Here is a 123,357-nt window from a genome sequence, read left to right as displayed (position 1 = left end):
CAATATAGCATGATAGCAACGTGATTAGCTTCTTAGGTTTGGGGTTTGAATCTCGGCCAGTCTGTTGGAACAGGGTTGCGGACTAACAGTCAGCCCATGACCACTATAGGCCTACATATGCACATACGCTTGCACAATAATATAGTCCAATACAAATCATAATAACAATTCTTGCTAGACACTGCCAGAATGACAAGTTATTAGAGCTGCACTGCATCCTACAGTGCGCTGTTTTCAGCGTTTTATCTCATAATTGAAACTTTCATTGTGATACAGTACCGTTCTATCTACACCACTGAAACCACGAGCACGTAAAGCGTCTGCATTGGATCTCATCGTGCAATGACAGTGAGTATACCTGTAGCCAACTGTACATGTCCGCCGATTGGATACAGCTGCTAGCGCCTCCTTGCTGTCGTTCTTGTCAACATGTCTGGCTAAAGCAGGGAAATGTGCTACATTTTCAAAATAAGAGCTCATTTGCTTAATAAACCATGAATGAGGCCTTTTTAGTAGAGGGTTGAAAGCCAATCCATCCAGACATATGGCGTTTATTTTTTACTCTATCCTGGATGACTCTGAGGAGAGAGGTAAGGTACACCCTGGACTGGTTGTGGTTGCCAGTCATTTCTCGCTTCTTTTAAAATAAACGGGTTAAACAAATTAATTAATGGTAATGTAAACACACTTTGCTTCTCAAATTTCTTGCTTTCAAACTGAGACGGGTGATTAAAAACAAAACCTTAAACTCTTATCACTATAGGCTATATAATAGTACACTACCGTACCGTGCAAAAGTTCGGGGTCACCATGAAATTTCCTTTTTTATTTTGTTATTTTTTTAAAGAAAAGCATTGTTTTTCAATGAAGATAACTTTAAACTAATCAGAAATACACTGCATCGTTAATGTGGCAAATGACAATTCGAGCTGCAAATGTTTGGTTTCTGCTACAGTATTTACATAGAGGCCTATTTCTAGCAACTACCACACTAGTGTTCTAAATGTACAAGATGTTTGCGCATTGCGTCAGAAGGCCTTTTGAAAAAGAAAGCCCTTTTGCAATTTTACTTTCAGTACAGGACAGTGGCCAATACGATAAAGTTGGTGCATGAAGTGACATTGTAGTGCATTTTGTTGGAGCAATTTGCTTAGTGTGGCATTTTGAACCACAATTGAGCATGTTGTGCAACATACAGCATTTTCTTTCTTTCTTTCTTCTGATCAATTTGCCGGTCTAGCCTGTTTTCTGCCTCACAATTTGAGAGGTCCTGGGTATGAATATATAGAAAGTGTGATTATTGTTACTTTGCAGTTAAAAGAGGGAAACTAGTTTGTATTTTTTTTTCTTTGCCTTTTGAATTTATATTTGTATTTTTTTTCCCTCTTACGAATGAACTTATATTTGTATTTTCCATTGATTTTTGAATAGATAAAGCTACAGTGTGTAGGATTTAGTCAAGTGCCATCCAGTGGTGAACTAAAGGAATGCAGCAATTTTGAAGCGCACACACTACGGTGCCTCAGAGACACCACACTTTGCAAGCCTACCACCAATTATTATTTGGAGCAAGCGAGCAAGCGAGCAAGCGAGCAAGCGAGCAAGCGAGCAAGCGATCAGCCCGGTGAACAGGAGCTAAAGGGAATGGTGAGCAAAAGCAGCTAGCAAGAACTTGCTGGAGCGGCTAACAAGAACGGCTAGTGTAACAGGTTACAGTGTTCTGTTAATTTCACCAAAAGCACTCATTATATTTGGGATAAAATATTAATGCTTTTCTTTTGTTTTTATGACTTCGCAACATGAGCTAGTGTGCGCGCTGCGGATGACGGCTGCGCGGTAACGTCACTTTACGTGCACGATCCTCGGGCACTCTCGCTCTGAATGCGGCCGAGGTAAGACACGTACTCCGCTCTAATTAATGCAATAAAAACTTGGTGTTATATTAATTGGGTTGCACCATTTTATTGTGTCTATTGCTAAATATGTTTTGCGTGCTTAATCACTAGTGTTGTGCTCGCTATGCGACATTTTTGAGCAGTGGTCCGTCGTCGAATGGAGCTAATGCTGCTAACGATTGCCGCCTTTTACTGAGAATTGTTTTTGACCTTCAGGAGAGCTAGCGAGGACGTCGCGAGTAAACACGCTGATTACTGTTTCATGCACACAGGTATGATGTTTGTTATTTCCTTTAAAAAAAAAATTGTTTCTTCCACTTTCATGCACACAGGCCGCTGTGGAAAATAAAAGTGCAGTGAGACCAAATTCGACTCCATTTATTAAAAACTCAACACAACGCAGAGGAAAGCCACCCCCGCAGGTTAAGCAAGAACTAGCCTTCGCGGCTAACAAAAGTGACTAGCGAAAAATCGAGCAAAGCAGAGGGAGACAAGCGGCGGGAACCCGACTCATGAGACTCAGCGACGATCATCTGCTGCGGAAGGTAAGCGGCGGTCGACCCATTAGGTCCAACACGAGCTGCAAGCACCACCAGAGGCTAACTACATTCGCAAAGCTCTTCTCCCTCGGATATACGTATAGCGGAAATATGGTGGCGAAACATGTCAGCCTCCTGCAAGATGCGGAGCGACCTATGTAATCTAATTAGGCGATTACTAGACCTATGATTATATGAAACAAATGTACGCTAATGTTATAGAACATCTATTTTTTTGCACATTATTGACATTAATAGTTTTTTTTTAAATGAATGGTTTAGTAGTTGACCACGAGATGGCACTAAATCCTACGTGCTTTTTAATTACATTTCATTCAGAACTTTGTTTTAAAAGATCAGAGAAGGAGTTGAATTATACTTTACTTTTTTTTCTTTCTTAAACACACAACAAGTATTTGTGAGGATTTTCCAACAGGTGCAAAACGGATGCCACATGTGCACCATAGTAGCTCTATTTTGAAAGTTACAACCGGAAGTGCAGTTTTTCCCTTTCCCTTCGTTAAGTGACTCAACGCCTGTTCCGCCCTCCCCTGAGCAGCTGTCAGCGTCCAACTGTGGCTGGTCAGGAGTGCGCGGAAGCTGGCGACATGTCCCCGGGTGTCCGCGTGAAGTGGAGCGGAGCGTGGCGGTGACTCCGGCGGGCGACTCTTTGCGCGTCACGTCTCCAGAGGATGAGCAGACAGCCAACCCAGCAGCACTCTCTCACACCACCGCAGGACACGCTGCACTGCGCGATGCGGCTCGGGGTCCAAGCTGGAGGCGACGGTCTCCTCTCAAAGCATCTCCTGCCCGGGTTCACGTCGACACTTGCGCCGAGTACATTTTTGGACTCTTGTTGACTACGGCGTTTGGCCGCTTTCTAGTCGCAGCTGTGACGTGCACCATGATCTGATCTTTAAAGCCAAGCAGGCGGTAATAGGAGTCACCTGGAAGCACATGATGGCCAACGAGCTGCAAGTAAGTTCAGCACTTTGTTGTTACATCTGCTTTGTACGTCGTGCTTGTTTACGTCTTTTCTTCCTGAGGATGATGATGGTGGTGATGATGATGATGGAAATCACCTGCAGGGGATACAACAACAACAAAAAAACACGTTTATTTTGCTACTTTAACAACAACATAGATTATTGTGACGTGTAGCAAAATGTCCATGTTGTGCATTGTTCAGGTGCTTGTTTGTAATTGTCGAACTTGTCATTTGTTCTTAACGCTTTAATTATACTGAATGTTTTCATACATATTGAGAGTCAATTCATAGAAGGTGATTTGGCTTGTTGAAAGAAACCTTTTAAGTCTTCGTGCAATTGAGTTCAATGCTTTCTGTGACACTACACCTTGGACTCCCACACAGTACTTGGCATCGGGTAGGGACTGCTGTGAGTCACTGGAAGGTGTTGTGGTGTCATGTAGTGTGTCAGGTTGCAGTTCTCTTGGTGTCAGTCCAACCCAGGATTGAGTGGATTGACGGCAAATGCTAAAAAAGCAGTTGTGAGTGTCTCTGAATACTCTGGATTGATAGTAATGTCACAGCGGAGGTTTGAGTCAACAGTGCTTCTTTGAGTTGTCGCCAAGTAGAGTACTCCATTTTGTTTATTTGTGTGCTAAATGAAGGTTTTTCTTCAATCAGTTAATTGATTTATTGGTTATAAAACACACATCCCTTTCACCATTCACACATCTTGAAACTTGAGACCTTTGTTGATTACATCTGATTTTGCCTTTGTAGTAGCTTAGGTACCAGCTGTGCGCTCACCATGCTTCGGTATGCATCCCTAAAAATATTCTTCATGCGTGTGCGCTAGCATCATCTCCTCAATAAACAGAATTATTTTAATGTATGCAGTCCAAATAACTGAAAGTGGCTAATGAGTGGTTCATTGTCGAGCTTCCCTGCACAGCAATGGAGGGTTTTCGGCCCACTCTAATGTATTCAGTGATACTGTCATGGTGACTGCAGAGAGGCAGCGAGTGATGGCAGATGGAGATGCGCTGATTGAGGTCGCTTGAACCCTCTCGCATTAGGCCTCATTCAGTAGGAGACCTTCGTCATATCACATACTAATTGCCCGGCCCTGCCGACCGCGTGCGGCCCACCGACTATTTGCATTATCAAGAGTTGTTTCATATTTGTTGTATTAATATAGCAGTTAAAATGAAGTTCAACATATATGCAACTAATGGTTGTTTTAAAAATCCATTAATCTCTTGATTATTTTGCCGAGTATTTGTGTAAGAAAAAAATATTGTTTACTTTCTATCCCATCATTCCAAAACATGACATTATTTCAAATTGACAGTACAGAAACTGATTATGATTCAGTTCCTGGTTTAGTTCGGAAAATGTCTAAATCGGCCAAAATGTTGATCATTGTTTTCCAAAGTAAAAGCAGATGTTTGTGAATGTTGTACAGTATTTTGATGTTGATTATTGTGCTTTCATGGAGGACTACAAAAAAATGGAGAATATTAACTGCTGAGGCTGAAATTCCAAGGATTTGAACAATTATAAATTAAACAAGATATCTAATTGAGTAATCAATTATCAAATTATCAATGAATTTGTAAATTGATTGTCAATTTAGTTATCGCATTGTTTTAATTCATCTATCTCAGTAAATAATTGCTTGATTGATTAACTCTAAATAAAAATATTATATATATGTTTTTTTTTATAATTGCTTGATTATACCGGTAATTAAATCCCATTTATTATTGAAATACACTGACATACACATTTTTTTTTTAATCGCCTATTCCATCTTTCTGTTTTAAAAATTAAGTATGGCTTTAAGCCAGACTCTACATTATTATAATTTTTTTTGGAACAGCTCTTTCATATGATTTTATTAGAATTTTCTTTCTTTTCTTTTCTTTTTTGCGGTACCTAAAGGCGTGTCAGGTCAATAGCAGTCACTCATTAACTTGCCCATTTGTTTTGCTTCTTTTAACAGCACCTTCATTCTCACACAAACTGACACCGTAAGTGCAGCGAAGCCATTTCCTCCCACTTTTATTTGCTGGCAGCTTGTTTATATTTTTTTGGGGCCCTCCTCGTTCAGCTGACTTGAGGGGTGTAAATCAAGCCTGGTGATGAGGAGGACACATGCACTGCGCGGAGCTGATAATGTAACATTGACTTTGGGGAAGCTACAGTACGCAGTCTGCAGCCTCACTCATGAATTGTTTATTTCTTTTGGGGCTGAAAGTGGAAGAGCACGGGAGAGGAGCTCCTGCCGCTGCTGCCTGTTTCCTGGGTGGAGAGGAGCAGCCAAATTACTTTTGTATTGATCATCCGGCAGAATGGAGGCGTCTTCTTCCATTTTCTTTAATGGGCTCCTCGCAAGACTTTGGAGAGGGCTCCTCATCTAACTCAGCTGATTGTCTTTATGTGTTATGGCGATACACTGCGATGGCTTGGATCACACGCGCATCCGCATCGCTCCTTCTGCTACGAGAAGATAAAGAGGTTGAGGACATGAGTGTGTCTCTTACCTCTTAGGCGGGTTGCATCCGTATCTACGAAACGTCTCTGTCTGCTGTAATCCACACACAAATATTCACAACAAGCATGTAGGTGCTGCATTATGCTCTGCCATTGCACGCTTTAATGAAAGAGGAAGTGTTCTTTGGGCTTATCGTTCAGTCAAGCTGTGGTGGAGCAATGACAATCACTTGGAAAAAAGAAAAAAGAAAATGTTCCAATCTTTTTTTCGTTGAGTCATAAATTGGTTTACACGTCATCAACAATTTCCACGCCTCTGACCAGTATGGACACATTTGCTAAATGGAATGTAAATTGAATGTAATGTAGAAATAATTTCATGCCTTATTTAAGATAAACAGGCAAGATTAAGCTAATGATGGTACACTACGCTACCATTCGTTACCGATTGTGAGAATTGGCATGATGTAATATACTAGGGTTGTGAATTGCCCAGTACCTGGCGATTCGATTTATATCACGATTCATAGGTCACGATTTGATTCGATACAGATTCATCCTGATACAAATCTTTAAATTGATTATTGCGATTTTTTTTTTTAACTCAAATTTAGAAAATACTAACCAGTAAACTTGTACATGTACACTGTAAGCTTTGTATGAAAATGTATTTATCTGAAAATTCAGGTTGCAGTCTGTTTCATGTTTGAACAACACTGAAATCAAATATTAAGCGTTAATGTTCCATTAATATAACATTCTTCCCTGCTTAATGTGTAAATCCTAACCCTAAGTAAGACATTTTGTTGAATATTCCCATAAAAAATTGATGTTTAAAAATCGATTCGGCCGCATATTGAATCGATTCGAGAATTGCGCGCTGTAATATCGTGATATATTGCCGAATCGATTTTTTCTAACACCCCTATAATATACTGTACAATAATAATGTTTCCTTGCATTCCCCTAGATAAATGGCTACAAGCTATTTCATAACATACGCACATCTTTTGGATGTATAACAAAACTAGATTAGGGATGGGTACCGGAAACTGTACTTATTGTGGTATGGACCGATTTGGGTCGGTACTTCCGAGCCCCAATTCACGTCAAATCAAACGGTGCCATGTTTCGGTTTTGAATTATGTCTTTCAAAGTTGTGACTGTGCTGGCGTGGAAGAGTTGACGATTTTCCATGGCGCACTTGAACACACCATTATACGCGCACCAGCGTACTGACGTCACCCACTTACGCAGGACTTCACGCGCGAAAATACATTTTCGGGTTTTGGAAACAAGCGAGATTTTAGGGGCACACTGATCTGAATATATGACTGGATAGCCGATAGCCCATTCACGCCCATGCAAGCCGTTGAAGTCACAGGGAGGCCATCTTGCTCCTCCCATCTCGCGAGCAGACTACTGTATAAATTCTATCGTATATGTACAGATTAGACATGTACAGCTCGTAGACAGTTAGTATAAGGCTGGGGGGGTTGTGGCGGGGTGGTCACTATTTTTTAACAAGTAAAAAAATATAAATAAAAAAACACCAAGTGGACGGTATGTGCTGCTTTGAAGACCAGCTTCTTCTTTTTTTTTATCGCTCCGTTCCTTAGACCCCAATATTAGATCTGGCAGAGGCCTATTTTGTTGAAATACTATTATAATTCTTTATTTAAAAAAAATAATAATACAAGTTTCCTCCTGTAAACATTAAGCATATAATTTATACATGTGTTTAAGGCAAGTTGTAAAATGTCTGAAGTCCTCTTGTTTATGTTTAACAAATGAAAACATCATAAATAATACTGTTTCTACTAAGTACTGTCTCAAATGTTCTCCAATTTCGATACTGTAAATGTATAGGAACGTATGCCGAGAAAACGGTTCTTGGGAGGAGCAATGTGGCGGCATTGTGGCTTCGAAAGTCTTGGCCTATCGGCTATCCAGTCATATATTCAGATCAGTGTTGCGGCACCAAGCCAAAGAAATACAATTTCTGAAGTATCCCGGGTGCAGGCTGACAATGCACGCCTGAGAGGGAGGTGTCGGCGGCGTCCTCGCTGTATGAGGATCCCGCGCACGCCTTCCCCAACCGATCAAATCATGCTGGAAGGCACACGGCTTCACCATTGTTAAGATATATAGACATTGTAATTTGGATATACTGCTAGTGACCATATTTAAATTTGCAAATGATTGTGGCCAAATTATAGCGAGCATTAACAGACCACATCAAGTACATTCAACTGATGAATTTGAACTCAATTATTCTCTTTGTTCATGTCATGTCCTCTTCCAACTGTCTTTTTTTTTTTTTTATTATATTTGAGTCCAACGTGGGTTCAAACTTTGAGCTCAAACCATGGCAGGCTTTAAGCTCTTGAAAAACAACTGCACAAGAAACTACGATTACATCACTTGTTATTAATTTATATATTTATTGTTGTTCATGGCACAGAACTTTGATTCACACTTTACTAATTAGACTTTAATAATTGTAAAATGTTAAACCTTTATTTTACTATTCCTCTCTGGCTCATTTGAATGAAATTTTATTTTTTATTTGTCAAGTTTTATATATTGAAAGATAATTGTTACATTTATTAAAAAAATATATTTTACTATTAAAGTAGCACAAATGAGCATTTGTTTTTCATTGATTATGGCGGCACCTTTGGTATTGTTTTCCCTTGAAAGAACCAAATTTCCCATGAGGCCAAGCGCATATCTTCGTGAAATCCGGACGTCCAAGGCGTCCGCAGTTGGACTGAATTACATTGTTTCCAGTGGCTATTTTCTATTTTTTTCCTTTACACAGCACTGTAACGTTTCTCAAGTATGTTGACAGCAGATGGTGGTTGTGATATTACCTTCTTTATTGTGCACACAAACGGCTGCGCTCCCCCATCCCTCCTTTCCAGCGATGCATTCGTAAACAAGGAAGAACACAACTTTTGAGTGTTGCCTGGCTGGTCGGGTCAGTGTGAAAAGGCGAACTATCAAGCTAGTGGCTATTTATTGCTACCACACAATTTTCCAATAGCTAAAATTATAATTATAACATATGCCGTAAAGCAGTCTGCACGTTTGTATTTTTTTTATGTGTGGCAGAGTTCACACCTTCCACCTCAAAGTTGTTTAGTGCCAGTAAAAATGATACAGACCCCCTCAGGCCATGACAACGGTTTCATTAATCTAGCTGTAAATCAATGTTTCAGAATTATGAAAATATGAATTGAAGGTTCAAATCCTATTTAGTGTTGCTTTAAACATTGATGAACATTTACTACCACCAAAATTAATAAACAAAATGTAACAAAACAAAAAAAAGAAAGATAGAGAGTACAAAAGTACCGAAAATTGGTGCCGTTGAGTACCGGTATCAATTCCCAGGTACAGAGTATTGGAACAGTACCGGTTCAAATGTGAAAGGTGCCCATCGCTGGTGATAACTGTGAAAATCCTTCAGTTTTACAATTACAAAGCATGCAAAGCTGTAATTTTGATTCAAAAGTTCAGTTTGTGACCAAACGGCAAGACTTGCATAAACAGACTATAAAAGTTGTTCCAAGACTGAGCTGCTCCTTCGCAGTAAACAGTAATTTTGACATGTCCATGTGTGTGGTTTACACGCATTAACCTGCGAGGTGAGTCAAAATGGTCGCTGATGGCTCCTCAGTTAAAGTGCTTCATAACTAAAAGTTGAGTTGAATTGAGGAAAGGTGTCCTGCATATAATGTATTCTGTCAAACGTATATGGACAAACAATCAATGAAAACTCATTTTATAATGTTATCTTTGTTATTCATATCTTCTTTTTTTTGCTAGAATTGTTTTTCAAACATGAATCGCTTAGACCAGGGGTCTGCAACCTGCGGCTCTGGAGCCACATGTGGCTTTCTGGTCCCTCTCCTGTGGCTTCCTCTGGATCACTACAAAAAAAAGAAAGAAAAGAGAAATAATGTAATTTTTTCAAACATATTTAATTAAAAAAATCTTTAAATGAATTAATTATTTAGACAAATAATAATAATTAATTAATCAAAAAAGTAAATTTTTTAAAGTTATCAGAGAGATAGAAGTCGATTTTAAAAAGTTTTAAAAATGACCATAAAATATCCATTAAATTGCCAAAAATGAGAAGTGAATAAAAAAGGCTGAAAATAAAATGTATCATAAACTAAAAAATATGCAGAAACAAAACAAAGGCAGAAAACTACCATAAAATGTCCACAAATTTGGCAAAAATGTCACACAATTTTTTATCAAAGAAAGCAAAAAAAGTCAAAAAATTGCCATAAAATGTCCATAGAAGGAGGAAGAGAGGCAGAAAATGAACATATGTTCATAAAATTACAGAAATTTGACAGAAAGGCAGAGAAGTCTAAAAATGTAAGACCTCACAGGTTGCTGAAGAAGAAAGCCAATTGAGTGCACACATCCTTGTATTACGACCTGGGTCCGAAAAGAAAGGTATCTGGGTCAGAGTCCGGCTATAAATGACCTCTGTGGTGGCCAATTATAGGCTGTAAGATGTGTGTCGTGACCTTTACCAAATGTGCAAAGGCACTGGTGTTGACCGTAGTTAGTAGAAGCTATCCTTGATAGAAACCAAGGATAAGTGACCTGCTTGTGGTTACACCGGATGCATTTCAGATGAGCTCTCTCACCACTGTATTGGGGTCATGCAGTATCTGTTTATTGTGCTACAACAGTGGTGTAAGGTTGTAGAGGAGTAGAGACCTGAGGCTCAATCCTTAAACAGTGGCCTGCCTGTCCTGTCTGGATCCAGAGGCCAAAACAGGAGAGTGGGGAAAATCCAGCTATTATTACCAGTTGGCAAGTTAATGGCAGTGTGGCGCAAAAAACACCGGTCTTTGAAAATGTAACTTAAACTGCCGCCATTGTTGTCATGTACGTTTTTTGAGACCGTGGCACAATTAGAAGCAGTCGGGTGCCATTGTGACATTTTGAATCCACCAACAAACAATGCATAGGAAACTTTGCGAGTGGTAACTGAAGGAGGATTAATGGCGCTCTAAGAATAGGATACAGTGTCCGCACAGGGAAAGTCCAGACAGGACGAAGTTGTACAGGGTTGTGGTTGTTTGGACACAACTTAACTCATTCACTGCCATAAATTCATTAAAAAAACAACAAAGATTATTAAAAATTAGGGGCAAGAGGCGATTCAAATTTTTTTATTGTAATTAATCGCATGACACTAGTTAACTCACGATTAATCACAAAATGTATATCAGTTCTAAATGTACAATAAAAAAAATCTAGGTTTTTATACTCTTGATAACAAAAGTGGGAAAAAAAAGTTAAACTAAAATGAATTTTTGACATTTATAGCCGTCAATGTCAGTGAATGAATAAAAAAAAAGAAAAGATGAAAAATTTGGGGCGTCAGGCAATTACATTTTTTTATCGTAATTAATCGCATGACTTCACTAGTTAACTCGCGATTAATCACAAATTTCATATCTGTTCTAAATGTGCAATTTAAAAAAATCTAGGTTTTCATACTCTTGTTAACAAAAGTGAGGAAAAAAATAAACTCATAGAAATAGTTAAAAGGAATTTTTTACCTTTTATACCCGTCAATGGCAGTGAATGAGTTAACAACATCTTTTCGGCTCCAGTTACTTGCATGTGACCACCTCATTTGAGCTAATATTTATTTTTTAGCTCGTCTTTTGTCAGCAAAATACATTTAGAGCAACAACAATAAACTGGCCACACTAAATAGTTTCTTTGAAGACAAGGCCTTGCTCAGCCAGAAGGCTTAGGAATATTTTTACAAACTCTAAAAACAGACTGGACCCATATAGAGAAAACATGTTTTACACTCTAGTTTCTTCAAAAAAGTCACTCTTTGCTCTGATCTTTAATATTTTTTTTGCACACTCTTGGCACACTGGATGAGCTTCCAGAGTAGTCACCTGAAATGGATGGCTATTTTTATTTTGCACAAACTCGAATATAAAACATGTTTTCAGTTATTTCCCCTTTTTTTTGTCAAGTACATAACACAACATGTGTTCATTCTTAGTTTTGATGCATTAAGTGAGAATCTACAATGTAAATAGTCATGAGAATAAAGCAAACACATTGAATGAGATGTGTGTGTGTCCAAACTTTTGGCTTGTACTGTATATTTTAACATAATTTTATATTTGCATGCATTAGTTAAGTTTGTGCCATCACCCCCGCTTGCTAATAGCCGCGTTTGCACCGCAGGAACTTCGGGGTAAATTTACGGGGCCAGCCCCGTATATGCGCGTCTCCACTGCAGGAGCCTTCCCAACCGGGCCACATTTACAGGAACTTACAGGGACGAGCGGTTGTCCTACTCGAGGGTAGGTACTCCGCCGTCCCGATAAACTCCCGATCGGGCTTTCGTGCTGATTAGCTAAAAATTATTTAGTATAAAAAATTATCTTACCTTAAGTCTCTTCCATTAAAATAATTATTTTAATAATCCTTTGCCTATTTTCGTTCCACTCAACTGTTAGCCTTTTCAAATTTTTAATCTTAACGCCGTCTCCTCTCACTCAAACCATCCATCCATGCCAAGTACATTAAAAAAAGCTGAAAAAAACGGCCGCAAGTTTTTCTCTTTCCTCGTTCTGATTTTTGCAGCGCCGAATTAGTTCGGTGCTCCCGACAGACCTCGACTCCATTGCCTCGTCAGTGTGATTTGCCGAGACTGGATATTAATAGTCAGGTTTCCATCCAAATGTTTCAAAACTTTTATGCGAATTTTGTGAAAATGCGCAAAACGGACATGTGACTTATGCCCGTTTCCATCCACTCTTCTTTTGCGAATAAGCGCCGCGAGATGACATTTTAGTGACGGAACTTTGGGACAATGGGGAATTCCAGGTTGGAACGTTGGTTTTGATGGACTGAACGGAAGTAGTTTGTCTTGTCGGCTTCCCTCATGTAAGTGAAGTGTGTCGTTACATTGAGAGCTGATGTTAATAAAGCCATCTAAAATTACATTCATGTTCTTTTTCTTTAATTAATTATAAAAAGAATCGTGTTTCTTCGTCTCCCTAAACATATCTTACTTGTAGTCGCTTATTCACAAAACCTGATTCCATCGCCAAAATGAGCATTTTCCTTTTTTTCGATACGCTTCAAAAACCACCACATCCAAGCGTAAAAACCTTTTTCCGAATTGTGGGCTTTTTTGCGAATTTCCGGTGTTTCCATTCAGTTTCGTTATCGCAATTCTTGAAAATTAAAATGAAAATAGGTGGATGGAAACCCACCTACCGTTCACGTGTTTAGCATCGTGAAATAAGAGAAATACAATTGTTGGCAACTTGGCGCTATTAATTATTCTAGGCGAGCTTGTCGCTAATCGCTATGACTTGTCGGTATGGTGGTTATGGTGCTTGTGGAGTCGCGATGTTAATCGTTGTTGGTGGAACAGAATTGTCAACAAATCCCTCCACATGGCAGCCGTTTTTCGGTAAATCTCTACTGTTGTTTTGATTGTCACTCTTGTCAAAGTTGTCTTTGCCAAAATGCTAAACCTTAAGGAAGGAAGGAAGACGCAGTGACACACTTCCCGCGGCACCTCCAAAATAAAAGACAATATCCATTCCAGCTGTCAAGGCACTTTTATTGTGACGAGGTCCGACAACAACAGTGCCTCTAACTGTGCGCAAATGACATTTTCAGAGCCAGTCACCCCGCAACGTCTCGTAAACTTACTTTGAGCCTTGAAACTAATAAATGAATTGTAACGCAACGCATTTCACATACAATAACGATAACGGCGTTTCAAATATGGGGAGAATTAGATTAGTCCGTTTATAAAAAAAAAAAAAAAACTTATTTGCATACCAAGCTTTTTTATTTTTATTTTATTTTATTTTTTATGGGGCTGAAGAAGGGTTGTGCCATTTGTCCTTTTCTCAGTTCAGTTGAGCTCAAGCGCGTGTGCCGAAAGTGGCGCGACTTGGGAGGTGGTGACGGTGCAGCCCGCAGCAATGAGGCTGTGGGCTGCACAGCGGCTATGACGGTCCATCAAAATATGTAAATTTATGTGAAAACGGTCCATGGTGTAAAAAAGATTACGGACTGCTGCCGTTGACAACTGTGGCAAATCAGCTCAGATGATATGCTCCCATACTGGAAGTCAGGACAAATGAATTGTTGTTTTTTTACGAGGTGTAATTTTACAAAGAATTTTTGTATTGAATCTCATTTGACTATTCAGGTACCTAATATTGTGGTCAGTGCTTGGTGTCTCCCCGTGGAGTGGCAAAATGAGGTCTCGTTTTCATACATTTCATGACCCTGCAATTAATATCACTCAAATTTGCCAACATTCGTGTGTGTGTTTTTTGTGTTATACTGCTTCACATCTGCCCATCACATCCCGTAATCGGCACAATCAGTTAAGAGGGATAATCATCTACATGATAAAATAGGCCTCTTATCCCCCTCCATTCCTCCACAATCATCATGTTTAATCTGCTTCCCATGTCCATTAGGATCATGTTTACATTAGAAGCGTGAAGGTACATACTGTATGTAGGTGGCCTATGTCTTCCATAGGTGCCTTGGCAACATATTGCAATTAAAGTAGAGCAGCTGCCTTAAACTGAGAGGCAAGTCTTATATATTTTTTATTTTATTTTATTTTTTTAAATAATATGACCAAACCCCAAAAAACAGGAGAGCACTGAAGGTCGTTACTTGAGCCCTTAGGCACTGTGATGTCATTTGCAGTAGACGGCAAGTGGCCACCCACTGGGATGGATAAAAACAGGTGAATTTTTAAATTCATATTCCAAAGCTTTATTTGACGCACAACTGTGGCCATGTTTAACAAAAAAAAAAAAAGAGTTGCATTCCGTATTTGAGGGAATATTTTAACCTGTTGCGCTATTAGCGCTAATGGGATGTTTGTTTCTTAGGTTGTTTTATTAGTGGCATTTTACAGAAAATCATTGTGTGTGTGTTTTTTTGGCAACTGGTGAGTGTGTGTGTATGTTTTTTTTAAACAAAATGTTATTTTACATCCACATGCACGTAGGTATTTTTGCACCGTACATCTAGATTGTATTTACTTTCTAAATTTTCGGGTATCTTTTATGAACTTAAGTTTGTAATAAACAAATAAATTGAAATTATGTTTTTGGATTTCCTTGTATATAACAGGAAAGCATGAGTGAACACCGAAAACTAAATGTAGTTCATCTTGCAGCACAATATCTTTCTGATGCTTAAATGGTGCTTAATTTTTTGGAATAGGTAAAGGTAGAAATTGAATTCACAAATTGCAAAATATGCCTCTTAAGTTGCACAAAAGCTCACTGGTACCGCACAAGACTTCAAAGGATCAACCTTGTGCATTGTTGATTTCTATTTTCTTTGGATTCTGGTGACATTTATTCCCAGATAATAAACCAATTATTTGAAACGAGAAGAACAAACTTTTTTTGGGTGTGTATTGCATTGCCCACCGCAGCACACTGAGAAAATTGGAGTGTATGAATTTAAATCCAAAGGTTCTTTCCTCTCTGAGCTGTTCAGCACCTCCAGTTATTGTTGTCTCGGTGAATCGAAGTGGCTACACAGAAGTTGACCTCACTCAAACTGCCAGGATTTTCATTTAAAAATAAAATGTATTGTAAAACTGTTTTTTTTTTTTTAGATAATTCACTGTCATTGACGGCTATATACGTCAAAAATTCATTTGAACTATTTTTATTAGTTTAAAATTGTTTCCACTTTTGTTACGAGTATGAAAACCTAGAAAAAAATAGTGTACATTTAGAACAGATGTAAAATTTGTGATTAATCGCGATCGTGAAAATTAGGGGTGTCAGGCGATAACATTTTTTAATCGTAGTTAATCGCATGACTTCACTAGTTAACTCACGATTAATCACAAATTTTATATCTGTTCTAAATGTACAATAAAAAAATTATAGGTTTTTATACTCTTGTTAACAAGTGTTAAAAAAAACTAATAGAAATAGTTTAAAATGAATTTTTGACGTCTATAGCCGTCAGTGGCAGTGAATGAGTTAAAAAGGAAAAAAAAACATTTGCTTAAAAATGTGATCAATAGCATGGGAGTGAACAATGAAGTAAACCAGTTAATGTTATACAAACTAATTTATAGCAAATACTTTGCATGACAGTAGCAGTAGCTTTCTTGTATCCCATTGCATGACAGAAGGAGGTTAAGCATGTGCACTGCCCAACTTTTCCCAGAGAGGATTTTTAGCTGGCTTATTGAGCCGAAACAGAGGAACTGTTTGTTGCAGCCAAGTCCACAATGGACAATGCCGGGAACACAAACATAAGCATTTACTGAAGTCTTTTGAGAAGATCGACTTCTGCACAAAGATGCCCTTCAGGTTGCTGTGAATCCTCCCCAGCTGTGGAGTGCACCACACACACACACACACACACACACAAGCATGCACACACAAAGACAGACGTGCATCGTTCAAACATTCGGACACTCATGTTATTATTTTGCCAATGCATGTGGTTGACGGGGCGGTATAGTGCGTACATGCAGCCATGTTGCAAAGTAAAAAAACAGCAAGAGGAGATTGAGCAACATCAATTCCTCCGTAATATGAGGGATTTTAAGGATTAGCAGGCAACACATACAGTCCAAGGTACGTTCTGTAAGCCGTTAGCACATTCATAGTGGGCCAGAAAGCAAGTCATAATTCCAGTCTGCTGAGTGTTACACTACCTTATTGTTTGTGTGCATTGACTTTTCTGATGCCCAATTTAGCAAGGGTGACATGATTTTTCCTTTCTATCATTTACATTGCTGGTGAGATAGATGGACACATATGCATTGATTAATGATTAATCAGTGATTGTCTGTGGTGACCCATGAGCGGACAAGCTAAAAATAGCAACAACATTGGTACTGCTTTAATGACTTTAATATACTTCCTTGAAAATCACTAGTAGTCAAACCATACAGGATAGCACGAGTTCAACATATCCATGATTTCTAATAATAAGTAGGAATACATGCTTGTAATAAACAGCGATGGCCATTCAGCCACTGTCCGGCGGCCCGGTCATGCAAAAACACCCACAGGCCCTTGAGCTGCGTCAAGTTTTATTGGATGCACAGGTTCACTTTGGCTAACAGTGCTAGCTTCGATAAGAGGCATGTTAACTCATTCACTGCCATTAATGGCTTTAGATGTCAAAAATTCATTTGAACTGTTTCTGTTAGTTTAAAATTTTTCCCACTTTTAAAGAGTATGAAAACCTGGATTCTTTTTTTGTTATTGTACATTTAGAACAGATATAAAATTTGTGATTAATCGTGAGTTAACTATTGAAGTAATATGATTAATTAAAATTAAAAAATATATATTGCTTGACAACCTAATTTATAATTTTATTTTATTTTTAAATAATCTTTTTTCAAAAACCTAATTTTTAAAAATCTTTTCTTTTCGTTTTTAAAATAATATTTTTTTCAAAAAAAGAAAATATTATTAAAATTAGGGCGTCAGGCGATTACATTTTTTAATTGTAATTAATCGCATGACTTCAACTCATGATTAATCACAAATTTTATATCTGGTCTAAAAATAACAATATTTGTTTTCAAACTCTTGTTAACAAAAGTGGAAAAAAATGTTAAACTAATAGAAATAAAATGCATTTTTGACGTCTATAGCTATCAGTGGCAGTGAATGAGTTAAAATACTTTGTTTATTTGGTGATACATCCATGAGCCACATATACACCTATCTAATTATCTTTGAGGGCGACTCTGCTCTTGCAATTTAATGTCTTTAAAATGGCCAAATTTCAGAAAGACAAGAAAATGGGATGCCTAAAGTTAGCTGTAATTCTTGACCTCTGGAGTATTTTGGGGAACGCGTGCCACAGACATGTTATTAAGACACTTGGGAACTATATAAATTCAGAATTGTTTTCCCTTTTAAACAAATTTCTATCTTCCACATAGCATCTTTTAATGGTAAAGGGTGGAAGTCTCCCCAAATCAAATCCGTCGAATCTAGTGTAAAATTGCACAAATGCCAGTTAGCTCGAAGCTCATGTTGAGTTTCTGTTCAGATCGGATCAAGATGATGCAATCAGCTGTCATTTCAAGCAATGTAAAGTGCACGAGATCAAAGACGGCTGTAGTATCAAAGCAGCAACGCAGTTGGTAACGGTTGTACATTAAAGGTGGCTTTGTAGTGTGGTGGGTCACGGGAACAAAATGTCAATGCGAGAGAAACTAATAAGACCAAGCAAGACAACCACCAAAAGACCTTATTCTGTAAAATAACTCATAAATAGTTATTTTATGTGGTTACTGCTGACAAGAACGCAAGCTTCAAGAAAAAGGCGGGTCCAGGATGTGAGTACTGTATTTACATTGATATGCTTGCCAACACGAACATTGTGTTTGTAATTGGTTCACACTGGTGGGTGGAATGGGGCTGAAGGATTTATTGTTTTTGGTAATCGGCCCGGCAGATTCATTATGATGAATATCGGCATCGGCCTCTTTTCTTGTTTTGATGGCTGATATATTAAAAACTGTTATTTTTCCTCCATCTGCTCCGAGTCAGCGGCTGTTGACTCCCTGCAGCATTGGCCCGCCCACAGCACCATCTGATTGGTTGCTCGTGCAGTGCTAACAGCCAATAAGCAGCAATTAATGGCTATTAGCCTGCGAGCTAACGGCTAGCTCGCGGCTTGGCAGCTAATTGGTAGTTAGCGTGCGGGTGAACGTTAGCCCGCGAGCTAACCGTTACCTCGCGAATGAGTGGCTATTTGTCCGCAAGCTAACCGGCTAGTTCGCGAATTAACGGCTATTAGGTTAGCCCGTGAGCTAACGGTTAGCTCACGGGCTAATCTAATAGCCGTTTTTTAGCGGCTATTTGGGAGTTATCCCGGCGTGTGGGTGAAAGGTTAGCCCGCAAGCTAACAGTTAGCCCACGAATTAGGGCTAACTCGGAGTTGGCATTATTGTTGTTGCAAAAAGCTGATGGCAAAACATGTTGCAAATCACAAAAGCTGTTTAATAAACATGTGCTTGAAGGCATTTAAGCAGTCAAGTGCTGGAGTTTTTATTGTAGTTTTATTATTAACTCTTTGACCGCCATAAACGTTTAGTAAAAACCTACGGAGGGGCGCTGAGGACATTAAAAGACGTTCACTATGTTTTTTGGGGTTTTTTTTGGAAACGGGTGGAGGAAAGCCTTGGGCAGCTGTGTATCAAGTATCAAGTATCAAGCAGATCTAGTTAGTTAAATGACTCGTTTTGGCCCCTAGATGGCAGCGATGACTCTCTTTGCACAAGGTTGGGTGGGCCGCCCACCGTGGGCGTCAGTAGAAGACGTGAGGCGGAGCTAGAGTGTTGAGGGGACAATGGCTGATGATGCAACAATGGCTGATGAAGCAACAATGGCGACCGGTTGCAAGCAGCTCACGCTTGAGCATTTTTTTCAAAGACGGAAAGCATCGATCAATACTAAAAAGCGCATTGATGTCGACGATGATGATGACTCCGAGCTTGACGCCAAAGTTGGAAGCCTTGACGCGACCGTTATGATCACGTAGTAAGCCTCACCGGCTAGCGCTGCTAACACCAGAAAACGCGCAGCACAACCGACCGGGTACTTCTGCACAAGCGGACATACGATCGGGCGATGGAGAGTAGTCGAAAAGCATCGACCAATGCACATTGATGATGATGATGATGGTGAATCCCGAGGTTGACGCCACAGTTGGACGCGGCCTTTATTCTCACGTCATAAAGCCTCACCGGCTAGCGCTGCTAACGCCGGAGCTGCACATGCGGACATTTTGTCGGACAATGAAGAGTACCCCGAGTCCAATGCATATTCATCGGAGGAGCGGGTACAGTCTGATCACGGAGAAGACACTGGTTCTGGACTACGATGCCACCATGAATGGAGTGGATAAGATGGGTCAGAACATCTCTTACCACCCGGTATAGCAACTGAAGGACATGAGGAAGCCAGACGTAACACCACCGTAATGTAACCGTAGCAAATATCCTGATATTAGACTTTGTGGCAACACACACTGCAGTACATACTTGCTATTCCCCGGAAAAAACGGCCGGCAAGAAAGTGTAGCTTCTGCACGCGAAGAGGCAATCGCAGTTAAACTAATCTGTTGTGCAAATCATGTTGCGTCTCCTTGCACGCAGGGGAGTGTTTCACAAAAAGAAAAACTGTCGTTGAAACATCCACATAATTGTAAATAGCACCACAGTTGCACACATTTGTAAATAGTTTGCCAAATTGTTGTCAAATTGTTACACTGTTGAATGTAAATAAACGTATTTTGCTATCAAAAAACACTTTTTCATTCTTGGTGGTAGTGTTTTATAGAAGTAAAGCACTATTTAGGTGTTTGTGGCATCATTCATGGACAAAAAGAAGTGTAAAATTCACTAGAGTGCATGAAATAATATCGTTTCACTAAAAGCTTGATTTCTCCGTATTTTGGTCCAAAACAAGCGCATTTGCATGAAACTTAACCATTTTCTATTGTTGATTACTGAAGAACGGAATAAGGTAGAAACAAACTTTTTTTTTCTGATGAAAGATGAAAGTTCAATCTTTCATTTGGTAATGTGTTTCCATAGTCCAAACAGAACATTTTCTGTGGACCTTGAAAGATCAGTCAAAATGCTTAAATCGGCTGGCACTGACAGCATCCCTTTTCTGAAAACGTCTGGCAGTCAAAGAGTTAAAAATCTTTGTCACCAACTTTTTTTTTTTTCCTGCAAATGTATATCTGCTTCAAATATCGATTATCGGCCTCCCTGTCTACCAATAATCAGCATCGGCCCTGAAAAAACAGTCTATCTCTAATAATCAAAGCTATGTTTTTAAAAATGCCCCGCTTATCGCCCAACATCACCAATGGGAAAGCGGCATGCTAGGCGTGGACGGGTCACGTTAGCCAATCAACATTTAACTAATTTGTAAAGTTGTTGTTGAAAATGTCTTGACTGCTGTCATTCATTTTGTGGGCAGATATCACGTTTGACTTCTTTCTGACCTCCTTTCACTCATTTTTTTTAAAAGAGGGAAAATAAATCTCAATAAACCTAAATCTTTTCCCAGTTTAAGTTGTTCTCTAATTCCGTACCTCATTTCTATTGTAAAGTCTGCGATTGGGCTTGGGAGTTTATTTTTTTATGTAAATTCCAAACATTCACTAACACGATACAAGCGTAAAGCCCGTATCTCACTGAACAACAATGACTTGCAAGGGGATGTGGCGAATGTTGTTTTTTCGTCAGGGATCACTCAAGATTGCAAAGATATTCACAAACAGTTTTAACGGTCGCAAAGAAAGTTTGAACATGTTCAAAAATTTGATGGCGACGAGATAAACTTTTGGAGTCCTTGTCTTTGAAAGTAGAAATATTTCATGTAGTTTTGACCTCAAACTACTAACACCAAGCTATTGAATATACTTATTACACAATCAAAAACAGGTTAGCACTAGGGGTGTTCCTTTAACACCACTATTTTTTTTTTTTACGTCCCTTATTTGGAAAAGCCTGTCCTGGGGGAATTCCAGTCGCAACGCAGCAGACACGTCCAAGTCAAAATTGAGAAGTTATAAATTTCATGATAAATGCATATGGTTGTATTTTACCATTTTAGAAATGTTACTTCATGTTAAAGATTAGATAGCTCTTAATATGAAAAGAAAAATCATCACACTATCACACTCGTTTCTACAGTACAGTACATATTTTTAATTTGAACTCAATTTTATGAATTATTATAAAATTACTGTATCAATGACTAAAAGATGCAGCCGTATTTCTGTTAAAAAAAATTCACTTTTATGTTTACAAGAGTATGAAAAAAAACAACTGTACATTTTATTTTACCTTTAGAACAGATATAAAATTTGCGATTAATCGTGAGTTAACTATTGAAGTCATGCGATTAATTACGGTTAAAAAATGGAATCGCCTGACACCCCTAGTTATCGCACATTTAACAACAGAGGTTATTTTTCAGTCAGATGTCAAATCCAGTAGCTTGTAATATACAGTAGCTATTATGCCATCTGACCTTTCCACCGGAAATGCTCATAGCGTTGCAATGCAATCATGTATAAAAGCAGTCAAATTTGTCAAAGGAGTTTGAAAGTCATGATGTCTAAAAGGAAACCAAATTTCAAAGGTGAGGAGGTGGAGGTGCTGGTGTAACGTGTCAAAAGGCACAATGCGCTGGATGAAGGTAAGTACAGTATCTATGAAGAACAACCTTAAATGAGAAAAAACGATCTCTTTCCTTTATTTAACGTTACATTTCAAATAATGGCAGGATAAATACATTTGAGCTTTCTGTGGCGTAACTTTTGACTTCCATGGGTGCTCGCTTGACTTGATACCGTCTCAGAAGCTTGTTAGAGGAAAAGTGCTGGAAGTCGATGGGAGAAAAACGTGAAAGGCCAGATTTGGACATTTTAGGGTTGTGCCACTCAAACTTCGTATCTGGAATGAAGATGTGTAAATGACAGACTTAAGTCAATGGGAGACTGCGCAGCCAGAAAAGCATGCAGCTGCGCACGTATTTCTTTCCCCTCTGACGCGCATGAGCGAATACACACTTAATCTAAAGACCCTGCTGAACCAAACAGAGCTATGGAGCCATTAGAAGTTCATCAAAAGTGTGGCTTTCTATCACCCATTGGCAGCTCTGGGCCCAACTGAACTGTGTGACAGAGGTGACGCATGAGTGATTGTTAATGGGAGCTTTGAAATGAGATGTGGGTGCATCATGAAAAGGGTTGAAAGTACAGAGGAGGCAGACAAGGATAAGGTGTTTTTTTCACACGTCACATTTTCAACATGACATTAAAATATGATGGATGCACGTGGTTTGTTTACATTGTTTACCAACTGCATGCAAACTGTTGTTTCCACATTACAACTGTATGTATACATATTGCTGCAAGTTGGATTTTTAGTGATCATTTGTAGACTTGAACTTTTGAGTCAGACGAGTGTATAAACATCCTTCTTAGTGTCAAATTCTACACATGCTGTACACCATTATGCACTTTAGCTGCAGCATTTCCACAGTGTACTGGATTTTAAGTCAGAGCGTTCACCATCCACACATACTTAATGTCCTTTTGTCAAGATAATTTGGGTTTGAAATTTCCATCATGCCATTTTTCACACAGTTTTTAGATGGTCTTAAGATGCAAGACGGTTGAATTTATCACACAAGGCTACGTTCACACCGCAGGCAAATGCGACCCAGATCGGATTTTTTTTTTTGCCCGAATGAGACATGTATCTGACTTTTTTTTTTATGTCAGTCTGAACGGCTCAATTCCGATTTTTTTCACATTTGAGTTTATTCCTCAACTCATCTGAGTTTGGCAGCTGCTAAAAGTTTTAACTTTGCATCTGACGCAGGTGTGTTGTCACTGTTGAGCCATTTTTTCCTTATTACTCCATGTTGCACGGAGTTTGTTTGTTTTCTTTTATTAACTTTTTCCTTTCGGACACGTTATTACAGGTTACATCGATCACAGAATATAATTTGCAACATTGACATCCAAAAGAAGGGCTGACGGGTAGAAGCCATGGCTTATTAGTAACCCGTCCCCATCGATTCTTACTATACGCATCAGTCATATACATTGATTATGATAGTCATTGATTCATATCGTTATCAATCCCAGACTGAAGTCTGCACATTCTTCACGCAGTTCATCTTGAGTAATGTCCGTGTATAAGTTGCAGCTAGTACCAATCATTTGGAATTGGTAAATCGGTTCCCGGACGCCACCAACAGGCCCACCCAACCAGGCGAGCAGCCAAGGCAAGCGCATGCTCGTTCACCAGTAGCGTCTTCACTGACCTTGGATCAGCTTTCACACATGTTGTGGCTTCCAGAAGAATAGATGGGCTTGCATTCTGCCCATTGTGTCCACAGCAATGTTCACTCCATACTGGTTTTCAGCCACCACTGTTGCCAGCATCCGATGATGCTTAGATCTTGATACTCCTGAGCGCTCACCAAGGCCAGCCCACCCAGCGGAATATCCCCCGCTAGCCGCATCCCGAAACCATGTTCACCAACCCCATTGTAAATATTTACAGCAGATACATTGCAGCCACAATACAACCGTATCTTGCATGTTACAACAAATGTCCAAGCAGAAATAGAGCCAGACAATGTTTACATTCTTACAGGAACAGCAATACATGTTATCAATGCAGATATATAAACAAAAGTTAACCTTGGCAGTGTCAGCAAGTAATCATATGCTATATTTACAATATTCAAATCATGACAGCTTCAGTTTTGGGTTAATTAGTAATATGTTACAATAATTTAATTTGGGTAAAACATAATCTACAATTTAATGATGTGAGTTACTGATAGCAGTTATTGTCTCTCAAACTCCGCCAATTCTTCCACTCTTTTCACGATCCGTATTTTCTTCTGAGAAGATGAGTCTTCTTTTGTTTGGATGAAGATCCGACAGTCTTTTGTTCAAGTTTTCTCGATAAATCCATTATTTCTCAATTGTCGCGCCCTTCTGGCAATGTCAGCATTTCGTTTTGAGATTTTCATTGATGTAGACGTGTTTACCTTTAAGTTTGTAGCTATCTCTCAGTAAGGGCAATCTTTTTCTTCCTGTCAAAAAAACCTGATCAGAACTGCCGGTGGTTGTGTCCCCCCAGTTGGAAGCTACTAAAAGCACATCTATCTATCACAATTAATCCCAAATCTCTGAGTCGAGTTGTTACTTGCTGTTCGACAGTCTCGTTGGCTGAAGCTTGGTCAGAATCAACTGCACTTGTGCTGGCCGCAGGTCTCACTCGAGGGCCGCGGCGCGATTTAATCTGGATACCTGTAACTATCACATCATTGATTCGAAGATTATGTTCCAAATCATCCACTTTTTGTTCCGAGATGACAATGCGTCAATCTTTTTCTTGTGTGTCTTCAACTGCTGAATTTCCTGCAGAAGTGGCTCGATGCTCTTTTTCATTTCAAGCATTTCTGTGACCATTTCTTTGAATTTTGCAAGAGAAGATTTGATCTCCTCAGTCTTGTCAGCTCTTTTTCCGCCAGGCATATTGCAACAATGTAGTCAAAAATCCCAATGTCAACAAAATAGTCACGTGTGAGTGCAGGAGCAAGTATAGATGTGTCCTTCGACGACAGATGCGTCCTTGATTTTTGAAGTGGGCAGGTAAAGCGCTCAATCTACATCGTTAATGTTCCCAAATTCAAATCAGTTTGTTTTGCAGGCCTTTGCCTTTCAAAGACTATTACATACACTTGATAAATTGCAAATGAAAATAAACCATGTTCCAAACCCTTTTTGAACTATTCTATGCATAAAGCAGTGGGAAAAAAATTGATTTTAATGGCATGCGACCTTTAATAAAAGTATATCCTGGCTAAATTAACATCTTAATTTATCTTGCCACCAAAATATGTCCTTTGACAAACAACCTAAACATCAAAACTTGGCAAACAAAAACAAAAATCTCAGGCAATTTTTTCCCAAAGCCACATGAAAAAATGGTGACAGGCTCATGACGTTGTTTTCTTCTTTTTTTCTTTTTTTTTTTACTATTGATCTCTGCAACGAAAGCTGCTGAAATGTCAAATCCTTTTTAGTAGAAGGTCAGCAGAAAGGTTTTGCCCTTTTACTCTTGTGGTGTTTCTACCCTTCTGCTCAGTGAATGTGATTAAAACGGTGTGTTCTGTGCGTATCACTTTCGAATATAGCAGCTTGACAACATAATGCAAAAAAACCCAAAAATGAGTCCAGTATAGCAAAGGTTGTCAACAATTGGTTGAATGTGAGCACAATTGATCAAACAATGGCACCTCTCTTCTTCGGGTAGTAACAGGAAGCTGGGTGACTGAGCTCTCCCACTTGCACAACCACCAGTGCTTGCATGTACTGTATGTGTGCGCACAAACTGCATGACGCCTCCATGAGCAGAACAGGAAGCGGCGAGGTCTACGCTGTTCTCTCTCCTCCACTCTACCCCGTTGACTGGCTTTAGAGTCCGACAGGCTTTTGAGTGTAAATCCGTTCTGGATTTTGAGGCGGCGCATGTTAGCGTACGTTGCCACTGTGTGAGTGTGACTGCAGAGGGGAGGGGGGGGGAGTAAAGCCGGAGGCCAAACATGGCAAGTGAGGATGCAATAGAGGACCATATGAGGGATCAACCTGCGGATGACCCCGTACCCACTGAGCAGAGTGACACAGATCATTCGGTAGGCAACTTTTCAGCTCAAATCAACATGGCCGCGTCGTTGTCCCTCCAACATTTAACACGGCCCTTCTCTTTTCGACTGCTTCCTCATTCATGTTGTGGAAATCTGAATTACTTGTTCGTCTCGTTTCTCTTCTGCCGGTCACTGATGTTTTGGCCCTTCTGTGGCAGCCGTCTTCCACTTGGGCGTCTTTTTTGTAAAAGTCCAGAGATGAAGTTGTATTGTGTTGAACACGAGTGCGTCACAGCACAAATGGTCCCTTCCTGTCTTTCATGGTGTCACCGCTGAGCTCCCTGCTGGGGTTGGCAACATGGTATACACTCACTGACCTTTGTATTTTAGGTACACCTCCACAATATGGCTACATTTTATGAAGATTATGTTCAGTTTAGATTGACACTTTCAGTTTGTGAGCAACTTCCCATACAGTTTTTGATACAGATGTTTTAATCAAGGGTAAGTAAGTGTTCTTCTTCTGAGAAAGTACCATCAAATATTTTAAGCTTGGAGCTCCGGGTCACTGTCAGTTTTCTCATCAGGGTCAACATCATGTTATCATGCTTCACCCAAAGGATGACTAATAACCACTTTGTAGCCGGTTTCCATTACAGTTTTTCGCAAAAGTAAAAGCCATATTGTACTATTTCGATAAAGTAGAATTTCGACTTGCCGGTGTTTCGCTTCTGAGGCGCAATTTTCGTAATGTCGCAGTTCTGTAGGTGATGCTTGTTATGTTTACGGAAAACAGACGCCCGGAGTTGATGATATTACTTTGAAAACATCTCCCTCCCCTCATCGGGCGGGTTCGGCCATTTGGTGTTGGTGTGTGCGCGCGCGCTTATAACTCGTGTTATGGTGCGGACGGATGGATTTCAACCACGACGTGCGCCGTATGTCGCTCGTTTGCTCGTTGCTAGGGGCAACGGCCATTTCTCATGCAACGATATGGGACATGCGTTGAACGTCGGCATATTGGCTCCATAACTGAATCGCTTTGTGCTTAAAAAGACTTGTTATCCCCTCCGAAGGCACCTCCGACACGAAAGCGAGTGGCCCCGTACTTCCTACTTCCTTTCCTCTGTGACCAGGCAGGGGTCACATGACTACAGGGAATACGCAAAAAATGTTTCCATTACACTTTTGCAAAATACTTCAATTTCGACACGTCTCAAAAACCACCCCATGAGAGCGTAAAAACTTTTTTGCGATGTTTGAGATATTTTTTCGAAAATCATGTGTTTCCGTTACCAGCTTGCTTGCCTTTTGCGCAAAATTGAGGGTAATGGAAACGTACCTTGTGATACGCTTCGTCACACAAACACACACACGAAATGCAAATGATTACAATTTGCCATCACTGTTTGGTGGGGAGATAGTCTTCAGATTCTGCGGGTCCATGTGCAAAACACAAAGAAGGGTTTATGTTTTGGGTTTTCCTGGCCACAAATTAGCCATGTATGTATTTTGCAGTGACATGTTCTTGAAATCTGCACCAGGAGGAGAATAGACGCTCTTGCTGCACCACAAATTTGATATGGCACTGTAAACATGTAAAGATAGTGGAAATTCATACATTAATGATGGCATAAAAGGGTCCAAGTTATGTTTTCAACAGTTTGCTGATGGACAAAATTTTAATTGTTCAATTTGAATACAATTTGCTGTGTGCAGTGCGAAAAGTTATAATGTTAAACCCAGGTTTTATTCACGTTTAGATCTACATTTAACATTTGGAATCTAATTGAACACAAGATGGCTTTTTATAAATGGGGAAGTATGGTGTAAGTGTTTATTAATGTTCAAGTAAAATTTTCCCAGACATTTTGGACAAATTTCCCATTTTAGGGGCGTTATGTATTTGAGGGAATGATGATTAACTCATTTGCTGTCAAAAACTGTCAACTGTACTGTAAACACGTTGTAACAACTAACCTTGGGCCCTGTAGTCGCCGTGGATGGATGTGGGAGATGTTTTTGACACGCTCGACTAAGCAAATATTTATCCACAAAAAATGGCTTCAATGATTCAATCAAAAAAAAAAAGTGGCATAAATGGCATCTATTTGAACTATTGCCATGGTCCCAAAAATGTATTTTTTTATTTTTTTATGCTAGAGCATACAAAAGGCTTTAATGCAGCTTCTGACCTGAAGAGGATGCTTAAAGCAATGGTAGTTATTACAAAAAAACATCCAGCAGGTGGCAGCAGAGTATAAGAGATCAGCCAAGGCCAAGTTGGAAATTTCCCCAGTGTTTTCAACAGGAATGTGAAAAATGATGAAACCTAGCTATATTCTTATGCTGCAAAACGGAAACAGATACAAATATACTTTTTGTTCCCTATCTTTGTTTTAGTGTTTTTATAGCAATAGAACACAATATTCTGTGGGCCTTGCAAAATCAGTCAAAATCCAGTAAAACATCCGGGAGCGACGGGGGTTGCTTCAGTGAAAATGGCTGGGAGTGAATGAGTTAAAAGCAAAAAAATATTTGAATCTGTAGATACTATTGACCCATGCCGCACGGTTCAGAGTGACTAACTGTTTGACTACTACTAATATGCTGTATTTGGATTTTGGTTTTAATGAGGCAGAGCTGGCGCCCCAGTCGGCTTGTAGCTGGATGCACAAAGAAGCATAAGACGTTGTAATCAGACCTACTAAGCTGGATAGATGACTGGCTGGCTGCGTGATGTTGAGAGTAACCCTGAGCCCCCCACCGTGGGGAGGAAACGGAATCAGAAAGTGTGGAGAGTAGCTGGTAAAACTGGTCCCATTTTGTTGAGCTTCTTCGGTTTCTCAAGAAGTTTGGACAAAACACACGTCAAGACTAACAAAATTCCTCAGAATTTTGGTGGGCTGGCAAGTTTTCAAGAAAACCCCACACGAGTAGTGGGATAATATGTCAACTCCACACAGGGAGTTGATTTTTAAATGTGAGGCGGACATGCTAACTACTAGAACCCCGTGCCTGTGCTAGACTCATAATGTGAACTCTAGACTCTTTGAGCCAGCCAGAAGCAGATGAGACCCTGATTAAAATCTGGATTCCTGCTGTAATCGTGTTAGTGTTGATCATAGGAGCACTGATGTTGGCACTCAGCTGTTTACGCACTTAAAGTAAAAGGTAAATGGGCTCCATTTATGTAGCACCCTTCTACTTTCAAAGGTACTCAAAGGGCTTTTAACAATGTTGCCTAATAATACCTCACCCTCATAAACAGACGGGGTTAGAGTAGCTAAAACTTGTTGCAACTGCTAATACAATGTCTTTTTTTTGAGTGGTATGAAAAAAGTAAAATAAGAATTTCACTATATATGAATGTGCTTTTGCCGTGCATATAATAAACATGATTGAATATGACTAGTTTCCTCCAAATAATTACTTGGTAAGTACTCAGCAATGTTATTACTTTTTAATCAGAGCATAATTGTAACATAAGAAAAATATTAAATGTGCAACTTCAGATATTGCCCAACACGTCGTGCCACTTAAAATAATACAGTAATAAATATATATATTTTTTTTTTTAATAATAATAAATTACAGTAATTACACTACAAGAAATGTTTTTGAATAAACTCTTGGGAAACTGCACTAACTGCTCGAGTTTAGTTACTTAAGTTCAAGTTTATTACTGCGTTATTATAATGTTATTACAATGTAATTATTACATTTCTTACTTTATTACTCTTTTTAATCAGAGCATAATTGTCACATAAGCATTGCTCAAAACACTTAACATACAGTACAGTAATAAATCAAATCTTTTTAAAATAATAATAAATTGCGGTAAATTATACCACCAAAAAAATGGTCTTTAATAAACTTTTATGAAACTGCACAATAGGCTCACTTTTGCAAGGTGTTTTCTAGGGGTGTGTCAAAAAATCGATTCTCATAAGAATCGCGATTTTCATTTATTACGACTCAGAATTGATTTTAAATGTCCCAAAATGGATTTTATTAAAATTATTTTATACTGTCTTGCCTTTGTCTGTGTGTGCCTTTATTTGGACCGCTGTTCATGTTGTACCCGGTTTTGCCACTGAGGGGCAGTGTGGTTCCACACGGTCTAATACACTGTTAAGTTGTAGCCACATTAGAGAGTAGAAGGAAAAAGTCACGATCAAGTTATTCCAATAAAAAAAAAAAAATCTTCAGCGCCCAAAAATCGGAATCGAATTGAATCGTGAGACATTCAAAGATTCCCACCCCCCTAGTGTTTTCCCAACCTCAAAGCAGATTTTTTTATAGGCTGAATTGTGGACATTTTTCGATGGACTCTGAGGACAGTGCATCTACACTGCTGGGTTTTTTTTTCATATTGTACAGTCAACATACTGGTATATTGAATGTGAGTCTTTGCCGTAGCTACACAGACTCAGCGCACGTTACCAAAAATAAGAGGCAAACTATTATTATATCTTTGTATCCTTGCATTTCCATTCATACGGACCTTTTGATCCCACCTTCAGACTGATCCAGGTGGACTGTCGGTGCTGCAGCAACTCGGCTTGGACCAGAACTCCGACCTGTCGGACTCCAGTGTGCAGCAGCGCCTAGATGAGTACCGCGAGAGGATCCGCCGGGAGATTCGCAAAGAGCTGAAGATCAAGGAGGGTGCGGAGAATTTACGGCGGGCCACCACCGACAAGAGAAATGCGCAACAGGTGGACTCGCAGCTCCGCAGTTCCAAACGCAAGCTCGAGTGTCTCCAATCGCAGCTGCAGGAGCTCGATGCACTCATTGTGGTCAAGGGCCACAACGACAACGAAGGTACACTTTCTGCTTGGAAAAACAATGAATGAATCAGCATGCTTCAGTTGGTATTGCATAATTCACTGGTACATACACACACTCCAGGCCATATAATGTTATAAGAAAGTGTCCATCCTTTTTTTTCTGCTTATCCTCTATCCTATATTTATCGTCACAGTTTTGTAAGTGGCCGACCTTAGTAATGTTGGATTTTGAAACTATACTATAGGAAATAATCTGTTCTGTTGGCATCCTAAATCTAATATTAACTCATTCACTGCCATTAATTAATAAAAATAAAAGATTATTAAAAATTAGGGGCGACAGGCGATTACATTTTTTTAATTGTAATTAATCGCATGACTTCACTAGTTAACTCATGATTAATCACAAAATCTATGTCTGTTCTAAATGTACAATAAAAAAACTATTGTTAACAAAAGTGAAAAAATGTTAAACTAATAGAAATAGTTTAAATACATTTTTGACGTTTATAGCCGTCAATGGCAATGTATGTATTAAAAAAAGAAAGAAAACATAAAAAATTTGGGGCGTCAGGTAATTAAAATTTGTAATTATAATTAATTGCATGACTTCACTAGTTAACTCACAATTAATCACACTTTTTATATCTGTTCTAAATGTACAATTGATTTTCATACTCTTGTTAACAACTTTTGGACTGGAAGTGTTGAGAAACGGCAAAGAAAGAACAAAACGCATATGAGCTATGCTGAGGTCTCAGGCGATAGGCAGACATCTTGTGAGAGAGATCTCTGTTCCCTTGATTTTGTCGGACAGAAGGCATAGTGATGCTGAAAATGTGTCAGACTTCCATGTTTTGTAACTTTAAAGAGGACGTCAATCCAAACATTTTCTTTACAAAAATGTTGTATAGCCAACACACCTGAGGATCGTTATCAGGCTCCATGCAAGCTTGCTGACACCTGTGTTGCTGTGGAAAACAGGCTGGATAGGGGTACATTGAGAACCACTGGTATACGCGACCGTAGCATTGGGATTGGGATTCGTTTTCAGGCGACAGCAAAATGGCCGCCCCGTGACACAGATAAAAAAACAGGTGGATTTTGCTACTTAGGTCGCAATCCACAAACACAATATTAATCATAATGTTATGTTTAAATTAGCCGGGGTGCTTACATATTGTAAAGAAGATTTTTGGTTGACTTCCCCTGTAAACCTTCAACCAGGTTTCATATATATATATATATATATATATATATAAAAATATAACTATATATATGTTATATATATATTAGTTATACATATATATATATTAGTTATATATATATTATATAGTTATATATATATATATACTTATATATATATATACTTATATATATATATACTTATATATATATATATATATATACTTATATATATATATATATATATATATACTTATATATATATATATATATATAGTTATATATATTAGTTTTATATATATATAGTTATATATATATATATATATATTAGTTATATATATATATAGTTATATATATATATATATATATATATATATATATTAGTTATATATATATATATTAGTTATATATATATATATAGTTATATATATATAGTTATATATATATATATATAGTTATATATATATATATATATATATAGTTATATATATATATATATATATAAAAGTAAAAATAAATACAAAAATAGAATTAAATATCAATCAATAAATAAAAACACTCTGCTCTCACATTTATTTATATAATTTCAGGACGAAATGTTATTTATTGATTGAATTTAATTATATTTATATATTTATGTAATTCTATTTATACATTTATGTTTGTATTTATTTCGACATTTATTTTTATACATTAAAAAATATATATCGTTTTTAATTTGTATTTATTTTACTTTTATTTGTTTTATTTATACATATATGTATTTTTTTGTTATTTTTATTTTCATTTATATATTTTTTTTAATTCAATTTTTGAAAATTATATATTGAATCCGTTTTTGTTTTCATTTATTTATTTTATTTATCTATTCATTTATTTAAAATGTTGGCAGTTTGGGTCCTCCATAAGTGCAGCCCGTCCCCTCAAAGTTCCAGCTTGGCTCAGCAAGACCCTGCTGCTGAGATAGTACTCGGATGTCCCCTGGGGAATTTAATTACCACGGAAATTTTTGTTGGTGGAAAAACGCGCAAACTGATATTTACCAAGGTAAATTGAAAAGTTCTCCAAAAGTTCAGGCGGTGGAAAAGCCCCTAATGACAGCAAGCGCGGCCCAATTAGCTAAGTTGCTAATGTACCTAAATAACACTGCAAGACTTGCGTGAAACTGCTAACTTCAATAGCATTTTGAGCACACATAAAGGGGAAACAAATCCGGATTGTACAAACTTGTAAAGCATGTATGATCAAATTTGAAAGCACTCACCGACAACAAAGTGGGTAATTCCACGTTAGCAGCGCCGCCAAGTGGAAAAACAAAAACACATCCTGACACTTCATTGGCAATCCAGCATGTCCACCTCACGCATGTATATCATGTCCTTTTCATCAAAGTGACTGTCAAAGCTCTTGGGTGGAAAGTTGACGGATAAACGCTCATTTTTGCCCTCCTCGCCGTTGAAGTCCATTAACGCTGCACCGCTACTTTCCTGCCACAGGGGGCGTATTCAGAGAAATAGTCATGTGACGTCCGGATCTCTATTTGTGAATTTTTCAAATTACGAGCGCTCTTGCTAATTGGAGTTAGGTGCGATTTCCAGATACATGATGACCAAGTGAAGTGGGGAAAAAAAGAAGATAGATGAAGAAGTTGATACGCTTCCAGCTAAAAATTGAACTACAGTAGGCCGTCAACACACACCACACACACAGCCTAACCCAAGCCAAGTTTCAAACATCAATCATTATGCCACACCCCTTCATTTAAAGCCACTATATAGTTGTTGTTGTTGTGAGTTTTGGCAAGTCAAGGATCCATTATTTTTATTTATTTTTTGCTTTGTGTCCTTAACCTGCTTACTTCCTCTTATGCTGCAGATGCTGCCACATCTCCAGGTTCGGTCAGTCGCCCGTCTGCCAACCAACATCGCATTGCTGCGTTGGAGCGCCAGCTCAACATTGAATTGAAGGTCAAACAGGGTGCAGAAAACATGATTCCTATTTATGCCAATGGAGCGACCAAGGTATTCATCTGATATTAGATGGACTCTTCTCTGCCAAACGTATTTCTTATGAAAGGTTTTCTAATGACGTGTTTCTTTGCAGGACAAGAAGCTTCTCCAGGCGGCTCAGCAGATGCTGCAGGACAGCAAGACGAAGATCGACATCATCCGCATGCAGATCCGAAAGGCCATGCAGGCCACGGAGCAATCTGAGGACAACCAATGTACGTTTTTCAACTTCACTCATCTTTCCGGTCCCCATTTAAGCGTTCGACCACCTTTCACACTGCATATTTTATGATGCCGGCAGTAATGGATCAATTCTTGCTTCAGGACTTCACAGTGCCCGGTCAAACACACTCACACTTTGATGTACACATTGTCCATTACAGCCCTCGAGCTCCTGGTTAGAATCTTATTGATGTTCCTGCATCCCCTTGATGGTGGCCAACAACTAAGAGCTAGGTCTCATGTAGCAGAGGTTAGAGACAGAGAAGGTTGGCTCGGGATGGACAGCGGGAGTCAGGCTGACTGATACGTCAATGGATGTAACACTGTTTATGCTTTGTCTGTACCAGTAGCGAGCGGTGAGGTTTTACAGTGGTCATGCTGGATTGACACACATGCTGATGCGAGCGCCCGTAAGCAAGAACATTTGGGGGTATTTAACTCATTTACTGCCATAGACGTCAAAAATTCATTTTCATTTTCATTCATAACTATTTCTAGTTTAACATTTTTTCCCACTTTTGGTAACAAAACTGAGATTTTTTTTTTGTACATTTAGAACGGATATAAAATGTGTGATTAATCGTGAGTTAACTAGTGAAGTCATGCGATTAATTAAAAATTGTAATCGCCCGACGCCCCTAATTTGTAATAATTTCTTCACAAAAAAAATTAAATAATTAAAAGTTGTTCTTTTTGAAGAAAGTTATAAAAAAAATAGGGGCATCAGGTGATTAAAATTTGTAATCGTAATTAATCGCTAGTTAACTCACGATTAATCACAAATTTTATTTCTGTTCTAAATGTACAAAAAAAATCTAGGTTTTCATACTCTTGTTAACAAAAATGGGGGAAAAAAATGTTAAACTAATAAAATAGTTCAAAAGAATTTTTGACATCTATAGCTGTCAATGGCAGTGAATGAGTTAATTATTAAAAATCACATGGTTGTTTTTTTTAACTACTATATCAACCCGGTTTCAGCCACTTTTGAGCGAAGCGGGGGAGAGCTGCAAGAGTTTTCAGCACTACGGATAGCACACATAAAAAGTGGATTGATGGAATCTGGAAAAGTCCAGGAGACCCACAAATGCCATATTTTCCAAAAATCAAAGGCATGTGGGAATCAATTGTGTCCAGCACTTTGAAATAAAGTGATTTATCCTGCCCCTCGGCACCTCTTTGCTGGGTTCTCAGGTTGTGGGACCAGAGCAAAAACATGTTCAAATTCCCCTCTCTGTCTTTGCAACTGATGTGCTGTTCTTTTCATTTGACACACACAATAGCCAATGTCAAAGCCTTTGGTTTGCGAGATGTTGAAAAGCACAGTGTGAAAAAACATCAGAAAAAAAGATGCAGGAAAAATAAGACTTTGGGATCCTCTAAAGACCGACAAGCTTGTCACCGCATTGCATTTCATCCACAGCGGCAAAAACTTCTTTTCTGTCAGCGCTGACATCAGAAAAGCCCACAAATCTCTCTGCCACTTCTCCCTCTTTGGTGACGTATCTCCAGACAGTAGAAAGCACTGCATTTATAGCTTATTATGACCGCTCGCCTGTGGTCTGTACTTTTTTCATGGCAAAAATGTAAATGTATGTTTACAAGCCCAATGGTGTTCTTTTTCGAGAGTGCAGCACCCAGAATATTAACTAGAGCAGGGATCAGCAACCTTTACTGTCTAAAAAGCCATTTTAGGTCAAATAAATAACCAAAAAAATCTGTCTGGAGTTGCAAAACCTTTAAACATTGTGATGAACGAAACGTGTTAGTGTTAGTCTAATGTGGGGCCCAGGAGCTAATTCGAGCTGCACTATAACACAGCATACAATACCTTGAGATTCGTTTTTCTTACCTTTCGTCTTCTATTTTTGGCTTTTTATTTTTTTTAAATCACTTAGTTTTTCATACATTTTCAGACTTTTCTACCCATCGGTCAAATTTCTGACATTTTTGGTAATTTTATGGACATATGGCCATTTTCTGCCTCTCTTCTTCCTATTTTATTTTTATTTAATTTTATTAAATTTCTTCTTTTTTTGCTATAAATTTTCTCACGCTGGCCAGTTTATGGACATTTTATTTTACTTTTTTAATGTGTTCTTTTTTACGTTTTATTTTTAAATAAATTTTGACTTTTGGGGCAATTTTGTGTACATTTTATGGTAATTGTTGGGATTCTTTTGTTTATTTGTTTGTGATTTTTTTCTGTTTTGGGGCATTTTATAGTCACTTTTTGAACATTTTCTTTTGTCTTTTTTTTGTATTTATGTTGTAAACATTTTTTAAATGATTTTTCGAACTTTTAGAATTTTTTAAATAGATTATATGGTAATATTCTGCTTTTCCTCCTCTGTTTTGGACATTTTATGATCACTTTTTGGACATTTTTAGGTCTTTTTTTTTTTATACTTTTTCATCTAGCTTCCGTCTCTCTTTTTGTGACAACTTATAAATTTGGACTTTGTCATTTTTTGAATAGTCATTCTTTTTTTTTTTAATCCAATTAATTCATTAAAAAATATTTTCTCAAAAAAAAAACTTTTTTTTAAACCCTTAGATATCCACAGGAAGCCTGAGGAGAGGGACTAAAGAGCCACATGTGGCTCCAGAGCCGCAAGTTGCAGACCCCTGAACTAGAGAAACACTACAGTTGCCAATTATGCATTGATTGTTCACACTACCATCTTGATGGCAAGTAAAAAATTAAATCAAGGGTAGACAGTAGACACACATTCAAATGAAGTGTCTAATTAAAGTATATCAGTTTGGCTAATTTTGTGCTGTGTAAGCATTGCACAGCGTGTTAAAGCCCACTGTGTATCCCAGGTAAACCAGACTTGTGTGGGGTGGAGCTGCGGGTAGAGGAGCTGTGGCATCATTACCGCGTGGAGCACGCTATGGCGGAAGGAGCAAAGAACATGCTGCGACTGCTCGGTGCCGGGAAGGTGCAAGACAAGAAGGCCATGGCGGAGGTCAGACAGTTTACTCAATACTTTCAGTCAGTACTTTGGCTGTAAAACGTTGCTATGTATGCCCCTCAGGCTCAATGTGGTCTGAGCGAATCATCCCAGCGTCTGGACCTGCTCAGATGCTCTCTGGAGCAGCGGCTACAGGAGCTCCCAGAGGACCACCCCAAGGCCTGTCTGATCAAGGAGGAGCTGGCGTTTGCTTCCTCCTCAGCTTTCAGCAGCCGCCAAAGCACACCCTACGTTCACAACCAGTACAGCACCCTGAGTAAACCATCACCTCTCACAGGTAGACCAAGGGCCAATACATCCAGAGGACCAAAAATGCCCAAATAAAACATAATAAATCAAGTGAAAATAAAAACGGATATAAAAAATAAACATAAATGGAAAAAACTGATTCAAAAAATAAAAAAATATGTGGAAATACAATACAAAAAATTTGAATAACATTTCATGATGGATTTCATGCTGACAGGTGTCGGCAGCATGTAATAAATAAGAGCAGAGCATTTTTATTGATCGATTGATATTTAAGTCTATATATTTATTTTTGTATTTCCACATTTATGTATTTTTTTTAGTTTTTGAGTCTTGTTTTTATGTTTTTATTTATTTTTTGCTTTATTTACATATATATATTTTGTTGCTTTTACTTCTATTTATATTTCTACGCTGTATTTGTTTTTATTTTCACTTGTATTTATTTTTTATTTTGCCGTTTTTGGTCCTTACAAGGTAAAATCAAACAAAACATGGCTTTGATGTGTTTGTTGGTTTGACCAAAATTAAAGCCGCAGCAGATGTATTTTTATGTAACTCAGTAATGTTTGTTTGACTTCCATTAGGAGTTGCAATCCCATTTTTATGCTTGAGGATCGTTAAAGTGGTGGAAAAGCATTGTTTACTAAATCCCATTTGGTTTTAAAAACTGACAAATGTGCAGACCATTCAAAAATGTGATTTAAAAATAATAAAATAACATTTAATCATTTTTGTCAATTTGTTTACTCTCCTGTTTGTATATAAAACAATGTTCATGTGTAAATTTGACCTACTTAAAGCTTAAGTATTTATTTTGAATTCCTTTTCTGATAATACTGGAAAACCCTAGAAATATAGTTATTGAGTTTGTAGTGAATAACATTTGTTGCTGTTGGTCAAGCCGTGACGTGTTTCTTCTGTGTGCAGGAACTCTTCAAGTTCATCTTCTGGGATGTGTGGGGCTGCCAGAGGTGGTCCCAGGCAGAAGCAGAGGGACTCCCGTGGTTCTTCCCGCTTACGCTCCCGGAGATGGACGCTCCTTTAAACTGAGCGGCCTCTATAGCCGCAGCAGCAGTAGTATGAGCCTCAAGATCCCGGGCAAGAATGAAGAGCTGTCTTGTACGTATTTTATGAAAATTACAGATATGGGGGAAAAAAATACAGTATGTAATGTTTTCACTTTTCAAATGAACATGGCTCAGATTATGACAGCAACATGCTGATTTACTGCTACACAAAAAATAGAATCTGTATTAACTCATTCACTGCCATTGACGGCTATAAACGTCAAAAATTCATTTGAACTATTTCTATTAGTTTAAGGGTATGAAAACCTAGAATTGTTTTTATTGTAAATTAAGAACAGATATTAAATTTGTGATTAATCGCGAGTTAACTAGTGAAGTCATGCGATTAATTACGATTAAAAACTTTAATCGCCTGATGCCCTGAATTTTTAATAATTTCTTCTTTCTTTTTTTATTCATTCACAGCCATTGATGGGTATAAACGTCAAAAAATTATTTGAACTATTTCTCCTAGTTTACCATTTTTTCCCCCACTATTGTTAACAAAAGTATGAAAACCTAGAATTTTTTTTATTGTACATTTAGAACCGATATAAAATTTGTGATAAATCGTGAGTTAACTAGTTATGCGATTAATTACAATAAAAGAATTTAATTGCCTCTTGCCCCTAATTATTATTATTTATTTTTTATGAATTCATGGCAGTGAATGAGTGAAGTAGATGGCAGAAAAAGCAAGATTATTTATAACTTCCATAAAGCCTGTGGTTAAGATGAATAAAACAATACCTCTGTCTGTGTGCTTATTAAAGTGGAAGTGAGTGCAGTGCTGAAGCTAGAGAACACGGTTGTGGGGCAGACCGCTTGGAGAACATTTGGAGATCAGACGTGGGACCAAAGCTTCACTGTGGAGCTGGAGCGGGTGAGGATGGTCACTTGAATAAATCTCAACTTCTCATAGCTGGCATCATGTTGCTTCTTTTGATTGCCAGCCTGCAAGATTGATTAGTTTGCATTAAGCATTATGCACAGTACATTTCTGCCTGCATTCTATTGATGCAGGAACTTGTATTAACATCCTGTTGTTTTCTTTTGGATTAGTCCAGGGAGTTGGAGATAGCTGTGTACTGGAGAGATTACCGTTCTCTGTGTGCTCTGAAGTACCTGAAGCTGGAGGAGTTTTTGGATAACCAAAGACACAGAGTCAAGCTAGATCTGGAACCGCAGGGGCTGCTGCTGGCAGAGGTAGGAACACATCACAGCCATATGTTCAAAATGAGCCATTTTGTGAAAGGGATCAATGAAATCATATTGACTCCAGAATGAATGATTTAATAAGCATTGGAAATGCTTCACTTTTTTCTTTCAGGTCACCTTTTTCAACCCAGTAATAGAAAGAGGACGAAGACTCCAGAGACAAAAGAATGTTTTTTCAAAACAGCACGGTACGCTTCAGAACTCTACCACTAGGCTTGTGTGCCATGATGCACTGTGTATTTATTTCCAAATGGGAAGTGGGCTGTCAGGTGGGGGCCACATAGGGTGTGGCAGATGGCATTGATGCATTTCCACGCAACATAGAGACAATGATTGCAGCTTTAGGTCCTTGGGAGCTCTGCCAATAGAATTTGTTGTCCATGATACAATGCATAACAGTACCTCAGCAAAGTAAGCAAGCACACATTAAATGGTTGGAAATGTTTTTGCCTAATCATGACTTTTATTACAGTGGTTGGTTAGTATGGAACCGCATATAATACAGTTGCATTTGATACATCAGCATAATCTAATAAAGTCTAAAAGTGGACATCCAATGCTCGAGTGCTTTCCTGCTCACATATTGTGAGACTCTTGTCTCATGTCCAAGCTACAAACTCAATAGTGTGCAGGTGAACTTAACCCAGCTGACTTTCAATGAGAAGTGGAGTACCCTGGAGTGGGTGCCAACCAATCACAGGCTACCATTGTGCCACTTTTAAAATAGGCAACGATTTTCTTGACATATATGTCAGTTTTGGAATCTAGACTTCTTAAATAAACTATATTGTCAGTGCATGATATGCGCACTCATTGATCACAACATTGAACTTGTTTATAACGATATGATGAAATACAAAAACTGTAGCCCTGATTTGGGGAGAAAGGGACATTATAAAGAGACTAGATTACACACAGGTGAACTCTTTTTCATCGTCAGTCATTTAGGTCAACATTTGGCCATTTGGAAATCATCAGTTGGCTGCACTGAGAGAAAAGGGGGTGGAATAATATCACATGCCCGAGTTTTCAGTTCTTTAAAAAACAAAAAAGTTTAAAATATTGTATAAACTTGGTTTCATTTCACAATTGTGTATAGCTGTCAAAAAGTTCAAAGAGTACTCATGCTTTCATAATTGCCATTGTTTGTGTCAGGCAAAGCATTCCTGCGTGCCCGCCAGATGAACGTGGACATCAGCACATGGGTTCGCCTGCTGCGGAATGCCATCCCAAGTGGAAGCAATGCACCTGCATACACACCTGGTTTCTCAAGCAACACACTCACACACAGCGCTGGGTAAGTCAGAAGAGTAAAAGGCCGTCATATAAAATATCTTGCAATTCAGGATTTGAGTACTAAACTATTACCAGGTCGATTTGAATGGAATGGAAACCTTAAAGTTTGTCATTTGTTGTTGTTGTTGTTGTGTTTGCAGAGAAATCTCTGTAGAAAAACTAACTCTGGACACAGAATCTCCGCTCAAAACTGAGGTCAGAGACTTTAACACTGTGGTGAGTGAGTAGAGGTCTTAGAGAAAGCCACCCGTCTTAGCACTATCATGTCGCAGATCTCCGCTCCCGGATCTGAAACGTTTGGCTCGGAAGCTGTGCAGCAATCAGTCTTACAAAGTTGTGAAGAATTAGAGGAAGAACAAAGCCCCAAACCTGGGCACTTCTAATGGGTCTAAATTGGATAGAGGGGATGTTTAATTGGAGTCAGGTCAAATCCCTGACAGTTTCCTGGTGAGGATAAATACGATCAAAAAGAGAGTGGCCATGTAGAAGAGAAAACATGGGAAGTGCTTTTGGGAATGAAAATCCATCAATCCCTTTGAAACAGAGGCCACGCCCGCTCAGCTCTGCTTTAACGCTTCATTTCTCCGTCACACATATCCCCAAAATTTCCGGAAATTTATTTTTAAATTTCCAACCACAAACGGTAATTAAACAGAAAACGGGTCACAGATTTAGATGAGTTTGAGCGGGAAAAGGCTTGTGGCAGATGGCATTTTCATCAGAGGTTGCAGTATTAAGGGATTAATTACAGTGTTTTTGAGATAACTAATTAACGGCTATAGACGTCAAAAATTCATTTGAACTATTTTTATTAGTTTAACATTTTTTTTTCACTTTTGTTAAGAGTATGAAAACTTATTTTTTTTATTGTACATTTAGAACAGATACAAAATTTGTGATTAACCATGCGTTAACTAGTGAAGTAATGCAATTAATTACAATTAAAAAATGTAATCCCCTGACACCCCTAAATTTTAATAATATTTTCTTTTTTAAATCGTGTCAGGTGATTAATTTTTTTCAATTGTAATTAATTGCATGACTTCAATAGTTAACACACGATTAATCACAAATTTTACATCTGTTCTAAATGTACAATAATTTTTTTACAAGTTTTCATGCTCTTGTTAACAAAAGTGGAAAAAAATGTTAAACTAATAAAAATTGTTCAAATTAATTTATGGCAGTGAATGAGTTAATGTTGAGGAAGGATGGGAGGAGATTGGGTGAGGGGAGGAGCCAGCATGTTAGTCTGCAAGTGGATCGGAATAGCATTAAGGGCATGATGAGCATTAGCATGTTTATCAGCCTTGACTTATGCTTGGTGCAGATGTTGTGTCAGCGATGTCTAAATGTTTTCAAATCATAATTTGTTTTATTATTTTGTAGATATTTATTTTAAAAAAGAGCAAGTTAACAAAGCAAAAACTCCTGTTTTGGGTATGCTTGCCCCTCTATTCCACTAGATTAGATCCGCCCCTGTAATGTAAAGCATGAAGAATAATTTCTCCACATTCAGAACCAAAATAAGAGCAATCTGTACTAAAGAAAATCGATCTTCAGGTCGTCATAGCCGAGTGGTAATAAAAATAAAAGGCCCCCAGCGATCATTTGGACACCCTTGTTGAAGAATCCTCATATCCCATGTCTGTCTTTTTACTCATGTGTTTTTTCTCTTTTCTTCCCCTGCTTCACTCTGTGGCGCTCCATAGCAGCAGACGGCACTCATCGAGCCCCCTTCCATGCCGGATGTTCCTGTTCCTGACCCCCCGACCAGATCACAGTCCCGAGACTCCTTGTGCAGGTGCCAAAAGAGCACACATTCTCTATGTCTACACATAAACCATGTGTGCATCCTGTTGCAATATGGCCGACACAGCGTGACACCAGAAACTCATCCCGGCGCACAATGTATTTTTTCTCTTTTTTTTTATTTTTTTTTTAACTTAGTTGGTCATAGTATGAATTACAGCGTACGTTGCCCACAAATGAGAAACACTTTTATTGTATATTTCTTTAAAATAATATGATGTATGTGCCTCCACTAGTCTAAACACGGTATTGCGATTAATATTGTGCCACCCATTTTTATCCAGTCTCAGGGGGGCAGCCATTTTGACCCTTGTCGTCGACTGAAGATTTGCTCAATGCTCAGGTAGCGACCAATCATGGCTAACCTGTTTTCTGATGTTCACAAGATGAGCCGTGATTGGCCGTTAAGCAAATGTGATGTCATTTTCAGTTCACAGCAAGGAGCAAAATGGCCGCCTGAGATGGATAAAAATGGGTGGACTAGTGCGGGCACATACAACATATTATTATTATTATTATTATTATAAAGAACATTTTTGTCTTGATTTCCACTTTAAGATGGAGATGAAGCAATACATCAGTTAATTAATCATGCTTAAGAAATAACTTACTAGTTCTGGCATGGCAAATGTGAAAATTATATTCTTTTTTACACTGGAGAAATTGTGGATATTGCAGACTGCTCAACACTCATCCATGAGTACTTACATTTTCTGAACTCACTAGATGAATGAGGAAACAATCACAATGTTTATAAAGTCAGAATGACAGAAAATGTATAGTACTTATAATGTTGCATGCACTGCATATAATCTGTGTGTAATCTCTCTCTCAGACCAAGCAGAGGGCCTGTTTGCTTGCAGGATTTCAAGCTGATAGCAGTGCTCGGCAGGGGGCACTTTGGCAAGGTATTAACGTGCCATTATTCATATGCTGATTGACACCCTTAAGCTCTTTTCCAAAACATTTAGTCTTGTTTTTTGAAAAATGAAATATTGGATTTAGACAGTGCTGGCCCTTTGTGGTGAAATATATGAAATCATGTAACTAAATGTTGAGTGATCATTTTACCTCCAAAAGATTGTGATAGTATTCTTTTTTTTTTTCTTAATTGAAAGCTTTTGTGGTCTCTCCAGGTGTTGTTATCGGAATACAAGCGGACAGGCGGCCTGTACGCCATCAAAGCCCTGAAGAAAGGAGACATCGTCACGCGGGATGAAGTGGAAAGGTAACGACAAATAATGACCCCTGAACTATAATGTAATTACCGTCACATGTTGACTCTCATCTTCCTCCCTCTCGTCTGTCTTCAGTCTGATGTGCGAGAAGCGCATCTTTGAAACGGTCAACAGCTCGCACCACCCGTTCCTGGTCAACCTGTTTGCGTGTTTCCAGACGCCGGAACACGTGTGCTTCGTCATGGAGTACACTGCGGGAGGGGACCTCATGATGCACATACATGCAGACGTCTTTTCAGAGCCACGTGCTGTGTGAGTTACACTCTGTGGGGCAGTAAATACCAGGGGTGGGAATCTTTGACTGTCTCACGATTCGATTCTGATTTTTGGGTCTGCAATTCGATTCAGTCGATTTTTGATTCAGAACAATTTTTTGATTCAGAACAATTTTTTGATTCAAAATGATTTGATTGACAATGATTTTTGAATCAATTTATAGATGTTGCAAAGTATATCATGATCTACTCCAGTCTGACTCGCTAATGCTAATTAGCGCGCTACTCAAGAACATTTATTCATACAAAAACGCTTCAGGAATGCATATAGAGAAGCATCTTAACATTACTCACCGGCATATGATCTTCCTACGCTGCAAAAAAAAACAACTTTTATTGGCATAACTTGATCGTGACTTTTTCCTTCTACTCTCTAATGTGGGTACAACTTAACAGTGTATCTGAACATGCGGAACACCCTAAGTGGCCAAATCATGTACAACATGAACAGCGCTCCCAATAAAGGCACACACAAACCAGGGCAAGACAGTATAAAATAATTTACATAAAACCGATTTTGGGACATTTAAAGGCGATTCTGAATTGTACTAAATGAGAATCACGATTCATATCACCCCTAGTAAATACCGCCATTCTGTATATTGGAAATACAGTCAAATGAAAGAAGATTTGAAGGGAGACCAGGCAGAAGGAGCAAAGAGGAAATCAACAGAGAATAGTAACAGAGTAACAGTAGTCAAGAGACAATAGCATAACATTGGAGTTGGATTTGACACTGTCATGTTGTTTTCACAGGGCCGGCCTAAGCCAAGACTTTAAATGCGCACCCCTTCATTGACTATTTACATGCACTTAAGTTGAATTTTTAACATTGACTTTAATTTATAAGATAACATTGCACTAGTGTGAATTTCGTCAACGAAACCTAAAAATTATTTCATCAACACACTAAAACTAGACTAGACTAAAACCCTCATTATTAAACAATAGCTGTGACTAAATCAGTACGCATTTTCGTTGACTAATGAAGACGAGATAAAAATGTACCTCACTTAATAAAAACTGGATTAAAATCTATAGACATTTTAGTTCATGAAGAAAAACAAGACGAAAATGTTATGATTTTGTCAAATCTTGCCTCTACTAACCTGTCACCGTGACACAGTCATGTGACGCACAGTGACACACACCCTTTCAAATCTGCAACTAGCGAGTGCAACATGCACAAACACATGGGACAGACAAGAGGTGGATTCACGGTGAAAAGTAAAAAAAAAAGTCAATTATAGTTAATTGTAACATTAATCCAACGGCTATAACATGCCAACAATAATGTTAATCCGACCTATAACTAATGCTAGCTAATTTACTAGCTCATAGCATGGAGACATATTAGCCACTTGTTGATATACTGTAATTGTGTTTCAAGTTGTTTTTCATCAAAATGCTGAATGAAAATTTTATGTGAAATAGTTTTAGATCCCAAATGTTCAACATTTTCTGCTGACAAAAAATATATATATACTGGGGTAAAATAATTGTCCTGACTAAAATGTTGACAGTTTTTGTTGACTAAAACTAGACGCATTAAATTACATTTTTTTGGACTAAAATAAAGACTAAAATGCTGGATTTATAGTCGACTCAAAATGGACTAAATAAAAACGGGATGAGGTTGACTAACTATGATAAAAACTAACAAGCGTGATTGAAACTGAACTAAAACTGAGACTGAATTTAAAAATGGCATATAAAATTAACATTACATCGCACAATTTAAAATATAAAATGCAACCTTTCTTAATTCCATCAGTGTTTTGTTACTCTCAAACAACCAATGTGAGTGACTTGCTCTCACACATAATCTACATCTCTAATTTTATTGGACAAACCAAGTTTACCAATTTCTATACTTCTTTTTTTATTATCTATATATATATATATATATATAAATCCAACAGACATTTTTCTTTTCATTTCAGTACAGTATAATTTGTAGTAATATTAATGAGGCATTGTTTTGAATTTCATTCTATTATGTGTTAGTTGTTCCATGTTCAGGCTTAGTTTTCAAGTTATTGTAAATAATTACTAATAAATATTGTAAATATGCCGCTTCCCGTCTTGAAAGACATTCATTCATCCACACAAGAGTTCATCTGAATTTTACTTAATGATCAAGAAAAAAAAAATGTGTTTCTTGAGATAATGTCAGGTATGTGTTGTTTGAGGTCTGTCTTTGTCCATCATGTCCGACAGGTTCTACTCGGCTTGTGTGGTCTTGGGTCTGCAGTTTCTTCATGACCATAAGATTGTTTATCGGTGAGTCTTGGATCTTCAAAAAAGACAGCGACACGTGTATTTGTTTGATATGAATTTGCTTTTTTTTTTCCTTCTCAGAGATCTGAAGTTGGACAACCTGCTGCTTGATGTAGATGGTTATGCAAAAATAGCAGACTTTGGTCTGTGTAAAGAAGGTGAGTCTTTTAGCATCCATCGCTTACAATACTGTTTTTTTTTTTTTTTACCCTGACCAATTGTTCTTTGCCTATACTAAGGCATGGGTTACGGGGACAGGACCAGCACATTTTGTGGGACCCCGGAGTTTTTGGCCCCAGAAGTGCTGACGGACACCTCATACACACGAGCAGTCGACTGGTGGGGCCTCGGCGTGCTCGTCTATGAGATGTTGGTCGGAGAGGTGAGAGGCAGCTAAAAACACTCGACACCTTTTCAAATCACGCTCTCATTGTGTCTTCCAATAGCAGACTTGTACGAATGTTTGAGCTCATTGTTCACTTTTCATTGCTCCAAGGGGGTTAACGCCATCTTTTTCAGGATACTGGTTTGCTTCGAATTGGCTCACATTTTAATACAGATTCATACAACTAAAAAAAAAAAAAATTAAATTAAGGTCAGCTCTTTTAAATTCTGAAGATACTCTCCACAACATAAGATGCTATATAACCCTTCCGCATCCAGACTGCACGAAATCCACCACCATCTATCTTTTTGACTGCGCCAAATAAAAAGTGAAAAACACGCTGACAGTTCATTGTAAACTGAGGTACACCGAGGTCTCGCATAGCCGAGAATTGTTTGAATTGCGGAGGTTGCACTGCCCTCAATTTCCAAGATGTCAGTGAGATGAAAATGAGCCAGTAATGCACATCCATTCTTTTTCAGTCTCCGTTCCCGGGTGACGATGAAGAGGAGGTTTTTGACAGCATCGTGAATGACGAAGTACGCTACCCGCGCTTCCTCTCCACCGAGGCCATTGGCATTATGAGACGGGTGAGATTTGAACTTCCCAGCTTCTCACTAAGGAAGAATTCATATTGCAACATTATTTTCAGCTATATCAGATAGGCCACGTGCTCGTAATAGCATCCTATACAGATATATCACAAATGCTGCCATTGCAAAGATGATAATAGTTTTGATTGGCATTCTATGGAGCATTCTTTTAACAATATAATATTGTAGTCCCTGAGAAGTTTTTCTAACATGGGGTTCCAGAGAGAGTGCAGAATTGTTTGAGTAGTTATTGTAATGATCTAATTAGAATTATTGGCGCAAAAAGTGCCATTATCATCATCATCATCATCATTATTATTATTGTTGTTATTATAGTTATTATTGTTATTATTATTAAGTGGTGTTCAATACCGCTTTATTTCAGACAGATATCAGTATGAATCCACAATTCACCGATATCACTAATATGTTTTGAGACTTAAAGCAACACTAAGGAACTTTCAGTTTACAGTGATTATGGCGACACCATATGGACAAAAGTGGTATTGTTATGTCTGAAAGAAGACCACATTTCCTATGAGGAAAAGCGCATTGCGTTGTTGTTGTTTTTAGCTCAGTCCAGCGAGTGAAATCTGGGCCAATGTTGATCCTTGACTGTGCTTTCATCCAGGCTAGCTTTTGACGTATGCCATGAAGCAGTCAGTACATTTGTAGTTTTTGTGTGGCAGTGTTCCTACCATCCTCCTCCTCAAAGCTGCTTAGTGCCAGAAAAAATGATACAGACCCTCTCAGGTCATGGCAAAGGTACCATTCAACTAGTTTTAAATCAATGTTTCATCAGAAGAGTTATGAAAATATTTTATTAATGTTAGAAAGTTCCTTAGTGCTACTTTAAAATTTACATTAAACTTATGACCGATAGTTTTAAAGAAAAATATTTTTGTTTATTTCTGGCAAAAGACCAAAGTCACTCCAAGATAGACCACAAACGACTAATTTTGAGTTTAGGTTTCGTTAGTAATAAATTAACCAAAAAGTGCCAATATACACGTGTTGTAGTCTTTGTTTAGAATAAACCGAAGTGCAAAACAATGTAGTTGAACTGTATTATCTACAAAATTCAAAAGCAAGGCCACAGTTCTATTTACAGGGTTTAAAGTACTCGGGCACGGTGCCGGATTTCCGGCGTAAGAGCCACTATCGCAATGACAAATCCTGCGAAGTAATAATATTTGACACCTCTGGCAAGACACCGCCAATGCGGAGAGAAGGCCAACTTCAAAATAACCTTCCCATACCAAGTAAATATGTGAAGCGCAATGCCAAGAATCGCTTTTATTTTGAAGTTTTTCTAGAAAGCGTTTTGCCAGTCGCGGCGCAACGGATGACTTGATTCGTTCTGCGGAACGTGTCTGCCGTTCTTATTGCCGGCATAAACTATTGCAACCAAAGTCAACAAAACAACTTCGTACAGAAATCACGTTCAATCGCCAATTAAGGGCGCTAAACGAAGACGTAATTACGCTGTCTTTGTATTACAAGGTGCCTGTTGCCAGTGTTTAGGGCGTTTACAGTGTTAGCGTGCTAACGGTGCTAGCGGCTGCAGCAAGAGTCATCGGACTACTTTTCAAAGGCAGTCTAACCGACGCGATGATTTGCACACTTTGATGCTGACAGCCGGACACAGTCGCCGTTCCTAGAGATCAGTTTAATAAACCGAGCTCACTTAATGTGCACTTGACGGTCGGCAAAATCACAACCGTGGTTCTGACGTTACTTTGTCTCACAGACCCAAAAATACTCAACTCGGAATTTAATTTCATACAAAGTGCTGTACATGGAGTAAAAATCCATTATGGAATAAAGAGAAGTAAAACAAAAATAACACCAAATAAATTAATAATTATCTTAAGCGGGTAAAGGAATAAGTCAATAAAATAACACAAGTAAGTAAGTAAATAAATTAATAAGAAAATACAGCAGGCACCATAAAACACTGAAAGAAAGATGAGTCTCATGCCAAGTCAAACGCCAAAGAACAAAGATGTGTTTTAAGAGTGTGGGTAGAGAGGGAGGTTGCCTAATATTTAACGGAAGGTCATTCCGAAATCCATGGGGGGAGATTTCTCTAAAATCTCCCTAACTTTCTAGAGAGGAAAATAATTTAAATTTAAGTAAAACCAAAAAGTTGATCATCTAGAATTGAAAGTTTGTCGATCATTAGTGAGTGGAAATATTTGTTAATGTCTTCTGTATTCATAATTGTTCTTTCACCATGCAAAAATATTATTTTCATCCAAATACCTGATTGTTCAATAGAATTTTCCGTAGGATATTTGAATAACAAAATATTCAATAGCTGCAGCACAAGAGGGGACGGCAACCCGCAGTGCTATGCTATTTATATCTTTGTATGATGTAGTTGAGTGAACTTTTCTATGTTGTATGCTCTGTTGTAAGCTACTGAGAAGGAATCCTGAGAGGCGGCTGGGCTCTGGAGAAAAAGATGCAGAGGATGTCAAAAAACAACCTTTGTTCAGAGTGAGTTAGAACTCAAACTGTCACTCTTTTCTCAAGCAAATAAAATAAATGCTTTATGAATGTTACTTTACAATGACCAAACCAAAATGAATTTTTGGTTTAGGATATGGATTGGGAAGCGCTCCTTCTTCGGAAAGTCTCGCCCCCTTTCGTCCCATCCATCACAGGAAAAGAAGATGTCAGTAACTTTGACGTGGAGTTTACAGCCGAGGCGCCGACCCTCACGCCGCCGCGTGAGCGACGCAGCCTCTCCCGCAAGGAACAGGACTATTTTAAGGATTTTGACTATGTATCTGACCTTTGCTAGGGTCGACGGAGTAGTAGATTGCCATTGCCGGTCTCACACTCTGAGACGAGACGAGGATGGGATGGCTGGCTGCCGGAACTCATGGGATAAACATCTGGCTTGGACCAGTGTGTGTGTGGGGGGGGGGTGCGTGCGTGTGTGTGTGTGTGTGAAACGGGGTTATCAGCCATTATGTGATCGCGTGTCTCGCACATCTGCAGTGTCGCTGACCTGCTGACCTTTTAGACAATCTGGAGGGGCTTTTAGAGGAAGTTGAGATGATAACCGAAAATAATCCAGATTATGTAGCAATTGAGTAGACTGGTCCTGCTGTGTGTACTGTCTGGAGTCGATATCAAATCGGCATCATTGTCGGCAAATGAGCCAAAAAGTATCAATTGAAAGCTGATTATTATCACGGCGGGTTTTTATCTTTCGTCTTTGTGTTTTTTTGTCTTGTGTGTGCTGCTGCTTAAGTGTCGCTTTGACCCATCCTCAAGTCATTAATGAATGTAGTGTCAGCAATCATGCGCAACTTCAAAACGAACACTTGGGGGCGCCAAGGAAACAAAACAAAAAATATGCTTACTGTCAGTCAAAATTGTGTTTCTGTCTGTTAATTGTGTCAGATACAACACATGATGCTCTTTAATAATAAAAGATGACACATTTGTAATATGGAATTCTGTTTTATTCTGCAGTGAAAACGGTGTTAACATGTTTTGTTTTTTTAGTTTATTATTTGAATCCACATTTCACATAGAAACCTCTTTGTGTTTGGCCTAAATGTTTTGATAGCTCTTTTGATGTATTTGTAATGTATTCCTGTGGGTGGCTTCAACTTCTGAATCATTGCCGTGCATGACCCCAATGCAGCCGGACAGTAACAGCAGAAGGTGGAATTGAATTTCTTCCTCTCAACCTTTGTCCAATTCAAAATCCTGGCTTCTTCCAAAGTCCATGCATCACCACTAGGAAAAAATACTGTATATGTAAAAAAGATTTTTAAATGCTTTGCATTATATACAAAGAAATGAATTGGTTAATCCTACTTAGCTCTTACATAAAAAGTGTTCAAAGTACTGTAGACAATGATAATGAAATGCAATTTGTCACGCTCACTTTACTATTACAAACATTCAAACGCACAGCTGTTAATGTAATTGCAACAAGGGTCACAATGACACGGGTTCCAGAGCTCACCATCGAATGAATATTGGTTGTCAGGGCTTCTCAGAAATTGGCAAATGGATCATCCAGACACTAAATTAACTAATAAGAATGTTACAAATACTGTATGTGTCTATCTTGGGTCCATTTTATGAAGAATTTTCCATCGTTGGGTCAGCAAAGTACCTGATAAGTCTGGTTCTACAGTGGCTATCATCAAAAACATTCTTGGTATTATTGGTAATTGAAAACGTCAGCCATAACCAGTATCAGTAAGGATTATTGCATTAAAACAAAAATTGATTGCTTTCTTATGCAGTAAAGTTCACGCAACATACATGCATAATGATGACTGCACCACAACACAATTAGGCAACATGCCTACAGTCTGGCCCACTTTTGTGCACAAGGAATATACCTCACTAACATTTCCGAGATGACGTCACAAGTCAAGATGGCCGTCAATTTGGTGAACGAAATCTGATGAGATGTTGTTTGTATGATAAATCACAGGAAAAAGCATTACAATCTGCTGTTTGTTTTCACCGTATAAAGGAAGTATTTGCATTGGGGACGTATCAGAAATGCCCGGTTGTTCGGAAATGTTAATATAAGTTTTTAAATAAACATTACACACACATAATAATACCCCACAGCTAGTTTTAATAACAGCATATTAGGGCAACATGACTGCAAGACTTGTAGAACAGAAGTAACTTACAGTTATGGTTTGTACTAAATAATAGCTAATAATTTAGCTAATAATAGCTTCATGCTTCCTTTCACCGCCATTAGTCTTACTATGTGGTGGTTATCACGTTATCTATTATTGAATTAGCATATAGCATTTTAAACTAGGTGGCTAATCACACGCGACCAATCATGCAGCTTTTCTAAACGATTGCGTCAACATTTACCTGTTCTCAGTATAGTGTTTATAAAAAAAAATTAACGAACTTTCCAAAGGGCCCTTTTTTTCTTCTTTTTTTTTTTTTTTATAGAGGGCAGAGGGGCAAGGGTGTGAGCACCACTAGGGGTCTACCTGTGCACGCCAGTGCCTGTGTGTGCTGCCAGTTAAGCAACAAGCAATTTCCCGCCCCCTTCCTCGACTGTGCAGTGTCCCCTCACAGATATTTCCCACAAGTAGCACCTCAGCTTCAAAGATGCATTGAAGCGTCCCACTGGTGAGTGTTCTCGCTGGTGCAGGATTTGGAGGGTGTGTGTGAGTGCGTGGTTGTGTGTTTAGGAAGTGAGTGGGGTGGGTGGGGATGTATCGAGATGTGGACACAGTCTTGGCTAAAACGATTGAAGCAGCAGCTGGAGAAGCTCCGTCTCAGGTGAGTTCAGCTTTTCGGGCATTACTAGAAAGGAGGATATCGGGAATGTTTAAATTCACATATGATACAAAACAAACACACTGCGATATCCTTTTAGAATTGATCTGGGAATGTGTTCTAAATTGGAATATCCTTGTTAAGGATTGTCCTATGGTGCTGTATCTTGTTTATTGTATCGTGTAGCTTCAGTAGTGCCACAAAGAATGCTTTTGAACTGTTTTTATTTTGAAATAATAGTGTAGTTTGTAAACATTTTCTTTTCTTTTTTACACCAATTTATCTCAGTATTTTGAGAGAGAAACTGAAAGACCATCACAGCCAAGGTCTTGAAAGATGAGTGTTGACGTTGAGAACAAAATCCCCTCTTGTCTCCTCTTCTCTCCGCTATCATTTGTTTGAAATCAGGAGTCATTTTTGTGGCAACTGTCATTAAGCCTACTGTGCATTCACCACACAATATAATGAGTAGTCTATTGAAGGTTCTTACGATTTTCAAATTGGAGTGACTGTGAGACATTAACTCATTCACTGCCATTGACCGCTATAGACGTCAAAAAATAATTGTAACTATTTCTTTTAAAAAAAATTTTTACTTTTGTTAACAACAGTATGAAAAAAAATTATACACTTCGAAGAGATATAAAATTTTTAATTAATCGTGAGTTAACTAGTGAAGTCATGCGATTAATTACAATTACTAATATTAATTGCCTGACGCCCCTAATTTTTAATCTTTTTTCTTTTTTTCATCTTTTTTGTTAAGAATAAAAGATTATTAAAAATTAGGGGCGTCAGGTGATTAACATTTTTAAATTGCAATTCATCACATGACTTCACTAGTTAACTCACGATTAATAAAAAAAAAAATTCTGTCTATTCTAAATTCACAATAAAAAAACATTTCTAGGTTTTCTTAATCTTGTTAACAAAAGTAGAAAAAAAAACGTTAAACTGATAGAAATAGTTCAAATGAATTTACAGTATGGCAGTGAATTAATCTGGAGTGGAGAAGCACTTACTTACATCATATGTAGAGCTAATTATATTTTCTTTGCAATATTTATTTGAGATACATGTATTGGCTTGAATCTCATGAAGTATCTATATATTAGTATTTAAAAAATAGTTGCAGTGCAAGTGTATTAATCTATAAAAAAGAATGTTACAAAGTGCATGTCTGCTGGGTTATGATGTGTATTCATTCATATTCCTGTTCAATAGGATGATGCAGGCAGGTCCATGACTTTGAATCTTCAATGATGCATTCATTGTCAGGAATGGGATGGACTGTTTTCTGCGTCTTGCTTCTCTGGAGGAGACAGACAGGTGCGACGACTCGACTTTTTGCTTTATAGAATGCGGGTAATATTTAAATAGCTCCTCTAATGGATATGCGGTTGGTTACCCCGCAGCTGCCAGTAACGAAAGGCAATGTTCTGTGGCTCGAGTGGGGGCGCACCATCCAGTTGAAGCTCTGCTGGAGAAGTTTGAGGCTGGCCCAGGCTGCGCTGCCAGAGAGAGTGGGGACAAGGAGACACATGTTATCGCGGTGGGGAGAGTCACCAGCGGCCCTGACAATACGGTAATTAGTATTTAGCAATAGTACATTGGTTCCGGGGCACTATGGCATCGCAGTAATGATGCAGTGCAAGTGTTTTTAATCCTGATAAAACCAGAAAGTACCTGTCATGACACACCGGCACATTAGGATCTCCGACTATTTATTGGGAATAAAAATGTTTTAAAACAGTTTTTTATTTCATTCGTTGTACATATTTTCAATTCAAGCAAATTCATTATTTCCGTAGTATAAAATTAATGTATAATTTTTATGCTTCCGCCATTTTTTTCCTGCTCACATGCATTGCGGTCTGTATTAAACGAGTCACCGTCAATTTGGGGCGGCGTGGTATAGTGGTCGTCTCCCATCTGTGAGGTTGAAGGTTCGATCTTCACCCGTGGTGACCATGTCAAAGTGTCCTCGAGCAAGACACTGAACCCAGGTTTGCTCCCAGTGGACGTGGCAGCGCCCTGCATGTCAGCAGTCGACCACGTGTGTGTGAATGGGTGAATGTGAGGTTTTGTGAAGCGCTAAAAAGCAGTTTATTTACCATTAATGATCACGTTTTTTCCAAGTGCATTGTGGGTAAGTTTGACTGCACTACTTTTTTTTCTTTTGGAATCGAACGTTCAAGACCCGTTTTGTGTGACAATATAAGCACCAAACTAACTAAAAGAAAGACTACACTCTCTTCTTCCACCAGAAAAAGTTTGTTTGTAGTATTTAACACGTATTCGTACTATACATAAACATACTTTAATAGTGTCAGGCGTGTACTTTCTCCCCCATAATCAACATGACAAGCCAAGATTCATCCGCTACTCTTTATGTTAAACTCAACAGTTGTGCTGATCTCAAACCCAAAGTGATGCAACACTGCCATCACAAACAAGCTTCCATGTCTACCGCTTGAAAAATGTACTTGATAAATATATTTGTCGGTGGCACTAAACGGTTGGATTCCAGTTCACAAACGAGAGTGAATAAGTTAAATTCCACCTGTAAGATGGTCTGTGCTCTACTTTGTGATATTGTAGTATATTGTCTTTAGATTTGTTGCCCAAAAAACATGGCCATTTTTTACACAGGTCACAGTATTACTCAGGCCCTTGTCACTGAGCCTGAACAAGTCAACTTTGAGAAAAGTTCACTTACTACTCAGCTCCGAGCAACCAATCAGCTGGAGGCTGGAAGCTGAGAGGCTGCCCCCTGACCTCCCTGTGCTAGTGAAGGTCAGCTGTTTTCTTTCCAAACACATACCCTGTGTTTGTTTTTATTTCATACGGTCTTTTTGTGAAACATTCACATAACTTTGTTCATCTTTAAGGTGTCTTCAAACTCCAGTGTACAGTCCCAGACTCTCCGTTTGCTCATCCGGCCACTCCATTGGCTCCCATTCCGCTCGCGTGCGCTTTACCGCTGGGCTCTGAAACACCACGGCAACCTGTCCTCGATGACACATGTTACCCATGGAAACCGAGTGTATGTCCGGCTAGGAGAGGGTGAGCCAGTGACTTTGACTTCAAACCGTACAATGGCGCCTTGAGATGTGGGTGACAGAGACATAGACATTTCAACAGGAAGAGGCTTTAATCTACTCCCAGTTGAAGTTCACTATCAATCTATGCACATTACAAAGATAATTGTATTTAGAACAACCAAACAACTGCATGAAGTGGCCCTGCTAGCTTGTGCTAACATTCATGAAAAACACTATTGACATGCTAATGATTATCTTTAATACCTGTGGTTGTATTTCGTCCCTTCCGACTACCAGGTGGCGGTGCTGAACAGCACAGAAAACCCCTTCGCGCACGCACAGACAAGAATGCGTAACCAAAGTTCAGAGCGACAAATGCCCTGTGTATAAAAGGGCATAGAACCCAGAAAACAAGTCTCTCAAACCTTCTCACTCGTTTGATTTGCTCTTGCTTTTCATACCGCCGTTCCTCTTGTCCGTCGCTGGGGAATTGTGATCGTGTCAACCGGGGCTGCGATTGTGCTGTGTGTTTTCCTCATGCCCTCATTGTCGCATGACAGACGACCTGCTCACTAAGTCGTATAATGCAGGGGCAGTTGCAGCGCGCCTTGGCAACTCTCTGGTTCATCTCTTGCTTGCACACTCTGCAGCTTTGCAAGATGACGATGTGGAGGAGGCTTCGTCCTTTTGTAAAATGGCTTTGAGGAACTTTGTCCTCTTGTCTAGGGAGCATGGTCGGTGTTTGTCGTTTTTAATCCAGGCGCGCCGTCAGGTCTGGCTGGCTCAGTCTCCCTTGGTAGATGCTTCCCGGAGAGAACTGCGTAGCCTCCCTGTCATTCCCGAACAACTTTTCAGTTTGGCTGCGATAGATGTGCTGGAACGGATGTTCCCCAGCCTTGCCAGGCCCTATGCTCCTCCAGACTCTATGGAGACTTCTCTCCCGGCCGCCCCTCGATCGCGAACTGTACAGCACTTTCGGCCTACTGGGGGCTCCGGGGCTTATCAACCCTCACGGAGGTCCATTGCGGGCTTCTGCCCCTATGCCCGCGTGCCCCTCAGTCAGCCCCAGGCTGCACACTCTACACCGCGTCTCTCCGGGACCCCTAGATCCTGGAGGTCTAGGGATTAAGGCCGTGGGGCCGGCCATCGGATACTTCTCCTGACAGTAGCTCAACTACTGGCCTGCTCTTGTTTCGGACCCCTGGGTGATCTCAACCTTGACCCATGGGTACAGGATTCAGTTCCGACGCTGGCCCTCTCTTTCTAACCGGATCAGAGAGACCGTCATTGAGACCGTGATCGACGACCTGGCGAGGGCACTGGCTCTTGATCAAGAACTAGCGAACCTCCTTGCCAAGTTAGCTATTGAAGCAGTAGATCCCTTGGCTCATCCAGGAGGATTCTACTCCCCTTACTTACTTACTTGCCCCCATCCCCCATAAAACAGGCGGGTTCCGCCATATCCTAGATCTGGGAGGCCTCAACCGGTACATCAGAGTTTTACTCTTCCGCATGTTAACTACGTTCGATGTGTTGCGGACTATTGCCCAAGGGGAGTGGTTCACTCACATCGATCTGAAGGACGCCTACTTCCACGTCCTTATTGCTCCTCATCACAGGCGGTTTCTCCGCTTTGCCTACAGGGCCGTCACTGACAGTTCTAGTTGCTCCCGTTCGGCCTGCCGTGTTTCTCTCAGGCGATTTCAACCAGGTGGCAAATTCTCTCTCCCATCGTCGTACGCCTTTTGAAGTCGCTTCGGCAAGGCGTCAGTCGATCTCTTTGCCTCCGAGGAGTCCACTCACTGTCCCCTCTGGTTTTCTCTGAGGGAGCACAGCAGCCCCCTGGGCCAGGATGCACTGGCACACCCTTGGCTGGTGTGCCTTCTGTATGCCTTTCCGCCTCTCCCCTTCATTCACCTGATCCCTCAGAGGGTCCTTCTGGAGAACCACACAATGATGTTGTTGGCACTTTTTTGACCAGCCCGGACGTGGTTCCCTCTCCTCCGCAGTCTCTGCTCCTCCGACCCGTGGCCTCTGACCGATCTGCTGTTACAACAGCAGGGTCAGATTTGGCATCACGAAACCTGTCGACTCCGCCTGTGTGTTTGGCCGCTGAGGGTCACGACCCGATACTGACAGTGTGCTCGTCCTCCGTCAGGCTTACAATCCTTAATGCCAGAGCCCCTCCCACTCTGAGTGGTGTGCTGGCTGTGGGGTGGACCCCGTAGTGTGCCCAATTCCTGCTGTTTTAAAGTTCCTTCAATCTGTTTTGGATAAGGGGCGTACCCCTTCTGCGCTCAAGATTTACGTGGGAGCCATTTTGGCCCGGCATGTTGCTGTTGATGGAAAACCTGTGTGTTGCCACAAACTCATGGCCTCCTTCCTCAGTGGGGCCCTTCGTCTTCGTTCCCGGGACCCACCTAAACGTTGATGCTACGGTTTGTTTCCACCCATCTCTTTGTGTCTTACAATGGCCTAGAAAAGGTGCTGCTCTCTCTAAGCAACGACTTTCTCACTGGATCGGGGATGTGATTCAGCAGTTGTGCCGGATCTCTGGTCGTCCCCAACATCCTGCTGTGCGCAGTCACTCTACCAGGGGTGTCTCTGTGTCTTGGGCCGTTCTGACAGGCGCGCCTTTGGGGGACGTCTGTCCTGCTATTTCCTGGTCGTCGCCTTGCCCGTTCTTCAGATTTTACAGTTTGGATGTCACCTCTCCTCAAACGCTGGATGTGGTCCTTGGTCCTTCGGAAGGTCCTCGTGACGTTGCTGGTATTCGGCTTTCCATGCTGTTCAGCACCACCACCAAGCGGTCGGGAGGGACTCATAGAACTGTAGTTACATTTGTAACTGTCGTTTTATCTCCCTGTTGCAGATCTGACTCAGCCTCCTGTTTGCCATCTTAAATCCATGTTCCTCTCCAACAACTACATGACCTCGGACGTGCAACCACAGGAAGTACAAGGCTGCGGCCATTCAGCAGCAAGTGTAAACAACCCAGAGGTTCATGTCATCAAACTCCATTCAGCAGGCTCGGGACTTTGTGGGTGGGTCTTACACATCAAATGCAACGATCATGTTCTTCCATTTCATAAAACAGGAGGAGGTACAGTGTGATGGCACCAAACACATTTCAAGATGTCTGCTCCAGCTCACTGCAGGTGGAGGTAATTGTCTCCCTTGTGCCACCGTCGGACAATTCTTCGAGACAAAATGTGGTGCTGATTCTTAGCAGTTCGGTGCCAGTCAACTGGGCCATTGTTGCTCACAACGTCCAGGGTCATATCTTTGTTCATGTAAGGGGACACAGGTTTTGTTTTTTTTATGTTTATATTCCAAGTTATGGAATGTCATTTAAGAATACTGATCAAAAACAAATAAGCTTTTTTTTTTTAACTAACGTGTGAAATTGAATATTGTGCTGTTCTCTTACACAACAGTCATTTTGACATGGTAAAACTTTAAAAAGTACTACCGATATACATTGTAAATGTTCATGTGCTCATGGAATCGAATCAAATCGAATCTACTTTTGGATGACATCCTATGAGTCACGATTAGTGCTTTTGTAACTTCTCACTGTTTTTGTTCATATGTGTCTTTTGTGCAGTCCTCAAACAGTGTTTCACCTCCATTCCCTCCCGAGCCTGAACTGATTCTGACTACCACACTCATCCCCGACCTGTCCACCATACCGGACCTGCTTGTGTGGGCCAGTGACAACGGCTACAAAAATGTGACCTCTTATACTGAGGCTGACCAGGCTAATCGCTTTGTAATGCAGCTGGCTGGGACCAAGGCAGGTCAGGATCCATGTGTGTATGAATGTGTGTCCCGTTACCATTTATTGTATGTTATTTGACGTTATCATCCATTTATGTTTTGGTTTTGCCAAACTGTGTGAAAAAATATGTTATAATTATGGTCCTTGAAACACTCTTTCACAATATCAATTAATTAAATACTTTCATTATTGTCTTAGAAAATGTCCAAATACATTTTTTTGTTAGAAATTGTAGAATCAATTCCAAATCATAATATGTTCCCATACTTTTGACAAATTTAAATTATCCAATGAACAGCTGCAAATATTTCTATTTTAGATGTGGTTGTAGCGATGAGGGCCATTGCCAAGAGGCCTAAGTGGGCTAAGGAGCGGCGCCTGAGAGAATGGCTCAACGGTGGAGGTAGAGCAGGAGGAGGCGGAGACAGTTTCACAGTGCAGTGTGAAGATGGACGCCTCAGTGTGGCAGTGGACCAACACACCCTGCAGGTCTTTAACCCAAACCTTCTCAAACTGGATGCTGTCTACTGTAGTTTAGGGTTCTGCCTAAATAATTTGTAAAAAATTGTTGTTGTTTTTTTAGTACGTACCAACATATATGGGGACCCGTATGTCAATAAAACAAACATGATCAACCAATTACAGGTACCTTGCCCTAGCTCTGGGGCAATTAAAAACTCTGAAAACATCTATCATGTAAATCTAGTCTCTTCCTAATTCACTTGGCATGCAGAATTTCTACATACTAAATATTATAATATACTAAATGAGAGAATATGAATATTTAGGTTGAAATGTAAAAAAAATAAGTATAAATCCTATTACATTTGGATTAATAGTATGGTTACAGTATGTTTAGTTGGTTTTATGATTAAGTGGGGGTCCCTGGATAAATATTTTTCCTGTCATGGCTAGCGTCCCCTGCTTTAACAATTAATATAAAGAGAACAGGAGTCCTTATATCAATTGTATACAATCTTTAAAATTTTCATTTTATTTTAGGTCATTTCTATTTTTCATGATAAAACAACTTGTTATTAATCAGAAACTCTGTGAACATCTTGAGTTTTTCCTTTTTGTACAGTGCAGAAAAACAACATCAGTTCAGTCAAAACAACTCATTTTTATTTGAATACAGAAAAATAACCCATAATTTCTTTATTGTATAGTATTTATTTATTTATTACGTTTTCCTTAAAATACTGAAATGTGGTTCAATGACAGTACTTGAAAATGTCACAAATGAAGAGAAAATACTTTAAAAGGCAATTTACTGAAAGAGGAAGCCAACACCATTTTTATTTTTTACTATAATAAATATGTTCAATGTGGCCCCACTTGTCTAAACATAGCACTCAGATTAATATTGCATTTGTGTAAAATGAATTAAGACGCAAAATCCACTCATTTTAATCCATGTTAGTGTTGACTTCCCCTTTAATGGTATCAAGGCTGTGTTGATACATGTTTACTCAACAAGGCCGCTGAGCCGTGGAGGGCCACAATCGTCCGTCTGGTGCACAATCCTCTGTGTTGGGCCCCATTTTGTTTTTTCTTTGAAAGATAAAGTCTTGGTCTTGTCTCGGTTGGTGTGGTCTTGACTAGAACGCTACAACCTACATCTTTATAAGTAAAATAATTTGTTTGCAACGTTGTTAGATGGATTGTACAGATTTATTCACAGGCTTCTTGAGTACAGAATTCCAAAGCATGTCACATCTATATTTCTTTCAGAGTCTGTCTGTGCCTGTTTCCGCTGTAACGTTGCGGGACCCAACATGCCAGGCTCAGTCCAATGGGAGTCATTTCCTGTTGGTGTTTCCAGTCATCTCCTGTGGGACTGAGGGACAGCTCCTGGGACATACTAAAGGGGTGCAGTACAAAAACATGGTGAGGGCCCCAAAACAGCCAGACTAGCTCATGGATGAAGTTCTTGCAGTTTGTTGTCTAATAAATTACACCCAATGCATAATACACCGTACAATAATGAAGGGCAATTTAGATGATCCTCAGGACCACATACAGTTTGCTTTATACATTTCATCAATACAGTGTTGCTGGGCCCAGCACAAAAGGAGCCTGATTTGCTTTTCAGGCCCAAATTATGAAAAAAATATGTAATGGAGTATTTCCACAACAGACTTGGCTAACCAATCTCATACAGTCATTTACCACAATGTGATTAACAAAATACTTGTAGCCTATCAAGTGGAAATTGTGACCATAGGTTATGTTGACCAGAACAGCAACTTAAAAGTGGAGACTGTACAAAGAATATAATACATGCAGTGGATATACTAAAAAGTCTACACATCCCTGTTCAAAAGCCAGTTTTTCTGAAAAAATTAAATCAAAATTAGACTGTGAATCATTTCAAAACCTTTTCTCTACCCTCAGTGAGACATATAACCTGTATAACGTCATTCATTTTTTCTAATCTTTTTAAACTGAGATTGTTGCACAAGTGTGCACCCACTTATAACTGAGCACGTGACATGTGGTTGAGAATGAACCAATCCTGTACAAGCTCATGTGTCGAGCACAATCAGCACACACCTGACACCATTTAAAAAGTCCCTAAAGTTCAGCTGTGGTTCTGATAGAATTTTGCTGAGTCAAGCGTGATGCTGCCGCCAACATGCTTGAGTTGCAACAGCATCTCTGACCAGTCTTTCCATCAATGTTGAAGGCAGATGTTTATTTTTAATTTCTGTCTTTAAACATCCATCCATTTTCTTAACCGCTTGTCCTCACAAGGGTCGCGGGAGGTGCTGTAGCCTATCCCAGCTGGCTTCGGGCTGTAGGCGGGGTACACCATGAACTGGTCGCCAGCCAATCGCAGGGCACACAGAGACAAACAACCATCCACACTCAATTTGTACAATTTGGAGTGTTCAATTAACCTGCCATGCATGTCTTTGGAATGTGGGAGGAGACCGGAGCACCCGGAGAAAACCCACGCAAGCACGGGTAGAACATGCAAACTCCACCCAGGAAGGCCAAAGCCCAGACTCGAACTCACGTCCTCTGCACTGGGAGGCGGACGTGCTAACCAGTCATCTACCGTGCCGCCCGTCTTCAACTCATTCACTGCCATTGACGGCTATAGACGTCAAAAATTCATTTGATCTATTTATATTAGTTTAACATTTTTGTTTACAAGAGTATGAAAACCTAGATTTTTTTATTGTACATTTAGAACAGATATAACATTTGTGATTAATCGTGGGTTAACTAGTGAAGTCATGCAATTAATTACGATCAAAAAATGTAATCACCTGACGCCCCTAATTTTTAATAATATTTTTTGGAATCGCATCAGGCGGTTATTTTTTTTAATTGTAATTAATCACATGACTTCAATAGTTAACTCACGATTAATCAAAAATTTTATATCTGTTTAAAATGTACAATATTTTTTTTTCTTTAGGTTTTCATACTCTTGTTAACAAAAGTGGGAATACAATTAAACTATGAGAAATGGTTTAAATATATTTTGGACGTCTATAGCCGTCAATGGCAGTGAATGAGTTAAACATGTATTTATTTATTTAGATGTTTACATGTCACATTAATAGTAGAAAACGTTTTTAAATGTTTTACCTTGTTTTGTTTTATAAGTAAAAAAAAATAAGTGGCGTTTGAATAGGGGAGTGTCGCCTTTTTATTTCTGCCATATTTGTAGCAATATGTTGTGATGGCATGCATGCAGCTTATTTCTCTCATCTCTTGGTTAGGTGCTGTTATGGAAAGACCAGCCTCATACCATGTTGCCACACAATGAGACTTATTGGATATCCAGAAGTTCGCTTGGAATACATGTAAGACAGCTGTGTGTTTATATGTCTATGTACAGTGTTAGTTCATGTTTATGTATAGTTTAATGTTACAGTATAAAAAAATGGACAAACCATTGTGGTGCCAGTATCAATAACTTTCCTCTCTCATTCTCTTTTCCTAGTTCAGCTGTTTGGACGACGTGGCCGGCAGAAGGCCTCAACTAGGTCCTGATGATGTCACTACTTCTCAGGTTCCCTTGCCTGATCCTGGACCGTTCCACTTTTCCACACCTAGACTCAAATCCGGACCTTTGCTTCTTCTGAAGCTTTTCGTCACTGAGAGCTACAAGCAGCGACGCATCGGACCCTGCGTGATCGCTGCTGACCAGCGTGTTTATGTCGAGGTGCCTATTTAATTTCCCTTTTCTAAGGAATATTGTAGAATAAACTTTTAACACATGACTCTTTTAAACTATTTTTCCCTACCGCAGATTTCTGCCAAGGGGCCTCTCATCTCCGTGGCTGAAGTGAAGTCATGTGTTGTTTCTCCTGTGTCAGATCCCAAAAGCTCTCCGTTCTGGACTGTCATAAGCAACAACTGTCCTGCAGACCCCTCGCTTACCTTAGTGCATGCAAAAGTTGAGGAGGAAACAGAAGATGCTGATGAGGAAGATGATGAGGAGGAACAGGAAGACATTTCTGAAGATAAAAAAGGGTCCAAGAAGATCCATGATGATGATGATGATGATGATGATGAAGGTGTCTCCTTCCACGCCAAGTCCAGAAGAAAATGGAGAGGAGAACCCTCGCGGAAGGGAACAGTTATAAGGCCATTACGATTTAGTTTCATCCTACGACCAGTTTACAATGCCTCCATGCAGTTTCTCCACTGTAGCCTTCACCTCTGCGTCTCTGACAAGACAACAAGGGAAGCCACAAAGAAAAGAGTCAAGAAAGAATGTCCGCATGGGAAACGTGTCCCTCCGCTTGTGTCCAGGACTCTTGGACAGCAGGTACAGAACAAGAAAGATATTGCACAAAATCATACTTCATCTCAATCATTAGAAAAGATCACAGCTGGAATATCGAGCAAACACAGCAACATAACATATATTAAGAAAATGTGTTGGTAGGCACAAGGAAGAATTCTTGAAAGACAAAAATTTCATGTCTATATATATATATATATATATTTTTTTTTAGGGGTGTTAATTGCCTAGTACCTGGCGATTCAATTTGTGTCACGATTCGATTCGATACCGATTAATCCCGATACGAATCTATAAATTGATTATTGCGATTTTTATTAATTTTTTTACTCAAATTTAGGAAATATTAATCAGTAAACTTGTACATGTCCACTGTACGATTTGTATGAAAATGTATTTATCTGAAAATTCGGGCTTATAACCGAGCCACTGCATTTAACAAACAGGTTGCAGTCTGTTTCATGTTTGAACAGCACTGAAATAAAATATTAAGGCTTAATATTCCATTAATATAACATTCTTCCATGCTTAATGTGTGAATCCTAACCCTAAGTAAGATGTTTTGTTGAATATTCCCCCAAAAATTGATGTTTAAAAATCTATTCGGCCGCATATCGAATCGATTCAAGAATTGCGCGCTGTAATATTGCCGAATCGATTTTTTTCTAACACCCCTAATATATATTTATAAATATATATATATATATATATATATATATATATATATACACATATGCATATATAGAAATAAAATCATCACCGTTGTTCTAAAACTTGTAAATTATGAATGAGAATTTCTTCTTTTCTCCCAAACTCTAGTGTGAGATTAGAAATCTGTCCCGTCCCATGGTGGTCACTCAACCCGTTAACTCACTAGCAGCTAAAGCACTGAAGCCCACCACAGTCCTACGAACCAAGAGACTGAGTGTCTCTCCTGTGGCCATTCCTGCCTCATCACAGCAAAGAAGTGAGTGAGTATTTCATCGTTTTTCTACTTTGCAATTATTTATAAACCTAACCTCCAGTATCGGCAGGTTCTTCAATGCAGACAGGACCAATGATAGGAATCGCCTTGGCAGCCTTTGTAATGGGTGTCAGTTTGATGGGGGGACTGGGGTACATCTACACTTACACAGGTAATACGATCAGCGTAACCAAAATGTATGTTATGTAATGTGTAATTAGAGTAGAGCGGCAGGCAGAAGTTCTTTTTCATATTGCTGACAGGCTCCCTATACTATATAGGGCCTATACAGTTTCAAAGGGAGAATTGAACACACAATTAAAAATCAAAAAGAGACAAGTAACTTACCTGTCAAACAGAAATCTTGCTCATTCTTGAGTCGGTTCTTAATCCTCCTGAAAGGCAGCGCTCATTGCTTTGTTTTGTCTTGGAATCCATCCAATTCCTTCTTTTTAACCTGTATTGCTAACTAAATGTAGATATTCCGCCAGCATAACAGCTAATAGCGTAACAACATGAGGCCGCTGTGAGTACAATATGACTGCAAGTGCACAAGAATGATTGATACCTTGTCAGTTACATCACATTTTTCTGATTGGTTGTTTTTCTTTGGGCGCGGTGGTTTCCTAAAAAATAAAAGTACAAGCTGGGGCCTAGGAGGGCTGATTTTTTTTCTTTCTGACAGATAATTTTCCTCAAGAACTACTGCCATGTGATACTGACAGTTTTAACAAAAACGACATGAAGTGATTTGTTTTTCAAATCGTTTGTATGTACAAAAAAAAATCTCCCTATGAAAAGAGCAAGAGCAAAACATTAGAAACAGCAAATTCCGTACTGTTGAATTTACACATTTCTGACAGTGCCACTCAAAGCTATTGTGTTGTCAACTAAAAATATACCAGTATATATCCCATTTTCACTGAAGCAACACCCTTCACTCCCGGCTGTATCACTAGATTTTGACTGCTTTTGCAATTCCCACAGAATATTGTGTTCTATTGCTATAAAAACATGAAACCTACCAAAAGATAGATAAAGTCTCTTATTTCATCAGGGGAAAAAAGTATATTTGTATCTGTTTCCATTTTGCAGCAATTAGCATTAGAATATAGCTAAGTTTCATAAGAATTATTATTATTATTATATTTACATTCCTGGTAAGAACACTTAAAAAAGAGCTTTTCTCCAACATAGCCCTGGCTGATCTCTTGTACTCTGCTGCCACTTGCTGGCCATTTTTTATAATAACTACCATTGCTTTAAGCCACCCCTTCATGTCAGAAGCTGCATCAAAGTCTGTATGCGCTTGCATAAAAAAGAAAAAACATAAAAAATGTGTAAATACATTTTTGGTAGTGAAGATAGGACAAAGTATTTAAAAAAACGTGCTGACACGTTGGGTTTAAATGAAATATTTACTGTATATACTGTATATATAAAATGTAGTTTTCCAGCAAATGCATGTATTCACCATATATGTATTTTTGTAAGCTTCACGTGACCAGACACCTGGAGGTCACAACACGTTGGGTCCACCTTCTCTGTCCGATGAGTTGACCAGCTCAGTTTAAAGGTGAGATAATTGGCTTTACACAAGGGGCAGCTGCATCTTGCTCATATGCAATACTGTGGGTCCCTTTATTCAGTCCAGAATGATTAATGTCAGTTTTGGTGTTATCTTGCAACGGATGCACCTGTGTAAATTCCATTTAGTAAATGGGACAAAATGATGATGTCAAAACGTTGGCATCTACAGTTACAGAAAATGTGTCACCATTGGTGAGCACCTGCAAAGCGTTCAAAACAAGACCGTTTCTGATGTTTAATGTCTTTCTCAGGATTTCCGCCAACCAACTGAAGAGGTGGCGGGCTGAAAGGAGTTCAGACAAACTCTTGTGCAATACCCCGAACAGTCATCGCTGCAAGGCACAACCATGTCTACGATCCCTCCTGCTCATTACGACATTGTGCAAATCCAGAAACAAAGTTTTCACTGCCGCTGGCTATTTAAAAGTGGAAAAGGATTATGTATTTACATCCTCAGAAAATGAACTGAAGGCCAAATTTGAAGTGGCCTACACCACCATTCGTCATTATCTGTGTTGAAGCGGTGAATATCAGCTATAGCTAAAAGACAATATCTCTGTCTCGTCACGGTTGATGTGATACATAACTAACGTACAGTGCTTTCATTATAAGAGCATCCTGTTTTTATGAAATTACATAATGACACATTCTGGGGGGGGGGAATGGGAAGCCAATAGTTTTGCTGAATGTTTCCTAATTGTGTTTTTAAATCATTAAGTTATTCTTATTATGCCAATGTACAATACATAAAGCTTTCACGAAAAACAAAACACAAACCAAAAGAACGAATGTGTCATTTTTACAAAAATAAAACTATAATCGATCTGCTTTTTAATTGTTCCCCGTGTTGATTGTGCACAATGTCACGTGGCACATTTTCGATGTGGTCAGTATATGCTTGCAGAGCCACAGGGGGCCTGTTGGTGGCAGCTGAACGGTCGGTGGCTGTCGTGTTTCCGACTGTGGGTGATGAGGTTGGAGCTTTGACTGAATCCTCGACCGCACACCTTGCACACGTGTGGTTTCTCACCTGAGTGCAGGCAAGAGGGAGGGACACGCTTAACCCGATATCCGACACGACTACACTTATTTGTTCCTGCGCCTCACCTGTGTGTATGAATGTGTGTTTCTTCATGTCCGACTTTTGGTGGAACCTTTTGCCACAGTACTGGCACGGGTAAGGCCGCGTGTCTGAATGGATGAGCAGATGTGTGGACAGCGTAGAAGAGCGCTTGAAATTTTTTCCACACACCTTGCAGCCAAAGTTCCGTGCCTGTTTTGGGACGAGGACATGTCAGATATGACTGCGTGAAACGAGTTCTCTGTATATTACAGTACCTTTGCTCTGCCATAGCTCCCAATTGCTGTGAAACTCAAGTCTGGGGACCTCATCAAAGAAACAGGAAAGGTGCTATTGACAGGAGCCTGCAGATCGACTTCTGGAAGAGACTGAGAGAAAAACAAGTCACCAACTTTTTTTGAAGATGAGAGCTACTTTGGTACTGATTAATGTGAAGAGCTACCAGTTTCATACACTTTTGTGAAATATATTTTTTTAAGTAGATTTATGAGTGTGAAGATACTGATCAATTTATTTCCCACGATTTCATTATCAACAGTAATTTTTACAAGGTATCACATTTTCAAATGATATACAGGAGGACTCCCTCTAGTGGTACACACACGTATCACATAATTAAATACAAACCACATTTACAAAATTTAGAACTGCAATTAAATAATCAAACGTTTAGCTATGTAAACCTGTTTACACCTTTTTTTTAATCGACTGTAACCAAACATTTTTACTTTTCATGTACATTTTACTGCACTATTTTTTTCATAGAATAATGACATTCTTAAAATGTTACTATAAATGACCGTTTTTTTGCAATCGAATCATTTTAATTTATTCAACTCATTCACTCCCAGCCATTTTCGCTGAAGCAATCCCCTTCACCGTTTTACTGGATTTTGACTGATTTTGCAAGGCCCACAAAATATTGTGTTCTATTGCTATAAAAACATGGAACCTACCAAAATAAAGATTAGAGTCTCTTCTTTCATCTTGGTCTTAAAGACTTTGACTTAATAGCTTGCTATAATTTAATGTCGGCCATGATGGAGGTATTTGGAGAGGTATAGTATTTTTTTTAGGTATTGGTATAAAACGTTTGAAAACCACAACATGCCTAGAAAATCACAATTTCCCACCATTTGTGAGGGAATTTCTGGCTACCTGGTGTTGCCTAATAAGATTCAGCACAAGAGCTGACTCAAATGTTATGATGATAATGTCACAATGACATTTTTAAAGAGTTAATCATTTAAGTGGTCCACTAATGTAAGCACAGTATGGTCACCAAAGTATTGAAAAAAAGATGTGAGGTTTTTAATTAGAATCACCGCTTTACCACTCAAGGTACTTTGAATTTAACATTTAGCTGTGCAGTGCTTTTTTTTTCTCCTCTCATCTCTGCTTTCTTATCCAACATGAAATGAAATCGTGCATACTTAGAAGGCAAAATACCTTTTCACAGAGAGGACACTGGCTGAATGGCGATCTGAGATCTGGATGTGATGTGCGGTGGAGTAACATGAAGACCAGACTCTCGAGTTGTCGCTCGCGGTCAGTTGTCTGCTGTCTGTCTGCAGAGTCCGACACTGCATTACAATTATTGGCAGCGGAGTTTGCTGGAAGACAAAACAGTCGATATGTCTTGCAATTGATATTTCTGATTGCTCTATACATTTCTATCTCCTGTGATGCAACTAACCAGATGCAGAGTGATCTCTCGCAAGATAGCTCTGCCGCTGCAAAGATGTTCCCTCCTCCTTCGGGAAAACGGGCTGCACATCATCTTCAGTGTCCTTCCCAAATTGGTCCACGGGCTGACTTTGATCAATGTGAGATGTACCCTGCTGTCTAATGAAGTCCTTGGATGGACCAGGGGGGTGAACTTTTTTACTCCTCACCAGAAACGACCGCGGCATGACACAAGCTGCAGAAGTCAGACAAAACTTCACACAATCATCGTTAAACACCTGCTGCAGCGGGTTCGTTTGAGATGCCAAACGTTGAGGTTTCCAACCAAACCCACCGCCTGCCAAACGTCTTCTTGGAGGAGATCCCCATTGTGGGCTGTTATCTCATTGTCAAAACTGCTGCTGAACTACTTTAATAGCTATTTGGATATTTTACTTTCGAAAAAACATCAAGCACATTTGATCATAAATGACCAACACATCTTGTAATGTATGTTTAAAAAGTTTATCTTACAATGTGAGTCTGAACATGTTTTGAATCTATCTGAAAGCAAGCTTTAACTGATGTAACTTTTGTATTAGATGTAAGAATAAGTATTGTGTCAGCGTATTTTGGATATTTGTAATACTCCACAAAGCGTGGCCTAAGCCACAAATCACTGATTTGACCTTTATTCAATGATAACCTCAAGACATTTATGAAGATTTAAAAACAAATAAAAATTACAAACAAATTCCTCCGCCTTAAAGTGATCTCCTTACCTCTGAAATGCACACAGACGAATGTGGCGTGAAATTCTAGCGTTGTCAGTTACGTCCTCTTTTCTCCTCCCAAACGCACATCTGCTGATGACACGCCAACGTTTGAATGCATTTTGAAATGTGACGGAGCATTGTGAGACGCATCCGTGTACCAAACAACAACCAAAAATATAACATTTTGATGAGCAAATACGAAATATGGGACGTCGATTTGATCAGTTGTGAGTTAAGATGTTCTAATAAAGTCGATGGGGTTGAGTTACTTATGGTGCGGGTTGAACATCCCAAGATCAAATTGAATACTATACGATCATCAACCGACACACAGATGAAGGGGGTTTCTTTATTTTAACTGACTCACAGCCTGACATTCTTATGGAACATCTGCCTGAGGAAATATAGAACATACGCAATGGCAGCACAATGTTAATTAAAAAAAAACATCTGTCTTGCAAACTCTACTATCAATTAGAGCTTTAGTAAAGTGCACCAACATTTGGTATTAAAGCGAAATAATAATAATAATTAAAAACTTGGCTCCATCTATTGTTCTTACTTACTAATTTGCAACATAGAAGCACATATCGTGGACCAACAATACTGACTTGATCTAAGCTTGCAAATCAAAATAAAACGGAATATAATAATAATGTAAAATAAATATAAATACAATTAGACAGTAAAAAAAATAGGCTTGTTCTACAAGATACACTAACTTACATGAAGATGATACAGTATAGTCAACCATTTAGAGAAATGAAATCACTTCAACTTATTAACTATGAGTTCATTCAATCTTGTCAAGAGAAAAGTTTCTACCCCCAGATTGAAATCAAATCATTCAGGACGGTGAACTGCCTTTCTCACATTTGTGTACACATCTTGTGTGAGCAAGAGCTCACCTGCCTTGATGTGCATGGAGAGAGGCGCGTCTCAGCCCTGTGGTTGGTGTGGCGGGGGGCTTGTGAGTCTCTCCGAGGGGCTGTTTGGGGGAGCAGACGAGAGGAGTGCAGGGAAGCGAGACGGGCTGGTGGCTTTGGTGGGTTCAAGGCGCACGGAGAGAGGGGGGGTTCAATTCTTGTGTTCTCCTCGTGGTTGTGGCAAACTGTCTTTCTAAGAATCCGAAACTTGGAGAGGATGGAAATGAGAAAGAAACAGGCCTATGTTGCAATATTTATGTTCTGTCTTACTGAATGAAGGTTTATCTTAACAGTAGTTAATTTATGTGAATTGGGTAAAACGTATGAAACTTGCAATGTGTATGAGATGTTTTTCTGTGAGGTGTTCAACCAAATTGTATGTATGTTTATTGTATAAAAAATAATGATATAATTGTAATGTGCAACCCAGTATTTGATCTAAATCCTCCTTGCTCGCGAGGGGTTCATTCATTCATTCATTGTTTATTTATTTCAGACAGCAATCATAATCGACAATTTATCAATTTCTCCAGACAATACTTAAATACAGTAAACCTAGCCTGAAAAGGAGTGGGAGGAAGAAAATTTTAAACTTAAGTAACACCCCCAATCTCATTCATATCAAACTTTGAAAACAAATTGAGCTACTTTCCTGCAAGCTTGCAGTAACCAACAGCGGTTTCCATGAACACTGACACACAAACAGGTGTGTCTACAAACAGAACTAAAACAATGTGTTAATTAACTAACATGACATCGAAAGCTCATACCAGCAATGGTAATGAAAACTAACAATACCAGCTAAGGTAAGAGACAAACCAGAAACAAAACAAAAGCACAAACAGCGCATATCAATAATTCTAAGGCAAAAATATACCAACAATGGAGTGGGCCAACATACCAGCTGAGAGGTGCAGAAGTTTCAGTAAAAGTCACAAAAACGGCTTTGATTGCAGTGATGGCCTCAAAAGGTTGTGCAATGACATCTTAAGTTACCATCATTTTGTCCTGGATATTTATTTATTTATTTATTCATTCATTTATTCATTTATTCATTTATTCATTTATTCATTAATTCATTAATTCATTAATTCATTAATTCATTAATTCATTAATTCATTAATTCATTAATTCTTTCTTTCTTTCTTTCTTTCTTTTAGTAAAAAAAGAAATAAGAAGACCGGCTCATCTCTGGAGGCTGAAGGGAGGTTTGAAACATACCATAAATCCAGAAAGAAGAAGCACTACAAATAGGTCTACATTTTCACGAAAGTGTTTTTTTTTTTAATTGAAGTGGTGCCTTGAGATACAAATGTAATTCATTCCATAATGATGCTCATAACTCAATCATGCATCTCAAATGACCTTGTTCCCACGAGTGAATGAATGAATGAATGAATGAATAAATAAATAAATAAATAAATAAATAAGTAAATAAATAAATAAACCCAGTCTTCCACAAAATAACAAAAAAAAGTGTATTTTAATTAGAAAAATTACCTCTCCACAATATTGTACTTTATAAAAACATACAGTAATGGCATAACATTATTCAATATTTTTGGGTCACAGATGGCTTCATTGTTCATTGAGTTGTCTCAACTTCTCTCATCAATACAGCACTAATATGTGTCGTTCTTCGCAGAGGATAAAGAATATATAGTGTTGCTGTATCGTTTGTGTTCAATCCGTTACTTAAAAGGTTATAGCACCGCTTAGATTATATTTAGCATTAACATTAACCTAATGGACTGAAGATGTAATTGTCTTTGTTTTATGCATAGTTTGCATGTGTCTATATTAAAATTGCATCATTGTTTTATTTATTTTTCTTTTCTACATTTCAGTTTCTGACCACTGAGCCAGTGGGTTTTGTTAGCTGAAAGCTATAAAGACCAAAATGATATAAAATAAATATATACAAATAAATAAAATCGTGAAAATGCTGGCAGGGCTCTCTGTGGTTTCAGTTGTAGGACTGGTGTCAAAAAGTGTGATGCCGCTTTCCCACAGCCACCAGCTTCTTTATTTCTTGAACACCAGCGCACTACAGTTCTCACAACTTCTCGGTTTTCTTTCACCTCTCCTTGTGATTACAATTTATTTAAAGGCAATATATGGCAGAATAGAGAATTATTGATATTTTGACAATATTTTTCAGTACGACATATTTTATTAAGTTGAAAGATGAACAACTGTGATGGTGAAACAGGATGTGTAAACAGCATGTAGTATATTTAGAGCCATGGGAACGTCAGGGTGTACCAGCTCTCGATATCACACGGTCACACACACGACGCGTGCCTCCCACTGCGCAGGAAACAAAAACAATCTATTGCCGATACATTTTCTCTTGCTTTTGCAGAAGCAGATGACATCATTTTACAGTTTTTCAAATACCACATAGCAAGAAACATGCACATTATAGCCACGGTGGTGGTTTCCATCCTAAAATGATTTAAGATGAGACAAGCTTACACAGCAGTGCATATTAGAATGAATATACGGTACATTACGGTATAAACTGTCCATATATACTGTATTTGCCATATAGATACACATAATCACAATTCTGAGGTTCAGGGGTCAAATCTTGGCTGCAGCCGTTCTGAGTGGCGTTAGCGAGTTCTCCCGGTGCTTGTGTGAATTGTTTCTATAGGTACTCCGACTTCCTTGCACCTTCCATAACCAACAACCAGTGCAAAGTAAGCATGGACCAAGATTACATTCTAACGGTATGATAACCTTAAGCAAAAATATCACGGTATTAAAATTACAGCTCTAAAATGGCCGAACTTTTTTGAAACATTTGGATAAATAAAAACATTAAACACTATCTATTTTATTTTTAAACAAAGCATATAATATTTAGTACAGAAGAAATGTGTATCATGTTAAGTTTAAATAAATAAATAAATAAATAAATAAGCATTTAGCATTCTGTGTCTGTTTTAATTCTTCTTAGCAATTCACAATGTCCCATCAATTGTGAGCTATTTTTAGAACAGAGCCGTGGGCTATTCATGTTGTCCTTAGGGCTAACTAGTACCCGCTAGCACAATTTTCTCCTCCTCCTTCTTCTCCTCCGTTACGCGCCGAGAAGGAGAGAGAGAGAGAAAAAGGTTTATCAGGAGCATTTAACTTCAAAGAGGCGGCTCGTTGATTGAACTCTGCAAGCAGCCCATCATGTTTTGCCCTGCTTGACCCGTGATTGAATGAAATCACTGTTTGAAAACCAGATTTGATGTTTTCTTGGGTTATCATTGTCTGATACATTTGGTTGCTAATCGGAAGCTGCAAAAAGTCATAATTTAGCAAGTGTAAATGGTAAATGGAGTGCACTTACTGTTTGTATAGCACTTTTATCTACACTTTATGGTGCTCAAAATGCTTCACAAAGGCTCAGGTTATTGATATGTGACGCACATCTAATCATGGCCCATGTATGAGAAAATATAGAAAATGAAAAGGTGTGAAAATGCAGGTCTTTTTGCATTTTTTTTTGTTATAGACGATGTTAATTGGATGTCTGCTTGTTGTTGCTTTTTGGTTTCCCACACTCCGAACTGATTATGGCACTACAATAGTGTTTGCTGGTTCAAAATTGGTATTGAAAATCATCCTGACGGTGGGATGATGAATCAAGTTCTTCTTGTGTTTAATGAAGACCACAAAGACTACAAAGATATTGAGACCTTACACAAATGTATTCCAAAATTTGTGGTACCCTTTTCTAATTGGGTACGCATTTTGTCCACATCTGTATTGTAGTGCTGTCTTTCATAGGTGTGCATGCTGTTGAACATTATATATATATTTGTTTTAGTTTAAAAGTAAAACATATAACTGGTAAATGCTACTTCGTAAAAATCTAATAAAATGTATGTGCTCAGTTGTGGGAAAAACAAAGTCACCTCAGAACATTTTTCAGCTGTCTGTATTTTATTTGAGTATTTTTCTGACGACTTCTTTTGGAAACTGATGATTTTTTGTGTGAATATTTTACTACTCCTCTCAAAATGTTGATTTTTGTGATTTATTGTTATTATTATTATTATTGTTATTATTATTATTAATCATTATTATTATTATTATTACTGATGAAACCTCTACAGTACAGTACTCTCCTACCTACCGCTCAAAGCAATGTAAGCTCCATTTACCATGACACTGTCAATTTATAATATGACCACTATGAGGTGCTGTTGCAGCGCAATGGGAGAATCAGCTTCAGCAAAAGCTGATGGCGTTTGGGAAACAATTGGTGCTGCGCTTCAAATCTCACACTTCGTGTGCTGTATGTTTTACTCTCAGCGTATGTAATGATGTTTGTCTGCAATTTATGGCATAGTCAAGATGACAATAAGCGAAGTGCGCATCCTGACTGCACGGGGCTTTATGGGTAGCGGCCTGGTGCATTGTGGGTAGGCTAAACTACCATACGGTCATTGGAAAATTAATTAGATCGAATGGAATGAGCTCTGATTTCTAACATTTCAACCGCTGCGTAGACGAACGAATTTTTTGAACGGTTCTTTTTAATGAACTGATTCTAAAGATTCAGTTCACTTAAAAGAACTGTCATGCCCATCACTCGTAGCCTCGCTTTTTTTCCCCACGCATGCGCAAACGTAATGTGCCCTTCGCTTATTTACTGCCCTATTATCAACAGTATGCATTTTCTCATTTCATTTCGTTTCTCAGCTCATTCTTGAGAGTTACCAAGATGGACAACTGGGTTAAACTATATATTCACTTTGGCACTGACAACTCCACGACCCTCCCCAACACTATACTTGCCTTTTTTCGCGCCACTCGCGCTACACGAGCACCGCCTTCGACTGATACTTCCGGTATCAGCAAGCAGGCCAATAAAATCAGGCCAAATTTATTGTCAGCCAATGAGCGACAATAAAGACCGCCTCCGCGCGACAGATTCGCGGGAAAACAGACAGGAAGCGGTTCAGTTTTGCCGCGAACGGACTGACCAGCACTATTGTGTGTAGACGTGCGCTTTTCCTTTTCATTTTCCTTAAGAAACCAAACCAACATGTCTGGCTTTGACGACCCTGGAATCTACTACAGTGACAGCTTCGGAGGGGGAGAACAAGGCCCAGATGAAGGGGGACAGAAGCGGATTCAGATCAAGAAACGATTCCGTGAATTTCTACGACAGTTTAGAGTGGGTACCGACCGAACTGGCTTCACATATAAATACAGGTAGGTGATCTTCCGTACGAAAAAAAAAAAAAGTCAATCACAATTGTACGTTTAAAGAAAGTAATGCAATAAGTTCGTCTACTTCTTGCACGTGAAGAGTATTTTTTTAAATATATTATTAGCATGTTGACACAAATGAGCAGATGTGGTGAAAGTACTCACATATGTTTGAATTAAAAAAAAAGATTCGCAAATTGCAGTACTTCTTATACAGACTACGAAATGTAATAAATTGTTTTTTTATTTTCTCTTGTATACATTGCATGTTTTAATAAATAGGCACATAATATTGTATATATCTCCGTGGAAAATAATGAGACAAAATAAAGGATACAAAGTACATAATTGTTTTCAAATGTAGGGAATAAAAATAAGAGTTAGTAAAGTGTAGATAGCTGAAAAATGCACTTAAGTTCAATGACAAGTAATTGTGCTACATCACTTCCCAGCACTGTCTGCAACTATTGCTTGCTAATTTACACAAAAACTTCTCATTGTGAAACCCACTAGAATGTTTCTGGATGCCGAAATCGACACCATCTTGACATGTAAATTTTTTACAAGGTTATCTGACACACTGTTCATTGAGTTTTTGTTTCTCTGCATCTTAGAGATGAGTTGAAGAGACACTACACCCTTGGCGAGTACTGCGTTGAGGTGGAGATGGAGGACCTCGCCAGCTTTGACGAGGATCTGTCAGATTGTCTGTACAAGCTGCCTTCAGATAACCTGACTCTGGTTAGATGCTGCATTCAAACCTAATATAATGTGTTACTGTTCATCCTATTAACCTGTTAAAACATGACTGTAACGTACAGTTGGAGGAGGCTGCTAAGGAGGTAGCTGATGAGGTGACACGTCCGCGTCCTGTCGGAGAAGAGACTGTGCAGGACATTCAAGTCATGCTAAAGAGCGATGCACATCACGCTTCTATTCGCAGCCTGAAGGTAAAACATGTTTTTGTCATGACTCACTGATTATTTAAACTTATCACATCTTTCTTCTTCAGTCCGAGCAGGTGTCTCGTCTGGTGAAAGTACATGGCATCATCATCTCAGCGACCCCTGTGAAGGCTAAGGCCACCAAGGTGTGTCTGCAGTGTCGCAACTGTCGTCACATGATCACCAACGTCTCTCTGCCTCCGGGCCTGCAGGGCTACGCTCTTCCTCGCAAGTGCAGGAAGTAAGCACGACTTGGAAAATAGCAATGAGCACACACACAACGTGTTTTTATAAACTAATTGTCCAATTTCTCTTTCTACAGTGATAGCACCGCTAGGGTTAAGTGCCCCTTGGACCCCTATTTTATCATCCCGGATCGCTGCGTTTGTGTTGACTTTCAGACACTCCGACTGCAGGAGAGTCCAGATGCCGTACCGCATGGAGAAATGCCTCGGCACCTTCAGCTCTACTGTGACAGGTAACTACATTAAAACCTAATCCCACAATCAAACATATTTGACACATTAAGTAGATCCAAACAAAATGGCAAATCTCCAATACATGTTGAAACACTATGAGCTGCCAGTCTGAAAAGGAGTACATATAAATTTGGACTTGGTTAAAACATATCTCTTCATCATTTCCTAAGAATAATCATCCAGTACAAAGTGCAATCTGAAATACATGCATCTATACATACAATACATACAGGCATACATAATGGGGCCTGACTAATATCTTCTTCTTCTTTTTTATGCCGATATTAATATTTGGCAGGTTCGAAATTCTGATAATAAGCTGAATAATAAATTAATAATAATAATAATATAGAGGAATTTATTTGTGTGCCTTTAAAGGGGTAAATCCAACCCCAAAAATATTTGCTATATGTTGTATGTGAGTACACTAGTCTAAACACGGCATTCTGATTAATATTGTGTTTGTGGAATATGAATTTAGCAGCAAAATTCACCCATTTTGCTCCATCTTAGGGTGCGGCCATTTTGTCATTTGCTGTCGACTGACATCTCAAGTAGCATCAATCATGGCTCACCTGTTCACTTTGGTCATGATTGGTCATTATTTGTGCAGCTCTAATGTCATTTTCCTGTAGAAAGTTGAACGTGTGTTTCATTGAAAATTAATGGGGGAATGTTTGATATAAAATGTGAAATTTGTAAGAATGTGGAATGATAAAAATACAAGCCTGGGAGGCTTAAATTTTTTAAACATATTGAAATTTGAACAGTGTATATTGGATTTCATAATTGCCAAAAAAGTGAGCAGAATAATAAAGAATTGGAATAATGTGTGTTTAAAAAAATAATGTAATTGGCAAAAATGGGCTATTTTAAAAGTTCTAATATCGCCCGATTTAATCAGTCAGGCCCTAATATTATACAATACATACATATACTGTTGAATTGTATGATTGAGCATCAAGTAATTGATGGAAGTAATGTTGTGATTTTCAAGTTTTTGACATACCATTTTAATTTACTATAACAATGAAAAAGTCACATAGCAATCTTGTTATGTACCTGCGAACTCACAGTACTTCCTTTGCCAGGTACTTGTGTGACCGTGTGGTCCCTGGGAACCGAGTAACCATCATGGGCATCTACTCCATCAAGAAGACGGCTGCTGTGAAGGCCAAAGGCAGAGAGAAGAGTGCTGGTGTGGGAATTCGTGCATCCTACCTGAGAGTGGTTGGCATCCAAGTTGACACAGAAGGGGCAGGTATAAAAACTAAATGAATACATCTGTGCCTGACCCCTGATTTCTCCATTCAGGCCAGACCAAAATGGTAAAGTGTTGTGTCCCCTGCAGGTCGTGGCGCTACTGGATCAGTGTCGCCACAGGAAGAGGAAGAGCTGCGGTCGCTGGCCGCTTCTCCTGACGTTTACATCTCCCTGGCTCGCTCCGTTGCTCCCTCGATCTACGGCAGTGAGGATCTCAAAAAGGCCATCACCTGTCTGTTGTTTGGAGGTTCACGGAAGAGGTGAGGCTGTTGGGTCAGACGTCAAAATGAGTGCTTGGTTCTGCTTACACGCGTGCACATCCTTTTTCTAGGCTGCCCGATGGTCTCACTCGCAGGGGAGACATCAACCTGCTCATGCTTGGGGATCCTGGTACAGCCAAGTCTCAGTTGCTCAAGTTTGTGGAGAGATGCTCGCCTATTGGGGTAATTGTTGATGTTGTGTTTCTAGACAGTAGCCCTGGCACAAATTGGAAAAATTGCAAGTAATTGACACCCCGCCAAAAATATTTGTCAGTCTCAATAGTTTAAAACGGTAAAGTTCAGAAATAATTTGCCTTACTCGGGGCTTTGGCGCCACCTTGTGGCATTAACTAGGTGAGTTAGAATAGATTGCAAAAAAACGTAAATTTGAGTAGGCAAGGGACTGCATACTTTCATACCTCATTACTTACAATGTTAATGGAATAAAACTCTTGTTTTGTGCACCCTCAGGTTTACACATCAGGAAAGGGTAGCAGTGCTGCTGGTCTGACTGCATCTGTTTTGAGGGACCCAGCTACGCGTGGGTTCATCATGGAGGGTGGCGCTATGGTTCTGGCTGATGGCGGCGTTGTCTGTATTGACGAGTTTGACAAGGTAACATTGAGGCATGTCTGGGCTATTATCCGATTTAGTTGGCAACATTATCATCATTGCTTGCCTCTAAATATTTTTCAGTATGCAACTCTTTTTGAAGAGCAAAATAATACATAGAATATTCCGAATTTAATTGTCATTATTGGTCTTTTTGTTTTGGAGTAGTTCATATTTTAAGGTTGTTCTGGTTCAGCCAAAAAAAATGGGACAAATAGCCTCCTATGGAAGCAAGTATTAGAGCACTGGTACTATATTTAAATTATATAGTATGTCTACTATTAGAGGCCCTTCATGATTCAAGGCAAAACGTAACTTTTAAAAAATATGACATAACATCTGTAAACTTCAATAGCAATGTCTTCATTTACAATTTTCAAACAAACCCAGTTTGTCTGTTTTTGCAGATGCGAGAAGATGACAGAGTTGCCATCCACGAGGCCATGGAGCAACAGACCATCTCCATCGCCAAGGTAACAGATTGATCGGATGTATGGTTTGGGCGGGAAACTGTGGGAGGATGGTTATAACGTGTGTGGCTTCCCCTCACAATTTGAACTGTACCGAATCATCCACTTTCCCTAGGCTGGCATCACCACCACTTTGAACTCCCGCTGCTCCGTGCTGGCTGCTGCTAATTCCGTGTTTGGCCGCTGGGACGACACCAAAGGGGAAGACAACATAGACTTCATGCCCACCATCTTGTCCCGATTCGACATGATCTTCATCATTAAAGACATGCACGATCAGCAAAGGGACATGGTAATGGGCCTCGTGTAATTTCCTTCACAGTCACATCCTTTAGTTTCGGAGTGTCATTTTTGCCCTCTTTACACCTTGCAGACGCTCGCTCGTCACGTTATGAACGTTCATCTGAGTGCCCATACACAAACTGAAGGTGTTGAGGGTGAGATTCCGCTGGCCACCTTTAAGAAGTACATTGCCTTTGCCAGAGCGTAAGTCTTGAGCTTTTGCCTTTTTCCCTCATGACAGACTTACTGTATGCTGTCTGCTTAAATACTCATCAAAACTATTTGGTGTGAAAATGCTCTTGCAGTAAATGTGGCCCTCGTCTCTCTGCCGCTGCTGCTGAGAAGCTGAAAAATAGGTACGTGCTGATGAGGAGCGGTGCAAGAGCGCATGAGAGAGAAACGGACAAAAGAGCCTCCATCCCGATCACTGTCAGGTATTTGTTATTCTTCTTTCTCGTGTTGAAGCTAGCTACTTGGCCATTTTGTGTTTGTTTGGATCAGCGGCATCTTCCACATGATCCAATGTAAAAATAAATAAATAAATAAAAACATTTAAAAAAATCATACTGTAGTTGCTTTTTAGTTTATGTAGCCCCACTAATCTAAATATGGTACTCTATAATACTGTGTTTGTTGAATATAAATAAAGTAGCAAAATATGCCAATTTTTATCCATCACGGGGCGGCCATTTTGCCACTTGCCGTCGACTGAAAATGACATCACAGTTGCTCAGTATTTGATAAAAACAAGTGGATTTTGCTACATAATTCATATTTCACAAAAGTACTATTAATCAGAAGGCCGTGTTTGGACTAGTGGGGGCCATACAACATATTACTGTAAATACCATTTTTGGGTTGACTTCCGCTTTAATGTTGCATGGCCACTTAAAGGCGCCAAACAAATAAACTCAGATGTTTCTGTTGTTCCACTCCATTTTGGGTGACTTCCACATCATTTTTGGGTCTGTGATATTCCAGGCAACTGGAGGCTGTGGTGCGTATTGCAGAGTCGTTGGCCAAGATGAAGCTGCAGGCTGTGGCTGGAGAGCAAGAAGTGGATGAAGCTCTGCGTCTCTTCCAGGTTTCCACACTGGATGCTGCACTCTCCGGCAGTCTTTCAGGTGCGCTTTTTAAGCTGCGGTTTTTATACCTCTACATCATAAATATGTTGTTGATTGCATTGGTCCACTGAAAATGGCTTGAAATATTGAAACAAAACAAAAAAGTATTTTTTTTTTAAACATGGTTCCATTCTGATACATAGGAGTGGAGGGTTTCACCACTCAAGAGGACCAGGAAATGATTTCCCGCATTGAGAAGCAGTTAAAGAGGCGCTTTGCAATTGGCTCACAAGTGTCCGAGCACAGTATCATCCAAGACTTCACCAAACAGGTCAGTAGGAAGGTGGAAACTACAGTGACATTCGAACACACCACTGAAAAGACCATCATCTGTTGAACAGTGGATTTCATCTTTCTTTGGTGCTTTCAATCATCACTAATCAAGAATTTTATTGTGAACTGATTTTCTTTTAATATACTTGAGAAGCATGTAACATTTTTTTTTTTGTCATTGTGATACACTATGCAGAAATATCCCGACCACGCCATCTACAAAGTCCTACACCTGATGTTGAGGAGGGGAGAGCTTCAGCACCGCATGCAGAGGAAAGTACTCTACAGAGTCAAATAGATGATTTTGTCACAAACGGTATACATATTGATGCAAGTAGTTCTGGCTTGTCTTTGCAAATTGGGAGTCTTCACATCTGTCCCACATGATCATCTGTGCACTTGAATCGATGTAAACTTAAAACTTAAGTCAGAAATGCAGAAATGTTGCTCTGACATGGAATATTTTTGTAGCACAAAAAAAGTGTTTTCACATATCAGCATGTCCTGTAAAGAATTTAAATGTTGGAAATCAGAAATAAAATGTTGTAATGGTAATTTTTGGTTGGCCTTTTTCCTATTCAGAATCAAACCGATTAACTGTTTGTTGGATTGCAATTTGCTTGTGTTGCCTCTGTTTCTTTCTAGAATACAGGTGCTCGTAAAAAAATTTTTTAGATCTTCAAAAAGTTGAATAATTTCTGTAATTCCATTCAAAAAGTCAAACTATCATAGATTCAGGGCCCACAGCTCAAGTGATTTCAAGTATTTATTTGTTTATTTTTACATTTGGGCTTCCAGCTCATAAAAGCATAAAACAGGATGTCCATTTTTTTAATTAATGTTTTGCATGGGGGGAAAAAAGATGAATGGATGGATAGTATTTTCAAAACGATATGTCAATCTTCAATAGTTGGTTGGATTCCATTTGCCTTAACCACTGCCTCTTACAGTATTACAAGGGGGAAATAAGGGCCACCAGACTCAAAAACAAAGAGCTGACAGAAAGCATCAAGAAAGGCTTCCAGGACCCCCAGGCAATGCCACGGCACATCGAGGCAGTGGTTAAGGCAAATGGAATCCAACCAACTATTGAAGATAGCAAAACACTGAGAAGTACGCATGGTGATTTCTTCACATTATTCTATTTTATATGACATCCTGTTTCAGTGGGTTTTATGAGCTGGAATCCCAAATAATGTAAAAATAAACAAGTACTTGAAATCACTTGAGTTGTGTGCCCTGAATCTATAATCTATGAAACTTTGACTTTTTGAATGGAATTACGGAAATTATTCAACTTTTTGAGGATATTAAAAAATTATGACGAGCGCCTGTATAAGATGTCTTTATAATAATTCGCATTTGTTATAGAAAAATCACCTGTAACTGAAAAGAACATCTGAAAAAACTTTTATTTTAAAAGATCCCACAAATGTTTATAAAAATATGGCTATGGTCACATCTGAAACAAAACTGCTAAAAACACTAAAAAAAAACAGGTACATTATTCATTCATTTGCATCTATGTATTTGTTCTTAAAGGGGCTAAATCCATCAAACATGGTTTTTGATTTTATTTTAATTTTTTTAACAACACTTATACAGTGACTTAACTTGAAAGGCGGAGATCTGAATTTGATCTGATCTGAGGCCAATATTTGCTGTACAATTAAGAGGTGCATGGTGTGAAGTGTAACAAATGTGGAATTTCCCCTTGATGGATCAAAAAGACTATAATAGAATAGAGAAGGGGAACAAATTAGAGCCATGCAAACAAGTTTGTTATCCATTTTATTGTTTGTTTTTACAAATACATATGGAAACTCTTAAATCAAAGTCAATATCATCACTTTGACGTAAATGTAATAAAAGTAAGGATATACAGTAGGTTGTTCAATCAAATACAAGTGCTGACATGTTCAAGTCAGGTCTTAAGATTTGTTTCATTAGCTAAAAGGGATTAGTAAAGTGCTGTAGGTGCTTGTGGTGTTAGCTTATACTACAAGATGTAGATTCCCATTCCAATAGTAGCCAGTGTGACGCACAGTCCCACAGTGAAATGCTTGAGTGGAGGAAATGGAAAAGTAGCCACGTTGATTTTCGACTGTTCTATTGCGACACTCAGAAGCTTCTGCAAGTCATCAAAAACCTGGAGGAAAACAAAAAATGTCAGCATATTTCCTCAGCAGACTGCATCACCTAGTTCCTCTAAAAGTCAGATTCTTAACTCATTCACTGCCATTAACGGCTATAAACGTCACAAATTCATTTGAACTATTTTTAATAGTTAAAAAAAAAAATCCCACATTTGTTAAGAGTATGAAAATGTACATTTAGAACATATATAAAATGTGTGATTAATTGTGAGTTAACTAGTGAAGTCATGAAATTAATTATGATTAAAATTTGTAATTGCCTGACGAGATGATTATTAAAAATTAGGGGCGTCAGGCGATTAAAATGTTTGCTTGTAATTAATCGCATGACTTAAATAGTTAACTCACGATTAATCACAAATTTTATATCTGTTCTAAATGTACAATAAAAAAAATCTAGGTTTTCATACTCTTGTTAACAAAAGTAATAGAAATCGTTAAAATGATTTTTTGACGTCTATAACCGTCAATGGCAGTGAATGAGTTAAGATACCCCACAACGAGTTACCCTGTGTTTGGAATAGTCACCTGGGTGTTGAACTCAAAGGCCTCAACCGCCTCCTTCAGCACAGCCTCCCTCTCCTCCTCGGTCAGCTCGATGGCGTTCATGCGGCTGCGGTACAGCTGCTTGAAGCGATTAGGACTGCTCACGCCAGGGAAGAAGAAAAACGAAAGACCCTCCTTTCCTGTCAGGTTGAGGGATTTCTGGGTAATTTTCCCCAGGACTTGTCCTCCTGACAGATCCCCAAGATATCGAGTGTAGGCGTGGGCCACCAGCAGCAACGGATTCACTTTACCAATCTGCGGAAGAGAACTCCGCATTAGTGGATTTACATCATAGCAAACAAAATATGGGACTGACTGGCTGTACATTTTGCATTCACCTCTCGAATTCTCTGAGTGTATCTGAGGGTAGCAGCTGGAACAATCACCTTCCCTCTCCAATCAGGGCCCAAAAAATACTCTAGGTCATTCTCCAGGTATTCCAGGCGAGCAAGTTCCTGAGGGAAGTATATCGGTGCGACTGCTGGATGGGAACAATTCTTATCTAGTTCCTCTTCTAGCACCGTGTAGATCTCGTGGAGGGAGCACAGCAGGAGCTGACAGAGGTATAAAGGAGTTTAATTTTGCATTCACATTCATTATCATATCCACTTTTTCAGACGTTTCTGTTTAGCGGTGTGCCATATATAGATTTTTTTTTAATAAAGTAAAATATGTGTCAATGCTCAAGAAAGGTTTGGAAATACTTAACTACTATGTTCAATCATAGCTGTTTTAGCCTAATGATACTCGATGCCTCGTTAGCCACAGATTTAATATTTTAATATAAAGTTAGTGTGGAACCGACCTTGTACTGTGGCAGGGTGACCTCTCCCTTCTGGTAACTCAGCATCAGCTCTGTATTTTCAGCTCTCACATGGTTGTCCTTTGTGGCTTCTTTAATCTGCTCTGATAAATCACTGTACATAGCACATTATATAAGCGTTACAATTATTTTCAATGCATTCTGCACACTGATTATTTCTCTTTCATACCTGCTCATGTCATATTTCCTTGCACTCTTCTTGGTCTCCATCTACACAGGCAGGTGTACGCTTAATGAAATACAGTTAAAAGCATACACAACAACTGAGATTCTTTTAATAAACATACTGTAGCTTACCTTATTAATGTCCTTGCTGCTTAACGGTGTTTGAAAGAATACAGCCTGGCTCTGACAATGGTTGCTTCCTGTGGCCCACTGTGGCCTCACTGATCCACCGTGTCTCATTTATACTCGGGCATAATGTGCTAAAGGTGCTGAGACAGATGGGAAGTGCTAACTGCTGACTGACATGACTCTGCTCACTTGCACCATAACATGACATTGCAGAAGGGGAGAGAAAAATGACAAAACATGACACAGTAGAAATTCTCAGCTTTGGTTTTGAATTGTAGGTGAACAAACGGTCCCGTGCTCAACGCTAAAAGAGGGCATATCGAAGAAGAGTTTGAAACCCAGCACGTGGTGCCCCTAAATTCACCAGTAATGGGACATGTGATTAAAATGTAGTCGCTGCCCAAAAACAACGATCCAATGTACTATTACTCTATACACTTACATATTTATTCAAAAAACAAATACAAATTAAAAAAAAATCTGTGATGATTATAAAAATGTAATCGTACAACAAATCAGTTCATTCAGTCAATTTTATTTAGATAGCTCCAATTCACAGCAGAGGTTATTGCAACGCACTTTACACATTGAGCAGGCCGACAACCAATGAAAGCCAACTGAATCCAACATGAGCAAGTACTCAGTGACAGTAGCAAGGAAACACTATTTATTTCCATAACAGTGATAGTTTGATGAGAGCAACGGTCATGTTCAGCTTCCAACACCGCCGTCCCTAGCTTTTGTGGGGGCAGTTAATTTCTGTTTGGGGCTCCAAAATACCCTAGAATGGTCTCTGAATGGATCTATAACTAGCCCCACCCAAATAAGTTTGAGAAAATGACAGATACAATTATTTAATGATGAACAGGAGTCCTTGGGAGAGTGACAAACTTACACAAATAAATAGTGGGAATTGTGATAATTAAATAGTGAAATAGCTGAACATCAAAATAGTCAATTGAATAGTTAAATACATTTGAACTAATTAGAGAAATATTGACACAAATAAATAATTATTGAAATAATTTGATACATACTGAAACAATTAAATGTTGCTCCACACATTTAGTTATTTATTTAGTTTAGGCACTCTTGGCAGATGTATCTTAGCCACGCCTTGTGGGCGGGCAAAAGTCCACTGGTGGACAAGATGGGCGGTGCTTGACGATATTCGGGAGCTAACACATTCTCAAGCGGTTGAAAACAAAACACTTACAAATGTAGAAATCATCATAGGTTTGATTCTCTCCTCGCCGCCGATGTCGTGTTCAAGGGACCGACTGTTGTAGAAGGTAATGCAGATCCGCTGTCCTTTTTGATTGACCACTCGGTCGGTTCATTTGGTTCAACGGGCGACGGGAGTCGCCGTATCCACAAGAGAGTGACATAACAGCGGCTGGAGAGTTCAAGGAGAGCCGGGGATTCATGTCCCGTTTCTCATGCGCATTCTTGCACCTTTTGTCGCATTTTACGCTCTGTGTAATAATAACTGAATACTGACTTTGTGCTGAAATCCTCTGCAGTTCAGGATTCCTGCATAGTTTTAATAATGGGCCACATGCCCATGCATGCTGGGAATAATAGATACGTTCATAATGACTATCTTGGAGATGAGCATTGTTGACACTAGGTCTGTTTAAGCAGCCTTGCATCACTTGCTTTAACTACACCATATGTTGCTTGTGTTTGTGGATATTCTCATCCATCCTGGTCTCTTCCTCAGGGCATTTTATTACCTTTATGTTGTGTTAAAAACAACTCAAGGAATTTGCAGGGTAGTTATTGTCACAGAGGTGCCTAAACAATGGCCTGTGGACTATTTGTGGCACATTATTAAAATAAATAAATCACATTTGACCCAGGCTCGTGTTGTTTGCCTACACTTAATGGCTACACTTTATTAAGTACAGGGCAGATGTATTCTATAGTGTGATACGGGTCAGCTGACAACCCAAAAATCAAGGAAAGTATTTATTTTATCACAAGGTTATGTAAAAAGAAAAAAAGAAAAAAAAGAAATATAGTATATTATATCATATGTATTGCGGGCATTGAACCAGAATCTCCTATGTCACAATTTGATACATTTAAGATTTTTGTTCAAAAATTAATTTTATTGGTCAGTCCACATGTGTGAGTGTTATTTGTACAAATGAATGACCAATCAAAAGTTATTTTTTTATTTTATGTTTTAATGTTTGTATTTTATTTTAAAAGTTTGCTCTCTTTGACAATGCAATTAATGGTTGAACAAACAATATTTATTTGCGATATATAAAACAATAAATGCTTCACCTATCTTAACATGCACAGAAAGACTGGTTTTACTGTTAAATACTGTAAATTAAAGGTGAAGAATGTCAAAGTGGTCCTTTCATCCTTCGATTTTTCTGAATGTGGCCCTTGGAAGAAAAAGTTTGGACACTCCTTGAGTCTGAACCCAATTTGGTTCTTCGTTGTGGCAGCAACAAACAAGACTGCCGTCAACACAGTTCAACAGTGTCTACCTCACTTTTACACCTCTGGTTCAACAGGTGATGGATTCCAGCCTTCGATGTTTGATCATCTTCATCCTAACCGGCGTTACCAAATGCATTGGAGATGATCAGGAGCACAATGGCACTCGCCGTCATGACTATTGCATCCTTGGAGCTGGGCCTGCCGGACTTCAGATGGGTTACTTCCTCTCCAAAGCCAAAAGAGACTACATCATTTTGGAGAGAAATTCTGGACCTGGGAGTTTCTTTCACAAGTAGGTGGAGAGAGATTTGTGTCCTCTGTGTTGAAATTCATATCACAGTCAGTCTTTATGTTTTTTTGTCAAGATATCCCCGGCACAGAAAACTCATCAGCATCAATAAGATCCACACTGGGCGGCAGAACCGAGAGTTTAATCTCCGCCATGATTGGAACTCGTTGTTGAGCGATAAACCGGAGCTCCTGTTCTCGCAAGTAAACAGCGAGTTTTACCCTCCGGCTGATGCCTACCCGCTCTACCTGTCCATGTTTGAGACGGAGCTCGGGCTCAGGGTCCAATATGGCGTGGATATCGGAAGGATCAGAGCACTGGTGTCACCCACCGGAAGAAGTTACATCCTAAATGATCAACATGCAAAGGAATACACATGCAGGTGATTTTGCATTTACTGACCTTGAAAGTAAAACTTATCGTCACAAAATAAACATAAGGTTGCATTGTGCTCTTTGTATCTCAGCGTCCTTCTGGTTGCCACCGGTTTGTGGGTTCCTCAGGAGGTGGACTTTGTTGGTTCTGACCTGGTTGAGGGCTATGAATCGATCTCCACAAACTCGGCGGACTACAAGAACCAGGCTGTACTGATTCTAGGCAAAGGGAACTCTGCTTTTGAAACAGCCCAGAGTATTTTAGGACACGCGAGTCGGGTTCACATGGTCAGCCGCAGCCCTGTTCGACTGGCCTGGCAAACGCATTATGTTGGAGATCTCAGGTAGAATCAGAGACCACCCTGTCTGCATTTTTCTGTCTAATTAATTTAATACATGTTGATACATAAATACATAAATCATATATACATTAGGATTTTAGGGGTGTCGGTGATTACAATTTTTATCGTAATTAATCGCATGACCTAAATAGTAACTCACGATTAATCGCAAACTTTATATCTGTTCTAAATGTACAACAAAATCTTTTTTTCCTAAGTTTTCGTACTCTTGTTAACATAAAAGTTAAACTAATAGAAATATGGCTTTTAGACATTGATACAGTAATTTCATAATATTTCATAAAATTAGTTAAAAAGATACTGTAACTGTATCTTTTTTTGTGTTGAGGTAATTTTTCTGCCACTAGATGGCATAATTGCATTTGTTAGGCAGTGACAGCTCAGTGCATTTTTCTTTTCATATTACAGTTTTTCTCCATAGGTTTGGCACATTTCTTGAAACTAAGATGACATTTTGAAAACTGCTTCACTCCAAGTTCCTTTCCCAAACAAAGAGTCTGTACTGTCACAACTGCAAAGATCCTTCTCATTTGCTTTGACTCATCTGCATTCACTTATTGCTTCTTAACTTGGATGATTTTGAACAACACCATGGATCATCTGCAAAAACTCATACCTCTCCCAAAACAACTTATCTATGTGTCAAAATCTAATTTCTTTGTCATACAAGTAGTCAGTGCCCCCCAAAATGCATCGTCCCTTTGTCATTCTGTGAGCACTGCAAGTCAAAATCATTAGATGTTTTGTCACAACAGCAGAGGTGCCGCTAACAAAATACAATTATATATAAAACCGAGGGGGGGGGGGGTGGGGGGTATTTTTACACGAGCCGTTTTCAAAGTTTTTTTTTTATTATAAATTTAGAACAGTTTGACATACTCCACTCACAGTCAAGGAAATTGTAACACTTTTTATTGACACAAAGTTACTTAAACATTAGTGTGCAACAAAAGAAAAGGTAAGCCGAATTCTGTATATTTATGAAAAACTAAAATGATATCTAGCGCACAGCATAAATGAAGAACTACTGTAACACTTTCACTACACAGTCAATTCTGTCGAGTAAATTTGACTAATTAGAGTAATATTTACACTTGGAAGAGTGTAAAATAAATAATTGAAAATAAAAGTCACTCAAGGGTTGATGATCGAACTCACGACCATCAGCTTGGGAGATTGCAATTCCAATCGACGCCCTGAGCCAACCCTTCCTCGACCCTTCAATGGATTTTGTTGTTGTCAATTTTTTTTATTCTACTCTCTTCCAAGTGTAAATATTACTCTAAAACTGAGTCTATTTGGTCCTACTCAAAATAGAGTCAAATTTACTCCACAGAATTTACTGTGAAGTCACTATCGTCACCTTCCCACTCTTGGCCATCCATACGCTGCTCTTTGTTTGGCCAAAGGTTTTCATCCACGTCGCAGCCGATATTTTCCCTTGCAATGCAGCGAGGGAAAAAAAACGGTGTGAATGTCTCAACCATCCTCTACACTGATCCCCTGCGATATGCTTGACTAATTTTGACAATTGAACAGATGATTTTGCATATTATGACTTACACACTGGAATCCTGATGACATGTTTTGGAGACGACAGCCATTAGACTGAAAAACAACTAATTCAGTTCGATCAGCAAGATCTATCCATTTGAAAAATGTACTAAATGTGGGCACATTGCGCAAACTGTAGGCTAAATGTACACAACCATTTGCACAGATCCACTGAGGCAAATGAGACATGTATTAAGACATTGGCAATTTGATGAAAGCAATGAGAAATGCCATTCAGCTGAGACCAATTGTAAGGTAGTTTTGGGATTTGTCCATGGTATTTTGAAAATGTCATCTCGGTTTCAAGAAATGTGCCAAACCCATTGAGGAAAAACTGTAAGAACTATCTAATCTTTAACATGAAGTAACTTGTGAAATTCTGCACATTTTTTAAAATGGTAAAATTCAACTTGACCCCAGTCTCCACAAATATACGGTAAATGGACTGCATTTCTATAGCGCTTTGACTACACCATATGGTGCCCAAAGCGCTTTACAATTAAGCCTCACATTCACCCATTCATACACCAGTGGTTGAATGCTGCCATGCAATGCACTGCCAGGTCCACCGGGAGAAAATCGGGGGTCTTGCTTAAGTCGCCCTTTTGCATTATTATTACATTACATTTATTACTGCTAAATTTTGACGCGGACGTGTCTGCTGTGTTGCGACTGGAATTCAAAGTAATCGCGCGTTTAAAAAAATTGTGGCGTTAAAGGAACTTTAAATTAACTCAAAATTAACGCACTAATGTTGACACCCCTAATTTATTTATTGTTGGATGTTTATATATACTACATATACTCGCTCGCGCACATAATACCAAAGAACAAAGTATTGCAAACAGTCAAATATTCTTCCTGTAATTCATATCTTTATTGGTGTAAATTTTAAGGGACTAACATAATTTTTTAATTTGTTATAATTTTTGTAATCAATCGATTATCGGATTTTTATCCTGCCAAATACTGGAATGTCATTGCCCTATAAATATCCTTTTTGGTCAATCTGGCCCTATCAAAGCTTGGACTCTCACCCAAATTCTACATTTGCTCTGCGTTTTCACGGTAACGAGTGTGTACCAAGTAAACTCGAATCAGTTATTGCCGTATTTTACTTTGTAGGCCAACACATAAAAAATTCAATTTGATCAAAAATTGTAAATGCTATGCACTTGTGTAGCACTTTATCTACACCATATGTTGTCCAAACCCTCATTCATCCACTTATTTAAGACAAATCTTTGTATTGATGTGTTGACGCAGCAGCATTGACCTACAGAGAGGTTTCCTTTACTCTTTAGTTTAAAATAGTTTACTTCAGCTACCAGGATCGCTCATCATACCCTGGCCATTGGTAGAATCCATTATCTTGTTTTGATCCAGAAAATCCATCGGTATTATTTTGTACCAGCTAGCTAGCTAGCTAACTAGCTAGCGCTAAGATAACCTAACCGATCTATTTGGTTTTGGCTCATCAAAGAGATTTCCTCCTTGGGTCCTAACCACTAATGACGTTTGACTCCATTTCGCCAATCAAATGCAATCAGGCAGCCCCATGACCACACACGTTTTTTGCAGACCTTTCAAAGTGACTCATAATCATATTGTAAGATGACCTAACCTTTCGTTTGTGTTTTCAGGGCTGTGAATAATGAACTCATAGACACATATCAGCTGAAGTCTCTTGATGGGTTGCTAGAAGCCAGCCTGGAGCGAATAGTGATCGTTCAACAAAAGGAAGATGGCAGGAGGAAATCCGGCAAAGAGAAGAAAGGACAGTTGTATGTGACGATAAATAAGTACATACAAAACCAGTCTGAGACGAACAAATCGGACGTGACAGCTGAAGATCTGCTTGCGTATCATATGGACAATTTCTCCATGAGGAAACCCTACGATCGTGTGATCCGATGCCTTGGCTTTCGATTCAACTTCAGCGTATTTGACAGGTACAAGTAATATGCAGTTATTATTTTTTGTACTTTAAAACAGATTTTACACTCTAGTGTATTTTTTTTATTACAGTAAATATAGCTTTCTTGATGGCTAAAAAAAATTATTCATATCCAAACAAAAATTTTGACAAATGGCTTTTTTTTGGTTCATGTTCACTTATGTGTCTGATAGGTTAAAAATTAATTGTGTTCATAAATAGATAATTGTTCTGTGCGACTATACCTGATATTATTATGTCTGTGTCAGTACATTGTGTTATTCATAAAGTGGCTCTTTTGTGTCATAAACGGTCCACGAATAATCACTGCTGTTGTTTTAGATCATGTTGATCCCAAAATACAAACCTCTCCACAGCTCTGCCTGCCCACTCACCAGTAAAAATGCAAAAGGGAGGTTGCCACGGCTGACGGCCTGGTATGAAGGTCAAAACACCCCTGGTTTGTTTGTACTGGGAACTGCTGCTCACTCCAGAGACTATCGCAAATCAGCCGGCGGTTTTATTCACGGATTTCGATACACAGGTGAACATTTCAATCCTGAAGGCCTTATTGCGGATGCTCCACTCCTTTTGTTGATGCTACAATGATTAAGACACACAGTGCTGTAGTACACTTAGCAACATGCATTTTGAGCAAGCATTTACATATTTCTGTTTGTGTCTCAGTGCGAGCTGTGCATCATTTGCTTGAGCAACGTTACCATAGAACACCATGGCCATCTACAAGATTGTTGACAACGCAGCTGCTCTCTGCGGTTTTGAAGCGGGTGGGCGAGGGCTCTGGGCCATACCAGATGTTTGAGATACTAGGAGATGTCATATTGCTGAGAGGGTAAGTTCTATTTTGACATCTGCCTATTGGTCAACTTGAAATTTAAACTGTCAGTATTTTTTACATGACATTTTTACATTAAATGCAGCTCCATTAGTCTAAACGCGGTATTCTGATTAACATTGTGTTTGTGGAAAAGGAGTTCAGCAGCAAAATCTATCCCCTTTTTATCCATCTCAGGGGGGCGGCCATTTTGAAACTTGTTGTCGACTGAAAGTGACATCATAGTTGCTCAGGGACCAATGATGACTCGCAGCCAGTGTAAGACTGATTGTCTATAAATGAAGAAAGTTCAGCACTGTTGCTAGTATGCCCTGGTGAAGCCATTCTGTAAAGATGATTGCAAGAGCACAGTGTAGAAAGCTCAAAGAGGGACAGAAAAATGTTTGTGTGACTTTCAGAAATCTCTGGCACATGTTGAATGGATTTTTGATTCATTTAGCCATTTTCAGCTGTAAAAAGTTAATATTTTGTCAAGAATGAATTTGATAACTTTTAATACCTTTATAAACACATTTTTGTCAATTGCTGTCAACTGAAAATGACATCACAGGTGTTTAGGAAATGGGTAACGACCAATCACGGCTGACCTGTTTTCTGGGTTTGGTTTTGTCCTTAGCAAAATGAGCCATGATTGGTCGTCATCTTCAGTCAGCAGCAAGTGGCAAAATGTGTTTTTAAAAGTATTAATTGTACTCCCTCGGGGTCTGGACGCTTTGCTATTATCAATGGACAAATTATTAATAAGTTTGCAAAGTTTATCTAGACATTTTGTAGCAGATCATAATACCACCTGTCTGCCATAAATCTCAACAGCAGGCGGTTGATCTACTGGTAACAATAGGGGTGTTGAAATTAATTGTATAATTGAGTTGAAGTGGCCCAGTGAGAGTCCTGACCTCAACTCAATAAATATGCAGTGGCATGATCTCAGGAGAGCAATTCACACCAGACATCCCAAAAAGATTGCTGAGCTTGTCTACCAGTTATTAAATCTGAAGGTTCACATACCTTAGTTTTCCACTCTGCACTCTGTACTCTGACATTTACATGTTGTGTTCTGTAAAACTTGGAAAACTTTTACGTAATTAATTGTTTGTGTGGTGTTACAAAAACGGTCTTTGTTGAATATCACATCATGTAACATTTCCAAGATAATAACGTTATCAGAACGTTTATGTTAAAAATTAATGATTATTTATTGTTATGGAGATGCTACTTTAGAGTTACTGTATTTGTTGTTCATAGCACGTTTTATTTTCCTCTCTCCTTAATTTGACTGAAAGATCTTACTGCCAGTATGTGGAGGAATTCCCACTGCAGGCCTTGCCTCAGTTCTCGTCTCTGTCGGGTCATGAGGTGTCCGAGCGTGGACTGGTGATTCTAGTGATGCAGTATGGGAAAAAGAAGATTGACTATCTGGGAGGAGACAGGGCAGTAACAGACTGGAGCAAAGCTTGGAAATCCAACTTTCTACACCCAGTTTTATACTACTATGAGACACTTCCCACCGGTGAGTAAAACTTGGTGGCCATCGGGGTGGTGGCCATATTTTGCACATTCTGCAGGGCAGTTGGCTAAATTACCTCTATTGTATTATAGAGGAAGAGATGAAGCACCGTCCCCATGGGTGGCCTTTACCAAGACCTACGGCAATTCATCACATGGTTGAAGACTTCCTCACTGAGTGGGACGGCCCCATATCTCACATCCAGCCTTTGAGACGGTTCCTGGAACACTGTGTCAACACTGACCTCAGAGCCTTCTATGCAGGTAAAGACGTCCAACCTGTTTGAACTATAGTCGGGTACAAACATGGCGATAACCTATAATTTGACCCCAATCTTCTCTGAAGATAGTCATATTAAACCTGCTGGATATTTACGATCGCAAATCTTGTGGTCAAGCCTGACACTTGTCTTTTCTTCCATCTTTTTAGAATCATGTTTCCGCTTATCTCTCACCCACCGCCTGCCTCCACTGTTTTGTCGTCAGGGATACCTGAAGCAGCAAGGCATCACTCAGAAAAGTAAACTGATGCATTTCCATGTCACTCGGCCTTCTCCTGGTGAGGAACCAGCTGACACATCAGGGGCTGATGCTGCATTTCCTAACTACCTTGCACAGGCTGGAGCCTCCATGTCTTCAGGACTAAAACTTGATTTATGACTGTTTGCTACCTTAACCACATATCCATAATGTAATCCAGATAACCTGGATGGTTACTTTTCCTTACCAGTTTGATCCTTCAGTTTTTCACTTCTCACTTTATGTCCAGTAAGGCATACACGAAGATAGATTACTGGTACCGCTTTCCGGCCAAAGCTAGCTCGCAAAAGACCCAAAGTGGGTTTTTTTCTTCTTCAATGTGTCCAGAAAGCTGTCAGGGCCGACAATCATAAACGTTAAAACGTGTTCCTGTTGTGTGTAACACTGGTGTGGTTCAGGCCACAGAATCTGTGATTTTGGAACAAAACGATAGATTATCAGGAAGGGAACGAAAACTCATGCTGATGCTAGACTTCATAAATGCAGGACCAACTCGGTGAATACAGAAATGATAAGAGTTGGAGAGGAATCAGCACTCCAATGTATTTACCAGATAAGCTAACAGCTAGCATAGCTTCTTCCACTTCTTTGTATTTTTTGTCAGTGTTTCTCAGGTTCCATTGGGTACTACAACAATTAGTAGTAGTAGTAGTGTGAGAGATTGCAAAATGTGTGGTGTTTTGTGTTTGTAATTTCCAAATACATGACACAGATACACTATACAGTATTAAGATGGCAATTTTTATTGTCATGAGTTGAGTCTGTTCGGCTGTTCAGTCCCTTTACGACCTTTATGGACGGAATTTCTAGGTGCAGCTGAAGCGTTGAGGGGGTCCAGTTTGGTGGCCTCAGCAATGCATCTCTGCCTTTTGCAGATGATGTGGTGCTGTTGGTTTCTTCATCTCCAGCTCTCACTGGAGTGGTTCGCAAAATGTAAATCAGCATCTTCAAATCTGAGGCTATGGTTTTCAGCTGGAAAAGGGTGGAGTTCCCTCTCTGGATCAGTGATACAGTGGTCGGCTCGCAAACCAGAGGTTGTGGGTTCAATCCCATGCCATTATGACCACGTCGAAGGATCTTTGAGCAAGATGCTAAACCCCCAGTTGCTCCTGATGCTGCGTCATCAGGTGAATGAGTAGTCGAATGTAAAGCGCTTTGAGGGCCTTGTGAGGTGGTAAAGCGCTATATAAATGAAGTACCATTTACCATCCTGCCCCAAGTGGAGGAGTTCAGGTGTCTTGGTGCCTTGTTCACGAGTGAGGGCAGGGTGGAGCGGGAGATCAACCTCTGACAAGTGGTAGATAATGGATGATGGATTCAGTCTCTCACATAACTAAATCCAGTAAGATTTTTTCATGTGTCTATCAGGCTTTATGTAGGCTATTTGCCATTTCAATTGTTTTGGCAAAGATTTATTATCCCAGTTTTTTTGTGTGCTTCTCAAAATTTGTACCGTACCTCCACTGGTCTTATTATGGGAAGCAAGATGTGCCTAATAATGTACAACATAACAAGTGATTGTGGGGTTTGAAACTTAAACACAGTATGTACAGCACATCTCTTGGCGTCAATTCACATTAAAATGTAAATAAAAGTGGAGCAAACAAGTATAAATATTAGCACTTCGACCATCAGTTGAGTTCACGACCAACATTTGAATGTACGTAACACGCATGCGCACATTGCGCAGATGCACGTAGTAGAGTAGTATATGTTGTGATTGGCTGCTTCTTTGCCTGTCCCCATTGGACGGCAACAGATGAACAACGTGGAACGCGATTGGTGTAGTTTTAACTCGTTGGACGTGCGACTGTTCAATGGCTGTACTTTTTACTACTTTAGTGTGAAACGGAAAACACCAAACAGGGGACATTTTGGTGTTGTGACGGGAATACATCTGCTATTGAAATACTTTTCCGGTGAAAGGAACACATTAAGATGTGGAGTTAGTTTAATTTGTCGACGCGCCATAATGTAGACCTAGGAATCCTAGGCATTGATACCACATCCACTCTAGACATTAATGGCGACGTTAATTTATTGTTCCTTTTTTCCCCTCCCGTCAGCTTGTGCTAACAAGAAGTGCATAGTAAACACAGCTTCCACATGTCATGAAAATAAGTAAGTATGGACGGGTGGGGCTCAGTTGTTGCACCAGATAATGATCATTCAAGCTCCGAGGGGGAATACATAGTCGAACCAAGTCCCGATCATGGAACAAGGGAAGCTAAGGAAGGACCGCATCTGGGCTACGTGGAGAGGATGGACGACGGGGCCACCAATGTCGGATTTGGATTAAGTGGGATAGGAGAAAGCAAATTGTTGCTAGGACGAGTCGGACATGGAGACGACAAAGAACTTAGGTACTTGCACTTATTATGGGAACCAGGACGAACAGAAACTGGACCTGGCGGAGGAAAGATGACCGGGAGCAAGAGCAGGCGGCTTCACAGAGCCATAAAGAACCCGATTGGTAAAGATGTGTATGGTGAGTGTTTATATAAACAGTTGCGTTACGATGACTGTCTGTAATTAGAAGCACCACATGCAGCCTTTGAACAACAATTGGAAACGATGGGCGCGGTTATAAATCAATTAATGTTTCAATCAACAGTTGTATACACTCAGATAACATAAAACGAGGCCATTGCGCCTCACACAAAAGCGGAGTATTTAAACCCCCTTATACTTTGAATGTCTTCTCATCACAGCCGTGAAAAGACTGAGGGATGCAGCTAACAGCAATGACATTGACACAGGTATGAATGAACATGATGGTGATGCGTTAAAAAAATGAGATGGGATAGAGAACAAGCTGGTTTGATCAGTAAATGTGTGTTATTCCAGTTCGGAAGCTCCTGCAGGATGACATAGACCCATGTGCAGCAGATGACAAGGGAAGGACAGCCTTACATTTTTCTTCTTGCAATGGAAATGAAAGCATTGGTAAGTACTGCTTCAGTTACATTTAAATAATGTAACACATTTTAAATGTATTATTTTAATATGACATACCTTCTAAATCATCAATAAATACCCCTGTTTATGTCTAGTGCAATTACTGCTGACCTACGGCGCTGACCCCAACCAACGTGACAGTCTGGGTAACACTCCACTCCATCTGGGTAAGAGAGAAAAGGCACCTCTTAAAACAGCAGCACGTGGGCTTCATGCGTGCTGCCCTAGTGCCATGCATTATATTAACAAACCATGAGCAGGATGGTGGACAAGTTGTTGGCACCTTTGTCTCTCAAATCCGAGATTTGGGGTTTGAATCTCGCCTCCGGACTTTGTGTGGAGTTTGCATGTTCTCTTTGCTTACGTAGATTTTATCCAGGGACTCCACGGTTTCCGCCCACATTTCAAAAATATGCATTTTAGGTTTAGTTAAGACTCTAAATTGTTCATAGGTGGGAATGTAGGTTGTTCCTCGCCTCTCACCTAACATCAGCTGGGATCGGATCCGGCTGACGTGCAAACCTAGTGAGGAAACACGGTCTAGAACAGTGGTGTCAAAGTCCGGTCCTCGAGGTGCCTGAGTCCTGCATGTTTGAGAGGTTTCCCATGTTCAACACAGCTGATTCATATTTAAGATCATCAGGAAGCTCTGCAGGAGTCTGATATTTGTCCTGATCATTGAATCAGGTGCGTTGGAGTCGAGAAACCTCAAACATGCACGACCGGATCTTGACACGTGGTCTATTTATGGATAATAAAACTCACATTTATGTTTGTATTTTATTTTATATTTGATACAAAACAATGCTTTATTTAGTTTTTAAGCGCACAATTTTCTGTTGTTACATGATCATTTAAAGCTGCCTTAATGAGTTTGAAACGTTTTTACACACGACTGCCACCTCTGCGCAAAAGTATAAATGCAGCCTCCATGATGCTCGAGCATGAGCCGCGCAGGCCTGTACTAAAACGAGCGAACAGAAACTCCTCTGGCAAGAGGCCACTATTTACAGACTAGCAAAGATGATTACAACAATTGGTAGAATGATAGAAAGATAATAAGACAATGATAGAGCAATTCTAAATAAATTGCTTGTACAGATAATTTAATTTTATACTGTAATACAGTGCAGTTGCATGCAAAGACTTTATTATTATCTAGTAATATTTTAGGCCATGATACTATAGTTCAAATACACAATAATGCTCAAATTCATTTGTTCCTCATAATACTTTAAATCAAGCAACTAAAAATTAAGTCTTTATTTCAACCGTATTATTGAAAGCATTTAAAACATGTGTCTCTTCTTATTAATATAAACTGCATTCAAATCACGCAAAAAAGAAATTAAAACAACAATGCGGAAGTGAAAAAATAATAATTAGAAACTCTACCCGGAGACGGGAGCGCACATTACATCTTAGCGTTTTCGCCCCAAATGCCTCTATATAGAAGAGCTTTATAGGTTTATCGACGCTGTTCTAAACACGCTAGGGCTTGCTCTACACATCAGGGCATTTCTTCTGGATATAGATGTGTAAAAATCTGTCATTTTAACATTTGAACTTGGTTAATGCAGCTTTAACCTGTTTTTCTGCAGCGGCCTGTACAAACCATGTGCCTGTCATCACCACATTGCTAAGAGGAGGTGAGACTTTGCATGTGTTAATGTTGCTCACTTCTTTTTCCAATGAAAACATCACTAAATATTAAAAGACGATGTCATATTATTTATCTTGAAATTATTTCAAAAACAGATTTGCGTAGCAGCTTCGTAATGACATCAATTTAAATGTAGGCCACAGTCAGAGGTTAAGATTCTGGTGTCACTGAATATTAATGATGGAGCTGACAATTGTGCCATCCTGTTTTTTTCTGTGAAGGATCCCGTGTCGATGCCCTTGACCGAGCAGGCCGGACCCCTCTACATCTTGCACGTTCCAAACTTAACATTCTGCAAGAAGGGGATTCTCGCAGTTTAGAAACCTTGAGAGGAGAAGTCACACAGGTAGAGAACACAGTCTTGGACATACTTTAAAACTCAAGTGAATGTCTCAACTTACCCCCCAAGATCTTTTGTTATTTATTATTTGGTATACTGTACTGGCTCTATATATATATATATATATATATATATATATATATATATATATATATATATATATATATATATATATATATATATAAAATTCCAAACTTTTATGCATGTGCTGGTTATAATGATGATGTCAATGTATGCATGTTATTTTCTCTACTCAGATTATTCAAATGCTGAGGGAATATCTCAATTTAATGGGCCAAAGTGAAGCTAAAGAGAGACTGGAGCATATTTCCTCCCGGCTGCAACACACACGAACCAAAGAGCAAGTAAGATGTGCACGCACATAACATTGCATATGATTGCATTGGTGATATGTCATCAATTTCAATCAATCAAATATATTACAATAAAAAAAAACATTGTCTTTTTTTTAGGTGGATGAGGTGACTGATTTACTGGCCAGCTTTACTTCACTCAGCCTTCAGAAACAGAATTTGGGAGCCAGGTAGATGATTAAGAAACTGGATTCCTGCTCCCCTTTTAAAGCAAACCTCTTCACCATCTTGAACACTGATTGATACCCCTGTTTGTAATCTGGACAAGTATTTCACTGTAAGGATTGTCATTCAGAGATCCTACAATTCTAGCTTTTTGCAACAAATTATTTGATCAAGAGAGGGACTTTTTTTTTTTTAACTACAATTAAACAAAGTAAAACAATTGTATTTTTTTTTAAATGACTGAAGTCTGTGAAAATCAGGGAGAAGATAGAAGGTTTAGGAATTCGGACTCTGGAAAATAATATAACAAAGGAACTTAAGAACAGAATGTTTACCACCATGAAATATAAATGTGTGTGTTTTAACAGTCTGAAAGCAGTCCATGTGCTGAATATGCAGTATTTATTGGTCTTTGTGAAACAATCTGATTCATTGCTAGCCTATTCATTGTCCAGCTAAATTTCTTGTCCAGCCATCTTAGTGGAGCAAAACATTGACAACATGGGAGAACCATTTTATTGTTCCTTTGCATCTTCAGTGTGCCCCTCCAATAATATCTTGTTTTCTGACAAAAAAAAGGAAAAAGAAAACCTTTTAGAATTTGATGCATTCATTTAAAGATGATGTTGAACAAAGCTACCTCTATTGTGCCAAAAAGTACCAATTTGAGGTTGGTGACAGTTGCAGAAATGTTTTGATGGGAGAGGATGTTCCCCATTAAATCAGTGATTATTAGTTCCATGTAATTCCAAGTGCATTTGATTTATTCACTTTCTTGCCAAAAATCCCTCATCAATTCTGCCTATTGGCAACAGACTGGACGGCAGTGCACAGATTGAATTGGTGGAATATGATGCATCTGACTGTGCCTGCCTTTCCCTGTTGTTATTATTACTGAAGGTCTGTACTTCAACTAAATGTGCAACCATTTTTACTTTTGTACTTTTGGTTTCTTCATCAGCAGGATATTTCCCATTTGTATTGCATGCTAATGTTTAACTAGTGTAAAAGTACTGTCAAAATGTATGTTTGATCAAATAAATTGAATCGCTTGTGTGATTATAATTGGCTTTTGTATTTCAATTTATCATTACAAGCGCGCGTATCCAAAGTACAGTTGCACATTAATGACACTAATGACGTTATCCTGTTCTACCTCGTCGTCGATTGGCTGCTGAACACAAGCCCCGCCCCTATGCGCAGACGTATTGTTGTTCGCCGGAGTAAAGATGGCGGCCTGGCCCGCGTAATTTGGAGACTCATTTGAGGTAATTCATTGATAAACATCATCTCACTGACTTTCTGGTAGTTTCGCAAATGAGCATGAGACCGAGGTTGAAGGTGAATAACTGAGACTAGGCGAACGCACGTTTGCATGAGTGTAATCCTCGTTAAATGGACAGCGGCCTCGCTATGTGGAAAGCACCGGGGTTTAGTGAGACGATTCTCCAGGAAAGGCGAGCCCCTCGCGGTATGGAGCGTTACAGGAGTGGAAAGACCCACGAAGCCGGGTAGTCAAGTTGATGGCAGAGGGGGTGTGTTTGTGTATCATTACGAAAAGTAGGCGGGAAGTTGTTACTATGTGTGCTCTTAAATAGGTGACCGACAAGAACATAGTATCCTTAAAAAAACAATGGCAACTCGTGTAGAAAGCACGCCGGTGTTTGGTGGACTGCTAAGTTATATCTACGTAATTCATTATCTGTGCAATGTTGAAGGTGAGACAATGACGTCGATAATAGCAAATATATTACACTTTGCATTGTTGTTACTGGGCAACAGTTATTGAAACATGATCCCCTCTCAATTACTTTTCAAATTCTACTTTTCTAGGTCCCCATCCTGCCTTCATGCTCTCTGTGACTTCTTAGATGAAAATACATTGAGTAGCAATGGCTTTTGAAGAGATCAGCAACAAAGGAGAAATGGGTAATGACATTTTTACATGAATGCAGAACACATTAACGGCCAGTGTTTCCCAACCATCTAGGCACCCATTTTATATGAGAAAATTCTCATGGATCATCATAAATGTCATTAAAAAAATGTGAATACTGAAATAATGATGGCCTGTGTATATACAACTCAAAGTTAATACACTAGAATGGCAGGTGGTTATGCAGTTTTAGTGCACTTTCTGCCATCTAATGGAAGAACATTTATTTTTCTGCCGTTCACTATACATCACTACATAGATTAATTAAAGGGGAAATCAACCCGGAAATGTTCTAGACAATAATGTGTCAGTCTAAATATGGTAATCTGATTAATATGTGTTTGTGGAATATGAATTAAGCAGCTAAACAAGTTTTTATCCACCTCTGTGGGTGGCCATTTTGCCACTTGCTGTTGATTGAAAATGACATCACAGTTTGCTTCATTTCTGAAGCTGAGCTGGGAACAACTCTGTCGTTATCATTTGTCGACAAGTCGCAAAATGGCTGCCCCGGCCGGAGATGGATAAAAACGGGTGGATTTTGCTGCATAATTTATATTTCACTAACAATAATGATCAGAATACCATGTTAAGAGAAGTGGGGGTCACATGCAACTTATTGTAAATAATTTTTGGGGGTTGACTTCCCCTTTAACAATGATGTATTTGTAATTAGTAAACATAATTTCCAGATAAACTAGATGGTTTTCGATTATTTCCCGTGACACTCCGATGCTCTTGTATGTCACACTAGTCTGCCATGGTACCCTGGTTGGGAATCATTGTTATAGACAATGATTAATTACTGAACATTTATGGCAAAAGCTGAATTTTTTTCAATTTTTTTTGGTAAATATGTTTTTATTTGACTATGCTTTTGAAATATTTGTGTTTGTGAGTTAGACATTGGGATGGAGGGAGAGAGGGGTCTTGTCGCTGGTCGTAGCCAAAGGGAGAAGAGGAGGTCATACAAAGATCTTCTACGAGAGGAGGAGGAGATTGCAGCTCAGGTTCGCAAGTCTTCCAAAAAACGCCCAAAGGTACAACACAGTTTTGCTCTATATTACACACGTCGTTATATCTTTGGTGAATGGTTGAATACAGATTATAATTTTTGTGTTACATATTAGGACTCAGAGCTATTCATGCTGGGAGGTGACTCACACAAAAAGAAGAAGAAATATAGCGATGACTACTACTACAGAGGTTAGTTCAAGTTGATGATGCGCCTACCAACTAATTTAGACATGCCATTAAAAAGGTAGGGGCAACAGTATTTTCACATTGATTGCCTTTGTGACTTTCTTCTCAGAGCATGACGGCTCGGGCCACTTCAGCCACAAAAAGAAGCACAAATCTGTCGACCGCTCTCCGACACTCTCTTCCCCTTCATCGTCCCACCCAGCAGATACAGCAATGGGTCTCCTGCAAGCTATCACCTCTCCCCTGGCCACAGGATCGGACCCCAGTCCCAATGTACACAAAAAGCCCTCCTATCCCTCCTTGTCCTCACACTCTTCAAAAGACCGCAAGCGGGAGGGCAGCAGCAGTGGAAGCAAAGGGAGCCACTCTTTTTCTCACCCCCGCCCCACGCCTTCGTCATCATCGTCATCATCTTCCACCAAGAAGCACTCCTCATCTTCCTCAAAGTCGTCGCTGTTCCACGGTGGAGCCCTCAAAGAGGAGCCTCTAACATTACGGGAGGCTGACGGGCTCAAAATGAAACTAATTATGTCACCAGAGAAAGAGGAAACAGAGTGTACCCCAATAACACACCACTCATCCAAAGTGAGTGGCAAGAAAGAGAAAGATCGAGAGCGGATGCAGGTGTCAAAATTACCCAAGAAAAAGCCACAACACAGTCGGGATCCTCTGCCAGTAGTGGGGAAAGAGGTGGAAGTGGAAGGTAACAGCACCTTAATTATATAGGAATAAAAATGATCAACTACAATGAATTTACTAGCCACAACAATAAGATAAACTGGCACATTTCAATGAGTCCTTATAACGGCAGTTGTTTTATGTACAGTAGTTACCAAGTACCCAGTTCCAATTTAATTCAAATTGTGCCATACAAGCAATTGTGTCATTTGAACCATGCAGTGTACATTTAAAAAAAACAAAAACAATGACAAACAATTCTAAAGAAAGATCTATACAGTATATCCTAATATAATATTTTTCCTAAAAATGGCATGAAATTAATGGCAATTTTCTATTTCACTTCTAATTTCGGGGCGGCACGGTGGCTGACTGGTTAGCACGACCGCCTCCCAGTGCAAAGGTTGTGAGATCAAGTCCAGGCTTCGGCCTTCCTGGGTGGAGTTTGCATGTTCTCCCCGTGCTTGCGTGGGTTTTCTCCGGGTACTCCGGTTTCCTCCCACATTCCAAAAACATGCATGGCAGGTTAATTGGACACTCCAAATTGTCCATAGGTGTGATTGTGAGTATGGTTGTTCGTCTCTGTGTGCTCTGTGATTGGCTGGCAACCAGTTCAGGGTGTACCCCGCCTACTGCCCGAAGCCAGCTGGAATAGGCTCCAGCAACCCCCGCGACCCTTGTGAGGACAAGCGGTACAGAAAATGGATGGATGGATGGACTTCTAATTTCACATTTCTAGTTTCTGATCGTAAAACTGCTACAAGCAGTATTGATCGCCGCCACGAGTACAAATACCCAGAAATAAGGCCTGGTATTGGACGGTACCGGTACTCATACCTGGTAACGGTACTTGCCCAGCCCTTTGGATACAAATTCAGTATGATGATGTCATATACTTACCAATTGACGGATCAGAAATTCAGATTGGTGTTTAAGCAAAAAGAAAGAAAAAAAGCTCATGTTGGAAAAACAACACAATATTGTTTTTGTACACAACAGCAATGACAAAGAAATAGCCTTAGCCATGTTATGTCACATGTCATTATCATGTGCTCCTATTGGCTCAGTGACACAGGATCATGGTCTATGTAGTTCACAATGCTGTATTCAGCTGGAATGGGCAGAAAATCATGTTTTTTTAATGAAGATGTTGACAAATATTTGCTAGTATGACAGATGTATGGGAGTGATAACTAAAACTTTTCTGCTTAAAATTAAACTGCGCTAATAAACTAACCACCACAGGGTGCGCGTACTGCACAATTGGAATACAACCTGCCTATTTAACAGCTGTGCTGCTTTTACTCAACTCTCAACTTTATTTATAAAGCACTTTAAAATAACAGTGCTGTACAGTAAACATAATAGATTGATAGTTAAAATAAAATAAAAACATAAAATAATAGTAAAACAAATAAGTGAGCACTAAAAGAGCAGAGTCTCCTGTCGTGACATGACGACAATATCTTTGCAATTTTAATATCGCAATATTGCCATTATCTTTACATCCCTACTATACAAAGCTTTGCATCCATACCAACGCAACATTGCAGTTCCAAATGAACCACTTGTAACGCAACATTTAATCTTTTGCTTTCTGTCAAGGTCATTATGGAGGGGGCATGGGAGATGACAGCTCGTCGACGGGAGGCGAGCTAGAGGCGGGCGAACTAGTTATAGACGACTCGTACACACACCAGTCAAAGAAGAAAAAGAAGAGCAAGAAAAGCAAGAAGAAAAAAGACAAGGAGAAAGACAGAGTTAAGGAAAAGAGTGGGAAGGACAAAAAGCACAGCAAAGGCTTTGGAGGTGCTGTCAAATAGTTTCTCCTAAATTGTATCCATGTCTGTTTTGCTATGTTTACAATGCTTTTTCTCAAACAACGCATTTGAATGTCCTTCTTCAGATTCGTCAAGGAGCCACGGCAACTCCCATCCCACCGTCTCTCACAGCACTGTTGGTCCAATGTATGCGATGGGCACACCCATCCCTCCGCACCAACAACAAGGCAGTGATGCCGGGACCACGGAGAAGAAGAAGAAGAAAGAGGAGAAAGATCGGGAGAAGCATGACAAGGAAAAAGATAAGGCAAGCCTCTCGTTGCATGATGACGTTTCAGACCAAAATGAATCCTTTCAAAACCTTTCCACCTTTAATGTGACTGTGCTTGTTTGCTTGTCTTCCTTCAGCCCAAGAAGAAGAGTGCATCTGCATATCAGGTGTTTTGCAAGGAGTATAGAGTGAACATAACTGCTGAACAGCCAGGACTAGGTATACCATTTGTTGAAAAAAGTCGAACTTTCTTGTAACGACACTAATATGTATGTATTTTTACCCTGCAGTTTTTGGTGAGCTCAGCAAAAAGTTGGGCGAGGTATGGAAGAGGATGCCGGAAAAAGACAAACTGGTGAGTAGTTGTTTTATTTTTCTTGTCATTCTTGAGTTTTTGCCGTAACTCTTTCTTGTATTCCTGCTGCAGTTTTGGAGGCAGAAAGCTCAGTACTTGCAGCACAAACAGAACAAGGCCGAAGCTACCACAGTCAAACACAAAAGCTCCAATGAAAGCAAAAGCAAAGGTACACGTGTCACTAACTCTTGCCTGGAACTTGACTCCTCATGAAAGTGGTTCTTATGACCATATCTTGTTTCCTAGCCAAAGCTGGTTTGGTGTCACCCAACCGAGCACCGGCCACCATGCCCCTTTCCCCCGCACGAGTCCCCGAGGTAGATCCTATCGATGCAGCCGCTCACCTGCAGCTGCTCGGAGAGTCCTTATCCCTGATTGGCCATCGGCTCCAGGAAACAGAGGTAGGTCCCACACCAATAATAGGCATATGGAGGTTAATAACACAGGGGACCGGAACATGCATAAATATAGTGGCTTCTTGACTTTTGAGTTGAATTCAATCTGTGGCCAACTCGTACTTCAATTTACCCAAATCAAATACAGTTTTGTCATTGAAATGCCATTCATCCGTTGCAGGCTCCCTAAAGCACAATTTTTGTTCTTGGATGTTTTGCAGCGTGCATGTGGGTTCATGTGCAGTACCTGCCCTGCCCCTCTTTTGGCTGACATTGAGTTATTTGCACTACAGCAGATTGTTGTAATCAATCTAAAGAGGAACATTAATGTACAATAAGCTGATTTAAAGCATGCTAATGTTATAAATAGTTGCCTAAAGTCGGCCAAAAATGCAGCCCCAAGTTCCGAGCAGTTATGGAAGATTTGTTTTCTGAGCTTTTCAAGTGAACTCAACTCTTACCAGTTTTCGTTTTTGGTCTTTGGTCTAAATAAAGCTTTGTGTTGGGTCAGTCGTGTTATACTGAGCCCCTCTCACACGTGCGCCACACATCCTTGCCCAAGCCTGATCATCACTTTGTGTTGTCATAACCAAGAAAAGTTTACCTTTTTAATTTACCTTGCAAACAAAATATTATTTAAAAAAATAGTCCTACAAATTGCACAAAGGTAATAGGAAAATAAAATCAATGCACTTAAAAAATAAGTTGGTACCATGTTAAACTTTTAATTAGCATTAGAGAAACAACAGCTCATCCTAGTGGCGAAACACAAAATTACAGGTAGACTTCAACAGCTAATAGATTTTTTAAATATTATTAAATATTGTAATAATAAAGTACAACTTAACCACTTAAAAAGTGTACTGTGCATGAAAACTATGAAATTGACTTAATTGATTTAAAAAAGTTTAAGCCACTGTAACGTTAAAGTATACGTTTTGGTCAAAAGTGCCACGTGTTAGATTGTAAAATGATGTTTGAGATGCGATTCGCTTTCATACATTTAAGAAGTTCACCATGTGCCACACACAGCAGCTTGGGTTCTCATGCGCCAAGGAAAATCACATTTGAAGTACTTCAGATGCTTACTAACGGGGACATCAGCACTGTCACACTTGGATTGTGATTTTGCTACTTGCTGTCAACTGAAAATGACATCACAGTTGCTCAGGGAACAAGCAATCACGGTTCACCTGTTTCCTGAGTTTGGTCATGTGACATTGGCAAGCTGAGCCATGATTGGTCGTTACCTGTTAAGCAACGGTGATGTCACCCGAAGTGTGCACATTTCATAAAGGTGTGTAAGTGACGGATGGTAGAATCTGCGCAGCTTTTCTAACGTAAGCACACCACAAGCCAGAATATGCCTTTGAGTGACTGTTATTATTTTATTTGTATATTTTTTTAGGGCATGGTGGCGGTGTCTGGGAGCCTGTCGGTACTTCTTGATTCCATCTTGTGCGCCTTGGGGCCTCTGACGTGTCTCACTGCTCAAATACCACAGTTAAATGGATGTCCCCGGAACGTGCTGGTATAGTATTAGATTCATATTTCAATTCATTTATTATTATTTGTTTTTCTCTGGGTGTTCTAACAAGTGGACACCCTTTTTGCTTGTCAGTCAAACACGTTGGACAACATTGCCTACATCATGCCTGGACTGTGAGTGAAGGACCTCAAGCACGCCGGAGGGATTTTGCAGTGAAAAGTCAAACCCCTGAATGGAGGCATCCTTGGACTTTATTAGTAGCCACTGAAACTTTGCAAACTGCAGATATTTTTAGTCCCAACATGTTTTAAAATCATAATATTTTTTTAGACCGTATTATATTAATGTTTTAATTGTTAGGCTTTTAAAAGAAACAGTTTATTGTTAATAGTCTTACCACTTAGTTTTATTGATACTGGACAGTGTGGGTTTGTATGAAATATTCTTATGCTGTTTGTGTACAGTTGTTTTTGTAAATGTCTGTGTTTTTTTTTTTTATGGTTTAAAGAACATCTGCAACCTTTTAGGCATTTTTAATTTGGGTGAATTCGGAAATACCATCTGAGCACTCTCTGGTTCACTCTGACCGTTTAGACTCAGGGCGGGTTTAAATTTGCCGTTCGGTTGGATTCTTGTAACTCGGGTCACGGTGTACCAGTGTGTCACGCAGTACAGATGTGAATTCACACATGATTGTTTTTTTAAGAAGCTTCAAAGCTATGTGAAAAACACTAATGTCCATTTTTTTTAAATGTATTTTTTTTAACATTTTTATGTTTTTGGGATGTCTGCATTCAGTTTCATCCCAGAAACATAAAAATTACAAAAATGGACGTGTTTTTCACATAGCGCCGATAGGCTGAATTTGGAAATGAATGGGAGGGGAGTGCGCTCTGCCTCAGAACATGGACACTCAGAGTTGTGTCACGGCATCACAGTGAATTTCCGAATTCACTCATAGGTTAATATATTTCTAATTTAAAGGTGTATTCAAGGATCTTCTCGAAAATCAGAAGCCAAACGTGTTTGTCGCTTTTTTTTTTTTATGCGCATGCGGAAGACCATCTTACCAGCTCTGCAGTAGGATCGGTGGAGCTACAACGATGAATGGCTGAGTTCCGAAGCTCAGTGGCTCCAGCTAGGAACGAGCATGCACGGTCTCGTTATGTCAGATTGATAGATAGGATCGAGAAGCAATCGTAAGACACAGCGACAAAAGATCCTTGAATACAACTTTAACATTTTACCCTTTAACAGAAGTGTAAAAACTCCCAGCTGTTTTGTACTTTTTATAAAACTGTTAGGCACCCTTAGAAGCAACTTCATTGTAACTGGGCTGGTAAAACAATTATTTTATATTTACAAGAGGTCATTTATAGCACCAATAAACCAAGTTGCTTTGTTTTATTTTGATCATATCATTTATCCTTGCTGTTAAACACAAACGTGGCAAAATTGATCACGCTTTAAAATTAGAAGTACTGATTCAACTCAAAAGTAAAAAAACTAAATACAGACTGAACTTTTAAGTATACATGTCAAAATACATTTTCTCTCTTAATTATATACAGTACTCATTTCGATAACGGGGGGGGGGGGGGTCCTTCACATGAAATAGTTTCTATCTGTCGTGAACATGCATAGTGCTTGGACTGAGAATACAAACAAACAAAAAATCACTGGACGTTCTATAAAGGCATGTTTCCATTACTTTGCTAACGTGTAGTTTACGGAATAACCAAAGAATGGTAAGAACTGAAACAATACACCTGTATGTTTTTTTCCTGCTTCGAATGATGGAGATGTTTGACAGGAACATGATTTGTATTACACATCTCTCCTCAAACCTACAAACTTTGTGGGCTCGCACGAGACGCATTCGCCATAAATGATTGGTGCTGACCGTATCAAACAATTATCTTGGAGAAGGCCATGGATGGGGAATATTTTTCTTTTCTAAACATGTTTTCATAATCGTTAATGGTCTATTGGGCATGGAGGATGATAGACATCGTCCATGTTGCCTGCTCGCCACCCTGTCCTTTTTTTTTTTCTTAAATTTTTAAAATAATTTTCTCTCATATAGTATCGCTGCTATCTGATCAAAAGACCTACGATTGGCTGGCAACCAGTTCAGGGTGTACCCCGCCTACTGCCCGAAGCCTGCTGGGATAGGCTCCAGCGACCTTTGTGAGGAAAAGGATGATAAAAAGACTTACGTAAATTAACCAAGCATTTGTACTTCATTACTTCTCAACATTGCCCGTCAGTATCAGAAGCCACAAGCGCCCCCAAGCTGAACTGCAGTCGACCGTCAGAGGGCGAGTCATCCTGCAGGAATGAGGAAGCGCCGTCTCCGCCTGATTCCTCGCTAAATACTGCAGCGAACCGGTCGACATGTCGACTTCTGGTGTACTAACAGGTCGGTCAGAGAAGGCTACTCATATGTTACAGTTAAGATGCTTCATCGACAAAAAGCTATGACATTTGCTAGTACAAAAGTTTGTGTTATGCCTTTAAAAAAAAAAGAAAGGTAACTGAACGGGCGCTGGTAGCACTGATAATTTTGACACAGATGTTTTGACACACAAGTTATCAATCTTTATTTTCCGTTTTCTTTTATTTTTGTATTGCATGCAGTTACATCAGTGTTTTCTTTCTAAACGTATGCAACGCCCAACGCTACGTTTGTCATCCTGCGCAGAGTTGAGGCTGGTAGTGCTGGGCCGCAGCGGGACAGGAGGGCGGTCAACAGTTTGCAACATCTTGGGCCTGCAAGACAGCCTTCGGGGAAAAGACGAAGCTTTTAACGAGAGTTGCATTAAATTCAGAGGCAAAGCTGCCGGCATTGCCGGCAAACAGGTAGGACCGAAACAGGACACACGCAGTGTTCGGCAGTTCATTTGGACTGTTCATAACATTTTTGGCAGGGGTGTAAAAATAGCTTAAGTATGGACAGAATGCTAATATTGAAACTACTTGCTATTTATGTTTGTGTAGGTGCTTGTTGTCTCCAGTCCAGACTGGTTCAGTTCAGACTGCGACCTAGAGGAAAGAAGAAGACACATCTCCTCCTTGATTACTTTTTCCATCCCGGGGCCGCATGCTTTTTTGTTATGTGTGCCTGTGAACCAGCCATCTGATGGCGAGACCAAAGCACTTGATGTCCTGGAAAAGCTGTTAGACGCCTCCGCGGTAAGCAGAAACACCATCATCCTCTTCACCAATTTGGAGGAGCTGGAGGAGGACGAGAAGCTGGAGGATTACCTGGTTACGTGGCGCAAGGACCTCCGTGCGCTGCTGGAAAGATGTGGCGGTCGATATCACGCCCTGGAGACCGGGAGTGGAGAATCGGAAGAGTGCAAAGCTGTTGAGGAGCTGCTAGAGAAAGTTGAACAGGCAGTGAAAGAGAGCGAGGCTCAGCACTTCAGCTGCCCTCTGTACCAGGAGGTTAGTCAACAAGTGAGGAAGAGGCAGCTGGAGATAGTGAGACAGAGGAGAGAGGAAGCACATGGTGATTCTTCATTGCTTGCCGACTCAGAAGTGACTGATAAAGACATGAGAGAAGTTCTGGAAGAGGCACAAAGAAGCATAGGAGAGCTAAATGTGGACTTAGATCATCTGTTTCCCTCTTCCAGCATGCCACCTTCCTCTCCCGCCTCTTCTCTTCAAGCCTTGTGGGAGAAGTTGGTGGGATGGTTGAAGTGGCTGCCCACTATAGTGAGAAGGGAGGCCTTGCTAGGAGCTCTGGTCGGGCTCTTTGTTGGTGGGCCCATTGGAGGTGTGATGGGCGCCACTGTGGGCTCAGTGGCTACAGAGGTGCGCAGGAGAAGAACACACAAAATAAAGTAATCATTCAAATAAGAGTAGATGTTGCCCAAAAAAAGTACAGTATTATGCCTTAAGTTGCACCTTAAAGTCTTTTCAATGTGTTCAGCAATCAGCATTCACAACTGTATTGCTAAGCTAACAAGCTCACGCTACCTGTAGCAGCATGGAGACCAGCTTCTAATGCCACACAATATTATGTCATTGCTTGTTTAACAGTGATGAAAGCCGTTAATAAAATTAGTTTTGCCTTGTTTGTGTTTAATTTCATTCAACCTTGTTGAGCATAATTGTTATCCAATTTGTCTTATTAAATGCATAATTAATGTGTACATCATTGTACAAAGTCACCACAAATATTCAAAATAGCAACTCAAGAAATACGTTTTTCTCTCTCTCTCTTCTTTGTCCAACAAAATGGGCACAGTATGTTCACTAAGATACTGTTTAGACAATATCTTGACAAACGAAAAGTGTATGTCAGACACGAATCTCTCTCTCTCTCTCTCTCTCTCTCTCTCTCTCTCTCTCTCTCTCTCTCTCTCTCTCTCTCTCTCTCTCTCTCTCTCTCTCTCTCTCTCTCGTACATTTTCTGAGCTAATCGCCTTGAATTCCGAAAACACAAACGTGTTTGTACATCTAAAATATGCTCTGCTAAGAAACGTCCACGTGGTGGCGACACAAACCTTTGCAATGGAGAGAGCGCGCTCGCCGGCCATAATATCAGGTTGACATGCAAAGTCTGAAGTAGGATTTAAAACAAGAGTTCTCGTTACAAACTGACTTTCTCACACGTAATTTTGGTTGAACCCACTGAGACTGAGTCAGGGGCGTACAGAGACATCTGGAGGGTCCAGGGACCCACAGCCTCCGCTCAACACAGACTGATAACTGTTTCTGATATTTGTATTTGTTCATGTAGTTTAATAAGGTCATAAAAAAATAGGGAATAGGCTATACCTCCTCACTATGACACTATAAATCTATTAATATCTTAATAAACCTTTATATCTATTTACAGTAACACTTGTCTTTTTAGCTACGTGGAAAAACTGAAAGCGGGGTACACACTTGTCTGGTTGCCAACCATTTACACTTGCATTAATATCTAGACAAGGAATGGCTAGGCTATTTGATGAAGGGTCCACGATTTTTCATCAGCGCTACTGGGGGCTACATAGGACTATATGCACATGCTTATCTGCCCTGTGAAGGAAGTGCCATTTTTGGACAAAATACATGTTCTTAACGTATTTCATTTTTAAGAATATATTTCTCAACACGCATGCTAAAAGATCTATACCCTTCAGCAACAAAGGGTTTGGACAATCAAAAAATAACCACAAACTGTAGGCCTACTGTGATTTTTCTTTTCTCCCATGTGCAACGAAGGATGACGCAAAACTGCTGAACAGCACAAAAGTGCAAAAACAAACTCACTCAAAAGGTTAGTATTACCGAGGTAGGTTACTGTTTGTCCTATATGTCATTCCAAATCAGCAAAAAAAGGTATATATATTAGGCCTACTCACATTGTAGCACAGTAGGGCAATATAAGTCCTGGTGCAACTGGAGTAAGGAACCCTGGTCCTCGAGAGCCACTGTCCTGCCTGTCTTCCATGTCTCCCTCCATCAACACACCTGATTTGATGAACATGATCATTATCAGGCTTCTACAGAGCTTGCTGATAGTCAGCTGTGTTGGAGGAGGGAGACATGGAAATCAGGCAGGACAGCGGCTCCCGTGGACCAGGATTCCCTACCCCTCCTCTGCTACCCCTGGTATGTCTGCCATCTAATGGTGAATTGTGATATTACAACTGTACAGTGGAACCCCACTATTCCGGGGATAGGGACAAGGCTAGCCTGTGAATAACAAAAGTGTCCATGTAATTGAAGCCCATGGGTGGGAAACGTTTCTAATCCCTATCTCCTACATGTTAATAACCCCTTTATTTTTATTATTTTTTAAATTTCATTTTGCTTTTTAAATGTGGGAGGAGTACGTGGGAAGAACTTGCAAATTTCATACAGGAAGGACGGAGATTGAGATTTAAAGACTGCAGACATGCCAACCACTAGGAAGCCATGCTGGCCCACTGCATGTAAACGACCTCAGTTGGAACACAATGATTCTCAAAGTGTGAAAGAACCACTCAATTGATGTTCAAACAATGCATGTTACAGTGCCTGACACTTTTTTTTGGTTTATATTATTATTATATATAGTGGAATTCAGTTGTGTTTAAGCTGCACTAAATGTGCATTTGATCATTTTAAAAATGTCTTCAAACATTTGTTTATGTAGGCCTACCTGATTTGCTTTTATCTGACTTTTATGTGTGATGATTTTTAATTGAATCGTTATTCTTAAATACAGTTTTGGATTTCTTACTTTTAATGCTGTCTTCATGTCCAAACTACACATAATGTTACAGTGGCTAACAAAAATAGGAAATACACTTTTCAGGAATAAATCATGTGCCTTAGTTTTCGCTATATTTGAATGTGTTTTGTTGGGGTTGTGCTTTGAAAGCCAATATGTTTTCTGGTGTTTTTTCTTGGTGCAAAATGTTTTAGAATAAGGCATCTATAATATGCTACGCAACTGTTTTAGGACTCGTCCACCAGGGGGAGACCAAGAGCAAATGTATTTATTTTTGGTGCAGAATTGAGGAACAGAATAACATGGGAAAAAAAATGTTTGGATTAGCAGTAGTTTAACTCATTCACTGCCATTAAGGACTATATACGTCAAAAATTCATTTGAACTATTTCTATTAGTTTAACATTTTTCCCCATTTTTTCCCGAAAACCTAGATTTTTTTATTGTATTGGAACAGATATAATAAAATAATAATATAATAACAGTGAGTTAACTAGTGAAGTCATGCGATTAATTATGATAAAAAAATCACCTGATGCTCCTAATTTTTTAATAATCTTTTCTTAATAAAAAGATTATTAAAAATAGAAAAATAATAATAATCACAATTATAAAAAAAAAGAAAGAAAAGATTATAAAAAATTAGGTGCATCAGGTGATTAATTGTTTTTAATCATAATTAATCGCATGACTTTACTAGTTAACTCACAATTAATCACAAATTTTATTTATTTTAGAAATAATAATAATAAAAAAATTCTAGGTTTTCATACTCTTGTTAACAAAAGTGGAAACAAATGTTAAACTAATAGAAATAGTTAAAATTTATTTTTGACGTCTATAGCCGTCAATGGTAGTGAATGAGTAAATGTTAATTAAAAAAACAAACAAACAAACATATTTTGCAGAATCATTTTTGCATAGAGATTAGACCTAATTATTCAACTTTTTGGTTTTGTTGCCTTTGTTTCAGGTACCTCTCTGTTAAGGGATTTTATTTATTGTTTATTTCTAAGCCTTCTTTATTGTTGTTCTTTACTTTTACTTATTCTCATAAATATCATACATATCTGCTTAATCACTTGGACTGTCGTGCAAATCACCATTCATTCAATCTTAGATTTTTTTTTTTTTTTGTAACTTTGAATAAATCTTAATCCCTCAAAGTAAAATAAAAAAATAATAATGTTCAATAATCAATACGTCCCTAAATCAAACCTGGATGAAGGCTTTGGCCAACCATAATATAAAGAGTTTTTCTGACTTGAGCATTACTATGCATGTTGTGTAAAGGCAGTGTTTCTGTCTATAACAATCAATCATCATTATTTGTTTCCAGAGAGGTTCTTCAAGGTCAAAATGATGAACTTTTCGGATTCTTTGCGCGAATCTAACAGTGTCGAGTCAAAGGGTAAGTGTGGATATCTTCTGTTGTGAGATACATGTTTACTGTTAGTAGGAAATCAGTGGAGGCTGAAAAGTGTCTAAAGATGGCTGTGGTGTAGGGATTTATGCTACATAATTTCCAGCGAGGACTACTGATGCAATGGGAACCATCTCTGCCAGACGTTCCTCCTGACACAATAGCAGGTTAGGACTTCTACAATGATGTAATTGATACTCTGCTAAAACCATCAGCAGCCATGGCCCATCCTTACATCTCTCCTTCTCATTCAGTTGGAGCTCGGCTCTTACTGGGGAACAGCTAGGCGTTTCCGAATGCGGGTGGTCCGGCCTTGTGGGAGGGAGCCAGGGAGAGTGAGGGAGAATTAGCCCTACTCTCATGTTTCCCAAAGAGAGAGGGATGGAGGAGGGGGAAAAAAAAATCTGACATGAGGAAGAGAGAGTGAGTTAGAAGGAGCGAGAGAGTCAAAGCTTTGGGACTCCACATCTGTCTTCCAGATGTGACCGCCGCAGTTGTCAAAAACCGGGGGGGTGGGGGGGGGAGTAAAAAAGTAAAGGAAAATTGGTGCTAAACAGTTTTTTATTGTTAGGGATTACACATGCAGAATAGGGTACAGTATACGGTATCAGCGCTCAGGATATCCTGCCTCTCTCTCTTCATGAAACAGCAGTGAAATAGCACACTAAGCCCCTTGAAATGAATGTGTATGATGGAACACCTGTCCAAATATACTCCGTCTTAGTGGACGCACAACAGGCATCCATGGGGAAAGCGTTATGACCCCCAAAAAATACAGCCTATCAATATTTATCTCTTATGCTTTAAGATAGACAAAATAATGGAACGTATCTAGCAAGAAACGGACGCTTTTTTCACTGAGAAGTATACGTGGGAAGTAGTGAAATAAAAGTCATATACTTTCTTAATGTAATTAAGTAGATTCAGGTATCTGTACTTTACTTTGTACTTTTTTCTGATGACTTTTCCCTTTTACTCCCAACATTTCATAACATACGCTTATCAAAATAGGTTTCTTTTAATTGAGTGCTTGATTGGGATATTGGGAACTTGCAGGGCAAAAAAAAAAGGGGGGGGGGGACAGCAGTAACATGGATGAACATGAATCAGGGAGCGTTAATGATGATGGAACAGATTCAGAGAAGCAAGATATTCCCAATCCATGGCCTTATTCAGGATTCAAGCCGAATGTGTTGTGTTTTGTTCCAGTCTAAAATCCATCAGTTTCATTGGGGAGTTCCAAACTTAAAAAAATAAAGAAAATTGAAATAAAGAAAAATACAGGTAAGGAGCATGTATTTTCTTTTAGAATTTCCTAATTTAGTATTTTTTGTTAGCCATGTTACAATGCTAACAAAACTGTGGGAATGCTTGTCTTACTTGTGTGTAAAAAAGCAAACTGAACCATAACAGGAGTTACTGGGACTCAAACCCGGGTCGTCTGGTTGGAAGATGAGCATCTGTCTAACTGAGCTAGGCCAGTAATTATTTTAGTGTTGACGACATGTTTTGTAACATCAACCATACTCCAACAGCCTCATCCTAACCTCAACCCCCCATTAGTTTTCCATGTGAAGATTTTCGTGCATGGTAAAACGACTAATATGGTCGTATTGTTGGAGGAGTTGTTGGACCCCACGCAGCACATGATAAATATGATCCATGGGAGGGGGGGGGGGGGATCAGTCGCCTGCCCACCTTGTGGCTTTCATTTGATTAGCAATAAACCACCACGCCAGAGGAAAAACAACCAATTAGAGACAGTGACAGCACAAGGTTATGCTTTGAAGAATGTGCCTGCAAATGCACAACAAATGACACCGAGTTATGTATTATTGTTAATGTTTTACGTTATGTGTTTTTGTAAGCGCTTAGTGTTTGAAACTATTATGTAAATAAAGATGACTTGACGCCTTCGGTCTCTGATTGGTTGTTATACGCTGGACGATATGGTTTCCCACAGATCATATTTATCATGTCAACAAATATGACCAAAAATGAACTCCCCTTCAAGTAAAGGAATTCGATTACTGTCATGTTTGGATTCTGTTTTCCTTGTGTGTCTTCCTTGGTCTTGTTAAGTGTGATCCTGCCCTTCCTCGTGTGATCCAATCAGTGCCCTCAGCCACTTGTGTCTTGCCCCAGGTGTGTCTTGTTGTGTCATTAGCGTCTGTGTATTTAGTCTGCTGTCTCCCCTCTGTCTGTGTTGGTTCATTGTCTTTTCCTCATGTCATGCTGCCCGTTTTTGCCTTGGTGTTTCCCCCCATGTTTTGTTTTTCCTTGCAATTTGGATCTCGCTTTTTGTTTTGTAGAAATTAAAATCCCTTTTTGCACTTCACCTTCGCCTCCTTGCCCTGCTTCCCTGCGACTGGGTCCTCCACCAAACAAAGCCCCCTTGACAATTACTGCTTTTACCAGTCTCTTTTTTCTTTACACAAATATTTTTTCTTCGACTTAAGTACAGAGTGTGACTACTTTTGCCACCTCTAGGGAGCAGACATGGTGGTCAGTGTGATGTTGGAAGATGAGACTTGATAGAAGGAGAGAAAAAAAAGGACATGGCGAGTTGATTTGTGGCTGTGTGTATAAGCAAAACCAAAATCTGAGCAAACATGAGAGGGAATCACCAGTGAGCCATCATTAACACGCTGGCTGGAAGTTTTGCTCCTCTCTCTCGGTGCATAAATGTTGTTGTAAGGTCCTTGCGGTCCCCGTTTGGATTTGGGGGCAGTCCGTCATGTGAAAGACGGTGGCCGCCGCCGCAATATTTTTCTGTTATCATCGCGCCCTATGGGCTTGCAAAGACAGCAAAGCAAAGGAAAATAAACAAGATGACACACTTTTTCCTTCCCAGCAGTAGGCCGTTCTCCCGACTGCTGATTTACACCGAAATAACATGCTATGATTAAACGCTACAGACGAGGTTCCTCCAAGCAGACAACACTGTAGTCCAAAGAAAACATTCCAAATAGTTTACTCATACAGTAAATACATTTGCTTAACAATCTCATAACTTCACTTTAGCCCTGGAAGGATAAAGTGTAATAATAATAATGAGGCCGCAATAACACTCGATAAACCTGCGCCTTCCAATGAGATTCAATACAAAGAGCTCATTCAAAGGCCGCCTTAACATAGGTAATAACGCACAGATGTGTTGATGTAACGATACATTTATTACTATGGTTGTCGTTTCCCCACTCATCTACAGTAGCTTAGTAAAGCACCTCAAATATTGATTTGGAAATACCTCTCACACTCAGCACGAGGGACAGGAAAGGTGGTTGGGTTAATTAGGGATTCGTAAATTGCTTGTAACATTTGAACAATTATAAAATGAAAATGAACTAATTAAGAATTTATAAAGAGTGTCTTTTATGTAAATGTAACTGATGCTCCAACACAATGAATTTTTATTGAATGAGTAATACAATAGAACTGAATATGGCATTGCATATGTCACTCTCACTTTTCTCATCTCAATACTTAAAATAATTAACTGTGTTAATGAAATTAATGAACCGTTGATAATTCACTATAGGGCACCCACCATAAATGTGTTACAGAGCATTATTTGTATTTGTATTTTTAATTTGAATTTTTTGTTATTTTGTTGTGCAGGTTTACTACCCAATATCAGATGAACAATACAGTCATTCTAAATTATATGCCCCAAAATAGTATTTTGTCTTTGTATATGTCAAATAATGTGGCACAATATATTTAATCACTTTATGCTCAAGTTATTTGCTGCTCATTTACAAAAAAAATAACCATACTGTAGCAACAAGATAAAAATAAAAGGTCTTACGTATTTAACTCATTCACTGCCATTGACGGCTATAGACGTCAAAAATTCATTTTAACTATTTCTATTAGTTTAACGCTTTTTCCACTTTTGTTAACAGTATAAAAACCTAAAAAAATATATTTTACATTTAGAACAGATATAAAATTATTGATTAATTGTGAGTTGATTATTGAAGTCATGTGATGAATTAAAATAAAATAAAAAATCGCCTGACGCAATAAAAAAAAAGAAGGAAAGATTATTAAAAATTAGGGGCGTCAGGCGATTACAATTTTAAATGGAATTAATTGCATGACTTCACTAGTTAACTCACAATTAATCACAAATTTGTATATCTGTTCTAAATGTTCAATAAAAAAATCTAGGGTTTCACACTCTTGTTAACAAAAGTGGAAAAAAAAAGTTAAATTAATAGAAATAGTTAAAATGAATTTTTGACGTCTGTAGCCGTCAATGGCAGAGAATGAGTTAATAAACAAGTACATAAGATTAAGTCATTAGAGACAGAATGATTTTACTTGTAATAACTCCAAACCTGTGGCTCATAAGCGTGATGTTAATCTTAGCAATTGAACATTTGAACATTTCGATGTAAGTGTGTCCAACAGCCGTCTGTCTCTCCTCCTCTTTCTGGTTGTGCTCACTGAGAGCCCTCTCATCTTTTTCCCATTAGTGCTCGTTTTATGTTCCTTCTGAGCAGCGTGTGTGTGGCTGCAATTGTTTATGTGTGTGTGTGTGTGCGTGTGTGTCTGTGGGCCAGCGTTTGTGTGTACGTGTCCAGCTAAACTTTATTTTTATTCAAAGTCGTATAAAACTACCAAGAGCATATTATTCATCTTGTGCTACCTGTATGTGGAAAACATTTTTATTTGACTCTTTTTCAGGTTTGCTGGACAAACATGGTTTAAAAAAAAGCTATTGATTAAACTAGCAACATGGGCTATTCATATAAGAAATACATTTTACCAACAATGCCTACCTTTAGTGTTTATCATTTCAAATCTAAAATTTTAACTTTTGATCTAGATGTTCTAGATGTTATCCTAATAGTCAAAAACAACAATTTAAAAACAAGTCTTTGTTGTGAAATCTCCTTGGATGCTTGAAAGGCACTTGCAAATTGTATTGGTGTATTATAGATACCGGTACATAAAATTGAACCAGATAAAAACCCAGTATTGAGATTAAAATAAAATAAAATACACTTCATCATACCAATAAGGAACAATGCAATTTGTGAGCACCATTTAGTGTTTAGCTATAGCTTGTGATGACCAAATCTGAGGTAAGTTTTATGTTATAATAATATGTTATTGTGATCTCCCTTAGATTTTCATATGACATGGCGTGACAGCTAGCATAAGTTACTTGACCGCACATGTAGCAAAATCAAGATTTAAACCCCCTGATCCTCTTGACTGTGAGTCAGACTTGCTATCCACGTGCTCTACTGTGCTACCATTCAGTAATTCTCTGCTGACTATTCAGTGGACTACATTTCATGCACCGTGCAGGTAATAAAGGTTGTGTGGCAAAAGTACTGGCACTCTTTACTGTAAGGGGATAAGTAGAAGTATAGAAATACCTTTTACAATCACTTCGATTCAATAAACTAAAAAAAACAACAACACACACACTATGAAAAATCCCACAAAAAAAAATAGAGAAAGAAAAGGTTACTTGTGGTGGGATGAGGACCCAGGTGCAGGGAAACAGGGCGAGGAGGCAGAGGTGCAGTACAAAAAAAAAGGGATTTAATTCAACAAAAATAAGGTGGTAAACAAGGATCTGGCAGACAAGCACAACAACAACATCCCAAAAAAAACAAGCAAGGCAAAACGTGGTGGAACTACAGGGCAAAAAAAACGGCAGCATGGAGGAAAACACAATGAATCGACACAGAAAAAGGGGAGACAAGAGACTAAGGCCTCGTCCAGGCGGAAGCAAACCCGCCTTCGTTCCTCAAACAAATCTCGTACACACAGAAGCATTTCAAGATTTGCGTGTGTCCAAAAGAAGACGCTGAGGATGTT

The 123,357-nt window shown here is 39.2% G+C and overlaps 9 protein-coding genes across 20 annotated transcripts; 7 read left to right on the top strand and 2 right to left on the bottom strand.

The window, feature by feature from the left end:
* Positions 1-2,421: 2,421 nt before the first annotated feature.
* On the top strand, positions 2,422-51,225 carry pkn1b (protein kinase N1b). 9 transcript variants are annotated; one of them, XM_086068013.1, is made up of 23 exons: positions 2,422-2,440; positions 2,994-3,412; positions 30,685-30,985; positions 34,012-34,157; positions 34,240-34,360; positions 37,194-37,339; positions 37,409-37,622; positions 38,525-38,716; positions 39,438-39,547; positions 39,727-39,870; positions 39,995-40,070; positions 41,038-41,179; positions 41,319-41,394; positions 42,891-42,982; positions 43,826-43,898; positions 44,127-44,218; positions 44,304-44,480; positions 46,724-46,786; positions 46,865-46,941; positions 47,023-47,165; positions 47,651-47,758; positions 50,183-50,263; positions 50,367-51,225. In XM_086068013.1, the coding sequence occupies exons 2-23, from the start codon at positions 3,392-3,394 to the stop codon at positions 50,568-50,570; spliced, it is 2,799 nt and encodes a 932-aa protein (XP_085924139.1). In that variant the 5' UTR covers positions 2,422-2,440; positions 2,994-3,391; the 3' UTR covers positions 50,571-51,225. The 9 variants fall into 9 exon arrangements, with proteins under 9 accessions (XP_085924139.1, XP_085924130.1, XP_085924121.1 ...); XM_086068004.1 differs by lacking the exon at positions 2,422-2,440 and having other exon boundaries at positions 2,963-3,412; XM_086067995.1 differs by lacking the exons at positions 2,422-2,440; positions 2,994-3,412 and adding an exon at positions 18,144-18,294.
* A 1,499-nt stretch (positions 51,226-52,724) lies between these two features.
* Positions 52,725-68,035, top strand: engl (endoglin, like). 3 transcript variants are annotated; one of them, XR_015095613.1, is made up of 17 exons: positions 52,725-53,056; positions 54,278-54,382; positions 54,469-54,638; positions 55,706-55,849; positions 55,945-56,119; positions 58,970-59,141; positions 59,246-59,390; positions 59,705-59,897; positions 60,198-60,367; positions 61,613-61,768; positions 63,616-63,699; positions 63,840-64,061; positions 64,149-64,670; positions 65,466-65,617; positions 65,681-65,782; positions 67,105-67,186; positions 67,452-68,035. XR_015095613.1 is itself a non-coding variant. In XM_086081101.1 (17 exons), exons 2-16 carry the CDS (start codon positions 54,313-54,315, stop codon positions 67,182-67,184), a joined length of 2,553 nt encoding a protein of 850 aa, XP_085937227.1. In that variant the 5' UTR covers positions 52,725-52,903; positions 54,278-54,312; the 3' UTR covers positions 67,185-67,186; positions 67,452-68,035. The 3 variants fall into 3 exon arrangements, 2 of the variants coding, with proteins under 2 accessions (XP_085937227.1, XP_085937217.1); XM_086081101.1 differs by having other exon boundaries at positions 52,725-52,903; positions 65,466-65,613; XM_086081091.1 differs by having other exon boundaries at positions 65,466-65,613.
* Positions 67,648-70,336, bottom strand: LOC147184316 (uncharacterized). Its single transcript, XM_086083689.1, has 6 exons — positions 70,309-70,336; positions 69,978-70,202; positions 69,731-69,894; positions 68,539-68,649; positions 68,308-68,473; positions 67,648-68,230 (listed from the first exon to the last, which is right to left on the bottom strand). The coding sequence occupies exons 1-6, from the start codon at positions 70,334-70,336 to the stop codon at positions 68,088-68,090; spliced, it is 837 nt and encodes a 278-aa protein (XP_085939815.1). The 3' UTR covers positions 67,648-68,087.
* Positions 70,337-76,603: 6,267 nt separating this feature from the next.
* mcm5 (minichromosome maintenance complex component 5) lies at positions 76,604-83,127 on the top strand. The gene is made up of 16 exons (XM_086079616.1): positions 76,604-76,868; positions 77,480-77,606; positions 77,687-77,815; positions 77,878-78,050; positions 78,132-78,287; positions 79,380-79,549; positions 79,640-79,811; positions 79,883-79,994; positions 80,283-80,426; positions 80,831-80,896; positions 81,009-81,185; positions 81,267-81,379; positions 81,481-81,609; positions 82,157-82,299; positions 82,443-82,570; positions 82,769-83,127. The coding sequence occupies exons 1-16, from the start codon at positions 76,699-76,701 to the stop codon at positions 82,868-82,870; spliced, it is 2,211 nt and encodes a 736-aa protein (XP_085935742.1). The 5' UTR covers positions 76,604-76,698; the 3' UTR covers positions 82,871-83,127.
* A 1,247-nt stretch (positions 83,128-84,374) lies between these two features.
* On the bottom strand, positions 84,375-86,501 carry hmox1a (heme oxygenase 1a). Its single transcript, XM_086067950.1, has 6 exons — positions 86,395-86,501; positions 86,267-86,307; positions 86,080-86,191; positions 85,613-85,828; positions 85,257-85,529; positions 84,375-84,721 (listed from the first exon to the last, which is right to left on the bottom strand). The coding sequence occupies exons 2-6, from the start codon at positions 86,305-86,307 to the stop codon at positions 84,572-84,574; spliced, it is 792 nt and encodes a 263-aa protein (XP_085924076.1). The 5' UTR covers positions 86,395-86,501; the 3' UTR covers positions 84,375-84,571.
* Positions 86,502-87,538: 1,037 nt separating this feature from the next.
* Positions 87,539-96,988, top strand: foxred2 (FAD-dependent oxidoreductase domain containing 2). The gene is made up of 10 exons (XM_086067925.1): positions 87,539-87,683; positions 88,926-89,143; positions 89,217-89,522; positions 89,607-89,858; positions 93,074-93,382; positions 93,744-93,910; positions 94,054-94,219; positions 95,506-95,732; positions 95,822-95,992; positions 96,159-96,988. Exons 2-10 carry the CDS (start codon positions 88,929-88,931, stop codon positions 96,386-96,388), a joined length of 2,043 nt encoding a protein of 680 aa, XP_085924051.1. The 5' UTR covers positions 87,539-87,683; positions 88,926-88,928; the 3' UTR covers positions 96,389-96,988.
* Positions 96,989-98,065: 1,077 nt separating this feature from the next.
* ankrd54 (ankyrin repeat domain 54) lies at positions 98,066-102,833 on the top strand. Its single transcript, XM_086067936.1, has 8 exons — positions 98,066-98,756; positions 98,980-99,027; positions 99,116-99,214; positions 99,322-99,393; positions 100,828-100,875; positions 101,111-101,235; positions 101,487-101,594; positions 101,703-102,833. Exons 1-8 carry the CDS (start codon positions 98,396-98,398, stop codon positions 101,775-101,777), a joined length of 936 nt encoding a protein of 311 aa, XP_085924062.1. The 5' UTR covers positions 98,066-98,395; the 3' UTR covers positions 101,778-102,833.
* Positions 102,834-102,953: 120 nt separating this feature from the next.
* On the top strand, positions 102,954-111,279 carry hmgxb4a (HMG box domain containing 4a). Of its 2 annotated transcripts, none has more exons than XM_086067892.1 (13): positions 102,954-103,036; positions 103,602-103,697; positions 104,608-104,744; positions 104,835-104,910; positions 105,017-105,610; positions 107,191-107,394; positions 107,492-107,673; positions 107,775-107,856; positions 107,928-107,992; positions 108,065-108,161; positions 108,239-108,393; positions 109,796-109,918; positions 110,009-111,279. In XM_086067892.1, exons 2-13 carry the CDS (start codon positions 103,661-103,663, stop codon positions 110,051-110,053), a joined length of 1,797 nt encoding a protein of 598 aa, XP_085924018.1. In that variant the 5' UTR covers positions 102,954-103,036; positions 103,602-103,660; the 3' UTR covers positions 110,054-111,279. The 2 variants fall into 2 exon arrangements, with proteins under 2 accessions (XP_085924018.1, XP_085924026.1); XM_086067900.1 differs by having other exon boundaries at positions 103,002-103,036; positions 104,604-104,744.
* An 856-nt stretch (positions 111,280-112,135) lies between these two features.
* On the top strand, positions 112,136-113,958 carry LOC147184310 (GTPase IMAP family member 7). Its single transcript, XM_086067910.1, has 3 exons — positions 112,136-112,298; positions 112,581-112,738; positions 112,877-113,958. Exons 1-3 carry the CDS (start codon positions 112,274-112,276, stop codon positions 113,726-113,728), a joined length of 1,035 nt encoding a protein of 344 aa, XP_085924036.1. The 5' UTR covers positions 112,136-112,273; the 3' UTR covers positions 113,729-113,958.
* The last annotated feature ends 9,399 nt before the right edge of the window (positions 113,959-123,357 follow it).

This window comes from Leptonotus elevatus, chromosome 1 (genome assembly GCF_054856555.1).
Source record: "Leptonotus elevatus isolate MCC_2025b chromosome 1, RoL_Lele_1.0, whole genome shotgun sequence".
Classification (NCBI taxonomy): Eukaryota; Metazoa; Chordata; class Actinopteri; order Syngnathiformes; family Syngnathidae; genus Leptonotus; species Leptonotus elevatus.
The sequence above is the reverse complement of the archived record's forward strand: the minus strand, read 5'-3'. Positions and strand labels throughout refer to the sequence as shown.

Coding starts and splice junctions, on each gene's coding strand:
- LOC147184310 (XM_086067910.1), top strand. CDS start 112,274: ATGTCGACTTCTGGTGTACTAACAG. Junction 112,299..112,580: donor GACTTCTGGTGTACTAACAG/GTCGGTCAGAGA, acceptor CATCCTGCGCAG/AGTTGAGGCTGGTAGTGCTG. Junction 112,739..112,876: donor CCGGCATTGCCGGCAAACAG/GTAGGACCGAAA, acceptor ATGTTTGTGTAG/GTGCTTGTTGTCTCCAGTCC.
- hmgxb4a (XM_086067892.1), top strand. CDS start 103,661: ATGGCTTTTGAAGAGATCAGCAACAAAGGAGAAATGG. Junction 103,698..104,607: donor CAGCAACAAAGGAGAAATGG/GTAATGACATTT, acceptor TTTGTGAGTTAG/ACATTGGGATGGAGGGAGAG. Junction 107,674..107,774: donor ATGACAAGGAAAAAGATAAG/GCAAGCCTCTCG, acceptor GTCTTCCTTCAG/CCCAAGAAGAAGAGTGCATC.
- pkn1b (XM_086067962.1), top strand. CDS start 26,117: ATGGCAAGTGAGGATGCAATAGAGGACCATATGAGGGATCAACCTGCG. Junction 26,207..30,684: donor AGAGTGACACAGATCATTCG/GTAGGCAACTTT, acceptor TCCCACCTTCAG/ACTGATCCAGGTGGACTGTC. Junction 40,071..41,037: donor TGTTTTTTCAAAACAGCACG/GTACGCTTCAGA, acceptor TGTTTGTGTCAG/GCAAAGCATTCCTGCGTGCC.
- LOC147184316 (XM_086083689.1), bottom strand. CDS start 70,336: ATGGGGATCTCCTCCAAGAAGACGTTTG. Junction 68,650..69,730: donor AGTGTCCTCTCTGTGAAAAG/GTATTTTGCCTT, acceptor TTTTTCTCTCAG/TCTCTTCCAGAAGTCGATCT. Junction 68,474..68,538: donor GGAGCTATGGCAGAGCAAAG/GTACTGTAATAT, acceptor GTCCCAAAACAG/GCACGGAACTTTGGCTGCAA.
- ankrd54 (XM_086067936.1), top strand. CDS start 98,396: ATGGACGGGTGGGGCTCAGTTGTTGCACCAGATAATGATCATTCAAGC. Junction 99,215..99,321: donor CAATGGAAATGAAAGCATTG/GTAAGTACTGCT, acceptor GTTTATGTCTAG/TGCAATTACTGCTGACCTAC. Junction 101,595..101,702: donor ACACACGAACCAAAGAGCAA/GTAAGATGTGCA, acceptor TCTTTTTTTTAG/GTGGATGAGGTGACTGATTT.
- foxred2 (XM_086067925.1), top strand. CDS start 88,929: ATGGATTCCAGCCTTCGATGTTTGATCATCTTCATCCTAACCGGCGTT. Junction 93,911..94,053: donor TCACGGATTTCGATACACAG/GTGAACATTTCA, acceptor TTTGTGTCTCAG/TGCGAGCTGTGCATCATTTG. Junction 95,993..96,158: donor CCTCAGAGCCTTCTATGCAG/GTAAAGACGTCC, acceptor CCATCTTTTTAG/AATCATGTTTCCGCTTATCT.
- hmox1a (XM_086067950.1), bottom strand. CDS start 86,307: ATGGAGACCAAGAAGAGTGCAAGGAAATATGACATGAGCAG. Junction 86,192..86,266: donor AGGAAATATGACATGAGCAG/GTATGAAAGAGA, acceptor TGCTATGTACAG/TGATTTATCAGAGCAGATTA. Junction 85,829..86,079: donor TCACCCTGCCACAGTACAAG/GTCGGTTCCACA, acceptor TACCTCTGTCAG/CTCCTGCTGTGCTCCCTCCA.
- engl (XM_086081101.1), top strand. CDS start 54,313: ATGATGCATTCATTGTCAGGAATGGGATGGACTGTTTTCTGCGTCTTG. Junction 55,850..55,944: donor ACCTCCCTGTGCTAGTGAAG/GTCAGCTGTTTT, acceptor TTCATCTTTAAG/GTGTCTTCAAACTCCAGTGT. Junction 64,671..65,465: donor CCAGGACTCTTGGACAGCAG/GTACAGAACAAG, acceptor CCCAAACTCTAG/TGTGAGATTAGAAATCTGTC.
- mcm5 (XM_086079616.1), top strand. CDS start 76,699: ATGTCTGGCTTTGACGACCCTGGAATCTACTACAGTGACAGCTTCGGA. Junction 77,816..77,877: donor CTTCTATTCGCAGCCTGAAG/GTAAAACATGTT, acceptor TTTCTTCTTCAG/TCCGAGCAGGTGTCTCGTCT. Junction 81,380..81,480: donor TACATTGCCTTTGCCAGAGC/GTAAGTCTTGAG, acceptor ATGCTCTTGCAG/TAAATGTGGCCCTCGTCTCT.